This window comes from Mytilus trossulus, chromosome 2 (genome assembly GCF_036588685.1).
Source record: "Mytilus trossulus isolate FHL-02 chromosome 2, PNRI_Mtr1.1.1.hap1, whole genome shotgun sequence".
NCBI lineage: Eukaryota > Metazoa > Mollusca > Bivalvia > Mytilida > Mytilidae > Mytilus > Mytilus trossulus.
The window spans coordinates 83077019-83184130 of NC_086374.1; the positions used below are offsets into that span (position 1 = coordinate 83077019).

The following is a 107112-nucleotide window of genomic DNA, read 5'->3' on the forward strand; positions in this document are numbered from 1 at the left end:
AATAATATCCAACCTGCATTCTTCAACATCGATTAGATTTTTCTTTAAAACTTATTAATTATTGATTTCAACTCGAACATGTTGCTCTTATGTTGTTTATGATTTAATGTAAATCGAAAACTATTCTATTTTAAATGTTCCTACTTTTGTTGAATTTTGTCAACCAAAAAAAAAATAACTGCTGTGAAACACAGATAAAACTTATATAATAATACCGATAGATAGGTTGTTTTTTATCGTCATTGATGGCATACAGTGACCTATATTTTTCTTCTTATATATTTTATGATGATATAATACTAAACCCCTAACGGAAGGGATTGTGCCTGTTATTCATACGATGAGGACATAATCTTTCATTCAGTTTAATTAAGGTCTGGAGCTGTTATAGTCTGTTGTCATTTATGTATGGCTATTATTTGTTTGTTTCTCTGTCCTATATTTTCTCTCATTAATCTGTTTATTTATTGTAACCCTGTCGTGTAATGTTGTCATTTTAATGTTATAATTATCACCTAGATTAAAGTGGGAGGTTTGGCATGCCACAAAACCAGGTTCAACCCACCATTTATTCATAAATTGCCCTGTACCAAGTCAGGAAAATGGTCATTGTTACATTATAGTTTCTGTGTGCGTTACGTTTCGGTGTTGTGTCTCTGTTGTTTCGTAGTTCTCTTATATGTGATACGTTTCCCCCAGTTTTAGTTTGTGACCCGGATTTGCTTTTCTCTATCGATTTATGAATTTAGAACAGCGGTATACTACTGTTGCCTTTATTTATTGTCGTTTTGTTTATTTTCGTTTGTTACCTCTTCTGAAATCGGACTCGAACTTCTCTTGAACTAAATTTACCGTGCGTATTTTTATGCGTTTACTTTTCTACATTAGGTAGAGGTATAGGGGGAGGGGGGATATATCGAAAAACATATTGAACACAGCCGCATTTTTGCGCCTATCCCAAGTTAGGAGCCTCTAGTATGGAACGCCATGACCGCCTTATGTTAATGATCAGCATTATATGCAGTGCTTACATTATTATATGCAGTGCTCACACCATTATATGCAGTGCTCACAACATTATATTAAGTGCTCACAACATTATATTAAGTGCTCACAACATTATTTTAAGTGCTCACAACATTATATTAAGTGCTCACAACATTATAGTAAGTGCTCACAACATTATATTAAGTGCTCACAACATTATACGCAGTGGTCCAAACATTATATGCTGTGGTCACAACATTATATGAAGGGGTCAAAACATTATATGAAGTGCTAACAACATTATATGAAGTGCTAACAACATTATATGAAGTGCTCACAACATTATACGTTTTTTGTTGTATGATGAGATTGATGTATGATGAGATTGATGTATGATGAGATCATTCGGTAAACTTCGTTTTTAAGCGGAAATTACCGAATCCATAATTGGTAAATTACGGTAATGCCCAGCAAAGAAATTAAAAAAGTTATTAAAGTCTTGTTTTCAAAGGCAGTATACAATATTTAAAACTGATTGATATATGTAAGGAAAAGATGAAACTAAGAGGTGAATGATTGAAGTAGTTCTGTTCGTCGTAAGAAATACGAATGGCAAAATGTAAGTGAAATAATAAAAAGTTTATTTCATGAAATATCGAAGGAAAATTTGTATGATATATTCCTCGAGTTCATTTCATACTGAGAAACTAGAGCATATAATGGTGTGATCACTGCATATAATGCTGTGAGCACTGCATATAATGTTGTGAGCACTGCATTTAATGTTGTGAGCACTTAATATAATGTTGTGAGCACTTAATATAGAGTTGTGAGCACTTAGTATAATGTTGTGAGCACTGCATATAATGTTGTGAGCACTGCATATAATAATGTGAGCACTGCATATAATGTTGTGAGCACTTAATATAATGCTGTGAGCACTTTATATAATGTTGTGAACACTGCATATAATGGTGTGAGCACTGTATATAATGTTGTGATCACTGAATATAATGCTGATCATTAACATAAGGCAGTCATGGCGTTCCATACTCTAGCCTTTGTTAGTCTTGTATGACTTTTAATTTAAGTTTCTTGTGTATAATTCGGAGTTTAGTATAACGCCTATTATCACTGAACTAGTATGGATATTTGTTTAGGGGCTGGCAAGCGGACGCCTCCGAGTGCGGCAGTTTCTCGCTGCATTGAAGACCTACCTATTGGTGACCTTCTGCTGTTGTTTGTTCTATGGTCGGGTTGTTGTCTCTTTGACATATTCCTTATTTCCATTCTCAATTTTATAGTTGTTTACTTCTATGTCATTTTAGAACCGAGTGGAACGTTGTTTCATTGGTAATCTTACCTCATCTTCTTATATTTATAGTACTGTTTCTTGCAATAAACCCCCCAAAAGAAATTCAAAGGGAAATGTTAAGCACTAATCCTGCTTTGTGTCTAGGATGTATAGCTATATGACAAAGCAACTCTATGAAACACAGTTTACAAATAAGTCTATTTTACACAAGAAGTACATGAGCTGTTAATAAATGTTGTTTACTTATAGGTGTCTAGCCTGTGATCTTTTCTCTTCAGAATATAGGTATAATACACGTATTTTTCGGGAAAGGAAATTTAAAGTCAATTCAGTTTCACTGGCTTTAAGAAGAAAAAAAAGGAGAAGTCATCTTGTAGAAAAAACATTCTCTATAATGAAAACTGTTTTTTGAACACCTTCAATTTCTCAATAAAAAATTTCTTAATTACAGGTGTTAGGTAATAACAATATAATGGATAGCTCAAATCAAAACAAAATATACGAAAACGTTCTTAAACATGATTCTTTTTCATAGAGATATATGCTATATGTATACTTGGTCAGCTCTGTGTGTCAAAAAACTCATCATATAAACATAAATAAGTGAGCACGCTAGTAAGCTAATTGAAAGTAAAATAAAAAAAAATACCGAGGAACAGTCTTAAGGGAAAGATGACAAAATCAAAAGATAAAACACATCAAACGATTGGATAACAACTGTCATATTTCTGGCTTGGTACAGGCATTTTCTTATGTTAAAATAAACTCACCATATATGAAAATGGGCCTCTCACTTGTATGACAGTTGCAAATAATTAATATTATATTGAAAAGGATGTATGATTAATGAACAAAACAAACAGATTCCCCATTTCAAAAATCTGAAATAGAGGTAAAACAGTCAACATTGTGTTATAATTTTAATCACTATAAAAAAAATAATGTGTCAACAAAGAATTTAAACATTCATATGGACAAAGCACATAAGAAAAATCAAAAGACAAAAATACAAAAATTTACCATAGCACAATAACACAATGACGGGGTGTATAGGAACCGCGCCAAGTCAAAATGATATTACGAAAAATAAACTAAAGAAAGACAAATGAAGGATATTGTAACACGTTTACTTATTAAGATGATAAAAAACGTCAGTACCTAAAATTTATACTTCAAGACGATAATGTATTAATTGTGAAGTTGATACGGAATGTTTATCAAAATGTTCTTGGTATCTGCCGATGATTTTTTTTAAATTGAAAATAATTTAATACTCCATTTCGTCTACATATCTTAACTTATCGGGGGCGCTCGAATCATAACAGTTGGTTAGTCTAATCAAATACAAAGTTAAAATGCATTGATAATAAAAAAAAAACACGCTTCCTAAATATGAATGTGTTCTACTTGGATGTGTATCTGTTCGATTTCTACGGGACTTGAACATCGAAAGGCTACTGTTACCTCGGGAGTTGTCGTAGCTATTATTGACGCACCTTGTCTTGCTCTTTTTTTGCGATTCCCGCAGTCTTTGTATTGTACTTGGACTGTAAATTCTAGATGGATTTATGGGATTTGAACATCGATGAGCTACTGTTGCCTTGGGATTTATCTATTTGTCTTCAGCTTATGATTTTTTTCTTTGCCTAAGGAAATTTTTTATCGTGTTATAAATATAACACGTGCTGTGTAAAATGAAAGTAATATTAACGTTTAACTTAAAAATATCGCACTACACAAAACAAACTATGCCATGCATCACATTTATATCCTTATACGTACGTTACATTCGTTTAATGTGTTTGAGGTTTTGAGTTTTCCGTATGATTAGGGTCTTTCCGTTTTGAAAATTCCACGGAGTTCAGTATTTTTGTGATTATTATTTATTTTATGAACAAAAATGTATATATTATTCAATGTTATTGATAAAACAAGGGACTATATTGTTAAGTGATTTATCATTCCTAACCTAAGGCGCCATCTTGTCAAATCAAACTGTTCAGGAACGATACCAGTAATCGACAAACGATACGACACAGGAAATTGTTTTTATAACACTTAATAGAGATACATTGATCTGTAAAGGATCTCTTGGGAACGGACACTTACTGATATATAAAAATCAGAAATATTTTGTAATTGTGTTTATCAATGTTAAGGATCGTCAAGGAATTGACATTTACGAAAATCTTCCGTAAAATAAGCAGTTAAATTACTTTCTTTGCTTCAAAAAAATAATGCAGTGTTAATTTGATAGTTTTATAATGAATACATCTTTAAACGGATTTTAAGGCGAAATGTGTGTGTGTGGGTGTGTGTAAATTGATGGTGGTTGTGGAATTGTGTTGGTTGTGGGTTTTTTTTTTTTTTTTTTTAAACTTTTTTGGGAGGAAGGGGGTATTTAGTTTTTCAAAGCAGCTAAAATGCAACAAAAGATCAGTGAAAATGTCTTATTCGTTCTATTCCCTTTGGTATATAACAGCGGAAAGTAAAGTTCTTAGTTGTATCGTTTGGTGGGCCTTTTTCAACAGAAGGAAAATTAAAGTTGGATTAATTTGGTATTACACTATTTAAAGCTAACTAGCTAAACCTGTCACTTGTATGGCAGTCGCATAAAATTCCGTTAAATTGACAACTATGTATTTACAAAACAAACAGACATAATATAAAAGGTAAACGTGTCGAAAATAGGGGTACTGCAGTCAACATCGTGTTAAATCTTTATAATCTTAATCATTATATATATAAACAAAAATCAACAAATAAAAACAAAAAGGCATATAAACAAAACACATAAGCAAAATAAAAAGACAAGAATACAAAAAGTTAATATAGCACATTAACACATTGATGGGATGTTTAAGTACAAATGTACCAAGCCACGTCATATGGATATTAGCAAACATAGACTTAACAGTAAAAGTATAACTTCACAAAGACAAATAAAAGAATAAAATAACATATTATTAAGATGACAAGGAACATCAGTACCTAGAACTTATACTCCAAGACGATCATGTCTCAATTTTGAAGTTGATACGTAATATTTACCAAAATGGTATTGGTACCTGCCTTTGAACTATTTGAAATTAGAAATAATTTATTACTCTAGAAGGGCATTTCTTCTATATGAAACTCATTGGTGGCGCTTGAATCAACAGAATTGCAAAGTCTTATCAAATACGAGGTTGTAAGGCTTTATTAATATTAAAAGTATCATTTAATGGGATTTTTTCAACAGTTGCCTTATTTTTCTAGGGATAAACCAAACACTAGAAGAAAACAAATTCAACTTTCTGACTAGTGACAGGTACATCAACCTGTGTTCAACTAAACTGCTTATTGGTATTTGGATCCCTCTTTTCCTATCTTGTTAGTGAACTTAGCTGTAGAATGTAATCCAGGGTTGTCGGTAATTTTTGTCTTTTTTTATTGTTTAAAAATCATTCAATTTGTTGTCCATTTTATTTATGATATAAAAGTTTGATATCCCGGAGCCTTTCGTAGTTTAATGAATGACATTTATTCGGCTGATTATTGAAGTTAACTGTTAAACTTGTCGTTTGTTTCTATATAGTTTCATTATCTGCTCATTTCTTAATGGATTACTTTTTTTTATTGCATGACGAAAAACATTATTTTTTACGAAAAATCGTTATACTGGACTGTAGTAGAACTATAGTCGTCGATGAAATAATTCAATATGAATATGAAAGAAAACGAATTTAGTTCATGGTATTGGTTCTTGTGGAAAACATAAAATATGTATAAGATAGCATGTGTCTTTTTGTTCAAGTCATTAGCCTTTTCCGTTTGTTAATATCCCCATTTATGCTTATAAATGTAAGGTCCATAAATAAGTAATAAAGAATGAATGAAGAAAGTATAAAATACAAATTTATTGCAATCTATTCATTCCTTTAAAGAAAATGAGGTCTTCTGAAAAATCATTCCGTTACTCTGGCCTATCTTTTTTAGTTTAAAAGCTACAGTGAAAGGACATGTGTGTGTGTGTGTGTGTGTGTGTGTGTTACTTTCTGGGTTCACCTTTATATTGAACTAACAGACGCATAAGTTTTGGAAGTAAGTGGTACAAATAGTGCTTAATCTAATCAATGTGGCCTACAAATACGTCTGTAGTTAATTTGTTGGAGATACTGTTTACTTATCAAAAGCAGTGCAAGAAAGCCACAGCATCGAATATTTGACAAATGTAGTTGTTGGAATTTATACGTCAACAGGTCGCCATGTCAACCATCTAGTTCTGTCCAATGAATTGTTCTCAGACTACCCAAAACTACAAAATTGATATTGTTTTTGCCAATCGACTCTGACAGGCACAAAATATTTCGATCAACCAATTGCCTATTTTGGTTCATAATATATATCTGCATAGTTTTAATTGAATGTAAATTAGTTGTCAATTTTGTTTTACTGGTTGGTCAATTAATAACAAATTTGCAAGTAATTTTAAGCAGTAATATATGCGTGCAATTTCAATGTCTACTCCTTCAGAGGTTAGACAGAAAAAGTAGAAGCGTACATCGATCAGATCAGATTCGAATTTGAGGACAAACATCGGTTAGAGGCCGGATATAGATTTAAATCTTATATTTCAAATATTTGTTTCCTGCACTTTCCGCATTTCAACAAACTAAAGTAGGTCTAAGGTTGCAAGGATATAGATTGTCAAATGCACTTTTAACTAGAAGAGGCAATTGCAAAATCGAGCACTAAACGTATTAGATGGTAATCATTGAGGGCGATTGGGTTTCATATATCAAATTTACACCAAGATATTATGGTTGGTAAATTCAGATGATAGTATTTTCGTAATTTGACCTCGTTTTAAATAAACAACTGAAAAAAATGATATTCAACTACATTTAATGATCTAACTAATGAAAAAATTTAAACACGAGTATATTAAAAAGTATAAGATTTAATATTCGTTTATTCATTCAATAAAAAGGTCAACTATCAGACTCTGATCTGAGACTGACATATACGTATAGATACCAGTGGCGGATCCAGGGGGTGGGGATTCCGGAGATTGGAAACCCCCATTTTTTGGGACGATCAATGCATTTGAATGGGAGCATATATAGTTGGAACCCCCTTTTTAAAATGGCTAGATCCGCCCCTACATACCGATAAAATAAAATGTAGTTATATACGAGCAAAATGAAATTGTGTCCTATTGACAAATATATAGGCCCAGCAAATGGACTTAGCCAGTGCATGTTGCGTCGTAGTATTTGTCAACATTATAAACTCGCGTAATTATCTCGCATCAGTAGCTTTCTTCTGTCTAGCCCTCTGTTCGTCTTTCCCCTCCTTCCTTGGTTGCTTGTATAATTATGCAATTGGTCTAGGTTTTTAACTATAAGTTAATTCAAGAATTCAACGAAATAGGTTATGTATGAATATTAATGATTGTAAAATTTGGATTCGCTAAAAAAAAAAAATTTTTTCCACTTCCCCGCTCATCGCTTTTTATTGACCCCAACCTGCCCCACCCACCGATTTTCAAGATGTTTACATATTAACTCGAGTATCGTATACATTAAATTTCAAATATTTTTTCTTTACAGGCAGTATTAATAAGGGGGTGATGTTTCACATAGAGTACTTACATTGTTCCTTTTTTAATGTATAAATAACATTAAAGACAAGCGCTCGAGATTTAAAAAAAGTAAAGGTGTCAAATAAAAGGTGTCAAATATCATCATGCAATAGCTCGTAATAAAATTAAGCAATTCCAATGAATTTGATATCTTCAATTCCCGTAAGAACTAAATGTATGAATAAGTATGCTTTACGCTCTTCAAGTTTTGGATTTTGTTAAAAAAAAAACATTACATTGAGCAAAACTGAAGAGACATTTATTATTTAAACGTACATCTGGTGCAGAAAACTTGGTACCGTTAATGTTGTTTTTAAATATAGAAACCAATACTGAAGACGGTTAGCATTCATTTAAAGAGGCGGAGATACAAAAAAAAACACAAAAAAACAATAAACAAAAAGTCATGAACTCCTTACCTTTCCTGAATAGCAGTGTCTGTAAATTCAATAATGTTCAAGATTAAAGCTTGCTGTGGACGCTGTCAAGGAAAACCATTAAGTAATCTGTAACAATAATAACACTGTAGAAATTGGATTTTTATATCTGGCTGAATTATTGTTGATGACTTGCTCTTTCCTAATTGTAAACATTCCACGAAATAATTATGAACTTTAGACCTTTACCAGGCTCCTTTTCATATATAAATCATATTTCGATAGATATTAGAAACAATAATAATTCTTATATCCAATCAGATGAAAGTGAAAATATATTTTTTTAATTGAGATTGTGAGTCTTATACCAATATGTGACCCACTGAGTAGGTTGATACAATGGTGGAAACTTGATCTGTTTTCCTGAATTATACTGGGTTCCTTGTAATATTATCCGTTAACATTTACCACACAAATGTCAGGCATTAATGTTTTATATCAATAAAGTATCTTTTCCAATAAAACATCTTTGGAACATTAAACAGACTTATGTTTATAACCAAGCGTGGATTCTCTAAAGAAAACGTTTTAAGGATTCAATCAGGCATAAGTAGAACCCGTATGTGAACATCGATTGAAAAGGAGCATTTGAAAATTTGAATTTTGTTTTCCCAAACATTTTCAGAACAATTTAATGTAAATGCATCTAATTATGTGGAAAAATGTATGTAAAAAAATGTAAACAATACGTTATATAATTCCATGTGTCTCATACGCTTTTCTGGACTTACCTTCACCCGAATTCCAATATTTGAATAACATGTATGTAAAAATGGTACAAACAATAATAATCAAATTTTATGCAATTTTACAACTTTAATTTTTTTTTAAATTTTGCCTAGAATGATATCTTTTACAAAAAAAATGAAAATAATAAATATACTAATTCTGAGGAAAATTCAAAACGGAAAGTCCCTAATCAAATGGCAAAATCAAACGACAAAACAGATTAAACGAATGAACAACAACTGCCATATTCCTGACTTGGTACAGGCATGAAAATATGTGTTTCTAAGAGATAAAACATAATCTGGTCTATCATGATGGGATTTCGTTTACGGGTGGAATGTTAGCCCAATCTCATAAGTCATGCAATGGATATATTAACTGCCGATACGGAATAAAATCTCAATAGTTAGAAACTGTATTCATTTTTATTTTTGAAATATATTGAACTTTGATACTGTAGAATATCTTGATAAAATCTCAAAAACTTTAAAAGATATGAATAGTTGTCAAACAAGGGCTTTCTGCTATAATAACTTTATCATCAGATTCCACCATAAAAACTGATGTATAATTTTTTTTTCTTTTAAAACAATGAAAAAAATCCCAAGTCAATTTCTAATTTTAATAACTTGTATATGTATAGAATTGATCTAAATTTATGAAATAGGTAAGCTATGAAGTTTTTAAAAGTGAGATTTATTAGTTTCTGAATGTACAAAAAAAAACCTTTAAATCTCTTCGAATTTGTAATTTGGTTCAAAATAGGAACCTCTAATATTGCAACCTCAAAGAAATCAAATAAAACTGTGATTCTGCATAAAAAGGATAATATGAAATGAATTAAAGAAACATTGTTTTTCTTGAATAATTGAATTATGGCAAATAAAAGTGAACATTTATGAAAAATTGCGCCTTAAAAATTCAACTGTATCTTGAACTGCAAATTTGCAATCGTCGAATGCAATTGAAAAGGTGTATCTAAATAATTTAATTTTGGATGTAACACGTTTTCTGATTGGCTGAAAGTACTTTGTCTATCATAGACATAATTTTTTTTTACCATGATGTCATGGTTGTTTTTTCATGATATACTCCTTGATTAAAGAATTCAGTCTTAAATTTTAAGGAAAGAGCGTAATATTCTGTCTTTTCGAAGAAACCTTTAAATAAAGATATATAAAACATGTTTCTCGGTTATGAAATATTTCAATTATCATTTCTGATAATATAACGGTCCTGTTTATCCTACTATCTGTGTACAATGAATAATACTGATAATGAAATAAATAGATAAGACACTTATAGTGTGTGTCGTTCTTATTAATACAAACATAGTATAAATAGCACAATGACGGCTCACATTCAATAACATGCTGGACCTAGTACCTATTATTTTGCTCTGTATTTGTAGACTCGCTACCGACTGAACACACCAGACTCGATACATTCTTTTTTTAAAGTAGAGAATACCTGCAAGATCACAAGATCGAGCATTTCACCAATAGATATATGTCACCCGTTGGCGCACAAATCTACTAAAAGTTTCAAATACTCTGTGTGTTCAATTGTTAACAAAACTAAAGTTAGAACCCAAGAGTGGCACCAAGCTGTAGTCTGGATGTTTATCTACAAACAGGTAGGTTTTGATAATCTAGACAATTCACATTTGAAATTATCATAAAATCAGGAGATGTGATATGAATACCAAGGAGATAACTGTCAACCAGTGAGACATGTCAAGGACGACTCGCTGTAGATATTAGAATATGGCAGTTGTTATCTGATCTGAAAGTTCGTGTATATGTATGTTGCAATGTCGTTTTTTGTGTCACTTCAGTGTTTCTGTTGTTTCGTTTTATTCCTCTTATAGTTGTCTTGATGTGTTTCGCTCGGTTTTAATTTGTAACCCGGGTGTGTTTTCTCTCATTCGATTTATGACTTTTGACCAGCGGTATACTACTGTTGCCTTTATTTAGTAACTATAGGTCATTAAGTTTGTTCATGAAGATGGTGTGAACTAACGCAGGAAATCAGCAAAAATAAAGTAACAAAACAAGGAGGAAAGGGTAGGAAAAACAGAGAAAAATCAAATAAACAAACGAATGACAATTTTAACCGAAATATAAATATTAGGACAAAACCGGTGTGCAATAGCAGTTTTAATTCAACCTTACAAAAAGAAATTATACACAATTCTAAAAATAAAGCAAAAAAGCTATTTTTCATAAAAAAAAAAATTCAAACGTTTTTTAAAAGTTTCCAAAATTGGATTGTAACAATATTAAACATCCTATCATCATTAAAGAAATATAAACCTTTCTACATCTGACATTTAAGCTTAACTGATATTTACAGGATATCATTCTTAACTTGAAATATATCCGTACATTAAACCGATCTTTTGTGTAGTTACTTTCTATAAAGAGATATAAAGGTTCGTTTTTAAGATACAGTTAGCCCTGGAGCAAAAGCCAAAAGTAAATTCCGTATTTGAAAGGGCGTTTCTGTACATCAACATTAATGAAATTTCATATATGACTTTGAAAATAATCCCCCTCACCAAGTTTCACGTTGTTTGCCCTGCGTCATAGGAAACTTTTGCATTGCCGATTATTTCTTAAATGCTATTACTGTCAAATATTTGCTGCGGAATTTATAAAAATTCTATAAAACTATATCATCAACGTTACAACATAAGCTATAATCAATATTTTCATTGCTCAAAGCTTATTTTAGACTACAGTTTAGTATTTTCATAAGGATCATATCTAAAGAAAGAATGTCAATTTCCATCAATTTTTATGAAACTATGCCAAAGTTACAAACAATCTTTGATATTTCCTGTCTTTTATAGCTGACTATGTGGTATGGGCTTTGCTCATTGTTAAAGGCTATATGGTTACCTATAGTTGTTAATGTCTGTTTCATTTTGGTCTTTAGTGGATAGTTGTCTCATTGGCAATCATACCACATCTTCTTTTTTTTATATTAAATCAATCTTCAATAGTTGTTGGCAAAGGGGTAAACGATCCACGCACTAAATTCAAAATGATGGTAGCAACCGTTACTATTGGTCCCCATACATCAATCCCTCAACAATGAGCAAATGTAATAACGTATGGTCGGTTATACAATGTTCTGACATAAATTGTCTCTAAAGTTTACAGTCTAAAATTCATCTGCGATGGTTGTTTGGGTATGTGTAGAATTCAATTAATAAAAAAACCACGTTATTTATTTTGTAGTGTAACATAATAAAGAATTATGTGGTATTAAAAAAAAGTTAAATTAGCCGTCTCTTGGAACTTGCCGGATGCGCACAATATGCCTTTGAGACTTAAAAATAATAAATAATGTATGTCCTTATTTATTCAAGACTTGTTGTAATTGAAAATTATGTTAATAGTTTCAGGTATGCAAAAAATGCAGAGGTACCCCAATACAGAACTTTTATGTAAGGTTAGAAAACATTCAGGTTTGAGACAGAACGCGCGTGAAACTCACTTTCAAATGACTAAATTAAGCGAACAATAGATATGTCTTTATGAAAAATAAAGGAAAGATATGAAGAAAGCTGTTATTAATTTGAAATTAATAAATGTTTCAGATGTTTCCAGCATGATTTCGAATGTGATATTCTTAAATAAATGTAAACGTTATAATGATATTTTAAAAACAATTAAACACTTAGGGGACCATATACAAAAAATACATTCACCGGGAAAAGTCGAGTTTTATCATGGCAAAAAAAACAGAGAAAATTAGAATAAAAAAGGGGGGGGTAGTCGACACAACGTTATACAGATGAACAAAAATCAATCTAAAATCATAGTAGCATTGAATGCTCTGGTAGGGTTAAATGTTATATACCATCGTCAAACAGACTCAAACGTTAAAAGGCTTTACATGGATCATGTACGTTAACCTGTCATTTCCCCCCCCCCCCCCCCCCCCCCCAAAAAAAAAAAAATCAAACGGAAACATCTATCTCGAATAGATATTCTGTCAAGAGATAATCTGGAAATATAAAATTAATTATCTTCCATTTTATCCGTACCCGCAATTTTCTTGTAATTCTAGTAATAAAGCATGGACCATATGAAAATATGTCTAGCAATTATTCCATGTAATGAAAATAACAACATGATATACAAAACTTTCGTTTGATACGCCCAACATGAATATGATATACTGATTATATATTACATTATATTAGATAAATTGATATGATGGTAACAGAGTATGGGTCGTATTTCTCATGTATATATATTCGAAAGTACATGTATTCTCAATTACCGACAAAAGTAATACAAGTTAACTATATATCAAATCCTTCGACATTGAATGTTGACGATCGACCTTTTATTTGAAATTAAGTAAACTCAAGATATAAACTTTATTTTTTTTAACAAAATATAGGAAGTAATTAAAACATGACTTGAACAGAAAATCCGGAAGTATCTTATACGGACATTTACCCTGCAGGATATATATAAAATCTTGTCACATTCTTAATTAAACCTGTTTTATTTGATTCTGTTAAGTTTTATTTCTAGTTAGTTGTTTCTGCCTATTTAGTAAACCAAAAAAACACTCTAAAAACCTAAAGGATTGTGAATGTAAATTTTTCAGATTTCGTCGGATATGCGGAATAACTATATTTGTCACCGTTTGTCATTTGGTATAGTTTTCAGCTTTGGCATACTTTTGTTTGGTAACTATGCTTACTGGAAAATCCCTCTCAGGTATGTGGAATGGTTATTTATTTGTGTTATCATGTTGAATTAAAAAACATACAGCGCTCGGAAATTTTATCAATATTTTTGCAATATAGGGATCAAAATATAAATGTTTGTGATACCAGATTGTGTTTTAACCGATATCAGACAATGTTACGTTCTATTTAATAAAATTAAATAATCATTTATAGTGGAATATCATTTTCAAAGTATGGACAACCTTTGATAAAAATGAAACGTTTCAAGTACACGTCAATGAAACGGCGCCTAAACTGCGCAAAATAAAAGAGCTAACGAGCCACCGGTCTCCAACATGTGTTTTGACAATTTCCAGTTACCGCCAAGTCTAGAAAAACTGTGAATTGATTTAAGAAAGACTATCGATATCCGTAGATTTTTTGGGTAAAACAAATAATTTTACAGTAAAAAAACCCTTCAATTCGTAACGAAGTTGACGAAAAGCTATACAAAATCGCTGAAATACTTAATATATAACTAGTTTTGTTATAAAGCACATGCATGCATGAACAACGTGTGAAAGCATTAACATTGCCTGAAAGCATGAACACTGTCAGAAAGCTTAAATATTGCCTGAAGTATAATGACCATGCCTGAAAGTATGAACATTGCCTGAAAGCATAAACACTGTCTGAAAGTATGAAGATAGCCCGAAAAGCATGATGAAGATGCCTGAAAGCATGAACATTGCCTGTAATCATGAAGATAGCCCGAAAACATGATGAACATGCCTGAAAGCATGAACCTTGCCTGTAATCACGAAGATAGCCAGAAAACATGATGAACATGCCAGAAAGCATGAACATTGCCTGAAACCATGATGATAGATATAGGAAGATGTGGTGTGAGTGCCAATGAGACAACTCTCCATCCGAATAACAATTTATAAAAGTAAACTATATAGGTCAATGTATGGCCTTCAACACGGAGCATTGGCTCACACCGAACAATAAGTTATGAAGGGCCCCAAAATTACTAGTGAAGAACCATTCAAACGGGCAAACCAAAGGTCTAATCTATATAAAAAAAACGAGAAACGAGATACACGTATAAATCAAATGAACAAACGCAGCAACTGTACATCAAATTCCTGACTTAGGACAGGTGCAAACATTTGCAGCGGGATTTAACGTTTTAATGAAACCAAACCTTCTCCCTTTTCCTGAAACAATAGTATAACATCGCAACATAGAAAAACACATGAAATGAACATGTGCGAAAGCGTGAACATTGCCTAAAAGCATGAACACTGTCTATGATCAAGAACATTGTTTGTAAGCATGAACACTATCTGAAAGCATGAACATTGCCCGAAAGTATGAACACTGTATACATACGCATTAACACTGTGTGTACGCATTAAGACTGTATATACGCATTAACACTGTCTATATGCATTAACACTGTACATACGCATTAACACTGTGTATATTGCATTGACACTGTGTATATGCATTAACACTGTATATACGCATTAACACTGTATATACGCATTGACACTGTTTATACGCATTAACACTGTGTATACGCATTAACACTGTATACACGCATTAACACTGTGTGTTAACTTATTCGAATTTATCAAACGAAACTATTAGAAGTAACTCATTTTCAATAATTTTAATGAGCATCAAATACAAATATGCTCAGAAATTGTGTAATTCATGCAATTCAAGCCATACACACAAAGCAAAACATAACAATACACGAGGACCTGATCGTATTCTATTTTACAGGGAGATTCTTGAATATTTCACGAAAAATGAAGAGTATTTTATTGATTTATAATTGTATATCTCAAAACGAACATTTTTTGACAAACAAAGTAATATCAATGATGTTTTATCAAATTTTTTTCAGATACGGAAGCCCATCGAAGCATTTAAGTCATGCAAAATTAAAAGTTTCGTGTCCAGAAGTCCAGTTCAGTGTTACACATAGGCCCTTGACAGCACTTGCAAGTTTTCCAGGTTCTGGTAATACCTGGGCTAGGCATCTGATTGAACAATCAACAGGTAGGCAAAACAAACCATCAGCAATACCTAGGCAAGGAATCTGACTGAATAATCAACAGGTAGGCAAACAAACCCATCGATAATACATAGGCAAGGCATCTGATTGAATAATCAACAGGTAGGAAAAACAAACCATCAGTAATACCTAGGCAAGGCATCTGATTGAACAATCAGCAGTTAGGCAAAACAAACCATCAGTAATACCTGGGCAAGGCATCTGATTGAACAATCAACTGGTAGGCAAAACAAACCTTTGTAATACCTGGGCAAGACATCTGATTAAACAATCAACAGGTAGGCAAAATACATCAATAAGAGGGGGAGTGAGAAATACCCTGTCACCTTCTTTTGAAATAAGATTTTTTTTGTAGCTGAATATTATGATTTACCATATTGTATGGATAAGTGTCCAGTGTTGTAAAATTTATGATGATCTCTAAAGTTTATTTAGATCGGTTGTTTGCGGACTCACATATTCTCTTATTCTACTTTTATTTGTGCCAAATTCTTATAAGACTGGTTTCAAAAAGCTCCGCATGTCTTTTTTCATAAAAATCTTTATCCTAAATAATAATAACAATCATAAGAAAACAATGGGGAAAATCGTCATATAATCAGGAAGCATATTTCAGAAATTTCTGTAATAATCGATGAAGCCTTTCATGCATAAGGAAGCGAATTATTAATTATTACCCTAAAAAACACATTATATTAACAATTATGAATGGAGTCTTAGATGGAGATTATATAGTCAATAAGTCTACGTAAATTTGGTTTCCTTTTATTGAAAGGTATTCTCAAAACTGGCCTTGAATTCAATTTCATACAATCATATCAATGCTTTTAAGCCATGGCATTGTCAGTTTACTTTAGTCTGGTATCTTTCGCCCATCTTTCAATGAATTTTCGTTCAATCCGAGAACATAATTTTAATGATTATAAGAAGGAACCGCAATTACATTCATATTGGGTTTTTGGTATTAGAATACCAATACATTCAAATTAAAGTTCGTATAACCCTACTGATTTTTCTTTCAATACAAGGGATTACAGCAGATTTTTGAGTGGTGTCTGTCATTAGCGTAAGAACATAAATAAAAACACATGTCTGTAATTTATTCTTTGAAAACCAATATGACTTTATTGTATTGATGCATATGCTTCTCCTAGACTTTAGCACCAAGCAGTAAAATCATAACCCGGCGTTTCAATTTTCCTTCGTTGCGGGAACACTTCAGATATAAAATGTGTGAACGATCTATGCTTTTTACAACCATTTAAAATTATACAAAAAGGCATTAAATTCTAATAATTTAATGTTTGTACTACAACCTTTAAAATAAGAGATATATCAAGCTTTTCCTTTCGTTTATTTTTCAATTCATTATTTTACCATTGTCACGGATAACACAAGATTCAATATTTTATTATAATCTCACTACTTTCACTATACATATAGATTCTTACATTGATACCAGTGGATTATCGGATTTATCCAATCAAGATAGTTAAATTATCAATTTTAAAGTTCGAGCCGCCTCGGCGAGTACTTTAAAATTTATAATTTAACTATCGAGATTGGATAAATCCTATAATCCACGAGTAACTATGTAAGAATCTGTTTCTCTAATGATTAAAAAGACATTTTCTTTTTTGTTTACCGAAACTCCCCTTCGAGTGCCTTTCACATTGCACGAAGTTGTCAATTTCATTAACACCTGTTATCATATTTTGGTTCATCCAGTCAGCCAAAAAGGTCATGACCCTTAAAATCATCCAATGATCTCCTGAGATCACCAGCAACCACACGTTGATTAAATTTTTTTATACAATGGGTTCGAAAAGGGATAAATTTCCATAGAATTAGAAAAATAAATATACAGTACATACAGAGTATATACATAGTATATACATAATACAAAACTGACAATATACAAATATAAAATTCAAGTACCATTCTATTTAGAATTATGAGAGACTGGCTAACACATGCAGTCAAAGCAGTTGTATTTTCTACAGAAATAATTACATAACATGCTTAACGTCAGGTATGTTTCAGAATAATCCGCTAGTTTGATTGGATAACAAGTGCGTCATACTTAAATTCATACTCATACCCAATGAGGTTTAATATTCACGATGACATGTGATATCACGAAAAAGTGCATAAATGTTTAACTTGAGAAATAAATGATAAAAATAGATTGTTCATTATGTTAGCGAAAAAATTTAATAAATAGTAGGGTTATAAAAGCGTTGACCATGCAAACATTTTTAGAATGGAGCATTTCTGTGCTTCATACAAAATGTACTTTGGTCAACGCTTTTACACTCCAATGAATTTACAAAAAAGAAGCATTCAATTCTTTCATAATCTATGATTTTGGTTTCTAGCGATTGTTCTCACATCAAAATGACAGGTTCTGTCTAATGAAACATATTTAGTAATAACATACTTATTCTTTAAATACCACGTTTGAATATCTTTTTTACTAGGTATTGCAACAGGCAGTATATATTGCAGTGATACTATCAAGAAAGATTTTATTGGTGAATGTTCAGTGAGTTCAAATGTCGCGGTTATAAAAACCCATGTTGCATGGGCAAATACAGTTCGTATGAGATATAAGAAATCCGTACTTCTTATAAGGAATCCGTATGATGCAATTATTGCTGAATTTAACAGAGTGTTTGCCAATAAAACTACGTCCGCAACAGAGCAACAGTTTGCAGGTATTATTACAAATATTTTTGCATTCAGTTAGGCAGCAACCATTTGATTTTCTTGGGGGGGGGGGGGGGGTGGGGGAGGCTATGTTTTTTTTACAAGTCGCAAACAATTTTTTTCTTTCAATTTAAGCATAACATATAGTGGCTGCTGAGGGTGAAACAAACAAATTTTTTTTCTCAGAATCAAAAACTTTTTTTTTTTTTTTCTCCAAAAACTGGAAACAAACTTTTTTCCCAAAAAAAAAACCATAGACCCCCCAGAAAATCAAATGGTTGCTGCCTTATGCATAGTAAATGTTAGTTGCGAACTTTTCTATTGCTGTCTTTTGGTCTCTGACAGAAAGTGGCTCTTTGGCAAACATACAATATCTAATGTATTATCGTATTAACTTGCAAACAAAATAAAACAGTTAGTTGCAGTATTCTAGAGTTGCAAAACGATTGATAAATATCACATTTTCAAATTTATTGTTTTAATTATTATCAAAATCATTATTTAAAAGTCTTAACATTGACAGATTTGGCACCTAACAGATTTGGTTATACTACACTGTTTGGCGTTAACATAACATGAGCATAATACAAATATTAAGTAAGATCTTACCAACGTTTCTGAATCAATTTCAAGAGATGATGTATGTATGTAATAGACAGTAATATGTTGACCAATAAACAAGTCACGAAAAAAAAGATGTACTGGTCAATATGTCGATTACAACAACATAGACAATATATTGACGTCACAATTCCTTATCAGCAAAAGTAACTGAGAGCATTCTTTTGTTTTGTATATTAGTGTATTGGTTTGCTTGTGCTTGTACTCTTTTTTATTTCAAGCTATAAAGGCCCTCCAAAATTACTACTGTAAAACCATTCCAACAGGAAAACCAACAGTCTAATCTGTATACAACAAAAAACGAGAAACACGTATGAACCACAGCAACAAACGACAACCACTGAACATCAGGTTCTTGAATTAGGACACGTGCGAACAAAGCAGCAGGTTCAAACGTTATGATAGATACCAACCATCAGCCTTACCTAAAACTATAGTATAACATCACAACATAGAAAGATACGCTATACAATATCAATTGAAATGGCTTACCTCAATCAAAAGACATATTAACATAAACAAGTGAGCATATACTGAACGAATAAATTTGATCTATGACACAATGTTTATACAAATCAATAAAATAAGTTGCGAGTTCATAAGCAATATCAGAAAGACAACCATAACCTTGGGCAAACTGCGTTGAAGCATGCTATGTGACTTTGAGATGACGAACAGTAATAAAGCGCTGTTCTTTTTCTTTTAGATTTTTTTTTCGCTGAGCATGTACTGATTGTGTGTCATGGATGGATAACCTAACTCCTTGCAACAAACAAGTTAAACACTCGACACCAAATACAAAAAGCACAAAAGATACAGTCTATAAAACATAACGCCAACAACTAAAGATCATTTTCAATTCAAAAACTTGCGATGAATCAATGTGCTCTGTAGGGTCGGGATAAGCAGCTTTTGTTCAACAATTGATATATGTCGTGTTCTAACAGCAATTGAATGTTCGTTCATATGCAAACCATATACCGTTTTTTTATAATTATTTAAACAAAGTACAACGATCTTTATATTTTCGTTACATACAAATATTTATACCTTTCTTTTTCAGAAAAATTTGAACCTTTTGCATTGAAGAAAATTGATAAATGGAAGAAATGTTATAATTCCTGGATGAAGTTTAGTGGCCAAAAATATATCTTTATTTACGAGGAAATGAAGAAAGATCCTGTTAGTCAGATAGGAAAATTATTAGACTTTCTTAACATTTCAAAACAAATTAGAACTTTTCCATGTATGCAGCAGAATATTGCCGGAAGATACCGCAGACACCATAGTTACATAAACTTTAACCCCAAAATGTTTTACACAAAAATATTAAAGGTAAAACTAAATGCGGCTATTGAACAAATAGAAAAACATTACGGAGAACTAAACTATTCTATAAATAATGAAATGATGAATGAAAAACAATAAAATTTTCGAAAAATAATTGAAAAACAAAGTTTTAGCTGCTATCAATATATTTGTAGCAACTAGTATATAGCTACACGTCCAATAGTCAAAATCTACGTAGCACTACGTAGCTGCTACGATATTGAACTCAACCCTGCTTTCATTTTTAGCTCACCTGGCGTCAGTCGTCCGTCGATACAGATCATTTAACCAAAGGTTTAACATCTGACGTGAATATATAGCTCATATTGGTTTCCCTATCCTTGTAAGCAAAACTAGGACACATGATATGTATATTACATTTTCGAAGTAACCTAGTCCTAAAGATTGATAGCCGCGGATTGGTTATCTGAAGGACTCCTTTAAGAGTAGACTAGTCCGTCAGATAAACAATCTATCTGTCTGTAGGACTTGACTACTTCGAAAGGAGGGGAGTATACCTTTCCTAATAATGACTTCACGGTTCAGCTAGCAAGCAAGCTAACCATAGATATTACCTTTACTTACACATACTCAATGCAATCGGCTGTAATAAGATTTGCCAACAAACAGTCATTTTAAAATAGTGACTCTTCAATGTGTCAAGTCCAAATCCCTTTGAGTTTAAATAAGAAGTTGTCAGATTAAACAGAGGCTACCCAATAGCATATGCATTGCGTTTTGACTGCAGTGGATATTTAGTTGCATTATCATTGACTAAACGTCGATCATAAATACAGACAGATCATTATAAATCAGTTGATTTTACCGGGTTTGTGCGTAGCACCTGAGAACGCCTCAGTTTTTTGGTGGGTAACGTGTTGCTTAGTCTTTAGTTGTCTGTGCTATGTCTTGTGTACTGTTATTTGTCTGTGCTATGTCTTGTGTACTGTTATTTGTCTGTTTGTGTTTTTCTTTTTTAGCCATGGCGTTGTCAGATTATTTTCGATCTACGAGTTTGAATATCCCTCTAGTATCTTTGTCCCTCTTTTGAAAAGGTCTATAGTAACTAAAGCGATACTAATAATACTAAGCTTAAAGAAAAAATACACAGAGTATTGATCGAGAAATTCTTCCCTTACTGATTTCCATTTCTAGATCTATATATACAATAGGAATAATGTTTAATGTCTAATTTTAGGGGAAAAAAACATATTAACTTCGGTCTTGTCGGACTGCTAAAATAAAAGTTTAAGAAGCGAATATTCAATCTTGATTCCAGAACGCCATCTTACCAAGCTATATAATCACCAGCCAGCCCAGTAGTGATGAATCCTGCGCTGACGCTAAACGTTATTGGTAGAGTAAATTGCTCTAAAATTACGATTTATAAAATACTGTGAAAAGGCATTCGAAGCACTAAGGTTTTCTTACCATTTGCCTTTGTGTGATTTTGGAACATTATTTTATTTTTTTTAATTTTTGTTTTTATTTTTTCAATTTCATTATTTATACTTTTTTTATTTGAGCGCTACTTGCAAACATATATATCGATAGCATTACACTTCATTTATATACAAATTGATTTTGTCCAATGAAAAATAAACTGAAGAAAAAATTTACGTAAATTTTTATAAGATATATTTAAGCTTTTATGAGGTAGGAAAAGAATATAAATAAGGCATACAAAGTCATAAAAAAATTCTTATTATTATGATCAAAATAAAATTCAATTGTAACGTCATATATAGATTAATAACAATTAAAATTGCACATTATTTATAAAATTGAACATTTCCTTCGCTGCCTCCGAAGCTGAAATCTCTCAAAATCTTGTAAATAGGACAATGGTGGCCAGCGATTTGTTTCAATGTGTTTCCTGGTTTGGTCACTGAGCTGAGAAAACTGTTCTGTGTCTTGAAAGGTATCGTAATTTGTTGAAATAGTGTGTAAGCACCACCTTGTCAACTGTTCTGCATTGTAAGCCTGTGAAAGAAAGTTATCTGTAATTTGAGTAACATTAATTAGATATTTTCTGATTGTACTACATTTTCATAAGTAACTCCAAGGATCAAGGCCACAAACTCATATTTTAATAACATAACATGCACAGATTCTACGTTTTGCACATATTAACAATGGTACTTTGTGTCATTTTTAACCACTATGATAATCATGTCTTGTCAATTAATAAGTTAAATATATGGAAAACAAAACATGTACTACCAAATCTACCTTAAAAACATCCGGTCACAATAAAACAAATAATGTTCATGTAAAATGAGAAGAAATTTAATAATTGACATTAATAAAAGGGTAGATTTTCATAAATTAAAACATGAGAAATTATAACACTAACGATAGTGATTTGGTTTTTTGTCAAGCCGAACTAATAAAATGATGCAGTTGCTTAGAAACCGGTCATGTGTTCCTTCCCAACCGTAACGCATAGAAAGGGATTCGCAGCACTCCTGGTAACTGTTCGATAATATTACAACCGGCAGTATAGGCTTTTATTAGACTTCCACCAAAAACTTATTATCAAGGTTAATAAAATGGTGAATGAATTGATCCTGACTGCAACTAGCCTGGTGTTGTTTTTACAAATCAATAAATCATAATTCAGATAGCAAAGGAGTTCATCTTGTTCTAGTGTCCTTGAGAGTGAATGTTACTGTGAGTGACAACTGAATGACTTACGATCATGACCTATACCTCCCTCTACATATTAAATGAAAGTAAAACATTACATTATGTTATGTTTTCTTCATTTTATAAGTAAAAATTACAAGCTTACTCACGGCAAGCTTAGCAAAAAGTATATGCTTACATTACAAGACAATTTTAAAATCAAGAAAAATCGTTTTACTTTTTATCTGTAAAATAAGTTGAATGTTTGATTTGACAATGCGAAATAACTCACTGGTAATGAAACAGATTATAAAACAAAGTTGACCGTCAAAAGCACCAAACAAAAACCAACAAAACAAACAACAACAAAAAAGCATACTTCTCTACTTAGGTGAGTACATTTTCTATGTATATATGTAACTTACCTGAGCTGTCAATAGAGCGTCTATAATATCCTGTACAGCATAATCACTGGAAGATTTGGTCAGTTTATCTAGCATGTTAATAATATGAATTTCACAATAGTTTACGAGTTTTAATACTCCATATTTATCTGCAATAACCAACAGTTCAAAACAATTGGTATCATGAATCGGAGCGTGGTCAGTATAAAGGAACTCCAAGAGAGATAGAAAACTATCTGGATGAGTGTCGGGCAGTTGTATCTGTAACATAAAACAATCATTTGCGTCATGAAGTACTCGGTATTCATCCATTTAGTATGCACTATTGATTTTCGTGGATTTTGGTGGGTAATTGAATTCGTTGTTTTTGCAATATTTTCAGCTCTTATGCTGACATGTCTCTTTGACACATTCCCCATTTCCATTCTCAAATTATACAAAATGATAGATAAAGGCAACAGTAGTATACAGCTGTTCAAAATTCATAAGTCGATGGACACAAAACAAAATCGGGATAACAAACTAAAACTGAGGGAAACGCATTAAATATAAGAGGAGAACAACGACACAACATTAAAATGTAACACACACAGAAACGAACTTAGCATTTGACAAAATCCGATGAAAATAACAAATAATAAATCAAAAACCAAATACATGAATTTGGGATATAGAAAGTGTCCATTTTAATGAAGAAATTAGTTTTATTCCATTCCATTGTCATGCTGTTATGAACATGATTATATACAACACGAGAGCAATCCAAAAATAACGGTATGGTAAAATCTATAATAAGCTCATTACCTCTGTTGACTCGACGTTTTCACTTTCAGATTCCATCGATAACATATCTGCAAATACTGGACATCTGCAGGACAATACTACTGTACTGGCAGTGATATGTTCACCTAAAATTAAAACATAATCTTTACAAAGTTTTGTTTTAACTATGAATGTGTGTGTCTTTTTTATTGCAGTTATTTTAGTATTATTTTTTTCACATTAAATGTTTCTTATTACCCAACGAGACCTGATTGAATTTGCTTATATCTGTATTTTGCTATTAAATGTAATGTTCTTTGTCTTCCTTTAAAAAATATGTAATAAAGCCAAAATTTTTGATATTATATTAATACATTTGTAATAATAAGTTGTTCTTCTAATCACAATACGAAATATGTCAGTAAGATTTAAATTATCTGATATCATAAACTAAAAAAACTCATCATCGATTCCAGGATTGAAATTTTATTTTTTCGCCAGATGTACATTTTTTCTTCAAAAGACACACCAGTGACGTTCGAATGCAACTTCCAAACGAGGACCGACGCAATCAATTAAAAACAGGACTTCGAGAAAGTCCTGAGAGCCGACAACCTTGCTTCGGAAGTTAATACTAACCTTCTACTTCAAATTTAATATCACAGTCAGTTGTTTGATTGAAATATAATTCCTTCATCTTTTTACCAGTTTCTCTGTTAAAGTATGCGGCAATACTTTCATTCAAAAACTCTTCATCTTTTTCAATATTGAAACATATATCATTTAAGTATGGTAGTTTAAATGTATCCGCTGCTCTTCGTAATTCTGTCAATTGTTCTGTTTTGTATGTCTCTTGAATGGTACCGGGATCACCTAAAATGTAGATGGCTTCTGTTTAAGAACGTCCAACTTCTAATAATTTTAATTTGAAATATGGTAACAAGGGAAAATAACATATATAACCATTTAGATGACTGAGACTGGCCACAAAATCATTCTTATACAGGGTAAACGACGATTTACAAATAATTTTAATCTAAAACATAAAATCAAGCGGACATAAAACAAAACATGATTATAGGATTGCAAGTGCTTTTATACACTATATTTATATTATATGACCATTGGGGCGCATTGCATTTGCGCCAATTTTTAAAAAATCCTATCTTTCATTTGCGCCACAAGGTTATATTTCATTTGCGCCAAAAAAAAAAAACTTCTTTTGCGCCATTTTACAGGTAATGTATAAAGAAAGGGTTAAAATATCCATTGTTCTATCGTGAATAAGATTTGTTCCTACAATATTTTCCCTGGATAATTGAAGGAGTTCATACTCATTTCTCATAAAAAACTAAGGTTTAAAATTTGAGGCGTCAAAAATAGATGGGCATTGTCAATTCAGAGACAAATGTACAAAGAAAAGAGGTCTGTAATTCAGGATTGGCGTACATATAGGTTATCATATGTTTTGGAAATGGCGACAAGTGGTTTGGGTGTACGAAAAAAAAGAGTTGAAAGCCAGAAGATAATAAAGCAATTATTAAAACTCTTTTTTAAAATTTAACATAGACTAGAAAAATAAAAGATTACAATGATAGTATATTAGTTTTCTCATTCGAAATGTGTTACATTTGTTATTTCGGGGCCTTTTAAAATATCTGACTATGTGGTATGGGCTTTGCTCATTGTCGAAGGCCATACGATGACCTATAACAGTTGTTAGTTTCACCAGGCAGAAGCTAGCGAACAATAAGCCAGCGAACAATAAGGCGATATATCGAGAAACCAAAAAACAGAATAAGACAACAACGGCCGTTAAATAAAAAAATATTCAAAAAGGCAGAAAATCAGTTAAAATATAGCAATTTTAACTCAATTTTGAAATGGTTTTTATCCCATCCATTGATTTAACAAGTCGCATAACTTTTTAGGCTAATATTCAATACCACAATAACTCTGCATTGAAGTGGGTGCATTGGTGGCCCTGCACCTACAAATAATCCGTTGATAGATGCAGAGTTATTGTGGTACTGAATATTAGCCTAAAGAGTTATGCGACTTGTTAAATCAATGGATGGGATAAAAACCATTTCAAAATTGAGTTAAAATTGCTATATTTTAACTGATTTTCTGCCTTTTTGAATATTTTTTTATTTAACGGCCGTTGTTGTCTTATTCTGTTTTTTTGGTTTCTCGATATATCGCCTTATTGTTCGCTGGCTTGTTGTTCGCTAGCTGTTGTTCGCTAGCTTCTGTCTGGTGTTAATTTCTATGCTGTTTTGTCTCTTGTGGAAGGTAGTTTCATGTTTTTGCAATCATACCACACATTTTTAAATTTATTTAATTAATTTGGTGTGTTTTTTTTAGAGCAAACACGTAAAATTCTTCACTTGTCATATTTGTGTATCCCTTGTAATGTATCAAAAATTAAATATGCTTACTTTAAAATATAGCTACTTATGTTTACCTGTAAATGGCGCAAATGAAAGGTTTTATTTTTGGCGCAAATGAAATATGGTTTGTGGCGCAAATGAAAGATTTTTTGGCGCAAATAATTTTTTTTTGGCGCAAATGAAATGCCAATTGGCACAAAAGCAAAGCACCGGACCATTGGCAATGTTGGAAGTTACCTTGATCGATAATTATGTTTAAATAGATGCTGAAAGTACTAGCAAAATGATAATGCAAAGTAACGAATCGATGAAATGTCTCTGATAGTTTTTTCTAGAAAAAGGGAGAAGGTTTGGATCCATTAAAACGTTTAATCCCGCTGCAAATGTTTGCACCTGTCCTAAGTCAGGAATCTGATGTAGAGTAGTTGTCGTTTGTTTATGTAATATATACGTGTTTCTCGTTTCTCGTTTTGTTTATATAGATTAGACCGTTGGTTTTCCCGTTTGAATGGTTTTACACTAGTAATTTTGGGGCCCTTTATAGCTTGTTGTTCGGTGTGAGCCAAGGCTCCGTGTTGAAGGCCGTACTTTAACCTATAATGGTTTACTTTTTAAATTGTTATTTGGATGGAGAGTTGTCTCATTGGCACTCACACCACATCTTCCTATATCTATTTTCTTGACTTTTTGTAATTTGAATATACGTTTAAATGCTAATATCTCAATCTAATTATAAACCGAGCTCTCATCGCTCCCGTTTTCTGATATGTAACGTGGGAGATCTAACGAAACCCGCTTTGAGGTCACATGTAAAAAATACATGATTTCGACAAATAAGATAACATACAGTTTTTTTTTCGCGTCCTCGTTATCATTTTAAGAAACGAATTTGTTGAAATTGCAGATGAGTACCGTAGCATTCTACTAAGTTCACCGAATTTTCGAACTAAATAACACATGCATGAATTACTCGCAAGTATGCATTACTCACATGTATTAATAACTCACCTGTGTAAACAACTCACATGTATTAATAACTCACCTGTATACAAAAAAGCAAGCAACTGCTTAAATGTAACAGCTTCAAACATATGATTGATCTCAATTGTAATTATATTTCTACCATCAGTGTGCTTGGTGCAGAATATTGTATCTATACCCTCTACTTTATCAGAAATCGTATCTTTTGATGTTCCGACCCAACCAGAATCTTTCTAAAAACAAAAACAAATGAATACAAATAATTCTAGAAAAATATCACTATTAAAAAATCTCATAACGTCGTTGTTTTATATTATAATTGTGGATGAAATAATTTCCACTGGACATTAAAATCAAGCAAATCAATAATTATATATTTTATTCTCTGTTTTTAGATTTAAAAAAAAAAGATAACAAATTCGAATTTAGATAGCTATATTGTGTAGTATTAAGTTTATCTACAACATATATTTAACATAACAGGAAAGCATCCACATATGTATATAACAAATGTTTAAATAAAACTTATCGCTTCTGATGTCTTTAAACAATATCAACCCCTTTACAACTTTGTACCTTGAAAATAAATGTACTTTCTGTTGACAATTTATCTCTCGTATCGTTCGATTCAGATGATATTGACACCGTTTTGAGTGTGTTTTTTTCGTTAAAGATAACATAAGATCAATATTACTGTTCGAAGGTTTTCAAATACATTTTACTTCTAATCATTTCAAGCGGGTTTTTTGTCTGTCTTTTGGCGTCATTAACTTCAATTTCAATGATTTAAAAAAAGTTTCCCGGTACTCAAAAATAATGTAAAGCAGTCTCAGTTTTTTGCACACTTACCTGATTTCTGATTATCCCACAAAATAATTCTGATGCCGAGGAAAGAATAATACTATGAGCTTTACATTCATGTCGCCCTCCTCCAAGCAGAAAAATAACATCTGCATATTTAGGATTGTTCAACAATTGTAGCCAGTCCTCAGCAAAAGACGATTTTTCCACCAAAATTGGTGGTGGTTTTTCTGCAGAGAAAATCATTTTCGTAATGTCATTTAACTTAGAATGCAGCACAGAGATAATTTTTATATTCTTTTCTTAACATTTCTATGATATTGGCTGTTTGAATACAAAATCATCTACATATCATGTTGATCATATATAATGTAAAGCGATGTGGTATGACTAACAATTATATAATTTATATAATTATCCACCAAAGTCCAAAGACGCAAAAAAAAAAATGGCCAAAAAGAAATCAACACATAAACATATATCACAGCGTATTTCGTTGATCTCAGTTAAAAATAATCTTTAAGGACTGATGATAGTCTTTCGTCGTATTTCTTTTTGACCATTATGTTATGTTTTTAGACATTATTCATCATTATGTTGTGTATTTGGACAGTATTCATCGCGCTTGATTAATATTTGTATTTGAATTTTGATGCATTCAGATTAATGTTCGACTTTTAATGCATTCAGATTTATGTTCGACTTTTAATGCATTCAGATTTATGTTCGACTTTTAATGCATTCAGATTTATGTTCGACTTTTAATGCATTCAGATTCATGTTCGACTTTTAATGCATTCAGATTCATGTTCGACTTTTAATGCATTCAGATTTATGTTCGACTGTTAATGCATTCAGATTTATGTTCGACTTTTAATGCATTCAGAGTTATGTTCGACTGTTAATGCATTCAGATTTATGTTCGACTTTTGATGCATTCAGATTTATGTTCGAATTTTAATGCATTCAGATTTAAATTCGACTTTTAATGCATTCAGATTGATGTTAGACTTTTAATACATTCAGTACCACGTGGATGGTTTACTCGGCCTAAATCTAAATTGACTTGAATTGTCAGGTGTTTTTTTTATCGAAGGTCGGTTGTACTGTCCAAGCACTTCGTATTTTTTCCGCCATTAAAAACTGACGAACACTATATTGCACAATAGTGCTGAAAGTGGCATTCAACACCATTCAATTAATCAATCTATTACTTCATTCAGTTCTGCATCTTATATCATTCTCACAATTCATATGTAATTTAAGAATCGTTCAAATTTTATCATATTTATGTTTCTAATGTATTATTACCTTTAATGGGTTTTACAGGAGGGATCTTTTTCTCGAAGTTTCTATCGTACCGGGTTATCTTTATTTTCTTGTGCAATCTATTGTAGTCTAGACCAATGCGCATCTGTATTATAAACAAACATAATTTACTATTTATTTTTTGAATGTTTATCAATGGTTTGATGGCTTTTTAATGCCAAAAACGGGAAATATAAAATGCATATTAACCCCGGGAAATACAAAATGCATATTAACCCCGAGAAATATAAAATGCATATTAAACCAAAACAAAATTAATTAGATAATGAATCACACCATTTCTTTCTATGTCAAGACGCAGTCAGCAGTACTTTTATATGGCCTTATTTTTAATTACATTTTATACATGTTTTGTCAATCATTCTCTATATCTGAAACGATTTATGTGGTTTTATTTCTTTTGTTTGGTTTCTTAGCCTAATTCATGAGTCGTTCTCTCACTATTTTCCTGAAAGGGGGGAAATAACAACAACAAAAATGGTATATAGTAGCTATATGATTGTTTATTTTACACTAGCTACAGACATACGTCTGGGGGGCTGAGATCTCACAAAACCGGTTTAACCCTGTCACATTTTTGTGCCTGTCTCAAGTCAGGAACCTCTGGCCTTTGTTAGTCTTGTATGTTGTTTTTTTTAAATTTTAAGTTCATGTATATGTTTTGGAGTTTGATGTCACCTTCATTGTCATTGAAATATTACACATTTTGCGACTGCGGGATTTTGTCGCTGTGATGACGATCCATTGGTGGACTGTTTTCTGCTCTTTGAAACATTCCTCATTTCCATTCTCAATTGTATTGTTCCATTCAAGAATTCTTCATACATATACCCATTATTTTAGCCGTCTTAAGAAGAAATTAAATTGAAATAAGTTATTTTTCAAGACAGTGTTTTTTTTATATTAATTTTTTGTAGATAAAACATATGACGTTCACAGAAAATAGTTGCTGAAGTACTCCTTTTCAAAATATTACTGTCTAGAATCTAAGATTTCATATCTGTAACTTTCATATCTGTAACTTTAATATAAATCTAAGAACTCAACAACTATCGTCAAATTTAATTGCAAAGAAACCAATCAATGATACTCAAAATATATCACGTAAATAAGGAACTGTAAGTGATATAGTATACTGAAAGTATGACAGACATTAGAGGCTATTGGAAATATCTAATTGCAACCCTTCCCCCAAACAGAGATAGAATCATTGTCTCCAGAATAACAATGTTAATAATTATACTAAATACATACAGCTTTGTCAAAGCACGTTTGCAGCCCATGTCCCTTCATTGAACTGGTTTCAAAATAATGCAGTCCCAAAGCATTTGCAGTCCTTTCTGTTTGATCTTTATCAACACAGGAGTTCGGTTCTGTTATCCGAAGATCTACAAAAAATTCAGTGAATTATATCAAAGTCTGCGAGAATATCAACATCCCAACCTGCGATACAATGAATCATTATTGGAAGAGTAGATTTATCTAAAAACAGCTGTTCATAAAATACTTATAGCATTTGAAGCACTAACGCTTTTCTCGATATTGGCAAACATAACCTTCGTGTGGTTATGTAACTTTTTGTTTTTATTAATATTTTGTTTTTCGATGTTTTCTAATTTGATTATACATGTATATTTGTTTTTGAATGTTTTTGATTTGGGCACCACTGATGAATCTTGTGTAGAAAAAAAGCGCGGTTGGTGTAAACAAATTATAGGCAAGCTTCTATCTTTGATGAATTACTTTTAATTACCATTGAAGTATATATATTACTTTTGTCACAATACACAGTGTAGATACTATTCTGTACGCTATCCGGAAGTCGATCACATTTTAAATTAGTATGATTTACTGTATTAAACGGTAAGATGTTCATCTGTACATTGCTTAATGATTAATTCAACTGACATCGATATTCTCAAATGGTTTATAATTAAATTTAGCACATTCATTATTCGTATCTTTGCCTTAAACAAGAGATTTTCAAGTGCATCACTAAGGAAAATCAGTCGGTGAACCTAAAAACAATCTTTTTGCACCCTTACTGTACAAATTAACGTAAAACCAGACTTAATTAACTAAATAAAGTGGTGGTAAAAGTTTCAGCTAGATCTTAAAAGCCAGAAATAAGAAAATTACACTTGTTTGAATTTCTCACTGTACGATCAGTCTCGCTTGTATATTTTTTAACTGTATGATCAGTCTTTATTTTTCTGTATTCGAGTGGTGATTTCAAGTTATTTACGATACATTATAAGATGGCATTTTTCTTAATAACACACATGTATTTCAATAAATTCACATCCTGAAAACTTATCAAACATGTTTTAGCTTGATAGGGTGTACTCGACTTACTACATTAAGTATAAGGATGTTTGAATGTTGCTAAAATAAGAGGAAGGTTTGTTGTTTATATAAGTTTCAGACATGTCCTCCGTTATACTTAAAATTGTAAAAACACACAGATTTAATTGTTATATAAAAATGCATGTATTTACAAACATTCGAGGCCGTACTGTAGCCTATAATTGATCACAGTTCCTTCACTTGGTTTTGGATGTAGATCTGTCTCTTGCAAACTCAATTGTACATCACTTTGTAAAGCGGTGGTTTACAGGGATAATGAAGTCCTTTTTTCCGTTCGTCCGTTGGACACGTACAACATGTTTCGCCGGTTTTGTAAGCGCATCTCCTCATAAACCACTTAATATACATTGGGGTTTCCAGACATTTTTTAAATGGAGAGGGGGTCCAATCCAGGAGAAAAGATGATTACAAATATATGTTCCCATACAAATGCATTGATAGTTAAAAAAAAGGGTTTCAAACCGCCGGATCCCAATTTTCTTGAATCCGTCACTGGTGTAACTATTAATTATTTTTTCTCGGATTCCGTATCATAAATGATAATATAAAAAAAGAAGATGCGGTATGATTGCCAATGAGACAACTGTCCACAAGAGACCAAAGTGGACAGACATTAACAAATATAGGTCACCGTACGGCCTTCAACAATGAGCAAATCCAATATCATAAAGTCAGCTATAAAGGGCCCCGAAATGACAATGTAAAACAATTCAAACGAGAAAATTAACGGCCTTATTTATATAAAAAAAAAGGAATGTATTTCGAATTTTATTAAAAATCTTTTATGGGGTTTCTTTACATAAGATACGGGCTTGAATATTGCATTATATTGGGGCACCCATCAGGTATTTCCAACCGTGACCTCCAAAACCATTTGTTAAAGTTTTCAAAAATTGCTCCATTTTTAATCAAGTAATGTATTATGGACCATCTATTTCGAATTTTTGGTAAAAATATTTTTGATATTTCTATATCTAAAATACGGACTTTGTCATAGCCTTATATTGGGCGTACCTATTTTATATCCACAACTTCCTTCAGACACTTGCCATAACTAAATGAATCTTTTTCAGATTCCTTATCATTTAATTCAGCTGTGCACCTCTTATTTTGATTTTTCGAAAATTCAGCAGTTTTCTATTTCCATGATAAGGACTTTTCCACTACCTTATTGGGTGGTACCCATTTACTATACGCAACTTTCAAAAACTTAGCATATATTAATGAAACTTCCTCATATTATTTATTAAATGATGCCCCTGTTCACCTATAATTTAGGTTTTTTTTTGTGGTTTATTTTATTTCCAAAACATGGACTATAGAAGTGGCGGAGTATTATTTCGTTAATTCTTTCCTCAATACCTAAAGTTTTTAAACAAAGCTTTCTCAATCTATTTTTTTGTAATTTTAAAAGAAACCAGCTTGATGTATGTTATCACCAATTGGTCAACGGCAGACGCCACGGTGTAAATAGTCCTTAAAAATGTAACAGCTAATAACTGCAACGACACTTTAATACAAAGTACACAAGCGAACCATCTATTGCTTTTTAGGCATTTGATTTTAAATAAGACTGACGGAACAAAAATATAATCATTTTGCCGTTTACAAAAATCATCAGAAACATATTTGTATTGTCTGATGAAAGAAATTACACGTTTTAGTTCCATGGACAGTTCATAATATCACATAGACACGTATATACCTTCAAATGTTTTTTTTCTTCAAAATCACGACTGGTCATACAGACAAAAATTCTGAAATCGCTTCTAGAATACAGTCCGTTTTAGACTGATCGTACAGTAATTTATTTTGGGATCCTCAAGGAAAACATATTTTTTATTTGAAATGCGAACATTCTACTTAAATACGGCAAGAATATTGAAACAGTACATATTTAACTGTAAACTGATGCAAATGTTTGCAATAAAAGATTATTTGCTTTCTACTACGAGAGCAAAATTGTCCATCGATTTCACTTTTTTCTATGAAGTTGGTGTGATGCACACGTATATTTTACATTCTTATGCATGTTTTTGTTACAGTTACTCATATTTATGATGTTATATCTACATACATTGAGGATGTGCAAATCACTTTATAGATATAGGAGTAAACAAATGTTGAGAAAAAGCACCGAAACAAAACCGTTCTGTTAGCCAGTTGGAAATCTTCGAAAATCGAGACTTCTGGATAGCGTACAGAATAGTATCTACACTGTGAATATATATGTACGGGTAATTGAGGAATTATAGTTGTACACGTTTGTTATTATCAACATCCATTTAATACTTTTGTCACAATATACTGGTACTTGCGGAATAATTCGTACACATTTGTGTTTAAATATCATCATCCATACATTACCTGATTTACAGCCGACAAGTATTCGAGGAATGGTAGGTGTATGGTGATCAAGATGAGGTATAACCCTTTCTTTTACTCTGAGCAGTGTGGACTCATCTCCAATGTCAAAACACAGCAGGATGACATATCTATCATAGTAGCTTAAATGTAGGAGTCGATGGTAGTCCTCCTAAATAAATCAACCAATTTGTTTGATTGATAAAAAAAAGAAAAAGGAAAGGAAGAGAAACAATTACCCAAACCCAGATCATTTGTGCTTTGTACTGGGAAATGTGATATTCATTTCTACGTAACAATGTAAGCTAAAATTATTCAAATTATCGTGGTAGCTAAAAGAATTGAAATGAATTGCATCGCCGAGCGCAGCTGGATACGGCAGCAGAGGTTCAACCCTGAACAGTTTGGGCAAACATGGACACACTATACACTCTTTAGTTGACACAGGTCTAAATTTGGATTGTTATTAAATATTTGACACATAATAGGTTTCTGGCAGAGAATAAATGTAGTCTAAGAACTTAGAATTTGTTATCTGCTTTGAATTAATATTCAAGTGTTTGCTTTTTGCAATACCCCATGCTGTTGCGAATTGACCCCCCTACCCACCCACCCTCAAAAATAAAAATATTTAACCCCCCTTTTTTTATTGTGTAAAATACATTAAGCTGTTAAGATTGAAACCGACCCCCCCAAAAAAGAAACAACCAAACAAACAAATAATTAAAAAATCTCCCACCCAACCGTTCTTTTGGCCAAAACATATTTGAAGAAATTTTCTTTTTAATTTATGAAATTTAAAGAACAAATACCCCCCCCCCCCCCAATTTATCTCCCCTAAAAAAAAACACCCAAATTGTTCTCTCAAGAAATGTTCAAAATCTCAATTCAAATTTCCAATGGATTTTGCAACCATAATTATCCATTTAATAATTTAAAAGCAGTGTAAGAGAGGTAATCCAAATTTTACTTAAAAGTAATTGTCCATTAACAAGGACACCATTGTTTCACCCTTTTTTGCTCCTATTTCCTAAACAGTTTGAGCCATAACCCCCAAAGCCAACCATAACCATCCCTTTCTGGTATGGAACTTTGTGGTATGAGATCCATACACTGTTCCATATAATGTTGTCTGGAATCTAGAAAAATACTTATTTGGGCCCCAACTGTTAGAACCGCATCCCCCGGAATCGATCACAACCTTCCTTTTGTGGTTATCAAGATAATGTTTATTTCATAGATATCTATTCATTTATACTAAAGTGTCTGCGGATGACGCTGACGACGACGACCTGATATAGCAATATACGACTTAAAAACTTTTTCGGTTGTATAAAAAGCATTTAATTAACATATAGGGTAGAAAAGTATATATAAAAAAGGAAATCGATGAATGAATATCAAATGAGTCCACCATTAAATTGATGTTACATGTATTCATGAGAAACTTACGAGATCTCATTTTCCCATAGTAAATTAATATGTTTGTGATTTATTTTTCCTTTAACTATAAATAGTACAACTGATTATCCACGGCGTAATGACAATGACTTTCAAGTCCATCTTTGTATACTTTCTTTAAAAAATCATTATTTATTCCTCCGTCATTTAGAAAATGGAGCAAACCTGATATATCTATCCGTACACTTTATACATTATCGAAGCCCAATTGTTCTGTGTTGAATAGAACATACGAAGTATAGACTGTTACTTAAAGTGCTCAGACAATTCATGTATTGTCTGGGGAAATTGAAAGTAATTTGGACACAACTGCGATGTTCATCTTCCTTTCTTAATAACGACCCTCTTTATTAAAAATCAAATATAATACATATTATGTCTGTTGTTATCTATTTTTTTTTGGTTGTTACAAAATGAGTCAAATTTGTTTTGTAGAAGTAAATTATTCTACTCACTTTGAATTTGAATTAAATAACCATTTTAACCCTAGACAAGTTGAGCCTTTAACATATATAGTTTTAATCCCTCTGTACTATTCTTGACATAAAAGCTCTACATTTATCTTGTCAGATCAACAATCCCCAACAATGTTACCATACTTACACCACCGCATGAGTACCATTAGATTAAATGTAACCATACTTACACCATCGCATGTGTACCATTTCATTGAATGTAACCATACTTATACCACCGCCTGTGTACCATTACATTAAATGTAACCATATTTACACCACCGCCTGTGTACCATTACATTAAATGTAACCATACTATCACCGCCGCCTGTGTATCATTACATAGAATGTAACCATACTAACACCACCGTCTGTTTCCCATTACATTGAATGTAACCATACTTACACCATCGCCTGTTATACCTTACATTGAATGTAAGCATACTTACACCATCGCCTGTGTACAATTAAATTCAATTTACCCATACTTACAGCCTGTGTCCCCGTTACATTAAATGTAACCATACTTTCACCACCGCCTGTGTCCCAATACTAACACCGCCGCCTGTGTACAATTACATTAAATGTAACCACACTTACACCACCGCCAATGTATCACTACTATAATGTAACCAAACTATCACCACCGCCTGTGTAACATTACATTTAATGTAACCAAACTATCACTACCGCCTGTGTACCATTATATTAAATGTAACCATACTTTCACCACCGCCTGTTTAACATTACATTAAATGAAACCCTACTTTCACTACCGTCTGTGTACCATTACATTAAATGTACCCAAACTTTCACCACCGCCTGTTTACCATTACATTAAATGTAACTATACTATCACCACCGCCTGTGTACCATTACATTAAATGTAACCATACTTTCACCACCGCCTGTGTACCATTACATTCAATGTACCCAAACTTGAAACGCCGCCTGTGTTTCATTACATTAAATGTAACCATACTTTCAGCATCGCCTGTGTACCATTTCATTGAATGTAACCATTCTTACTCCACCGCATGTGTACCATTACATTAAATGTAACCATACTTACATCACCGTCTGTGTCCCTTACATGAAATGTAACCATACTATTACCAGCGCCTGTGTACCATTACATTAAATGTGTAACCATACTTTCACCGCTGCTTGTGTACTATTACATAAAATGTTACCATACTAACACCGCCGCCTGTGTACAATTACATTAAATGTAACCATCCTATCACCGCCGCCCATGTCCCATTACATTAAATGTATCCATACTAACACCACCGTCTGTTTCCCATAACATTGACTGTAACCATACTTACACCACCGCCTGTTATACCTTAAATTGAATTTAAGCATACTGACACCATCGCCTGTGTACAATTAAATTCAATGTACCCATACTTACAGCCTGTGTCCCCGTTACATTAAATGTAACCATACTTACAGCCTGTGTCCCCGTTACATTAAATGTAACCATACTTACAGCCTGTGTCCCCGTTACATTAAATTTAACCATACTTACACCACCGCCTGTGTCCCAATACTTACGCCGACGCATGTGTACCATTACATTAAATGTTCCTTACTATCACCGCCGCCTGTGTCCCATAATGTTAAATGTGACAATACTTACATCGCCGTCTGTGTCCATTTCATTAAATGAAACAATAATACCACCGCCTGATGTGTTACATTATATTAAATGTAATCATACTAACACCGCCGCATGTGCCTAATTACATTCAATGTAACCATACTTACACCAACGCCGCCTGTGTCCCATTACATTAAATGTAACCATACTACACCGCCACCTGTTTCCATTGCATTAAATTGTACCATACTTAAATCGCTGTCTGTGTCCATCACATCAAATGTAACCATACTTGCACCGCCGCCTGTGTCCCATCACATTAAATGTAACCATATTATCACCGCCGCCTGTGTTCCATTACATTAAATGTAGCCATACTTACACCGCCGCCTGTGTACTATTACATTTAATGTAACCATACTATCACTGCCGCCTGTTTACCATTACATTAAATGTTACCATACTTTCACTACTGCCTGTGTACCATTACATTCAATGTTTCAAAACTTGTACCGCCGCCTGTGTTCCATTACAATAAATGTAACTATACTTACACCATCGCCTGTGTACCATTTCATTGAATGTAACAATACTTATACCATCGCCTGTGTGCCATTAGATTGAATGTAACCATACTATCACCATCGCCTGTGTACCATTACATTAAATGTAACCATACTATCATCACCGCCTGTGTACCATTACAATAAATGTAACCATACTATCACCACCGCCTGTACCATTACATTAAATGTAACCATACTATCACCGCCGCCTGTGTATCATTACATAAAATGTAACCATACTAACACCACCGTCTGTTTCCCATAACATTGAATGTAACCATACTTACACCACCGCCTGTTATACCTTACATTGAATTTAAGCATACTTACACCATCGCCTGTGTACAATTAAATTCAATGTACCCATACTTACAGCCTGTGTCCCCGTTACATTAAATGTAACCATACTTACAGCCTGTGTCCCCGTTACATTAAATTTAACCATACTTACACCACCGCCTGTGTCCCAATACTTACGCCGACGCATGTGTACCATTACATTAAATGTCCCTTACTATCACCGCCGCCTGTGTTCCATTACATAAAATGTAACCAAACTATCACCGCCGCCTGTGTCCCATAATGTTAAATGTGACAATACTTACATCGCCGTCTGTGTCCATTTCATTAAATGAAACAATAATACCACCGCCTGATGTGTTACATTATATTAAATGTAATCATACTAACACCGCCGCATGTGCCTAATTACATTCAATGTAACCATACTTACACCAACGCCGCCTGTGTCCCATTACATTAAATGTAACCATACTACACCGCCACCTGTTTCCATTGCAGTAAATTGTACCATACTAAAATTGCCGTCTGTGTCCATCACATCAAATGTAACCATACTTGCACCGCCGCCTGTGTCCCATTACATTAAATGTAACCATATTATCACCGCCGCCTGTGTTCCATTACATTAAATGTAGCCATACTTACACCGCCGCCTGTGTACTATTACATTTAATGTAACCATACTATCACCGCCGCCTGTTTACCATTACATTAAATGTTACCATACTTTCACTACTGCCTGTGTACCATTACATTCAATGTACCAAAACTTGTACCGCCGCCTGTGTACCATTTCATTGAATGTAACAATACTTATACCATCGCCTGTGTGCCATTAGATTGAATGTAACCATACTATCACCATCGCCTGTGTACCATTACATTAAATGTAACCATACTATCATCACCGCCTGTGTACCATTACAATAAATGTAACCATACTATCACCACCGCCTGTACCATTACATTAAATGTAACCATACTATCACCGCCGCCTGTGTATCATTACATAAATAAAATGTAACCATACTAACACCACCGTCTGTTTCCCATAACATTGAATGTAACCATACTTACACCACCGCCTGTTATACCTTACATTGAATTTAAGCATACTTACACCATCGCCTGTGTACAATTAAATTCAATGTACCCATACTTACAGCCTGTGTCCCCGTTACATTAAATGTAACCATACTTACAGCCTGTGTCCCCGTTACATTAAATGTAACCATACTTACAGCCTGTGTCCCCGTTACATTAAATTTAACCATACTTACACCACCGCCTGTGTCCCAATACTTACGCCGACGCATGTGTACCATAACATTAAATGTCCCTTACTATCACCGCCGCCTGTGTTCCATTACATAAAATGTAACCAAACTATCACCGCCGCATGTGTCCCATAATATTAAATGTGACAATACTTACATCGCCGTCTGTGTCCATTTCATTAAATGAAACAATAATACCACCGCCTGATGTGTTACATTATATTAAATGTAATCATACTAACACCGCCGCATGTGCCTAATTAAATTCAATGTAACCATACTTACACCAACGCCGCCTGTGTCCCATTACATTAAATGTAACCATACTACACCGCCACCTGTTTCCATTGCATTAAATTGTACCATACTAAAATCGCCGTCTGTGTCCATCAGATCAAATGTAACCATACTGACACCGCCGCCTGTGTCCCATCACATTAAATGTAACCATATTATCACCGCCGCCTGTGTTCCATTACATTAAATGTAGCCATACTTACACCGCCGCGTGTGTCCATTAATATTAACTTAATATTCTGTCCTTCCACTGTTTTACTGATCGGTTCTACATCTGCTAGATACGGGCTCCACTGGTAAGGATAGGAGTCGGTAGCATATGTAAGAATAAGTGAGGTTTTTCCAACACGGCCCTCGCCTACAACCAATATGTGAACTACATCTAACCTGAAAATTTATAAGAACATGTAATAGAATAGGATTTTAAGTTTGCAGGGCAAGTTCTATAAACTATCTTTTTGTTTTTGCTTGACCCGACAGTGTATTAAACAACTGACCTCATAAACTGGAAGCAACCACGCTACAGCCAGTAAATCGAGGTGGTTTTATTCTTTACCAACTCATTTTTTTCTAGTTTTGGCCTTTTCAATTCAAGTAGCTATCAGAAAGTTATCAATTAACAATTGTTTCAATCTGGGGAGTAAAATTGTTGGTCTTTTAAGTCGTGACCCACTGAAAACATATTATGATACCTGATCATATACTCCCGACATATTTAATTTATCATCTTTTAACGTTTCCAATGATATCTAGAACTAAAATTTCCATCCTTTAATAGTTTAACAATAATGTCCGTACACTGGTTGATCAATAAATTTTCACGTAGATATCTACTTTCCGTTCTCCAACTGGAGATATATTACGTTACCTTGCGGTAAGGTTTCCACATAATTGTATTAAAACTTTTATTTTACAATATACATTGAAAAATTTACACACTAAAACTGAGAGAAAAACCCATCAACTGACCGATATGACAACAGATATATATTAATTGTTCTAACCACACCCCGTCCCTTTCTATCGATCACCGAGTTTGATATACTGAATTAAACTTTATACTTACATAATCGACACGATGGGTGCCACATGTTGAGCAGGATATGCTTTACCTTCCAGATCCGCTGAGATCATCCTCAGTTTTTGAAAGGGTAAGTGTGAATCATGCTTTAGTTTTCTATGTTGTGTTTTGTTAACTGTTGTTTTTCTTTTCGGTTGTCGTAAGGGTAAGCACCAGTTATGTACGAAACACCCCGCAATGCGAATACAGACTTGCTGTAGATCCTTTTGATATTTTTTTGTGTTATATTGCTGTCTCATCTTATATCGGTCAGTTGATGGGTTTCTCTTGGTATTAGTTTATAACCCGGGTTTGTTTTCTCCCAATCGATTTATGACTTTCGAACAGCGGAATACTTTTGTTGCTTATTCAGCATGGTTGATATGAAATAGGAAACTACCGGTAAATTTAGAATATTCTTGTAACTTTAGATCTAAAACAATGAAAACATGGCTATCGTGATTTGAGAAACACACACATTGAATCTACCACTTGTAGATAGTGTCGATTGTTAGTTCTTCTCTCTTCCCATGAATAGCTTTCGTGTTAGACAAATATTTTGTTTATAGTGAGAACGAAATGACGAACACTATAAAGAAACTTATATGAGGCATCAACTTCCTCTGGTTAAATTGATATTTAGTGAAAAGTCTGTGCCTGTCTTGTTTGCCATATATATAACTCCTCAAGTGTTTAGATATCCTCAGCTTTCAATATTTTCAGCTTAGTGAAGGTAAATCAGTAAATTGATAAAAGTGCTTCGGACTCACCAAACTTATAAAATGAAGTTTTTCATTTAGAAAATCATCCATCTGCGTTAATTTCGATAAAAATTTCTAAAGACAGAAGGCGGACCTGTTGTTTGACAATATCCTTAATTTCAGTTTCACTAGGATATATGAGATGCACCCACACTTTGAAATGAAGACTATTGAACAACAGGACACCGACAATATATATAAATATATAAGAAGAGATCTGAGAAGGAACTTTTTAAACTTTTTATTTTAGAAGATTGAATAAGAATTCTGCTTCATACGACTAATGTAAACAAATGATGGAGACCATTACACCAGAAGTACCTAATGGATTACAGACTGTGTGGAGACCATTACACTAGAAGTATCTAATGGATTACAGACTGTGTGGAGACCATTACACCAGAAGTACCTAAGGGATTACAGACTGTGTGGAGACCATTACACCAGAAGTACCTAAGGGATTACAGACTGTGTGGAGACCATTACACCAGAAGTACCTAATGGATTACAGACTGTTTGGAGACCATTACACCAGAAGTACCTAATGGATTACAGACTGTGTGGAGACCATTACACCAGAAGTACCTAATGGATTACAGACTGTGTGGAGACCTTTACATCAGAAGTACCTAATGGATTACAGACTGTGTGGAGACCATTACACCAGAAGTACCTAATGGATTACAGACTGTTTAGAGACCATAACACCAGAAGTAACTAATGGATTACAGACTGTGTGGAGACCATTACATTAGAAGTAACTAATGGATTACAGACTGTTTGGAGACCATAACACCAGAAGTAACTAATGGATTACAGACTGTGTGGAGACCATTACATCAGAAGTAACTAATGGATTACAGACTGTGTGGAGACCTTTACATCAGAAGTAACTAATGGATTACAGACTGTGTGGAGACCTTTACATCAGAAGTAACTAATGGATTACAGACTGTGTGGAGACCTTTACATCAGAAGTACCTAATGGATTACAGACTGTGTGGAGACCTTTACACCAGAAGTACCTAATGGATTACAGACTGTGTGGAGAACTTTACATCAGAAGTACCTAATGGATTACAGACTGTGGAGACCATTACACCAGAAGTAACTAATGGATTACAGACTGTGTGGAGACCATTACACCAGAAGTACCTAATGGATTACAGACTGTTTGGAGACCATAACACCAGAAGTAACTAATGGATTACAGACTGTGTGGAGACCATTACATTAGAAGTACCTAATGGATTACAGACTGTTTGGAGACCATTACATCAAAAGTACCTAATGGATTACAGACTGTGTGGAGACCATTACACCAGAAGTACCTAATGGATTACAGACTGTTTGGAGACCATTACACCAGAAGTACCTAATGGATTACAGACTGTTTGGAGACCATTACACCGGAAGCACCTAATGGATTGCAGACTGTTTGGAGACCATTACACCAGAAGTACCTAATTGATTACAGACTGTGTGGAGACCATTACATCAGAAGTGCCTAATGGATTACAGACTGTTTGGAGACCATTACATCAGAAGTACCTAATGGATTACAGACTGTGTGGAGACCATTACACCAGAAGTACCTAATGGATTACAGACTGTTTGGAGACCATTACACCAGAAGTACCTAATGGATTACAGACTGTTTGGAGACCATTACACCAGAAGCACCTAATGGATTGCAGACTGTTTGGAGACCATTACAACAGAAGTACCTAATGGATTACAGACTGTGTGGAGACCATTACACCTGAAGTACCTAATGGATTACAGACTGTGTGGAGACCATTACACCAGAAGTACCTAATGGATTACAGACTGTTTGGAGACCATTACACCAGAAGTACCTAATGGATTACAGACTGTTTGGAGACCATTACACCAGAAGTACCTAATGGATTACATACTGTTTGGAGACCATTAAACCAGAAGTACCTAATGGATTATAGACTGTTTGGAGACCATTAAATCAGAAGTACCTAATGGATTACAGACTGTTTTGAGACCATTAAACCAGAAATACCTAATGGATTACAGACTGTGTGGAGACCATTACACCAGAAGTACCTAATGGATTACAGACTGTGTGGAGACCATTACACCAGAAGTACCTAATGGATTACAGACTGTTTGGAGACCATTACACCAGAAGAACCTAATGGATTACAGACTGTTTGGAGACCATTAGACCAGAAGTACCTAATGGATTACAGACTGTGTGGAGACCATTAGACCAGAAATACCTAATGGATTACAGACTGTGTGGAGACCAATACACCAGAGGAAGCTAATGGATTACAGACTGTTTGGTGACCATTAAACCAGAACTACCTAATGGATTACAGACTGTTTGGAGACCATTAAACCAAAAGTACTTAATGGATTACAGACTGTTTGGGTACCATTACACAAGAAAAATCTAATGGATTACAGACTGTTTGGAGACCATAACATCAGAAGTACCTAATGGATAACAGACTGATTGGAGACCATTACACCAGAAGTACCTAATGGATTACAGACTGTTTGGAGACCATTACACCAGAGGTACCTAATGGATTACAGACTGTTTGGAGACCATTGCACCAGAAGTACCTAATGGATTACAGACTGTTAGGAGACCATTACACCAGAAGTACCTAAGGGATTACAGACTGTGTGGAGACCATTAAACCAGAAGTACCTAATGGATTACAGACTGTTTGCAGACCTTTACACCAGAAGTACCTAATGAATTACAGACTGTGTAGAGACCATTACACCAGAAGTACCTAATGAATTACAAACTGTTTGGAGACCTTTACACCAGAAGTACCTAAGGGATTACAGACTGTGTGGAGACCATTAAACCAGAAGTACCTAATGGATTACAGACTGTTTGCAGACCTTTACACCAGAAGTACCTAATGAATTACAGACTGTGTAGAGACCATTACACCAGAAGTACCTAATGAATTACAGACTGTGTAGAGACCATTACACCAGAAGTACCTAATGGATTACAGACTGTTAGGAGACCATTACACCAGAAGTACCTAAGGGATTACAGACTGTTTGGAGACCATTACACCAGAAGTACCTAATGAATTACAAACTGTTTGGAGACCATTACACCAGAAGTACCTAATGGATTACAGAATGTTTGGAGACCATTACACCAGAAGTACCTAATGGATAACAGACTGATTGGAGACTATTACACCAGAAGTACCTAATGGATTACAGACTGTTTAGAGACCATTACACCAGAAGTACCTAATGGATTACAGAATGTTTGGAGACCATTACACCAGAAGTACCTAATGGATTACAGACTGTTTGGAGACCATTACACCTGAAGTACCTAACGGATTACAGACGGTTTGGAGACCATTACACCAGAAGTACCTAATGAATTACAGACTGTGTAAAGACCGTTACACCAGAAGTACCTAATGGATTTCAGACTGTGTGGAGACCATAACATCAGAAGTACCTTATGGATTACAGACTGTTTGGAGACCATAACACCAGAAGTACATAATGGATTACAGACTGTTTGGAGACCATTACACCAGAAGTACCTAATGGATTACAGACTGTTTGGAGACCATTACACCAGAAGCACCTAATGGATTGCAGACTGTTTGGAGACCATTACCACCAGAAGTACCTAATGGATTACAGACTGTTTTGAGACCATTACACCAGAAGTACCTAATGGATTGCAGACTGTTTGGAGACCTTTACACCAGAAGTACCTAATGGATTACAGACTGATTAACTAATATTAAATATCATCAAGTTTACAAATTAATACTATTTATCCGGCAATTGGGTACTACTATACAGATACAACACTACATATATCGCTATATATATGCTGTATCTGTATACTATTATTAGCCGGACTAAGTATTGTATAAACCTGCGTGACCTTAAAATGTGTACTGCATTCCAATGAAGTATTAATTAAGAATTGAATGCTTCTTTTTGTAACTTCATTGGTGTGTAAAAGCGTTGACCGAAGTACATTTTGTATGAAGCGCGGAACTTCATTCTGAAAATGTGCGCACTGTCAACGATTTTTCCTAGCCTCGTACATGCAAATACAGCTAATATTTAAATACACTAATCATTTATTGTCTATGTCTGTGTATATAATAGATATAATAAGATGTGATGTGAGTGCCAATGAGACAACTCTCCATCCAAATAACAATTTATAAAAGTAAACCATTATAGGTTAATGCACGGCCTTCAACACGGAGCCTTGTCTCACACCGAACAGCAAGCTATTATATAAAGGGCCCCTAAATTACTTGTGTAAAACCATTCAAACGGGAAAACCAACGGTCTATAGATATCTATACAAACAAAAGTTTATTAAAAAACATTATATTTATAAATAAGGTGATATCGAGCCTCGAACGAACATAATGTCAATCTAATTAAAATAAATTTAATTTAGATTGAACATAATATGAAACAAAGGTCCAGGGGGAGGATCCGGGGGGTCGACCCCCCTTTTTTGACGATCAATGTATTGGAATGGGGACATGTAGTTGACCCCTTCATTTCTTGTCCTGGGTTAAGAACCCTCCCCACTTTTTAAATGTACAGCAGATTAATTTATTATTATAGTATGAATAGTATTGTCAGTATTTATATGAGTAACGACGAAAGATAATAAATAATGATTTTTTAGTATTGTCTATTTTATAAATTATAAATAAAGCAAGTAATAAAACATAAAATACATACATTTCAGCACATTCCACTTATCGCACATTTACACACATACTGTACGTGTTTTGTTTTTGTGCATGTGTATTGATCGTATAATCGTTATTATTAATCGTGATATAAATAGAATGAAATTATATGTTCGTAATATCATGATTCTACTTTAGGAGAATTTACTACTTTATACATCTATAGATCTATGTCACTGGTATTAAAGAGATAATAGTAACTGCAATTACGATTATCCCAATATGGCGACGGCAGATATAGGTAAAATATTTACAGTCATTTTACTCAAATGTAGCATGAATTCCCTCCGCTCCAATTTCGATGTAATAAAACAAAACTCAACACATAAGTAATGATAATCACATTTGGCATAAATAACAATTTACAATCATACATATGTCATAAATAAATTTCTCATTTAAAGTCCATATTCTTGATAAATATTAATTTCCAAAATATATAAATGCACCAGTCACTTCTCAAACAGACATCAAATTCATCAATCTGCATTATCTGAAAAAGACTAACTTCTTCTATTTAATAAGGTATAACACATGTACAAAAATAATCAAATTATACAAAAATAAAATGGGCGGGAGGGTGGTTTAAATTTAACGTGTTGAGTTGACCAGTAAACTTTTCGAAAATGACCAGGAAATATTTATGAAAATTGACCTGAAGTGAACAGGTATTTCAACCAATCAAATGCGTATAAATTACGAACGATAAATTTTTGTACAAACAGGTAACGAGTAATGTCGAAAGGTAACGAGTAATGTCAAAAGCATCCGAGATGGAATTAAGTATTTTTAATAAATTAAAAATTTACCTTTTTGTCACTAGTTACTCAGCTGCAAGGTTTTTTCTATACCATTACATCATATTTGAATCGTAACGGTGCACTGGAATTGTCTAAGCGCTTTGAAAATTGCCGTTGAAAAATTCGGGATGATAATCGTAACTCGGAAAAAAAGATAATCGTAATTATGGTATTAAGAAATGCGAAGATAATCGTAAGTGGATAGTGTTTTATTGATATAGACAATAAAAACGTATATCTGATAGCACATGATGAAATTATAGTGATGAATTAATCACGTTTCAACATCTAATGACATATCTTTTTGTGCATATATTATTAATGGTTCTAATGAAAACAGCTATACATTCTATCATAAAATTGGAAGGGTGAAAAAGCTTTAAGAAATTTGGATATGGGAACAACACGAACTATGTTTAAATACAGAAAACTCCCAATAACTAAGAATGTCACAAAATATGTGAATGGGTGATGAGGCAATTGCATAGGAAGTTATCGGATATATGGCAATACTTGTCGAGGAAACGCATGTGTCACCCTACATCAGATTTGTGATTAATACAATTGAGAATGGAAATGGGGAATGCATCACAGAGACAACAACCCGACTACAGAAAAAAAAACAGTAGGTCACCAATAGGTCTTCAATGTCCGAGAAATTCCCACACCCGGAGGCGTCTTTCAGCTGGCCCTACGACTGTTAAAGAACATTGATTTATCCTGAATAAAAACAAAGTAAATATAGTAATTATTGTTTTAAATCATTTAATGCAGATGGCTATGTGTGCTTTTTTCCCTGGGAAGCGACTGCTGGTTCAATTCTAGCCCATACCCGTTGTGCCATAATGAAGTAGGAAAGACGTTTAGTATTCGACAGAGACAGTTTGACGAGAAATTAAGAACAACAGTTTTGCACTTTTAAATTGGGATATGGGATATTGCTTATCCCCCTCCATTTTCTCCTAAAAAAAACCCACCTTAAACGCGCAAATAACATTGAAACTTTGAAAACAATTAGAATATCTACTTACCACAATACCTGACCCGAAAGCTGCTTCATTGTCAATATATTGAACAGGGTTATAGATATAGGAAGATGCAATGAATGTGAGTGCCAATGAGACAACTCCCCATCCAAATAACAATTTTAAAAAAGTAAACTATTATAGGTTAATGTACGGCCTTCAACATTTATACATTAAAAGGTAATGCATAGTGTTGTCTGTTATAAGGGCAATTTTCAAAACAAGTGTGAATTTCAGACCTAAAAAAATATATTAAAAATCAACTTGTCGAAATTTTTATTTCTAGAGTTAATTTGAATACCTCTATTGTAGACCTGTTTGTAAATAAAAAGTGCAATCTTAAATACTCTTCAAAAATGATATCATTTTCATAATGTATGTACTGTTTCGCAGGGGACATTTGTCCACTACGAAACTGCTTTTAAACGCACATGTTATTGCATTTTAATGTCTCCTATAGACATTCTAATTTGTTTTACTTTATAAACTAGAAAGATCTAATTTTTTTTCTGAATGTAAGAACCATTTTTTTATCGATAAAAATATTAGACAGTACTTTACATATGAACGTACAACTTATGTTACGTAGTGGACATTTTCATGAGTGTCGAGTGGACTAAACCGCTTGGATCGTAGTGGACAAAAAGTTTCATAGTTGACATCAACTCTATACTATGTTGATAACATACTGAAAGTTACATGAAACGAACTCTTGCTATTTGTTTTGCACGAATAGAATTGAAAAAAATAAAAATCTCCAATATTTGTTTCGTAGGTGACCGTTTTGAAGTGGACATATTTACATGTTTACAATCTCCATATTGCAATAGTAACAAGAATGATTATATTTATCAAAACACGTATCAAGCTGTACACTGATTTTGTTTCATAATTTTAAAACCAGATACTGAAGGAGATTTGAACCCGTTTCGTCGTGGACATTAACAAAAATACGGTATCACTCTGGTCCATTTGATGTGCTCTTTTTTGTCAACAATTTAAGTGCCGTTATTAAAACATCATTTCTTTTGTAAGACCTTTATGTTTATATCTTGCAAACATTGAGCATAAATGTTGAATAGGGCGTCTAGGGATCGGGCTGTCAGGAATCCATAGCTTATTAGTCCCTTTAAAAATAGTATATTTCTTTGCTTAAAAAATGTTAAATCTAATTCCATGTACTGACTGCACAAAAAAATACTTGTAAAGATCAAAAGATTAAAGTGGCTGTGACAAGAAATCACAGTTTTGTAAAAAAAAATAAAAGTGCTATTTTTAATTAATTAAAAAATATATAATTGGCGACTAGAGATAAAAGAAATAGACTTTATACTGTTCGAATTATTTCGGTTCTTTACATACAGCTAATGATACAACTTGTTATGAATTTTATAACATAGCAATGCATTCTGATTGGTTCCTTTATATACTTGTGATTTAAAGAATTTTAAGTTTTTCATTCTGCCGTCGATAGCCGAAAACTAACCCTCCCATTATTTATTAATTAAGAATAAAGGTGAAGGTTGCAGAATGTTTAAGAGGGACCTGAAACGGGCTTATAGACAATTAGTCGTTGACCCCGGTGACATCCATCTCTTAGGTTACAAATGGAGAGGACACTTGTATTACGATCGTGTATTAACAATGGGGTTGAGATCTGCTGCATATATATGTATGCGAACAACAAATGCTATTGCATTTATATGTCAAAACATGGGTATAGATATTTTGAACTATTTAGATGATTTGGCTGTGATATTCCTTCCAGCAGTGATGATGCTTATGCTAAATTGGGTCTTATTTTACAGAATTGTGGCATTGAAGAATCAATTGAGAAGGCTTGTCCGCCTACTACTAAAATGATGTTTATTGGCATTTTATTTGATTCTGAGAACATGACAATTTCTATTGATACTCAAAGATTGTCAGAGATTCTGCAGTTAGTTTCTAATTGGCTCTGTAGCACAAATTGTACAAAGAGAGAATTACAATCATTGCTGGGAAAATTAAATTTTGTATCTCAATGTGTGCGCTCTGGCCGAATTTTTGTGTCAAGGCTGTTAAATTGGTTAAGAGATTTTCCCGATAATGGGAAAATAGTAATTCCAACTGATTTTAAACGTGATTTATTCTGGTGGCAGGAATTTTTGCCTAGTTATAATGGGATTTCTATGATTTTATCTGATGAATTCTCAAACCCTGATCAATTGTTTTCTGTTGATGCATGTTTGACAGGATGTGGCGGATGGATGGATGGAAGATACTTTCACTGTTCATTTCCAGAGTTTATTTTAGATCAAAACTTGCATATAAATTTATTAGAGATGTTGACGATTGTAGTAGCCTTGAAATTATGGGGAAAACATTTCACAAATTTAAAGGTGATTATTTATTGCGATAATATGGTATCAGTACGTGTTTTGAATACAGGCGCCACCAGAAATGAGTTCCTGCAGTCGTGTTTGAGGGAAGTTTGTTGGATTGCAGCTGTAAATAATTTTGAGTTAAAAGCTAAACATATTTCAGGTTGCGATAACCGTTTACCAGATCTTTTGTCTAGATGGAATTTAGATTATAAATTTCAGTTAGACTTTTACGAGAGGACAAAAGGCATGTCCCTATTTAGAGATTTGATTTCTAAAGAATTGTTTCAGTTTGAACATATTTGGTAATTGTTTATTCGTGTTTTTGTAGATTTGCAAGTGCTAAGACGAGATATGTTTGTGACTAGGATTTCGGCTTTCGCGAAAGGTACTTTGGTTAATTTTAAAACGCAGTGGAGAGCTTATTTATTGTTTTGTAATTACTTTCATTTAGAACCGTTTGATATTGATTCTGAATTATTATGCACTTATTCCGAGTTTCTCAGTAGAAGTTTCAGATCAGCTCAATCTATTCGCAATTATTTAAACGGAGTTAAAGTTCTTTTCCTGTTGTTAGGATTACATGTGGATGTTTTTTCGTCTTACGAATTGAAGTTGACTATGAAAGGGTTAGATAGGAAATTAAAACATTTACCTAAACAGGCATTTCCTATTACTTTAGAAATTTTAGGAAAAATTCGTGAACATTTGAATTTGAATACGCCGCTAGATGCGACATATTGGTGTTTATTTCTTTTTGCTTTATTACTTTTAAGCAGGAAGTCTAATTTAGTTCCAGTATCAACCAAGAAATTTGACAAAAATAAACAGCTGTGCAGAGGTGATGTTACAGTCTTTCCGTCTCTTATAATAGTTGCATTCAAATGGACAAAAACAATTCAGTTGGGTAATCGTATTTTAAGGATACCTTTGCTTGCATATCCTCTATCTAAATTTTGCCCAGTAAATGCATATAAAAGGATGTGTTCTTTAAATCCTTGCACGTCAGATGATGCCGCTTTTTCTTATAAAAAAAGGGGAAATGCATACCAATTACTTATAACCAGTTTCAGAATAAACTGAGAGAATTACTTTGTAAAATTGGGTTAAATCCAAATTTATTTTCTTCCCATAGTTTCCGAAGAGGTGGAGCAACGTTGGCATCGAAAGCAGGGGTTTCTCCTAGTTCTATTCAATTGATGGGTGATTGGAAAAGCAATTGCTATACTAAATATATTGTCAGTTCTTTATCTGATAAAATCAATGTAGCGGAACAAATTAAAGACTTTGTTTTAAAATAAATTTTGCTCTTTATAGATTTTAGGTCTACTCTGGTGTGCGATTCCATAGCCAAGCATGTTAAAACAGTTAGAAGGTGTCACTTGCAAGCCTTTCCTGGAGCAAATATTTGGGATATGATCAATTTGCTTAATTGTGGAACAATTCAGGTAAATTATGATATAATTCTGATTCATGTAGGAACCAACAATGTTGGTACCTATGAGATTGCTGATTTTGATATAGGCTATAATGTGCTTATCTCTACAATTGAGAAATTAGTTAAGCCACATACTGTCATAGTTATGTCAGCAATTATCCCACGCTTACTTGATTTTCAGAATACAAGTTATTTTGTCACTACTATTAATTCTAGATTAAGAAGTTTATGCTTTAAACGTGGTGTTCAGTTTGTAGCTACTTATAAACCTTTTTTAAAGTTTGGGATGCCAGTTTGTGAACTTTATTCACCCATCTGTAAGTTACATTTGAATTATTTTGGTAATTTAAAATTGACAAATTTTTTTGTTCAAGTATTGTCTCATTGTTAAACAAGAGGATGTTAAGTCTCATCTTGTTACTGTTAAACAGAAGGAGCAATCTTATTCTGTGCCTTTTTTTTTTTATCTAATTGTGCTTACAGTAGTGGGTGATTGTATATATCCTTAAGGGAACATTTTGTTTTCTGGCCAATCTTGTCAGAAAGATCTGATCATTCATGTCAGTGGTATTGTTTGATATCTGACCAATCATGTCGGTATTATTATATGTATTTGTTAGAAATATCTGACCAATCATGTCAGTAATATTTTTTTTGATTTCTGACCATTCATGTCAGTGATATTTTGTGATTTCTGACCATTCATGTCAGTATTTTCATTATTTTTGCTTGTAACTTAAATAGCTTTTAAATTTTGTTTAATATCAATCAATGTGCTGTAGTTACTGTTTGGCCGTTGGGGTTTTGGTGCTGAACATTGATTGGATTAACTTTAACGTCTATTATTGTTTTTTCATATGAAATTGTAATAATTTGCCAAAATTAAATGTTTTATTTTAATTCGTTTTAATTCCTACTGAGCATTTATTTAGTATTGCTTTGCATCCAGTCGTCTCCTATCTTTAATATATCTGCGTCTATTTACTTCGAAAGAGCAAATTGTGCTATTTTTAATTAATTAAAAATATATAATTGGCGACTAGAGATAAAAGAAATAGACTTTATACTGTTCGAATTATTTCGGTTCTTTACATACAGCTAATGATACAACTTGTTATGAATTTTATAACATAACAATGCATTCTGATTGGTTCCTTTATATACTTGTGATTTAAAGAATTTTAAGTTTTTCATTCTGCCGTCGATAGCCGAAAACTAACCCTCCCATTATTTATCCCACCCAATATTTATTTATCCCACCCAATATTTATAATCAGTAGTTTCAGTCTCATTTTCTGTGAAAGTTTTATTTTTCAGTGTATGTTCCTTGACGGTGTTACTGTGGATATACGAATTTACAATATAATCGACTGATTAAAGGACAATAAAGGAGCAATAGAGTTTATAACCGATAATTTGGATACGGATTAATTCACAATGGTGTAGATGTCAGATTTCTCGTTGCCTGCAGAATACAGATGTGTGCTGAACTAAATGTGCTGAACATTGATTGGATTAACTTTAACGTCTATTATTGTTTTTTCATATGAAATTGTAATAATTTGCCAAAATTAAATGTTTTATTTTAATTCGTTTTAATTCCTACTGAGCATTTATTTAGTATTGCTTTGCATCCAGTCGTCTCTTATCTTTAATATATCTGCGTCTATTTACTTCGAAAGAGCAAATTAAAAAAAAATCGAGAGATATATAAGTAAATTTGTCTTAAATATTAACCTGTTAGTTTCTTCATTTTTTTTTAATTTTCCGTTAACTGTACATTTGCATTTTAATACACACAATACCATTGAAATCTGAAAGACACATTTATTTTTTCAGTTACTATTATCCGATAAAGAAATTACGATTATCAAACAAGAAAAATTCCATAGAGTTACGATTATCATCCCGAATTTTTCAACGGCAATTTTCAAAGCGCTTAGACAATCCCAGTGCACCGTTACGATTTAAATATGATGTAATGGTATAGAAAAACCTTGCAGCTGAGTAACTATTGACAAAAACATGTTACATTAAAGTAAATTGACTATAAAGATTTTACCTATATCTGCCGTCGCCATATTGGGATAATCGTAATTGCAGTTACTATTAGCTCTTTAATACCAGTGTATGTGGTGTCAAGAGAATAATCCTGCATGATAATGCGTTATGATCGCTTCCATCATTTTTAGCTCACCTGGCCCGAAGTCCCAAGTGAGCTTTTCTCATCGTCGTTAACTTGTACAAAAATCTTCTTAACCAAACTTGACCACAATCATCATTGGGATATCTAGTTCGAAAAATAAGTGGCGTGACCGGCCAACCAACCAAGATGGCCGCCATGGCTAAAAATATAACATGGGGTACAATGTAGATTTTGGCTTATAACTCTGAAACCAAAGCATTTAGAGCAAATCAGACAGGATTAAAATTGTCAATTAGGTCAGATCTATCTGCCCTGAAATTTTCAGAAAAATCAGACAACCCTTTATTGGGTTGCTGCCAGCTAATTAGTAATTTTAAGGAAAGTTTTGCAGTTTTTGGTTATTATCTTGAATATTATTATAGATAGAGATAAACTGTAAACAGCAATAATGATCAGCAAAGTCAGATCTACAAATAAGTCAAATGACCAAAATGGTCAGTTGACCTCTTAAGGAGTTATTGCCTTTTATTGTCAATTTTTTAACCATTTTTCATAACATTTAGTATTCTTTTAAAGATCTTCTCCTCTGAAACTACTAGGCCAAATTTAACCAAACTTGACCACAATCATCCTTGGGGTATCTAGTTTAAAAAAATGTGTGGTGTGATCCGGCCAACCAACCAAGATGGCCGCTATGGCTAAAAAAAGAACATAGAGGTAAAATGTAGATTTTGGCTTATAACTCTGAAACCAAAGCGTTAATAGCAAATATGACAGACATAAAATTGTTTATTAGGTGAAGATCTATGTGGCTTGAAATTTGCAGACAAATCAGACAACCCGTTGTTGGGTTGCTGCCACCAAAAACGGAATTTTAAGGAAAATTTTGCAGTTTTTGGTTATTATCTTGAATATTATTATAGATAGAGATAAACTGTAAACAGCAATAGCGTTCAGCAACATACGATCTACAAGTAATTCAACTTAACCAAAATTGTCCTTAAGAAGTTATTGCCCTTTACAGTAAATTTCTAACAATTTTCAATTTTTTTTTGTAAATTTTAAGAGAACATTTCACCCTGTAATGATTGGGCCAAGTTCATTATAGATAGAGATAATTTTAGCAACAAGAATGTTCACTAAAGTAAGATCTACAAACACAAAACCATCTTCAAAACTCAATTTTGTCATGAATTTATCTGTGTCCATTGTTTGATATGCACAAAGACCAAGGTGAGCGACACAGGCTCTTGAGAGCCTCTATTTTAGTTTCAAAGTACTAGTAGTAAATCGTTATTTTTTAACTGCTATTGTCTTCTTATCGCCGCGACTCAGTGGCGGATCCAGAAATTTTCATAAGTAGGGGACCACTGACTGCCTAAGAGGGGGCCCGTTCCGGTCACGCTTCAGTGATTCTCTAAATAAGCAACCATTTTTTTCCCAGAGAAGGGGGATACTTAAAGTCATAATGTTAACAGGTTTTAGGGTAGTTGGGTGCTTTTTTGTTGTTGTAATTCTTGTACGTGTACAATACAAGCGCCGATTTGATTGGAATTGTTTGCTTTCTTTAGAAATGGTTGTTTTTGAAGAAATAAAGCCACAAATACAGGATAACAGCAAACAACAGACTATAGCTTCGCAGTTTGTATGTGTTTTTTTTTTTATAGAAATCTACAGATTCCCAAAAGCATACACAAAAAAAAATTAAGGACAGATTTCATAATGTATATAAATACATGTCTCTGATATTATGTCCTATATTTTTGTTGAAATAAATTGAATAAATCGATGCATTCTTATCGCAGTGTATACTGTGCATGCAGCATTTTGTGCAGATGATATCTTTATAAGGAATTCCATATTTACGTACTTTTATGAATGACTTTAATTTACAAATTTGAGTTGTTTACTCGATATCATAAACACATGATTTGATTTCTCCCAATATAGTTCATTTTGATTTGTTACAAATTATAGAATGTAAGATCTTCTTAAACTCTAAAAAAAATGTGACCTATGATTGCTAGAGACCAACTTACGTTAAAGTAAGCAACTATTGGTCTCTGTAAAGCCTTCACCAATGAGCTAAACTCATGCATAATGCATATTTCTATTTCTTGAATCAGAATTGAAAATAAAGTACCGGTTACAGAAAATTTAACAGTCATTTAGAACTTTAAAGAATACATCAGTGTTAAACGTACGTCTTTTAATTTTAATTGATTGTTGTAAATTTAACGCCAAGAGTCAAACATTTTATGCATATTCAAGACAAAAGAGAACAAATTAGAGAGAAATTGACTACTACTGTAAAATGAGGAATTGTTAGAGTAGATACAGAAAAATATTAGCAATAATATTTATAAAAAAGTGAAACTCCATAACAGCTGACAAAATCAAACGTTATAATTTCTAACCATCGGAACTGATGGGAGACAACTGTGTATTGACATAATGAGCAATCCAAAAAGAGGGTTCAGCGTTCACAAACATATAAAAAAGAAGATGTGGTATGATTACCAATGAGACAACTATCCACAAAAGAACAAAATGACACAGACATTAACAACTGTAGGTCACCGTACGGCTTTAAACAATGAGCAAAGCCCATACCGCATAGTCAGCTATAAAAGGCCCGATCGATAAGACAATGTAAAACAATTCAAACGAGAAAACTATATTTATGTAAAAAAAAAAAAAGGAAAGGAAAAAAACAAATATGTAACACATAAACAAACGACAACCACTGAATTACAGGCTCCTGACTTGGGACAGGCACATACATAATTAATATGGCGGGGTTAAACATGTTAGCGGGATCACAACCCTCCCCCTAACCAGTAGTATAACATAAGAACGAACTATAAAAATCAGTTGAAAAAGGCTTAACTCATCAGATGGACAAACTTATAAGTGGACGTGGCCGGGTACTTATACATCCCGACACAAAAAGACACAATGAACAGATCTGAGAGTACTCGCAACATTCGTTAGCATGTTGGCTGTCCCGAGTCAGGAGCTTGTAGTTCAGTGGCTTTTTGCTAATTTCTGTCGTATATGTTTATTGTGTAAATTATAGTTTTAATTTAGACCGTTGGTTTTATAAATTAAATTGTTTGGTAATGATTATGTCTGAAACTTTTATTGCCAAATTTTCGGTATGGGGTTTTCTCATTGTCGAAGGCCGAATGGTTACCTATAGTTGTTAACATCCACTTCTTTTGAACTTTGATGGATAGTTGTAAAAGACATAAGAAAATCACAAAGGCATGCATGTATATATCCAGAAAATTGTACACTAAAATGGAGAAATACACAACATCGGCACCTATAACTCAAGGGTGTCTGATATCAAATGTGAATTAGACGCTGTATATATTTATCTTTTAGGTCTAGGTATGTACTTTCGCTGAACTTTTTGTGAAAAAGAACAAGTCGTTTTTAAAAAAAAAAGTTGCTATTTATTTTGGCTTGGACACCGAATACTGCATTGAAGCTGCAAACTCTTGATTATCGTATGAGTTGAGAGAAAATACTCCAAACTGTCTGTTAATAGCCATATAGATGGTATAGGTCTCTTTAAAACGTGCAAAAGTGCATTTACTAGGTATTAGGGGAACATCATTGTAAATGTTCTATACTTTGTTTCATAACCCGATGACACACCAATATTTATCTTTTGTTCACAGAATACCAACCTGCAGCATAACTGTAAACAACCAGTTAACATAGCTTATGTCACTGTTTCTTACATACACTCACTGTGTACGCTCAGTGCAACAGTCGGTCCTTCCTTTGGGTCGTACCCCCAGACGGAAACATTGGAGTATATTTCTATGCACCGGGAGACTTTTTATACTGTACTAAAATTTTCAAAAATCTTATGGATGACAAAACATAAGTTTCCAATAAAAAAAATAGATATAGTGAAATGTATTTTTTAATTGTTTTCATCATGAAAGAAGCACAACATCCCCAAGTTCCTTGGCACGTATGTACTTTTTTTAAATGGTTTTCTGTTCTATCCTAAGTTTACCCTAAGTTTGCCGTTTTTGTTATTGAGATGGTAGTTTGCCGTAAATATTGGTTGTTTTGTGTTTTCTATTTGTGTTTTCACATTTTTGAATATTTATGTGTCCAGAAGTAATTTATTTGTCAAACACATAAGAAAAAAAATAAAAGTGCAGAGAAGTTTATATCTTCTTAATAATTAATATATCTCATAGCAAACCAGAAAAAAAACCTATGAAAAAGAAAAAAAATATGCACCTAAAAAAACAACTTCCATAATTAGAATACAAACAAAAACAAATATATGTATTATTGAAAAAGATGAGAAAGAAAAGTCAGACGAAGTTGTTTTAACCATTTATATGTTTCAGTTCTAACCACAGGAACCATCTGCTGATTGACAATAAAAATAAACATTACTAGATAACAGACACCTATAAAGGATAATACTTAAAAGGTTAATTTGATTTTCCTGTCGATTAAGATCATCAATGTTACGTCATTCAGGTGATAATCACAGGTAATTGTCACACGTGCCATAATGACAGTAAAATTGTAAAATTATTAGATAAACAGCACCCTTCCCGTGTCGCCTAAACCAATTAAATGGGAGGGACCTTATGACACCGGTGTTTGGACATAAGTGGCAAATGGTCAATGTTTACTCCACTCTTAAATTTATATATAGATTTTATATTTCGCGAATAAATCAAATGAAAATATTTATTATGACTTGGAGACAGTAAATTTTGTTTGAAGGAGAATTTATTTATGATAAGAAAATGAGGAACAATAAAAGGAAAACTTTATGTGCATCGTCAGGTGGTACACCATTACAGTGGAGAAAGGGTAAGAAACTTTTTTAACGATAAAATTGTAAAAAAAAAAGAGTTTTAATTCAAGTCAAAATGGAGCATAGCCGCTGGAATTTCGTACTTATTCTTATGATAGAATCCGATTAGAATTTTCAAAGAAAATGAATTGTACAAAATAACAATAATAATTCATAAATTTCTTTAAATATAACCATTATGTGTCTCTGATATAACCAAAGATATAAAATGTTTTATATGTCTTTGATATAACATTGCAATGCAATATTTTGTTAGTGGAAACATTCAGTAGCTGCATGCTAAGATAATAAGACATCGTTTATAAACATTCTGGTGTAAAGTACTGACTGTTTCAACTTTGGTCAATAAAGCATTGATATTCAGAATATATTATATAGCAAATTTTATAGAAGTTTTTACATATCAAAATTAAGTTCGTTCACCTTACACTGAAATGTATTTCATAATTGAAAATCGAAAACTACTGTATGCTAAATAAATTCGATATTTTATAAAGTTTTTAAGGTTAGCTGTATTGACTTTTAAATTGTTGTACTATAATTATTTTCACACTTAATTATGGATTTTATCTTTTGTTTAAATTTTGTTAGAGAAGAAACTTTTAAATTTCTCTGACGGATTTTCATCTGGTTTGCTTCCAGAAATCGTTCTAGCTGTTTTAATCGCCTTAACTTTTAACCAATCATTTCCTTCGTTACGAAGTCCCAAGGAACTTGTGGAGGCCATTTCAAATTTTGTAAACACTACGATTTGAATGAATGGAAGTAAATGAAGCGAAAACAACCTTTTAAATCTTAAAATTCTGGGAATAAGTGACAGTTTTGATGTTTTTATTTCCACATTGAATTTCTTGTGATCGTGCGACTTTTATAGTGATATATTTTCGTCCCAAAAAAAATTGTATGTTTTGTTCTGTTTGAGTGTTTCATCTCCTTTCCATGACAATCTAACATATAGGATTTTGTTCGTAATTGCATTTTTGTATGTCTATTGTGGTGAAAATGTCATCCTCTGCAACAAAAATACCGGGACTATCTTTGTCTGCGAGGAATAAACGAAAATTGCCTGAAGTTCCAAACGTGTGTATACAAAATGGAACAGAAAGTTTAAAAACCCATGCAAAGTTTAATCCAGAAACTGTTGAAATATCAATAGGTGGTACACACAGTAAAGGACGAATTAAGCCAGGATCTGAATGTATAAAATTGTCATTTGACAAAACAAATTCTTCCGATGATTCTCTCTCTGCATATGAAAGTAATACAAGTACTTTATCAGGTGACACAACATTCACAAATTCAAGTGTTTGTGATCAGTCAACTGATAATGCAGAACATGATTCTATTACAAATTGGACTAATAACAGAGAATGTAATAAAGAAAACTTTCTCACTCCAGTTAAGGAACCAAGAGGACCCCCTGAAATGGACAGGTTTGATTTTATCTCGCCAAACACTTGCAAGACCCCTAAAAGGAGATACACAGAAGGTGACAAGTTGATTGCTACTCCAGAATGTTATAATGCAGTACAGCTTGAGGATTTATCACGATTTGAATTCCACAGCGATGATGATGATCAACCAAGGGAAGATAGTAGTAGTCTGACAGTAGCAGTACGAGTTAGACCTCTCAATTTAAGGTGCAGTAGTCTTGTTATTATTGTCAGTTTTCACATTTTTGTTCAGGGATTTTGATACAAACACATTTACTTTTTAGTTAGCATGGTTAGCCTGTTCAAAAAGATGAAAAATGTTGTATCCAGCTATTAAAAAAAAGTATTGCTCTGAGTCCTTGTCTTTATAAGGTCATTGACCGATTAATTCCTTCTTCATGCATGTATATATGTACATGTACAAAATATATTTTACTTTCGAAATGCAAAAAGATCTGAAATGACAGCTCTTTAAGTCTTGTTATAAACAGTCATGACATGTTCATTGATCATGTTGATGTACAGTTGCTATATAATCTTCTTTTTTTTTTAATAGTACATTTTAATAAAACATGTACATGATAGTCATGATAATGATAACAATGGTACATGTGCATGTAGAGAAATTTGTACTATTTATAAGTGACTTGCTACTAGTTTTCCAATTCTTGCATTGTATTGGGGTACAAGTTTATTTATTTGTTTTCTAAATAAAGTATAATACTATTATATATTGTTATCATGGTTATACTAATTTCAATTTCCATTCTTAATTTTAGATTGTGTGAATTTGTATTTTGTACATCAATATTTATATATATGTTTACATTGTACAATTAAAATTATTTATTATACAATCTTATTTTTCAGAGAAGAAAAAATAGGCAACATCCGCTGTGTCGTATCAATGTGTGATAAAGAAACAACGGTTACTAAGGATAACGGTTCCAAACAGACATTTACATATGATTTTTCATTCTGGTCATATGATAAACAAAATGGCAATTTTTCTGACCAGGAAAGAATATACAAGTTACTTGCCCAACCTTTACTGGTCAAAGCTTTTGAAGGCTATAACACATGCTTATTTGCATATGGTCAAACTGGAAGTGGAAAAAGTTACAGGTACATATACGATAATAAAACAGATTTTTTTTTGTACTCTATATAGCTACAATCTTATTATACATGTATTTATGACATTTGTAAATATATACATGTATAATATCTGTATGTCTTAATAATGTACATTTTTGTACATAGTAAACAATATTAAGGTGTTCAATGTATTAGGCCTAGTAATGTATAACATGTACATGTAGGTAAACACTCTCTTGCTGACAGAGACCTATTTTGTAAATACATTTGTGTAAGTCTCTTTTTCTGGTCATGCTGGTGTTGAATACAAAACATGCTGATTGAAGTGATATTTTTGTGACCTGTCCATTTTAAACCAAGAATAAACACATGAAACAAGAGATTTCAGAATGATAACCCTAATATTAATACTACTAGCATTAATTGTAAAACCAAAAGTTAAAGGAATTTTCAGCTGAATCAACTTGTTTGAACTGTATCAAAAAAAGCTTAAAAATCACTGAGTGAGGTATGGGCAGTTAAAACTACTTGAACATTTAAAAACAAATATACATGTATGTAATTATTACCATACTATAATTTATTAGTAAAACACTTCATTCAGAGCTTCATTTTAAAGCAATTTAACCCCTTATCTGCTAACATTTTACATGTCTTAAATGTCTTTTTACATTGTTAAATGTACTTGTTTTAATTACAGTATCATGGGACAAGTAAACGATGATAGAAATGAAATAGGAATCATTCCCAGGTTTTGTGAAGAATTATTTTCAAGGGTAGACCATGAAGTCACCAGAGATTCCGAAATGGTATGTTTTCTGTAGTACTGTTATACTGTTAGTAATGTACAAAATGTATGTTGGTGTTTTGTTGTTAGTTACTGTAATATGCAAATTTTTTCACAAGGGATAAGTTTGCCCATTCTTTATCATGTTAAATGTATCTGCACAAAAAAGTAAAAAGAAACAAAACTGATGTGAAGTTCGAACTAAGTTCAACTAACCATAAACAAATGATTGATTGGAAAATGTAACCCCTACAAAATAGTTCTTTGGTTTGAAATTAGGTATTAACATGATTAAAACAACTAAGGAAAATATCTGGTTTTACATTATTTGGTATTTTTTTAGCATTGGTCATTTAAAGATTGACCATGTTGACTGTACATGTACATGTACTTGTACTTTCTTGTACTTCTAAGTTCTTGACTATGTGTTTCAAGTGAATATGCCATATTTATATTTTAGACATGTACAATTTGCTTAACCCTTTCCTCCATAATGACACCTTTTGACGCCACCCCCCTTACTCCATAATGACGCCTGTGTAGTACCTCAGTTGAAACACTTTGACTACAAAGTGTCTGCAGTTGACTTTTAATAAAATTTGTATCCAATATGTAAAGGAATATCATAGGAATATCTGACTTAAATTTATTTGATTAAATAGTTGTTTTTAGCAATGCCTTAATACTTTAAAGCATATGTTCAGCATTTTATTAAAAAAATCCTATGTGAATCAAGTATGCAAAAAAAAAAAATTCAATGGAGGAAAGGGTTAACTTCTATAACTTTCAAATATATATATATAAATAAAAGGTGTAGTAATTTTGCCATGTTACAACTCTCCACCAGAAAATTAATGACTTTAGGTCACTGTACAGCCTATAAAAGAAAGAAATCCTTATACCATTGAAACACTGCTAACCGTTCAACAACCTAGAAAATAGCTCTGTAGAACATGTAGAATGAAAACGTAGTTGAAAGTATTTAATTGAGAGTTCCTTGTCCTTTTCAATAAACAACTCCTCAAATACTGAAACTTAATAATTAGTTCTTTTGTAAGTGACACAGTAATTTTCAGTACATTATCTTTGTGATAATATTTGAGAGAATTCCATTACCATTGCCACCCTAAAATTATAATCTGTTGTCCTCTACAAAGTAAAATCTATCAATTTGAACTTACTTCATTTGAAGTTTAAATGAAAATTCCATTCTAGTGTTTACTAGGGCTTTACTTGAGTTGTGTATTGTAAAATCTATTGTTTGATTTTTAAATGAACAGTACTCAGCTGTTATTGTTTTCTCTTTCGTAATAATAATATAGGACTTTAAAGTTTGAAGTGATTTTAGTTAAGCATGTTAAATCTACACAGACATTTAAGTATTATGGTCTTTACTGATTTACTTTGATAGTTTTGTCAATAAAGTATGAAGTGTATTGTTGTAGGATCCATTATCAATTTGTAAACACAGTCATGACAGTCAACGATTTTTATTAAAAATTTTGTCAAGTCATAAATTTCTTCAGTTAGAAGTTGATTATTCTTCTTGAAGGTGTAAACCCAGCATGTACAGTTATGCATACCTTGATCAATGACTAAAACTGTAGTAAAATATTACAGACAAAATATTTGCACCAACATAAAAGACTGTATCTGTACTTCGTAATGAACAACTTCTCAATTTATAAAATAAAATGAAAAGAAGATAACATGGATTATTGGTTTATTGATGTAAATATTTAAACAGTCAGTACCAAATTTCATTAGCTATGGGAATCACCTAGATTTTGAAATAGATAGTCATCAATATCATATTGATAATCAAATGTTATTTGTTCCATGTGTAACAAACTTTTATTTGAAGTAAATAATGTGCAATTCACAATATTACATAAGAAATAATGTAGTTAAGGAAAATAACAGATTTACATGTACAATGTAGCTCAAAGTCCAGTAATACATGTAACTTTTTTGCTAAACATTGTAGAACACATGGTATGTGAAATATTTTAGCATGTTTAATTGCAAATTTGTTACACTTGTTGTACTCTTTTATTAAAAGTTTTAATGAGCATGACGAGGTTGATTGATAAAGATCATTTTAAAGTATCCAGGTCTTTGACATGTATATTTCATGATGCATATTTATCAATAATAATTCACATAAAGTAAGTTATACCTTATAGAATGTATAACAGGTTATTTTTGTGGGGTGTAATTTTTCGCTTATTTTCGGGGATTGAACAAAACCACCAAAATAAATTATGCCAATTTAAAAGTGTATATATGCAATAGGTATTGATAAATATTTTGAATCTGCCAAAATAATAACCTCCAAAATATTTGGTATACCTTTGTAAATGAAAATCGCGTAATTTTGAACCCGCGAAAATAACCGGCTATATGGTAATTTTCATGAATAATTAATTTTATATGCTAAAATTGTTGTAAAAATATTTAGTCTAAGCATTATGGAGAATTTACATTATTTTGTAACACCCATTAATAGTCAGAATTTATAATAACAGCCAGTCCCATCAAACTTTCCAACAACAGTTGTAGATAAGATTTAACATTCAAAGTATTAACTTGTCTTCTTTTTATAATGGACTGACATTCAATATGTATTCAGCTGTTATCTAAATACAGAATTAAATAAAATGCATTAAAAATATTTATATATTATATAGACTTACTTAGTTTCCTTCAATGGTTAACTTTATTAAATATTTATCTTAAAGGAGTCTTTCCTTAAATGTCTGTCATAATTCATAGAATAAAATGATTTACAATGTAAGTGTGGTTTGTTTAATATACATGCGATACTGCTTTTAAAATAGAAAGTCTTGTAACTAAATAGACTAAATCTGATGTTTACTTTTGTTTAACATACTTCAAAATATACCTTAATCATTGTTAATAAATGCACACAATAATTTCTGAATTTACAGTCTTCAATCATGTCTAAATAAATGTAGAATAAGAAAACAAAATCAAAATTGATTTTAAAATGTCGTTTGACTGTGCAATGAATTAAATTATTTTTATACCCCACCTATGATAGTAGAGGGGCATTATGTTTTCTGGTCTGTGCGTCCATCTGTTAATTCGACATTCCGTTCATCTGTCTGTACCGCTTCAGGTTGAAGTTTTTGGACAAGTTAGTTTTTGATGAAGCTGAAGTCCAACATTTTGAAACTTATTACACATGTTGCTTACATGTATAATATGATCTTTCTAATTTTAAAGCCAAATTTGACTTTTGACCCCAATTTAAGGGTTCACTAAACATAGAAAATGAAAGTGCGAGTTTCAGGTTAAAGTTTTTGGTTAAGGTAGTTTTTGAAGAAGTTGAAGTTGAATCAACTTGAAACTTAGTACACATGTTCCTTATGGTATGATCTTTCTAATTTTAATGCAAAATTAGATTTTTTACCCAGTTTCGTGGTCAGTTGAACATGGAAAATGATAGTTCTAGTGAGGCATCCCTGTACTTTGGACACATTCTTGTTTGATTTTGCAGTTACACAGATTTTATAAAAAAAAACCAACAGCCTGCTGATTAACCATGTTAACAGAAAGTTTTTACTACACTCTGATTTTATAAAAGATTGATAATAAGCCTATGACATGTATGAATGCAAGATCATTTATAATATAATGTATTGACGTAAAACTAATGTAGGAATAATTAATACAAGAGTCCGTTTTGTAGGTTAATTTAAAATCATACAATAAGTTATTTGAATAGTGGGCCATATAAACCAAAGTGTCAACAATGGTATGTGCTCCTACAATAAAATTGTATAAGAATTAAACAGTTAACAGGTCATTATAAACGTAGCTTAATTGTGTGTGGGGATAACGAGTGTCACGTTAATCAACAGTTCTATACGTAAACTGATGAATAATAAGATATTGCGGTAATTGGTAGAATTAAATATCTATCAGGTCTGAATGGTTCTTTGTCAGGTGTTTGTGCATTAGTTTGGTCCTATTCAGCGCAAACTGGTAGAAAGCATCAAACATTTGTCAAACTTTTTAATGTTTTATTTTCAGGGAATTTTTTAAAACTTGTCCCATCTTACATGTCGGTTATCCTATTTGACATGAATCTATGAAAAAACAGTTAATTAATCGTGGCCTAGGCCTGCTATTGAATTCTGAATGGATTTTAATAAGGTCATACCAATATTTTATAGAAAATTTAGGTTTAATAGCCATAAAAAACATTAAACTTTTTATGACTTGTATACATTTTGTTAAAGTACTAAATCCAAACCAGTTTTATTGAAATTTAATGTTTTGTCTGATCAATATATTAATAAATTTCCATTATTGTTCTATTTGGCATTTAATTCAAACATTAACATGTATAATATATTGTTAACCTTGTATGATTGAAGACATTAAGATTAGTGGGTGTTAAAACTTGTTATAATTCTGTGATGTAATATTATACTTTCTATTGTATTTTTTTCTTATCAAGATTGACAAAAAACAAAATATATTTGAAAATTTTCTAAATTCTCTTTGGGGGTGTACATTACATTATCTGGTTTTGATCTTGAATTAAATTTATAGCAATAAACATAATGAGTTGTAATCTTTTGTAATACAGTTGATTTTTATCCAAATGTTTTGTAGGTTTTCATGTACAACATATAAAATGAAGATGGAATTTGTATAGTTTTATACAGTTTGTTTTGTATTCTCAAATCATTTCTAAAATTCAGTCAAATTATTAATTAATGGCCATCATATATTCCAAAGTATGACTATGCATGCCAAACTTATAATTGTCATGTTTGTGCTATTTTGGACCTTTTTGTATTTCAAATGTTGCCTGGCAGCATCCAACTGTGATGACACATGTTGATTGCTTCTGTCATGTGGTGGTCATCATGGTTATGTCACAATGTGTTAAAAAAAAATCTCCTTCAAAACATCTTGACAACATTTTTTTTCTTTAGATCATGAAAGATTTGCACCTGCTAATTTGATATTTAATGTGAATGATTTTTAGACTTTGTTTTGGACATTTCTTCTCATACATTTATTATTTTGAGATAGCAGGAAACGCACATGTTTAAAAAAAACCCACTTTGAATTTATCATGTTTACCATTAATGGCATTATGTCTGGCTGAAAAGTAAAAAAATCCATAAAAATAAATAAATGAATATACAAGGCCACAATTAAAAATATTTATTTTTTTTAAGAAATTGAAGTATCAGATGTTTATTAGTCTTCATGCCTATCTGACTAAAAAAAAAAATATTCAAATCAGGATTATAAAAGAATTTGAGAAGCCAGCTTTTTTTCTGGGAAGGTAGGGTTTGGGCAAACAAACCTATACTTTTTTATGAACCAATGCAAAATGAAATGCATATTTTAGTCTACATGATGTAGAAATCAGTTTCAGTGCAGTATGTACATTTTACCATTTTTGCCATGCATGCTCAACAATAATGTTTAAATATGTTTATATATATTAAAATACACCACACTTATTTTTTTATAAGTAGCTTGGACATAATATGCAAAAATGCAGATTATTTTAATTCCCATACAAAGTAATTAACAAGCTTATAAAATTGATTTTTTAAGGTTTTGTGGTTAGAACATGCTATTCACCGTTAAAGCTATCATATGGCAATCAGAGAGATTTAAATTTAAGTCTACATTTTACATGTATTAAATTTTGTGGTTAGCTAGGCCAAAAGAAAAAAATGTGTAATTACCAAACATAAATTATTGTTTCAATATATATCCAGTATGAAAATATTGTTTTATTCATAGATCTATCGATACAGTTTTGATCCTGTATTTACAAGTTCATGAAAATTTGCATATAGGCTATTTTCTACCTGATTAAATGAAATATGTAATAAAAAATATACCTTCATGGGCTACTTTTTGAGTAAAATGAGGTCGAAATTTTGTATATTTGCTCAAAATTCAGATTTGTGGCCATAATTTCGTTTTCGAAAGAAAGACATAACTATTTTGTTATAAAAGATAAACACAAATTGTTTTCTGTTAAATAATCGGCAAATTCTGTATTTTATAAATATCATAATAATATATGCAATTTTTTTTTCATTAATCATGTTAATAACTCCCATTTATCAAATGTTCATGAATTGAGGAAAAAACGTCATTTTTTACTGCATGTTTATCAAAATTTTAAAAAATCCTCTATTTACAGTTTTAAAAAATTTGGGTCACATAATCTCCCTGCAAAATGAAACAAAATGCCGTTTTGAAAAAAAGGGGTCCATGAACTCGTTTCCAAATTAAATCAGTTTGAATGATAAAAATCAGTCGAAAAATGCATCTTTCCCCGATATGTCACAGTCTGACATCGCGAAAATAACAAATTACGTTAGCAACGTCATTACCTTCCCTGTAACTGTATCGTATGCCCTTAAATTATTAAAGTATGATCCCATGTTCTCATTGTTGTATTGATCATTTTTATGAAAAAAATTGAAATTATGTCCTATATAAATTTATTGGTATTCATAGAACTAATTATCTACAATGTCTACTGTAGACTACTGTAAATTCAGAAATTATTGCGTGCATTTATTATTGCGATTTTGTCAATTTAAACTTAAATGCGATTTTAATTTTTATGATTTTGAGAAAAATCCTGTTTTAATTCATATAAAATATTTCAAAATGCGAGTTTAAATTATTGCGTTTACAACTCTGTTGCATTTTTCTCAATAATAAAAACCTCCCAATAATTTCTGAATTTACAGTATTCTACAGTAGATAATTAGTATACATTTAGACAGCTTTAATAGATGTACCATTAATTTGTGTAGAGTACAAACAGTTTTTAAAAGAAACCACACAGTCTTGTACTGTTTTATAGAAATAGGAGTCAGATGATTTTTATAGGGCACTGTGATAGATAGATAGAGATATATTAAAAGTACTAGTGTTAATAGTGGTATAATAAAGAAAAGCAGGATGTGTACAGACTATTTGTTTGTCTAATTACAAATGTATAACATGCCTTTGGAATAAAATGTTAATCCTTATTATCAGATTATATCGTAGTAATCTGATTTTAGACCATTTAAGGCTAAATCTGTTACAGTAAAATACTATACAGTAAAACCTATTCCTGATATCTTTGTAGTCTCATATTTAAATGTACAATTATGTATGTGGTGCAGATTTATAAATATAGAATAATGGCATTTATGTTTTTGATACTACATTGTAACTTCATCAGCAAGAATATCAAGCAAGCATGCAAGTGTGAGCTAATATTTGAGCTGATGAAGTCAGTATATTTAAATAAAGTGCCATTATTTTCTTTATAAGCAATTTTATTTTAACAATATATAATGTATTTTGGTTTTGTATTAGAATATGAAATGAAATTGTCAGCATAACTATTTTTACTAGTACAAATTGTAAAAATAGTTGTCAGTTGCTTGAATAATAGTGCTTGTGATTCATTGATAAATTGATGCAACTGAACATGATCATGTGATGTTGCTTTAATGTTACCTGACATCATTGCCTTATTATCCAATATCAGGTCCTATGCATCATTGCCTTATTATCCAGTATCAGGTCCTATGCACATGCGATGTTGCTTTACTGTTACCTGACATCATTGCCTTATTATCCAGTATCAGGTCCTGTCATTGATATAGAAAAATATTAGGCAGTAAGATCAATTGGAAAATTTACAAATTGCCACTAACTCATTTTTACCTCTCATATATTTCAGGTGAAAATCAATGTAGAAATATCCTTCTTTGAAATTTACAATGAGAAGATCCATGACTTGTTGGCTTCTTCTAAAGAAAAGGGAGGAAAATCACAGGTAATTATAATAACAACCTTCAATTGTCTGTAGAAAATCACTGTTCTTATTGTGCAGTAGTAGAATAGAAAGTTAGTCTCTTGTCTATAGATAAAAGTCCTGTTTATTAGTACCTTGTCAGCTGTTCTTTGCAGCAGTTTTAAAACTCTTATATATAAATCATGGTAAAAAAATAAACAATGGATATGATTTTGCTGAGTTTCCACATTTCATAATGATCATGATGATGACACTTCTTTCTCTTTTAACATTTGTTTAAACAATGATATTTCATATTTCCACATTTTACAACTATTAAGATCTTTCTCAAACTGATTCCTAATCAAGTTAATTGACTTTTTTTCCCCTCATAATTTCACTGGTATCCACGTACATATATCACTGCTGATCAGTTAATATTATGAAAAGTTATTATCATAAAGTTTGCCATGTTGGAACTTAACTAGTTTTATTTTATTTTAGCTTAAAGTACGAGAACATCCTAGTACAGGTCCATATGTGGAAGGATTATCTATGTATGTTGTCAACTCGTTCGAAGATGTGGAAGGGTGGATAACTCTTGGTAACAAAAACAGAGCTACTGCAACCACAGGAATGAATGAAAGAAGTAGCAGATCACACTCTGTTTTCACACTAGTATTGACACAGACAAGGGTAGGTAACTCTAGTCATAGCTGTTAAAAAAATCTTCAAAATCAACTTCATGTTTTAGAGCATAAATTGAAATGGATTAATTTTGAATTAAGTCTTTTTATGGTTAAATGAAAGATGAAATGTAGTAGTTAATTTCTTAGAAAAATCTTCTAAGAATGTGTATTACATTGCAACTAATGACGAATGAGAGTATAAAATGAATTGAAATATTACAAGTCACTTGTGGGTCTCATTGGGGTCTAAGCATGACGCAGGATTACCGATTTTTTGTAACATGAAACGTGAAGGTCAAATTAATGGGTCCTGAAAATGTGAAATGAGGTCTAGCCGGACGCAGGAGATAATTAAAAAATGAGAATTGCTTGCGTACATAGTGTAAAGAATACGAGAATCTGACAAAACAGTAAGCGGGATCCGGGATCAGAACCCCCCCCCAATGAGACCCCCTTCATTAAGTTATGAGTGTTTTTGCATAAAACAAATTATAACAATCAACAAACACAAAATTGAGGAGGATACCAAATGGAAATGAATATTTATAATCTGAATATTAAAGCTGCTAAAGCTGTTTAAATAAAAACGCTAGATAACATAAAAAACTTCATTTTAGACTGATGAAGTAGGAGTCAAGAAGAATGATCCTCGGAGAATCACTAGTAAGATTAACTTAGTCGACTTAGCAGGAAGTGAAAGGCAGTCACAGGCAAAGACAGAAGGAGACAGACTAAGGGAGGCAACTAATATCAACAAATCTCTCACTACACTGGGAATGGTTATCTCCTCTTTGTCTAAAAAGTCTACATCAGGAAAGAAGAAGTTCTTTATACCATACAGGGATTCAGTTCTAACTTGGTAAGATATTAAGAATGCAGTTAACAAAAATGTCAAATTATAGTTCATTTACCAATTAAACCAGATCAATTTATTATAAAATTTTCCTTATACAAACATTGCTTCGTGATGAAGATGCAATATAATATGATTGTTTTGATTACTTGCATGAGTTTCAATTCATCTGTTATTGAATTATTATCTCACTTTCCCCTTCCTCTTTTGATAACCATCATCAGGCACCTCCAAAATAAATCAAAAGAACAACAGAGACCAAACAGAACAGCCACAGAGTTTTAAAATATTTCACTGATGTAATTGAATATTTGTAATATTTATATTCTATAAGCTGTATTTCTTACGAATAAAAGATTATTATTAAAGTCAACAAGATGACCAAAATACATAAGAAAACACATAACTTTCCAAAAGAAAATCAGGAATGTCATTTGAATAAAAATTCTAATGTTTTTCATTTCTTTTCCAGGTTGTTGAAGGAAAGCATAGGTGGGAATTCTAAAACTGCCATGTTAGCAACAATTAGTCCAACTAACTACCACAAAGAGGAAACACTCAGTACACTCAGATATCCTTTGTTTTAACATTTACAATATTATATCTGTTAGGGAAGAAATTCATTCTACAATGTTTACAGTTGATATAAGTTGAAGTTCTGATTTCTTAAATTATAAAATTTAAATAAAGTTTAGATTTCTGATTTAATTACTTTAAATTCAGAATTTATTGAGGTGTTTTTTATTATTGCAAAAAATACCACAGGGTTATAAACGCAATAATATAAACTCGCTTTTGAATTTTTAAAGAATTTAACAGGGTTTTTCACAATATTGCAAAAATTAAAATCACATTTTAGTTAAAAATTACAAAATTCCAATAATAAATGGACGCAATAATTTCTGATTTTACAGTATTAGCTGCAGTTGTGAACTATTTAAAAACTATTTGAAATTTTAGTCAGTATATCTGTTCAAACAGTATATTTGAAAATGTACATATTTGCAAAAAAGTCATGTTTGTCTAAATTATCATCTTTACTTATATATAAAAGATAATCTGATCAACAAGGTGTCTTAGCAAACCTTCCTTTGCTTTAACTGTTAAATAATGTATGCTTGTAAACAATTACATAATCTTGGTTTTAACTCTGACAGAGATCCTGTTTTCAAAACGAGCATCCATCCCTAAGATCATGGAGGTCAAGATTGTTTGAAGTCATGAAATGTATATAGGAATAGGTATTGAAGTATTTAAAAACTACATGTATTACCAAGAATTTTTCCTTAACGGTTTATACATATGCTAAGATAGCTAGTAGTATTGTTAATACTGCTAGAGTGAATGAAGATCCTACTACAAAGCTAATCAAAGGTAAGCTCTGAATATTTTATTCAAGTAATTTTCTATTCTATTATTTATACCTGTAGCCAGGGGGGGTTCGGAGGGAGGCAAACCCCCCTTGAAAACAAATAAGCACTGTTAAAATCAATGTTCTGTTCGAATTGTGACTGTTAAAGTAGAGTTTGTGAGTCCAACGAACCCCCCCCCCCCTTGGAAATTCCTGGCTATGGGCCTGTTATTACCCTCCTCATAGTGTCACCCATGTTCTACCTTCAATCACCCGAAAGAGTAATTCTGACCACTACTTTTGCCTGCAAATATTAGTTAAAATGTTAAATGATGATGTGTTTGAATTTTTCGATAGACCAATTTTTAGAGATTAGGCTATAGGCCTTCATGATGTCAATTTTTTTCCCCCAGAAAGTTGGACCTTCTTCATTTCAAAAAATTACACTTATGGAACTAGGTCACTGAAAATTGACCTTAGGTTTGTCTTATTTAAATCATAAGGGTTTAAAAACACACACATTAATAGGATTACCTGCTTGGTCAAGTAAGAAAACAAAAGGAAAGGAATTTAGTGTTGACTTTTAAATTTGACCACATAATTGTTTAATTATAATATAAACTGATATAGTAGAAGGTTTAATGAAAAGTTTGACTGCTGGTGTTTATTATCACCATTGCCGTTTAAGATCAGTTTAAGTTATTATATATATCACAGTCATTAGTAGAATTCAATGTCAATGAATGTTATCACCTTAAAATATTTTTTTATTATTTATGGATATTTGATTTACAGAACTCCGTGCCGAGATTGACAGATTAAAGATAAGTGATAGATGGAATAGAGACGAACAACAGTCAGCCACACAGACAGAAATTGATGAACTGAGAGAAAAATGTGTGGCGAAAGAAAAAGAAATTGAAGAAATGAAACAGTTAGTATTGAGAAAATTTGTTTTCTTTGTGTGTGTTAATTTTTATGTTTTTATGTATGTTGAAATGTAGAATTTTAAAAGTAGATAAGGCTTAAATTTGAACATGGCATAATGATATATCATAAGAGGATAAATTAAAAATATTATTTTTTTAATGAAATGATATAAATACAAATTGCTGTGGATTCACTATTATTCATTGGATACCATTTTCCTTGGATTTTGTGGGCACAAGTGAACCACCAAGTTAAAGGTTAAACGAATGACAAATTTCCTACAGGCTGGTATGCTGACTTCCGCAAACCATGAAATTAAGTATCCAAGAAAATGTAAGATTTCTTTAATCCACAAAAACTGGTACCCATGAAAATAAATGAATCCTTAGCGAGTTGTATTTTAAAGTGAATCTTTATTTGCCAATTATTTGCTACCTAATGATACCATTATAAATGTCTATTTTGATATTGGTATTCTATTACTAATTTACCAGTCCACTAAGTCATATCTAAGTGCAATGAAATTTTCAACAATGTTACAACACAAATATTTTCATGTCAACATTCATTTTCAATAAAATATTTTTCAGATCTTGGGAGTTGAAATTGCAACAGTCTGAAGAAAGAAAAGCTCAAGAAAATAAAAACCTAGAGGTAATTATTTATGTCCACATAATTTAGGATTCAGATCTAGAGATAAATTGTTGATTTTGCCTATTTATTAGATGTTCTAATATGAGTGGGTTTATAGTTTTTTATGCCCAACTTAGGAGCAATATGTTTTTCGGTCTGTGCGTTACATTTTAAAGAGCTAATTGTTTGATTGTAGAAATCTGGAATCACATGTAAAGTAGACAACAAGATGCCAAACTTAGTGAACCTGAATGAGGATCCTCAGCTGTCGGAGATGTTGTTGTATGTTATCAAAGAGGGACAGACTAGAGTCGGTAGAATGTGTGATAATTCTAAACATGAAATTCAACTCAATGGAGCATTGATAGCAGAAAATCATTGGTACGTTTTTTTTTATTATTTCTTAGTAAAAGTCCCTTTCATCAATGTTGCATAAGTTCTTCACAATAAACTTTACTGGACAGGTGCTTGACTTCCTGAGAGGAAAATGAAAAATTTACAACAAGCAGGACAGAAAATTAAAGATCTTGTGAAAGGATAGGATTGAATGTTGCAGGTCAAAAAGCCTTTAAAAATACAGAAACCCAGTTTGCTGTCAATTCATATTTAATGCAATTTATTTTTTGTACATGTTGTAGTATTATCAACAGCTTAAGTTAATATTTGATAACAAGGTATTGAATGGGACTACATAATGTAATTTTTTTGGACATTTGTAGTATTATCAACAACTTGGAAAACGTGATCAGTATAACACCTATAGATGATGCACCTACGTATGTCAATGGAAATCTTATATCAGAACCAGTCATTCTACAACATGTAAGTTCTTATGTATAACAGTTGTATCATTTCTACCATGTTTTGCTCATTCTCTAGTGAAAATGGGTCTTGGTAATGTACAAAATACTTAGTTTATCTATAAAAATACTTATATAACACTTGAAATTACTCTAAGGATAAAAAAAAACAATGAATTTGAAAACTCTCTCAGAAAGAAGAAATCAATAGATACCAGAATAAATTCATGTATACAACAATTTACATCATATTCTAAAAACGTGTAACAAAAGTGCAGAAGTCATGCAAACTATCAACACAGTTTTGACTAATTTTAAGTCATCTGGAAATCAGATAGATATAAGGTTTTGTCAGTAACAGCATTCTCTTTGATCTGAGCAAGGTTCATTTGGATACCTAAAAATATGTTAAAGTCTAGGTGAATCTTCAGTTAGATAGAAAAACGCTAGTATGAGTTAGGGAGAAAGTCCAACTCAAAATGCTTCTTTAGTTATTTAGTTTTGAGGTCTTTTTTGAAACATTTAGTAATAGTTGTGATAGATGTAAAAAATGAACAGAAACATTAGTTATGATTTTGTCACATTCTCTTTTCCAGGGTGACAGAGTTATTTTGGGTGGAGACCATTATTTCAGGTAAAATTTAAACCCATTTTTATTAACGTTCAATGTCACTCATGAGAAAACATTATTTAATTATTTAATTTTGGATCTAACGTGTCTTCTAATTGGATGACATTATTTTGTTATGAGCCCATAGACATAATTAAGTCATGTGAACGTGACGTCATCAACGTTTTTTTCATAGTTTTCTACGGTTTAAAATGGAATTTAGAATTAAATTATAAGAAATGACTGTAATATTTTTTCTGTCTATTCGAAATTACATAAAAAATGTGGTGCACACTGAATAAGGGTGTGGGATCATTATTTCATCTCATTATTGTTTTTGCTGTCTAAACTATGTAATTATTAAGGCTGTCACTATGAATATAAAAAATATATGTAACTTATGAAAATATGAAGAAGAAAAATGTGACGGTGACTATTAACAATCTTTATTATAAGGGTATAAAGTTCTATTGTCAGATGACATATTTTACATTTCACAAAACCTAAGAGGAACAACACAAATATTATAATGGTTTCATTTTCAACTCTTGTGCTTTAATGTGAACAAAATAAACATTAGCAAGTATATAATTAAATTCAAATGATTAAGAGTTCATTTGTTCACTTTTGTAACTCAGTTAATTTATTTTTTTTCCTAGAAATTCGGCTCTCATTGAATAGAGATTTAATCTGAAATATATTGTGAGAGACTCTTGTTGTCTTCCTTGTTAATATTTATAATTGGACATAAGATCAAGCATCAATCCTTGTTTCCCTTAACTTGGTAATCTATGTTAAAACATGACATTATTTTTATCCTTGTAGATTTAACCATCCTAAACAAGTGAGGAATAGAAAACAAACATCAGGACAGGAGGTGAAGAAAGATTTTGAGTTTGCCAAACAGGAACTTCTCAATGTTCAGGAACAAAGGTTTGATCATCACTTAGTTTTCCTGTATACTGTCACCCATATTCACTTCTAAACAAGATCTTGGAATATCAAGAAAATTCTAAATGTTCTGTGCAAACTATACAGAATTATGAAGATGATTTTGTTTGTTTATAACTGATGCAGCTTACAGAGAAAACCAATCATGTTTCACAATTGAAATGATGCTTTCAATACATTTTTTGTGATTTTTTTCTTCTGAAATCCAATAAGAAGTTTCTTAACTACATCAATACCTAGTATCATATTTTCTCTCTTTAAAATTCTGCTTTTTGAAATGTTTGTTTGCTTGAAAATTAATATAATATTCTTACACATATTGTTAGCAAGAAATATTTGCTAACATGAAGGTATATTTAGCATTAAGGTGCTTTTCATTTAGGTTATGTAAGCATCTTAATATCAGGAAATATAAGTCATCAATCTGATAAACACTTGTAGATTACAGTCAGAGTTAGAGGAAGCCAGGAGGCAAGCCCAGGAAGAAATGTTGACAAAAGTAGAAGAGGTCAAGAAAGAGGCAATGAAAGAACAAAGAGCTGTGGAAAATAAACTAGCAGAATGTGAACAATTATTGGTAAGGAATTGACAGAGTTATTTGTATGGAGATAAATGAACAACTATAGTTAAATTTAAATAACAAAATTTCAATTTTCTTACATTGAAATTAAATACTTTATAAGTTCTACCTTGATTTCAAGGTTCAGTTTTAATAGGGAAGGAGTCAAAATTTTAGTCATGTAAACAAAAAATGACAATTCGTATATGCACTTTTTGCAAAATAGTATCTCTTAAAAATGAGTAAACTGATTATGATTATGTTATCAAATAAAAAGCTCACATAAAAACCGGTTTAGAAAATGTAGGAAAATATCTTATTGATTTAAAGAACTAAACATGCTTTTGTATTTATAGAAAAATCAGTCAGAGGAAGTACAGATGGCTGAACAAGGGAGACTTGAAGCAGACGACACTATTCAAAAATTAAAGAAACAGAAAATGGTATAAATCTAATCAACTATTATGAAGATTGAAAAATGATTTAAATGTCCACTTCCTCAGATTAAACAAATATCAACACTGAAATATTAAAAAGTATTTAGAAATGTGTTTAAGGTGGTTCCTAACACTACAGGAAGATAACTCTGTAAAGTCAGCTGAACGTTTTAATTACATTGTGTTGTTAAGGGAATATTAAGCTTCTCAATGATCAAAATTGGTGTTTGTCAAACAGCTATATAACCAGTGTAATTGTTCTGACAAAACAGTTGGTTCAAAGTTTTTGAAATTTTTATATTTTTGTTAAAAGGTCAAAGTAAATGCTTTGACAAAATTTTATGAAAATTAAACGAGCCGAATTAATTTTAGTCAAAGTGTTAGGTACCACCTTAAAATTATGTTTTAGCTATTTAAAGTTATGATTTGTTTATAACTATAGTAAATTAAAGGAAAGGATTTTCTTAATAAGCTTTACCATGAGAACATATTGATATTTGAATAAACACAGCACTTGTGAAGTGAATAAAGGTTAACCAAATTTTCTAAAAAAAATATGTGCATACATATTTAAAACAGAAAACAAATATAACTGAAAGTTGAAATTTAGTTGATGTTGATGAGATGGTTAGACTATCTTTATTTGTGATTGATGGGGGAAAGATGCTAAAGTAATGATTTTACTTTATAGTTACTTGAACAAGAATTGATGGTTGGACGAAAGAGACAACAGTTAGAGGCCAGGGCAGCAGAGAGAGTAAGTTTTTATAACTCACTTAAGAGCATTGTAAATGTTGTGATCCTAGTCCTGTAAATGCCTACAAGGTGTCAGACACTCATCCATTTCCATTTTTTATCTGACAGAAATTACCTTCTGGTTTATTGATATTTAAAAAACATCTACCTAGTAATTTGAATGTCTGAAAAAAGATGAATGAAATATGCATAAATACAAAAATAAAATACTATAATATACCAAAAAACTGTTTTTTTTTCAAAAATGTAATGTGTTTTAATAATGTAATGTGTTTTAATAATGTAATGTGTTTTAATAATTGCATGTCTTTTCTATGGTAAACAAGTATATCTTTGTTTATTTCACAGGCTCAGCTAAGTCCAGCTTCTACTAAGGGCTCAAGATTGAAAGAGTTTTTAGAAACAGAGAAACAGAAAGTAACACAGAGACTGGAACAACTTAAACAGAAACGTTCAGACATATCATCCCCAACCAGACGTAACGCCATGATGGAAAATCAGCTTGGTAAACGTGACTTGTATAAGATTGCCTTGTCACTGAGGGAAGCTAATAAGATCAGTCAGTTACTCAAGAAAAATATGGTAAGTACCGGTGAGAAGTGAAATGTGGAAAGCTCTTCTAAAAAAAGTTTTTTTCATCAATCTGGAAACCAGATTACATACTGTTTGCACAGAATTTTTGAAAATACAATTGTTTTATTAGAAAGTTCTTTTACTTTTTTTTATGAAAGATTTTGCTTCTGTCTTTTGCAAAGTTTAAAATTATTTAGTACCATAGTTTACTGTATAAAGTTGTTTTAATTTTATCTGTTTGTTGTAGACCTTTAGCAGAGAGGATTATTTAGAAGATGACAAGTTAGCAACAGCTATCAAAGTAACCAACTCAGAGTTAGGACTGTGTACATTCTGGGATGTGCCTAAGTTTGAAGATAGATTAGCTCAGATGAGAGATTTGTATCAGGTACATTTTATTTGTGATAATTCAAATAGTTTTTTGAACTCCAGAAGTCTTGGAATGTTCACCTCGGATGCAGCGTGTATCTGAAAATAATTTGATTACATAATTTGATATTCAATTCCAATTTATATATTTCTTCTTCTGTTAAGACTCATATATCATAACCACTGATAATAATCATACTGATAAATAACAAAAAAAGAGTAAAGTGCAATACCACAGAGCCGATATAACAATAATTATCGTATATAAGTTATGAATCAGATCAAAATACTGTGGATTCATTTATTTTCGTGGGTATCAATTTTCGTGGATTACTAAAAACTTACATATTCGTGGATATTTGATTTCATGGTTTTGCCACTCTCTGTATACAAAGCCTATTGAAAATATGATATTTGTTGAGCATTTGAATTCGTGGTTTACCTGTACCAACGAAACCCACGAACATTGGTATTCAACGAATAATAATGAATCCACAGTGTCATAAAATATATACTAGTATTTCAATAAACACAATCATTTGTAAATCAATCAATCTCTTAATGCATGATACAAAATATCAAATAGCATGGAAGTAAAAATTAACGTGACCTATCCATTTTACCCTGTTGTGCTGATTGATTTAACCACCAAATCACACAATACACTAAACCTAAACCCCATCTATGGACAGACAATTCAGAAGAAAATAATTTCATTGTAATTCATAAAATCAACCGACTGAAATTATATGTCTGTCATGCTGGTTTCTTTTGGATAACATTAAATAAATATTTATGGAAATAACTCTTTGATTTAAATTAAAGATTTGTATAAATATTTATGAAAATGTTGAATTAAAGAAATATTCCATACTGAAATGAAACAAAAGAAAACATAAGTATTAAGAATTTTTTGATCTGAATTGAAAGAAAAAATTCAACCATTTTTTTTTAATGAGCTTAGTTTATAAATATAAATGTAAATGTTATGATTACAGAATGATTGTGAGAGTTCTGCTGATGATGAAGTATTTAATGATCCCAGTGAGTCATGGCTACCAGAGGCCCCTACTACACCAAGTACACCAAGATCTCCACTTGGGTAAGTTAATATATCAGATAAATATCTTATGTTGATAGAAGGGGAAAATAGATAACATGTTCACATTAAATTGTTAATACATTATTCAATTATTTTAACATGCTGTACCTAAATATAAAGATGTTGTTAACACATAAAGTGAGATTTTCTTCAAGCTGATATAAATAAGTTTTAAGGTGGTACCTAACACTACAGGGAGATAACTCTGTAAAATCAGCAGAACGTTTTAATGACATAGTGTTCATAAGTGAATATTAAGCTTTTCAATGATCAAAATAAGTGTTTGTCAAACTGCTATATAATCAGTGTAATTTTTTGATAAAACAGTTGGTTCAATTTTTTTTATATTTTTGCCAAAGGGTCAAAGTAAATACTTTGTCAAAATTTTATGAAAATTAAACGAGACAAATTAATTTTAGTGAAAGTGTTGGGTACCACCTTAAATACTTTTTTTTAAGATTTTGGAAGTTAGTAAATAGAAGAGTTACTTTTTTTATAATTTTATGTATTTATTATTTTTGTCGAGCCTTCGACTTTAGTCGAAAAAGCGAGACTAAGCGATCCTACATTCCGTCGTCGTTGGTGTCGTCAGCGGCGTCAACAAATATTCACTCTGTGGTTAAAGTTTTTTAAATTTTAATAACTTTCTTAAACTATACTGGATTTCTACCAAACTTTGACAGAAGCTTGTTTATGATCATAAGATAGTATCCAGAAGTAAATTTTGTAAAAATAAAATTCTATTTTTTCCATATTTTACTTTTAAATAGACTTAGTTTTTTCTGTGGGGAAACATTACATTCACTTTGGTTAAAGTTTTAAGAATTTTAATAACTTTCTTAAACTATCCTGGGTTTGTACCAAACTTGGACAGAAGCTTGTTTATGATCATAAGATAGTATCCAGAAGTAAATTTTGTAAAAATATAAATCCATTTTTTTCCATATTTTACTTTTAAATGGACTTAGTTTTTCTGCGGGGAAACATTATATTCACTCTGTGGTAAAAGTTTTAAAAATTTTAATAACTTTCTTAAACTATCCTAGGTGTGTACCAAACTTGGACAGAAGCGCATTTATGATCATAAAATAGTATCCAGAAGTAAATTTTGTAAAAAAATAACTCCATTTTTTCTGTATTTTTTTTTTAAATGGACTTAGATTTTCTTTAAGTTTAAACTTACATGTACATACAGTTTGCAGTTAAAGTTTTCAAAACATTCATTAGATTTATTAACTATCCTAGATTTTTACCAAACTTAGACAGAAGCTTCTTACAATCATAAGATGGTATCAAGAGGAAAATTTTTATTGATTTTTTTCCTCATTTTTGTTGAGCCTGCGATTTACAGCAAAAGTAGGCGAGACACTGGGTTCCGCGGAACCCTTACAAATTTTATATTGTTTTTATGTATATTTACAGGAACAGCTTTAACAAATCACCATTTAGACAGTTTCTATTATCAGGAAATAGTTCAGTTACAAGTCCTAGAAGTTTTAAAGGTATGTTATAAGATACTTTGTACATAAAGCATGATGAAATCAAGCAGTGCTATTCATTATCACTGAACTAGTATACATATATGTTTAGGGGCCAGCTAAAAGACACCATCCGGTGCTGGAGTGTCTTATTGCTACATTAAAGACCCAATGGTGGCCTTTGGCTGTTGTCTGCTCTATGGTCAGGTTGTTGTCGCTTTGACACATTCCCCATTTCCTTTTTCAATTTTAAGACATACTGGTAATTAAAAATAAATATTGATTGAGGTTTGCATTTTTTTAATGAAGACAATTTGGACTTGATTAGACAGGTTTTAGAAATGAAATTTCAAATAAATCACATTTATCACTATTAACTTCAGTTGAAGCATACTGTTATATATAAATACAGAATATAAACATTATACTATATATTTGATTAGATGAGAATTTGTAGGATTGTTATTTTCTTTTTATGTTGGTACACCTGGTTTCAAAACAAACAATCTTCTGACCAAGATTCCTTTAAAAGACCATAAATGACAGTAGAACAGTAACAAGAAGATTTGTTGAAAACACACACAAGTTAAAAGGGTTAAAATGATATAGTGATATTAAGGTGGTACCCAACACTTTCATTAAAATTAATTTGGCCCGTTTAATTTTCATAAAATTTTGTTAAAGTATTTACTTTGACTTTGACCCCTTACAAAAATATAAAAAATTTAAAAATTTTGAACCAACCGTTTTGTCAGAAAAATTAGACTGGTTATATAGCAATTTGACAACCACCAATTTTTATCATTCAGAAGCTTAATATTCCTTTTACAACACAACATGATTAAAATGATGACTTTACAGAGTTTTCTCCCTGTAGTGTTAGGTACCACCTTAATGTAAAAATATTGGATGAATTGCAATGTTCAGTTATTTTTTTTCAAGCATACAGAAATATTTCTGATTCTATGTATTATATAATTTCAGATGACACCTGCTCCTGTCCAAGTCATCTAACAGGAACAGCACTAGCTAAAATGTGTGAGAGTGTGACACTTACATTTGTAGAGAATATTCAAGGTTAGAACTTGAAGAGAGGAATTATAGAAAAATACAAAAATATAAGCAACACTGAAGTAACAAAACACAAATATAGATCAGTCAAATTTCAAACATAAACTGAAATAAGAGATTTGTTTAAAAAGTAACAGTTTCATGTGAAAGTTAATAAAGATAACCTTATCTTTTGTTTTTATCTTTGTTACATATACCAATGGTATGAGATTACGGTTATACAAAATTAAGACATTAACTCATTATAATTTCATTGTTGAAATTTTGAAAAGGGATTCAAACAGTCTGATTTTCCAAGAAAAGCTTAATTTTGAGAACTTTTGCATTATGCTGTTTTGTGCAAATTTATGCGTTCAAACTTTTCAGAAGACAATCAGACCTGTACTGATATGGATACATGTGCTTACCAATTTTGCTTGTTTAAAGGTATATTTGTCTATGTATAAAATGGTTTTTTTTTCCGTTTCAGATGGTTATCTTGAAGAAAGTATAGCAGATAAAATAGTCATGTGTTCTCAAGCAATTAAAAAATCAGCAGTATATCTGATAGACTCAAATTCTTCACAAGATAAAGGTAATTATGTCTGAAGAAAATTATTCTGTATTCTCACATTACTGGTTAGCATATAAAGATGTTCTGACAGAGTTATCTATCCTGTGATGTACAAACAAAGAACTGGATTTGAAATTGCATGTTGATATAAAAAAAAGATAGTTGTGAGCTGATTCCTGTAAATTCCAAATTTAATGCAAATTGGTGATAACATGATAATAAGAACTCACATTCTGATTATACATTTTACTGCAAATTGCAACAAATAGAACCTCATGTTTGTCCTTCTGTTAAAAATTGCAAAAATAAATGCATGCAATAATTTCTGGATTTACAGAATAGATTCTCTTATTGCGATAAGGCCTTACGGTCATTAAACTTTCTAGCAAGATTTTTGTACTCAGACTGGAGAATCAACCAATCAAAATACAAGATTTGGTGTTTCATGTTTGATTTTTGTGCTCCAAGCACTGAGCAAAGTTTTATGACTTCAACCCAAGATATTTCTCCACTCATGATATTTCAACTTTGAGATGTTCAATATGTGAGCTTTGACAGGGAAATGAACAAAAAGATGTGGGGTATATGACAATTTGACAGTAATCCAGAGACAAAAAATAACCTAAAGACATATAGAAACAAAGAAATACTTAAATTTTGCTACATGGGTTGCCCAGTTAATCAAAATGTAATATGAATATGTCATCACATTTAATTTATAATTCATTTTTAGAATCAGAAACGAATGATGAAGAAACTCAGTGCTGTTTACTGAAGCTTGCTACAAATATACAGACACTAAGTTCCCATTGTACTGTCTGGGCAAACATGTATGTTAAGGAACAGAGACATTCCAGGGTCATACAGGATCTGACAACAAAGTTAAAGGAGCATGTCAAGGTCATGGGTAATCATGTGGTTAGGTTTTTCCAAGGATGGGGAAACGATATAGACAGTTTGATATGTGACTCTGGGTCAAAGATTGTGGATTGTGTGCTTACCGTGTGTAAATTAACAGGAGAAATGTCTCTAGCAACAGATATGAATATGATTTCATTTGAACAACTGAATTGTGAGGAATCTGATAAAAATGAGGTTTGTTTTGTAGTATCTAATTTTATGGAGTTTAAATATCTAATTTGGTTAAAAAAAAAAAGGAAAATATTTATAGATTGATGTTTTTAACCTTCTCTATATATATTTATATATTACTATGCATAGGTTTAAATTCAAAACAGCAAACTGGAATAGATTATGATAGATATTGATAGAAAGCTGTATTTTTTTGAAAGTTAGTTACTTTTTTTGGAATTTCATGTTTCATGTTAATTGTATTATTCATATTTGTTATAGTAAAAATAAAATTTAATATTTCCCCTACATTTCAGTTGAGTCCTGATGTTTGCCATGCTTTCCTGGCTGGATGTGATTTGTTGGTGGACAAAAGTTTACAAGGACCAATCAAAACATTAGAAGAATGGGAATGTAAAGCACAAAATCTGGCTGATCTCTCCAATAATAATCTGGTAAGTTGAATTGATGTGATTTAAGAAAATTGATTTTGCTTTTGTAATAGGTTATTATTAATACAGTCGACTCTCGTTATCTCATAGTCAGTCGGACTAGAGAATTATTTCGAGATACACGTAGTTCGACTCAAATAAAAACCGGAAGTTTGGCAGACCAAGGGACACAACTCTTGCTTGCTTGGTAAAGCTAAAATAAATCCAGATGAATATGGGAAGGGGATTGATATTCTGGTATCAGATCAATGGTCTATCATTATTATAATAAAACTATTTTTACTTATTCAATTGTTTTAGTTACAATTTTTTCATATGGTCTTTATCCAAGAGAGTAATTTCCAATCGATCTTAGAGTTATTTAGGTCGTTAAAAAATGACAAAATTGTTTATTCTCGATAGAAAATCGAAGAGATTTTAGAACATTGAGATTTCTCTTCATTTTGTTTAATCTCACTCTTTCTTTTCAATAGAAAATACAAGATAAAAGATGGCGATTGAGTAGATTTTTGTGATCATCAACAGAAGTCTTAATCTTCACTTTATACACACCCAAGCTCATTAGTGTAAATCATAAGTAATTGTTTTGTAAAAATTGTAAATACTTTGTAATGAACATTAACAATGTATCGCTAATTATTTATGAAAATTATATAAAAGATGATCTCACGTAAACACTCGTGGAAAATAGCATAAATCAATTACAGTGGTCAGTGACCGGATATTTAATTACACGTGTATTGTCAGATTAACTCTTCAATTCATTTAAATCCTGGAGGTCATGTTTTGACATATTTGTATTAGTTCAGATAAATAATGAATTTTGAATGCTTTTGTTAACCTTGGGACTGTAAATTAAGTTTGACTCAGCCGAAATTTCAACTCATCCAATTTCGACTCATCAGGAGTCTAAATACATACATTTATATGGAACAAAGTTCGGGACCACATGAAAACTCCACTCATCCAAATTTTCGAGTCAACTGAGTTCAGCTGCATTCAATAGAAATCAACCTTATGCAAATTAGTAACACAATTGTCAATCATCTTTTAAGGTAACACGATACCGAATGGCATATCTCCCGATTTCCAAATTTTTTGGCACACGTGTTCTTTGAATCGAATTACATTGGAATATGAAATAAAAAATGGTGGTCACCATTTTTGATTTCTTGGTATTTTCATAAGAAAACGTCAATTTTGGCGACAAATTTACTTAGGTATATAGGGGAAATGCCTATTTTTGGGTTAGTCTTTTTAGATTTTCCAATGGATGGCTATGTTCTTATATACGGAGAAAAACAAAAAACTAACATAATATCCAGGATTGCATTCTGAATCCGTACACGTATAGAAACTTATATGTCACCATCCTTGTTTTTGAGATAAATGGCTTCAAAGTTGATTGATACCCTTAGAATTTGGCCGAAAACGTGTGACGTTATTGAATACAGAATGTAACGTTATTCCTACTCCGAGAAATGGAAAACAAAATATGTGTCGGAATCTGAATGGTGTTTATTTTTTTTTTCATTTACCCTGTCGGTGTCGTAAATTTTCTAGTATTGCAATGCAATATGAAATATTTCGTCGTGCACATGGAAATTTCACTCAAATGAATTAACATTAATTTTGTCTAATTTTCACACCAAACGAGCATATTGTAATTCAATGGTTGTTGTTTGATTATGTGTTACATTTTTGTTTTTCGTTCATTGTTTAATATAAATAAGGCCGTTAGTGTTTCTCGTTTGAATTGTTTTATATTGTTATTTCGGGGCCTTTTATAGCTGACTATGTGGTATAGGCTTTTCTCATTATTAAAGGCCGTATGGTGACCTATAGTTGTTAATTTTTGTGTCATTTAGGTCTCTTGTGGAGTGTTGTCTACTTGGCAGTCATATCACAGCTTCTTTTTAATCTATACTTGAAACTTGCTTGAACTGATTGGTTCCACGTGAATCTTATGATAATAGTTCATGAATAAATCACCGGAAATAGGTACACGTTAAATTCACGTATTTTTTTTTTAAATAAGATTATTCAAATAATATCTTAATTCTAAAATTTAATTAAAATCATGAAAAATACCTTCATAGTTTTGTAAAGTTCACGTTGAAATAACATGAAAAATTTCACGTGTGATTCATTTGAATAGCTGAGTTTTTAACTCCATCCTTTAAGACACTGACGGTGGTGTCATCGCATCATGCATGCAGAAATAGAGTACTTTAAAAAATTGATCCAGTTAACAGTTTTATGATTGCTCGGTTTTTGGATGGTTGTTTAACGTTCAGTGGCAAATAGTTCATGCATGTTCGGGATGATACAATACAATTTTGAAAACAGTTGTTTTTAAAATACACATTTGATGCACCAGTCAAAAAAAGTTGAACATTCTGTTAGTTGTGAAAATTATGAGTGAAAATAATGATCCTGATAAAATACACATTGTAAAAAATTAAATAACAAAACTAAAAGGATATTTCAGAACTCACATTCTTGATTTGCTACACACATAAGTATAGCGTACTCTGCGTGGTATAAATGTGTCAGTTGGTTTCTAAGAAAATCGGACAAACATTGCAAACTGTACGCAACCTTTCACAAAATTCAACAGTCTGTCATTTGTGGAAAATTATTTGCAAAACAAATCTTGAGATCAGATATGCATTTTTTATAAGTTAAACAAACTGCGAAATATAAAGGTTCCAGCTTGAAATTTCACATGTAGGAGATGTAAGCCGGAGTGTGTACTCTGAGTGCCTTTTATATTTTATCAAAATGCCTAATCTAGCAACCTGTCATGAACAAAAAATAAAGAAAATCCAGACGATAAGTGCAGCTTTAATATAAGTTTTAACACCATGTTCATAATTTAAACCTGACGCACAAAGCATGTAGTGCTAAATAATAGCCGTATACACCCTACTGCGGGATTGACAGTTGAAGTGACACAACTGACACAAAATGATGATACGCGCCTACATTGTAAATAATATTAGGATTTTGGTGACAAAACATAATTTTGAATATCAATTTCATATAATGGAATAGTTATTTGGAGATCTAAAATGAGGTAGCAATGTAAGCAAACTAACATTTCAGTCATTTTGTCTTTGGTGGAAAGTTGATTAATTGGCAATTTTACCGCACCACCTTATTTTATTATGGTTTGAATTTTCTACCGAAGATAAAAGTTTTTAGACTTGAACAAATATGTACTAAGAGACGGAAATGTTACTGTGATAATTATACTACAAACACTTATCAAAACTTTCCAATCTAGGGGACCAACGTTTACTAAAACTATAAATTAGAAATAATAAGATATTACCCTCAGTCACATTTTACTTGATTACTAGTCTTTGGTTTTGATGTCGTTAAGTAAATATAGGAAGATGTGGTGTAGTGCCAATTAGACAAATCTCCTTCGAAATAACAATATAAAAAAGTAAACCATTATAGGTCAATGTACGGCCTTCCACACGGAGCCTTGGCTCCAGATGTTGCTTTCTTATAAATTGCATATCCCATATCTCCATTTATCATTTTAGCAGCCAACTTTTGTACAAATAAAATGATCCATATAATTGTTTGCTTTATTTATACTTGTACTTTTACTAGTCTCATGTTATTCACTTCCATAATGAGCAAGCGGTAACGTAGATATATCGTTTTGCGTAAATGTTCGTAAACTTTGTCGATTTCTTAAAAAAAAAAATAGGCAATGATTTGAATTTTAACAACTAAAGTTTCAAGTGACGGTTGTAAATTGTCGGAATGATTGCTGTTTGCTTTACGTCCAGTGGCAAATAGATCATGCATGTTAAGGGCGGGAACAAGTTAACAATAAATACAATTGGTAGGTTATGTAATAGAGGCGTTCGGGATTATGGTCGAGTAAACTTGGAATGACACTGGAAAATGAGGGTATATTGGATAGGGACAGATTTTTTTTATCATGCAACATGCTACCTACGGACCCCTCAAAGAGTTGTTGCAAAGGTTTTTGATTTTCAGAGAGCATAGCAGCCTCTTAATTCGAGGCATCGGATTAAATGTCCCCATTCTGACCGGATGTAGCTGCAAACTTGATACATCCCGCCCAGTCAAATGGACGTCTCACTTTGGAAGCATTTTACTGCCGGTCGGAAGAAGACCAAGTGACCATTTTCTATTCCCTAGTCACCCTTGGGTTATAATTCGTAGAATAATAAAAAAATATATATAAAATTATGTAAATTGTCAGAAATGTAAAATATATTTGTACTCACTACGAAACAAGTCTCTTTCTGTCGTTTGAATAAAAAGTTAGTCAGTCGTTTGCTTGTTAAGTTTCTATAGGATAGATTTCTACGTTCAAAAGAAAATTTCATGGGGATACGGTGTGCATCATTTGCAACAATAAACCAAGAATAAAATAAAGTGACAAAACTCAATCTTTTATGCATTAGAACATATATAGATAAATCGTTCAGATGTTAAAAATATTAAAGAAACAGAATATTTAAAAGTAATGCGATACATTTTTAAAGGTTAACAATGGGCAGAAGAATTGCCGGAAAACGGTAAAGCAATCTATGTCAAATAAGTTAACCGTTACGTATTGCATCAAAACTCTCGGCACTCTGCATCTAGGAAAATTTTCCGTTAAAAATGTCACATAGTTACCAAAAGATTTTTTTTTAATCTAAAATCACTTTGTGATTGCAGAACCTGCTGCATTGGTGTATACATGTGTGTGTGAACGTTATTCGATAACGTCAGGAACGATAACTAGTGGCGTAACGTCATTCGGTATCGTGTTACCTTAAGGTGGTACCTAACACTACAGGGAGATAACTCTGTAAAATCAGCTAAATGTTTTAATCACGATGTATTGTTAAGGGAATATTAAGCTTCTCAATGATCAAAATAAGTTTTTGTCAAACTGCTATATAACCAGTGTATATTTTTGTATTAAACAGTTGGTTCAATTTTTTTGAAATTTCTATATTTTTGTCAAAACTTCAAAGTAAATACTTTGTCAAAATTGTAAGAAAATTAAACGAGCCAAATTAATTTTAGTTCAGGTGTTAGGTACCACCTTAATTGTTTTTAGGGTTCAACAAATCTCTAAGGAAAGTTTGCAACTATTTGAAAACTATCATTTCCATTAGTATTGAATTGAATTAATGTTTTTCAGTCTCTTGGAGAAATTCCACAACACATAGAAGAACTGGTCTCATCAATGAAGATATTGTTTTCTACATGTCAAGAACTACAGGTATATTATTATTTCACATATTTAAAGTTTCTATGAACAATGACTGGAAAAAAAACAAAAATAACGAACTCTGAGGAAAATTCAAAATGGAAAGTCAATAATAAAATGGGGAAATTGAACGCTCAAACACATCAAACGAATGGAGAACAATTGTCATATTCCTGACTTCGTACAGGCATTTTTTTAATGTAGAAAATGGTGGATTGAACCTGGTTTTATAGCTAGCTAAACATTGTTCTCAACATGTTTAAAATTAAAGGTACACTATTATATCGCATATATAATGTCATATAAACAATATAATAAATGTTTTCCTGTTTATATTTTTTTTTAATCAAGTTACCAATACTACAGATGATGAATATACAAACATTGATGTATTTCTTTAGAATTTTCACAGAAAGGCAAAGTGTATTCAGACTTTTGCAAAACCAATTAAACATCTATGAAATTACAAATTATGGTTAACCTACCAAAGTTGGTATCTATACTGAGCCAAAAAAGTTTAGCAACAAAAATGCAAAATTTTATTTTATTACAAAATCATAACAACATATAATTTTAATAATACAAAAATTGAATCATGATAAGTCAGAAGCAACATGAATCTTTATCACTCACATTCAGAAGGATTTTCTTTGTATGGAGCGCGGGAGGGTCAACATGCGTAAATGAGTATAGTGTTTCTCAAAATCAATTTCTCAGCCATGCCCTAAGTGCACCAATGAAGGATTGGCAGGCACAACAGCAGCTTCCCTTAGTTAATGCACTACTTTTTTAGCCGGAAAAAATTTTGTCACAACTTGACGCAAGGCAAAGAAAGCGCTCCTGCCTTGACAATAGTTTTTTTTTGTCTACGAGATATCGACCTTTCCTGTGCAGTTGTAATTTGTCGATATCTGTTTGTTAGTCTCTAAACTGGTGCCTTGTGCACATTAAATCGAGCCATGATGTCAGCAACCCTCATTCCAGCATCAACCATTTCAATACCTTTCTGACTGTCATTTTCGGGGAGGCCTGGATGACCTCCCATGCAATTTTGTCAAAGATTTTTGTGTTTTTCTTACCAATGATGTGTTTCTGAACGTTAGTGAAAAAGAAATTTTTAATATCGTTTCCAAAGTACAGGTACAGAAGGTAAAACATCAATTACACGTGCAAAGCTGAAATGGTGCAAAATCAATCAGCAGGAAAAAAGTACGACTGTTTTAAATTACAGGTAAAACTAAGGATTGTATCAATGATATTTAAACATTTTTTTCCAGAAACAAAAAAACAAAAAATTAATAAAAAAAAAGTGTTGCTTAACTTTTTTGGCTCAGTATATAAAAATAAATTCCCAGTTTATGCACTATTGTTGATCTGGTAGGTAGAATGTTAAAAAGGTTGTGACAATTTATTTGTTTCTCTTCAGGTTGACATGGATACCAGTGTAAGAGAGAGTTATGGAGGCATTCCATTACAATTTTATTCTGTCAGTTACAAGAGATCACAGGGACTCATACACCATATTAGCAACCTGTGGGAAAATGTACAGATTTTACTGAATAGTGCTGAACCATTAATAAAAGGTTCGTTCCTTTTCTATCAGGATCTGGTTATTAACTACATTATGTGTTTATTATCAAATTTCCCAGTCGCCATTAACTAAGACTTCCACAAAAATTTCATATACCATCTTCAAAAATATTTTATTTTAAAAATACCATCTTGATTGTAGAAATTATAGCATCACAACCATAACACTGTCTATAAGAAAATCATTTCAAATTTTGACTAAAGACTTTGGTTCAGACCCTTTTTGGTAATATTCATAAAATCCTATTTTCTAAGATTTAATAATAGTTTTAACAACTCTAGATGAACTTAAGATTGCATTGACCTTTTTGAAAGTAAAGGAGTAGGTTCAGTAAGAGCCCTTTTTTGGCCCCAAAATATAGCAGTTTTACAAAATTGTTGAAATGTAAATTGCTAGTTATTTATTGGAAAGTAGAATGCTTCTGCTACATAAATATGGGCTGTTTTTGACAAAACAATGCACATATATTGGGTACTAGCATCATAAAGTCATGCTAAATTACTGGAATCTTAACAATTTTAGCATTTTAGTTACATTTTTGACGGATTCCATCTTAAATGAAAGTAACCATTTGTGTTCATTCTAAATATTGAAATGTAAGTTATATTTGATGATAATACATAACATATATAAAGGTTGAGGATGAACACGGATGGGCTTTCATTTTTGACAAAAACCATATGAAAAGTGACATTTTTGGCATATTTGATAGATTTTTCATATCTAAGCTTGAATCGGAGTGTTTTTAATGACTAAATCATTTAAATTCTTTCACATAAACTTATTGATTCAACTAATATAGACACTTAAGTGTTTAAAAAGTGTCCAAAATCTTTTGTCAGATGAACTTGAAATTTGAGGCCATAATCGGCCCTTACCGGACCTACTCCTTTATGATCATGTACATTTTTGGTTGTAAGATAAGGTTGGATGTACAATTTGACTGTGATGCAATTAATTATAGTATAACTAATCGCCGTATTTGAATATCTAAAATAAGACAACGCGTGACCGAACGATGCATGGATTAAACGAGTGCGCAGCACGAGTTTAATCCATAGCGGCGTTCGGTCACAAGTTGTCTTATTTTTGATATTCAAATACGGCGATTAGTTATACTTTTTATTACATTGGCTAATGGCTTTTTTTTTATGAAATTAATGTAGAAAATGTAAGGAACTTTATTATTTTCCTACGCATTCACAATTTGTTTTGCTCCGACGTTATCGACGTCTTGACAACGCCTATTGTTGTATGACGTCAGAGAGTGAAATAACCACGATTATTTCACATGTGAAATTATCGGTTTTTATTCAACTGGGAAATCAATGTAATTCATTGCAACCAATGTAATAATGTGATGTAATAATAATTAAGAAGAGTGTGGATTAAATAACATTTAGAACAAAAGTGTCCCCTTTGAAGAATTTTGTCAGAGATAAAATATACTTCCTAATTGACAGGATTCATATTATTTCTTGCCATTCATTAGTGGTATTTTCATGAGAATGTATTATTAAATGGTAACTCATTAGATCTGTAGGTGTAGCAATTCCAGCTATCAATCCTTAATTTTAAGAAAAATGGATTTACAAGTCAATAAATAAAATCGGATTTTGACATATCATTTGTCCTGTGTCTATGTTGTTTTTAATTATTTGACATATATTTCTTGGAAAAATTGATTGCATAGTGAGAATTGCTACTCAATGACAAAAAATCTGTGACCAGAACCTATTATAAGCTGTGTTTTAATTTACATAGGTTAAAACCTGTAAAAACAAATGTAAAGAATATATCAATATATTATTGAAAAACATTGATTTAGCATCTCATTTCGCAAATATGAGAAGTTTTTAAATATATTTGATTTTAGGGCTTATTGGGCTTGATACTTTTTTGTTTATTAGGTGTCAGTAAACAATTAAAAAAGTAAACAGGATGGACAACCCTTTGTCTATTTATCTTATGTCTGTAAGCAATCTATGCAATAAATAAGGTGTGTAAACAAAGTAGATACATTTTTTTTAAATTCATCAGGTAGTGTTTGAGTTTTAATATTCATTAAATGTTTTTTTTTCTGATTTCAGGCCATACAATAGATTGTAGAAAACTATGCAAATATTCAGATCTTATACAGAGAGACATCAGTAAATTAGTTCTAGTTTCAAGTAAAGACAATTTTAAAATGGATTCTTCAAGTTCAGATTCTGACTCTTCTGTGTTATCAGAATTACAAATGCAAAAGCTTGAGTATGCAGCAAAAGATGTGCACCTTTCTGCAGGCTGTTTAATCCAAAAAGCTGAGAAACTGTTACGAAATGACAAGATATCTGGAACACCACGTGGGAAACGTTTGTTACCACCGTCTCCTGATAAAGCAGTAAACTCTCCATTAAGTAATAAATTTAAGCTGGATACTTGTAGCTGGGGATAAATAGAAAAAAAATCATGCCCTGAGTCATGACATTTCGATTATTCTGGCCTGGAGAGGTCAGCACTTGAGATCATGCTTAAAAGTAATAAAAGATCTGATGGAACTTTGTCTTCAGATATGGAGAAAGCCGTACTTGGTGCTTTTGCTTGGATGATTATTTATACAAACATTTTTGTATTTAATGTACGCTTGAATATATTGTATCCGCTGCCAAAGTGCACATAATTATATTTAAATTGCTAGTACATGTATAATAGTATCATTTAACTCAATGGCATTGGGGACATAATTGAAGTTTTTAGTTAAATTTTATCTAGCTTTGGTAATTGGGCTTAAAAAATGCTTAAATGTATTGGAAACTCATATTTTCAAGATTTGGTTGAGACAAAAAAGTCAGAAACAGCTGTAATATTTAAATATGGCTCTTTGAACCAAAATTTTTAACAATAGAATTAATTATAAATTATTCTGGACTGTTCATGCCATGAAATTAATATGATTTTTAAATAAGAACTTTGTGAAAACAGTTGAAGGTCTTTTTTATGATAATTAATGAAAAGAGAAATGTGTTGAAAAACTGAAATTTGGTGAATTGAAATTCTTTGTTAATTTGTACTGTCTCAATATATGATAACACTTATAATAGAAAGTTCAGTCAGATTGAAGTACAGACCTTGCATCCAGGCTTTGCCTACAGGATCTGTTGACACCCTTGTAAAGACCATTTGATATCATCTGTTCTATCATTATGATACACAACTTCAATAATATTTGCGCCAAAATAGTATGGACAGATTTAAAAGTATCAGAACTGAAAAAAAAGAATGGAGTGTTGTGAGATCCTTGTAAGCAAAGTGCTCACTGGCGATATTTACTTTTATCAGATTGCAGTAAGTTATGAAAAACATCACAGTAGAACAATATAAGTATTGCAATTAATGAAAACTTGTATGGTCCCTGTATCTTTTGTGCAATATTTACAGCTTGTGTTCAGTTACTGTTTGTATATAATTGTAGATATAGACCTTTATTTATCTTGTACAACTATCATGTGTCAAATGCTTCTGAAGTATATATATTTATATGGAAGTAAAAATAGTCAACTAAACAAATTGTCTTTTTATTCATTTGCCCTGAATAATTTCTCAGGAAAAAAAAATGAGATATTTTTCTTTCCTCACGTGAATGAAAAGAATATTTCGAAATCCTGAATTTCTACATAGTAATCCCCCCTTTCCCAAGTGTAATTGTTAAAATCTCACATACAGAACATCTTGTGTTGGAAAGGTATCCCTACATACATTTAGATCTGTACACATGATTAAATAGTGTCAATTTTTCTTGATATTCTTCATAATATGCTTAATGAAATGTTGTTAATTTTTGTCAAGCCTGCGACTTTTGTCGCAGAAAGCTCGACATAGGGATAGTGATCCGGCGGCAGCTACGGCGGTGGCGGCAGTGTTAGTTCACTTCTTAAAAGCTTTATATTTTAGACGGTGGGAGACCTGGATGCTTCATACTTTATATATGGATGCCTCATGTTACGAAGTTTTCGTCAGTCACATGTGCAATGTCCTTGACCTCATTTTCATGGTTCAGTGACTACTTGAAAAAAAAGTTAAGATATTTTGGAATGTTAAATTCTCTCTTATTATAAGTAATAGGATAACTATATTTGGTATGTGCGTACCTTGCAAGGTTCTCTTGCACGTCAGACAGTTTTCACTTGACCTCAACCTCATTTCATGGATCAGTGAACAAGGTTAAGTTTTGGTGGTCAAGTCCATATCTGAGATACTATGAGCAATAGGTCTAGTATATTCAGTGTATGAAAGCACTGTAAGGTGTACATGTCCAACTGGCAGGTGTCATCTGACCTTGACCTAATTTTCAGGGTTCAGTGGTTATAGTTAAGTTTTTGTGTATTGGTCTGTTTTTCTTATACTGTATGCAATAGGTCCTCTATATTTTGTGTATGGAATGGTTGTAAGGTGTTCAGGTCTACCCGGCAGGTGTCATATAACCTTGACCTCATTTTCATGGTTCAGTGGTCAAAGTTAAGTTTTTGAGTTTTGGTCTTTTTTTCTAATACTATATGCAATAGGTCAACTATATTTGGTGTATAGAAATATTTCATGATCTACATGTCAGTCGCGCAGGTTTAATTTGACCTTGACCTAATTTTTTACGGATCATTGCTCAGTGTTAAGCTTTTGTGTTTTGGTCTGTTTTTCTTGAACTATAAGCAATAAGTCAGTTTTATTTGTTGTGTGGAAGAATTGTTAGCTGTACATGTGTACCTGACATGGTTTATGTTAAGTTTATGTGACAGTTGTAATATAGCTTTATTATTAGGACTACATTGTATCAACATAATATCAATGATTAGTAAAGAAGCGAGACATTTCAGTGTGTGCACTCTTGTTTTACATAAATAAGGCTGTTAGCTTTCTCGCTTGAATTGTTTTACATTGTCTTATCGGGGCCTTTTATAGCTGACTATATGCGATATGGGCTTTGCTCATTGTTGAAGGCCGTACGGTGACCTATAATTGTTAATGTTTGTGTCATTTTGGTCTTTTGTGGATAGTTGTCTCATTGGCAATCATACCACATCTTCTTTTTTATATTAAAGAAAATTCAAATCCAAATCAACGGTTTTTCATCCAAGTATTCCTCACATCTTGCATTAGACCCTCTTCAAGATTGTTAAACTATTTACAGAACAACAGGAAGTGAAATGACATTCAATATCAAAGTTTATTACTGTCCCTTTTCCCTCTTGATTACAAATTGTAGATATAATATATTGCTGAATAGAATGGCGCTGATAAAAAGGAATCTTTGGGTTTTCAAATTTATCCTGTGCTATATTATAATTTAGTAGGAGATACTTCACCATGACTTATATGGAGATGCACTGTAGATGGTAGATATAAAAAAAAACAGGTAAAAACACAAAATACTGAACACGGAGGAAAATACGAAAAGGAAAGTCCAAAATCAAAAAGCAAAATCAAAAGTCAAAACACATCAAATGAATGGATAACAACTGTCATATTCCTGACTTGGTACAGGCATTTTCTAATGTAGAAAATGGTGGATTGAACCTGGTTTTATAGCTAGCTTAACCTCTCACTTATATGACAGTTGCATTAAATTCCATTACATTATCAACGATGCGTGAACAAAAAAAAAGATTTTTGTCCAGGAATAATTTACTATTGTAAGTAGTTCCTATCAAACTAAATTAAGCAGAAAACTTTACATTGCAAATTGATAATTAATTTAAAGTCACTAGACCATGACCTAGGATGCAGGGCCTCAAAATAGTCATCAAACTGAAAGAAATGCAACTTGATATTGTTCAACATAAAAAAACAAGTAACTTTTTAACATTTAGTCAAAATAAATAACAACTCAGAATGATAATAAATGGCATAAACTATAACAATTTACTTAATCAACATTAATGAACTTTGGACAAACAATTTTTAGTTCATATAAACCCACAAGCTAAGGACATCTTATATCTTGTCAGGATCAAAAGGAAAGATTCAATAGAAATATGATATTAACATATGTTAAGTTGTATCATAAAATATTTGTTAAGATGGCCTTATGGTCTTTTATTACCATAAGACAATGAAACATATTGTCAAATTGATTTTTGTCATAATCCACAAGGATCTTAACATACAAGCTGCTATCATTTCCAATTTTTATGATAAATTCTCTCACTCCCACTTATTTCATATTAAATACCCTTACCTTCCTTCTGGCATATGATAACATTATAAAATAGTGAAAACGGTTATAGCATTTAATCATGGAGCAGTTAAACTTTACAAGTCATCAAAGAAGTAATGATGAGATATTTAAAAAAAAACCTTGTGTTGCCAAATTGATGAGAAAAAATTGATTGCAAACACATATTTGTTGGGTTTTTTTTTTTTGAAACAATCTATCGGGAAAATACATTTTGTAAGCTCGTAATTGTAAAATTATGTTGTCTTCTTTTTTAACAATGGCGCTAAAGTGATGTTGTTACATAGAAATGGACAATTCAAAATTGGGGAGCTGAAATCTCCACCAGACTAGAAATGAAGTATTACTAAGTTTCACGATACAGTCAACAATGAGCAAAAACCCACACCGCATTGTAAGCTATAAATTTTCTTGAAATCACTAATGAAAAAAAATGAAGCAAGAAAGGTGAGGGCCTCAATAGGTATAAAACAATAAATGAAAAACAGATATGACAAACAGCAACAAACTAATACCACTGAATAACAGGATCCTGAATTTGAACAGGCACATATATAATGTTGCTTGTTGAACAGGTTTGCTGGCACCAAACTCGCCAGTGATGTAACAGCACAGCATATGGACAAACTAGAAAAATCAGTTGAAAATTTCAGGGCTTTACTCATCAGATTGACACAAAGCAGAAAACAACTAAAAATAAAACCACACACAAATTGGACATGCCAGGATATTTTTATATCCCCATACATTAAATTTCGAACTCTGAAGATGAAAATACAAATGGAAACTAGGTGAAGGCAAAATTTAGAAAGGGATTACAGAAAGTCTGAATTGTGCATTTTAAATGACATTGGCGATGAGTATACATTTTTAATTGCTTTTGGTGAATTTAGAAAACTGATTTAGTCTTTTCAAAAGGAGCTTCATAGCGTTATGTTTATTTCTATATGAAATATGAATAGGCCCACTGCTAAGAATCACAAAAATACTGAACTCAGATGAAAAATTTAAACGGAAAGTACCTAATCAAATGATAGAACACATCAAACAAATGGACATCAACTGTCATATACCTGACTTGGTACAGGCGTTTTCAAATGTAGAAAATGGTGACTTGAACCTGGTTTTATAGCTAGCTAAACTTCTCACTTGTATGACAGTCGTATCAAATTCCATTATGTTTACAACCATGCGTGAACAAAACAGACATATCAATTGGTAACATTGTTAAAATATGAATGCATTCTGTTTGTGAAGGAACCTTCATAACTGCCTTTCCAAAATATATATCTTTATTCTCACACACCAACATAGGACTAAAGATAAATATACATTTGCATAACTAACATACGAAAGCAGATGGATATATTTACAATTATTCACCCAAAAGGTGGTGGGGGTAATCCCAAGTGCTCCGGATGGATAAACAGACCCTGCTTCATATGCGACATCCAAGACTATGTTTCAGATGCTCATAAAAGTAAAAACCTGGTAATAGTCGACGATTAGTAGACGGGATTGTGGGAACAACTGTTGGAGCATATCAGTCGTCATCTGTGGAACAGATGATTCTCAACGGTCAACCATCTCGTGATGGCGTCCATAGAAATTTCTACGGTATGATTCCAACTTCATCACTTTGAACTCTTGGTTCAATGACTTCCTTGTACACATCAATTTTCTATCAATGAAATCTGGTAATATAAGAAAGAAATATCTACAATAACTGTATCAGCAATATAATTTTGACTATAAATTATTGAATATTTTTGAAATTGAAATCACCAATCAAAAATTTCAAAAGTATATACTCTGCAGGCAAACTTCAAAAAGTCTTGTTCTAATTCGATAAATGTATCAAAAACACAGGCGTGTCTCAGATTCCACCCCTATACTTCTTAAACTTTTAGTAAGGTATATAGGGGGGAAATTCTGAGACAAGTGCCTGTGATCAGGAACGTTCTTTAGCGAGTTTTTAGGATAAATTTCAATATTCCATATTATTACATCTTTGTAAGTTTCTAGTAAATATAAAGAAATCTCCACCAATATATTAGACTGCTAACTTTTCCCCCTGGCTTTATAATATTTTCCAGATGTGACATTAACCTTTATCACGAATATAGGTAAACATCTTATGAGTAAAAAAGTCAAGAACCTAAATAGCTCGGGGTAATTATCCCTCATAGAATGCAATATATATATATATAATACTATCATCTCAAGGTTTAGATTAGCGTTTATATACGATTTAATCTTACAAAGTATAAAGTTGAATCATAAATGTAAATAATACATTAATTCATTTTTGAGTATAATTTCAAAAATGAAAACAACACGTTATGAATTAAATGCGTCCGAAAGCGTTTTACTGGATTTACCATTACAGGAACCTCCAAACTCGAATATTTAACTTTTTGGAAATTTGGATCCTCAATGCTCTACAATTTTGTACTTGTTTGGCTTTATAAATAGTTTGATATGAGCGTCACTGATGAGTCTTATGTACACAAAACGCGCGTGTGGCGTACTAAATTATAATCCTGGTACCTTTGATAACTATTTAGACATATATATAAGAACCGATACTATATAGACAAAGCTCAGTTATTTGCGTATATTATATGGTCGAGTATTATTCGTGTATTTTCGTTACTCTGTCTACATACATCGAGTCGTTGTATTATTATGATATGGTCATTTTTGTATTTTTGTCTTTAAATTTTGCTTATGTGCTTTGTCTATATAGTGTCGGTTCTTATATATATGTCTAAATAGTTATCAAAGGTACCAGTATTATAATTTATTACGCCAGACGCGCGTTTCGTCTACATAAGACTCATCATTGACGCTCAAATCAAAATATTTATTAAGCCAAACAAGTACAAAGTTGAAGAGCATTGATGACATTATTTCTCAAAAATTGTGCCAAATACGCCAATGTAATCTATTTCTGGGATACGAAAATCCTTAGTTTTTCGAAAAATCTTAAATGATTTATAAAAATGACCATATAATCGATATTCATGTCAACACCGAAGTAATGACAACTGTGCTGGTGATACCCTAGGGGACGAAACGTCCACAAGCAGTGGCACCAACCCAGTGGTGTAAATAGTTATCAAAGGTACCAGACTCATCAGTGACGCTCAAATCAAAATAGTTACAAGCGTTTATAAACGAATAATATATCTTCATTTCAAATAATCTGGTTTTGTTTTGACAGATCATAAAATATATGTTTACGTTTGTACGTTAAATATTTATAATCACAGCAAGGTCTAAACCTGTATACAGTTCACTGAACTTATCACTTGACAAATAGCAGCATATGTTAATTTGTTGAACAAACCTGACTTTTTTGTCATCAGACAATCATTGCCTTTATTCCATGAAAGATATTCCACATAATTATGTTGTATGCATTTAAGCCACATGTATTATATTGTCCAAGCTGTCACTTGCAATATTGCAAAATTGCTTCGGTGTTTGCATCTTTTATCTATAATTATGAGTAATGTGTATTCAGCACATTAATATTTTTAAATTTTGCTGTTATGTCAAGTTTGTTAAGTTTCTTTAATTGTTATAACTATATGATCATATATTATAGTATTATTTTCTATTCTATTGCTTATAGATATAGGAAGATGTGGTGTGAATTCCAAGGAGACAACTATTTGTAAAAGTAAACCATTATAGGTCAATGTAGGGCCTTCAACTCTGAGCTTTGGCTCTCACCGAACAATAATCTATAAAGGGCCCCAAAATTACTAATGTAAAACCATTCAAACGGGAAAACGAACGGTCTAATCTATATAATATGTATATTTTTACTGTAAGTTTACCGATTGTGACATTTTGAGCCAGTGTTTGTTTTCATGCGAAACAAAAGAAGATACCCGGTCATGCCACTTTTGAAGTTCATTAGATTCGCACTGTGTTTGTTTCGTTAACTTTATTTGTCCTCTTATCGATGTATGAAATGTGAACATTAGTGCATTACTGATTTTTTTGTGCACTGTTATCGATCTTGAACTATGTTTTGCTTATTTGATACCGTTTTATAGTTAGTAGAATATGAATGAATAGAAATCGTTTTACGGATGCTGAAAATATTTCCAACCACCACTTACTGTTGTTCAGATAAATATAACATAGTAAACATGCCTTCAAAGGTAAAATGGTGTGAACTTAATGATTTATTTGGTAATAATGTTGTAACATATGTCCCGTAAATGTTGTTACATTATTATTAATAAAGGAATAGTTAATGTTTAAATGTATATTAATATGCAATTTAGAAGGAAAAAATCGGATGAGTCATTTTTTCTTATTGTTCACTGGAAATTATCTATGTTATAGTCAATATCAATGTCATGCAAGTTTTAGTTTTTTTAAACATGTAAAATTGATAAAATCAAAATAAATACTATAAAAAAGATAATGCATTTGACTTGAACAACCGGAAAGCTGGTATGGAAATTATTAAGACAGTGCATTGGAACATGTACAACAAGAATGCAAACGTTTCAGGTATCAACAGTGTTCATGTCAAACGAGGATGCTGCAACAACATTGACCCTGACGGTACGTTTGACCACGTACAGCAATAATACTAGAATTACACGAAATAATAAAGAACATTTCTAACTTTGCAATGTAAATGCTAAGATTGAGAATGGAAATACTGTTTCAAAGAGACAACAATCCGATCAAGGAGCAGAAAACATCAATACAATTATCAAGACAGTAAATTTATAAACACTTTTAACGGGAGTGCTAACATTGAAATTATAGACAGTTGTTTGAAGGTGTAACCCATGAATACTAGCATTTAAATAACCAACTCTGTACAACTAGAAGGTTATCATTACAAAATCATAAACAACCAGATCATAAATGAAATTGAGTTATCATCAAACATGAAAATATTCCCTTGATCCACGAACTACATCAAAGGATCCAGCAACGACAGATGTCAAAATCGGCTGTAAAACTGATAAATGACATTTAAGAACGAATAAAATTACAAGACTTAGTATTGATGAAACTGCCTTAAATTTTCTGTCATAATCAAATATGAGTGACAAAAATCCTTTTAAATGTATTTCTATAATCTGCAATAGTGCAAATACAAATAACAGCATCTGATTCTAACTATTGTTAAAGTTTGGTAAGGATTAGTCAACGCGGCAACGGACACTGGACATGTGAATATGGGTATTCTCCAAAAAGTGTTTTTAGCACGAGAAAGCAACTTAATAGTTATCAAAGGTACCAGGATTATAATTTAGTACGCCAGACGCGCGTTTCGTCTACATAAGACTCATTAGTGACGCTTAACACTTTTAAATTAAACTGTGTGAAAATTTGGCGAAGACCGATAAATAAACCATAATGGCAACTATTTACTTCTTGTCTTTTTTTTATATATATTATCCGATAATAATGCAATTGCATACATTCACATTTAGTTATGCATTAGAAAATATGCGTTCCTCAAAGAAATAGTCAACAGTAGCTTACCGATTAAAATTCATCAAAACATATACAAAACAAGTTAAAAAAAACACACAAAAGGGAATCCCGTGAACTCTAAATGGAAGGTGTTTAAACTGTCATACTATTGCGATGTTAATCCAGCTTTAAAATCAGGTTTAATCCATTGTTTTCTACATACAATATGCCTGTAAATAGTTAGGAACATGACAGTTGTTTTCAATTCTTTTGATGTGAGTGAACTATTGATTTTGCCAATTGATTAGGAACTATCCGCTTTGAATTTTCCTCAGAGATCGGTATTTTTGTTATATTACTTGATAGAGTAAACGTCATATGCCATGCAAGTTCCAAGAAAATCCACACCCAGTAAAAATGTCACATATAGGTAAATAAGCAGATTAGACTACTCTTCAGGTATCAAAAGATCTAAGACCGCGAAGGACAGAATGGTGAAACACAAACAGATTGTATTGGTTCATGATGGTGATTTAAAAATTTAATATGTGCTGAATTAGTCATTTGACCTCATATACTCATAGGGAAGCATCTATGTAAAAGAAGTCAAAATAATTTGACCCTGCACACGCGAAACATATAAACTGAGCTTTGTTTCTCATATCTGCATATAAACGACCTAGTCTATAGTGTTTTACACTGAATGTAAAAAAAGTTGTAAGCCTCAATAACAATGTGTTAGATAATAGTAAATAAAGACCCGTCGCATTTTAAACAAATATAGCTCTTCAACTACTGATGTCTTTTGAAAATTTGAAGGATGTTATTTTGAAGATTTATGATACTTTTTTTTAATTATCGCCAAATCCCTACTATACCGTCTCATTTACATTTATGTACAGCTAGATATTGACATTTATTTTCTGCTGATTTTTTTGCAATCATGAATATTTGATGTAAATGTACGTGTAGCAGTATACATACATCGTAAAAAAAATTGACGAGAAATTTATCATGGTAACTGGTCAGGATTACATTCATGTATAATTTAAATGCAGAGGGCAAGCGTTTCAAGAAGAACAAAAGTTTAAGAGTATAAAATACATAAACCATTAGATTGTATAATAATAATAATAATAATAATAATAATAATAATAATAATAATAATAATAATAATAATAATAATAATAATAATAATAATAATAATAATAATAATAATAATAATAATAATAATAATAATAATAATAATAATAATAATAATAATAATAATGATAATAATAATAATATCTTTATTTAAAGAGGGTAAATCAATTAGAACTAGTCTAATTTTCATTGAGGCCCTCAAACAAAATACATGCATACAGTTAACATTCATACATTGAAATACAATATATATTACCAGTATTCACAATTCAATCATTCAAATATACAAATGGGAATAAATGGCAATTCTTGATAAAGTTTTGGTAAATTATTCTATACTCTGGTTGAAGAATTATGGAAATATTTTTTAATAAAAATTTGTATTTGGTCTTGGAACAAAAATATCATTATTAGAGACAGATCGTAAGTTGTGGTGTTGCACATCATCAATATTTAGCATTGCTATGTAATCAGGTGTAAGTCCATTTACAATTTTATATATTAGAATTGATTGTTGGTATTTTTTCTTTTGGAAAAAGATAGCCATTTTAAAGATGAAAACATGAAATTAGATTGAATAGAAATATCGATTTTCGGTACAATTCTTGCTAGTTTTATGCTTCTATCTGAATCTTTTTGTAATACATTTTCCGAAAGTGAACTACAATAGTCTATATGGTAGAATATATGCATTTGTTTAGGGGCCAGCTGAAGGACGCCTCCGGGTGCGAGAATTTCTCGCTACATTGAAGACCTGTTGGTGACCTTCTGCTGTTGTTTTTTTATTTGGTCGGGTTGTTGTCTCTTTGACACATTCCCCATTTCCATTCTCAATTTTATTATAAAATAGTTTCCTTGTGTGTATTGGCAAACATACTTTAATTTTATATAAAAGTGATATTTTAGATGAGATGAGTTTACATATACGATCAACATGATCTTCCCAGCTTAAATTTTCAGCAATGTCAATTCCAAGTAATTTGAAAGAATGAACATTCTCAATATTTGTTTCGTTGACGGTAATACATAATTCTGATAGTTGTGTAAGTTTTTATTTTGAACCCGAGTTCATACACGTAGTTTTTTGTGCAATGATTTTCATACTATTATTGTTACACCAAGATTGTATGGCATTTAAATCATTTTGCAATATGCTGTTTATATTTTCAATGTTTTTATCATGAAAATGCTATGTTGAATCATCAGCATACAAATCCATATTTGATTGTTTAACATGAAGTGGTAGATCATATATATGTATAAACGAGTCTAAATTGAAAACTACGTTCAAACCTATGATTGCGTTGGATAAAAACCGCAATTTTT

At 31.8% G+C, this 107112-nt stretch overlaps 4 protein-coding genes across 9 annotated transcripts; 3 read left to right on the forward strand and 1 right to left on the reverse strand.

Annotated features, from left to right (window-relative positions):
- The first annotated feature begins 10420 nt into the window (after positions 1-10420).
- Positions 10421-20905, forward strand: LOC134708170 (WSCD family member AAEL009094-like). 4 transcript variants are annotated; one of them, XM_063568495.1, is made up of 7 exons: positions 10421-10730; positions 12501-12548; positions 13727-13839; positions 15712-15834; positions 16071-16099; positions 18360-18599; positions 20276-20905. In XM_063568495.1, the coding sequence occupies exons 1-7, from the start codon at positions 10713-10715 to the stop codon at positions 20638-20640; spliced, it is 936 nt and encodes a 311-aa protein (XP_063424565.1). In that variant the 5' UTR covers positions 10421-10712; the 3' UTR covers positions 20641-20905. The 4 variants fall into 4 exon arrangements, with proteins under 4 accessions (XP_063424565.1, XP_063424566.1, XP_063424568.1 ...); XM_063568496.1 differs by lacking the exon at positions 16071-16099 and having other exon boundaries at positions 10422-10730; positions 15712-15866; positions 18363-18599; positions 20276-20903; XM_063568498.1 differs by lacking the exon at positions 12501-12548 and having other exon boundaries at positions 10422-10730; positions 20276-20903.
- A 1257-nt stretch (positions 20906-22162) lies between these two features.
- On the reverse strand, positions 22163-47275 carry LOC134708168 (rho-related protein racA-like). Its single transcript, XM_063568493.1, has 11 exons — positions 47112-47275; positions 40739-40922; positions 34574-34742; positions 31094-31227; positions 29822-29924; positions 28559-28740; positions 27771-27942; positions 24975-25208; positions 24378-24481; positions 23595-23834; positions 22163-22524 (listed from the first exon to the last, which is right to left on the reverse strand). Coding segments are annotated over exons 1-11 (1731 nt in total). The 5' UTR covers positions 47114-47275; the 3' UTR covers positions 22163-22317.
- Positions 47223-54337, forward strand: LOC134708169 (uncharacterized). Of its 2 annotated transcripts, none has more exons than XR_010105813.1 (2): positions 47223-47363; positions 52628-54337. XR_010105813.1 is itself a non-coding variant. In XM_063568494.1 (2 exons), the coding sequence occupies exons 1-2, from the start codon at positions 51665-51667 to the stop codon at positions 53137-53139; spliced, it is 1065 nt and encodes a 354-aa protein (XP_063424564.1). In that variant the 5' UTR covers positions 48769-51664; the 3' UTR covers positions 53140-54337. The 2 variants fall into 2 exon arrangements, 1 of the variants encoding a protein (XP_063424564.1); XM_063568494.1 differs by lacking the exon at positions 47223-47363 and adding an exon at positions 48769-52217.
- A 5187-nt stretch (positions 54338-59524) lies between these two features.
- Positions 59525-96518, forward strand: LOC134708171 (kinesin-like protein KIF14). Of its 2 annotated transcripts, XM_063568500.1 has the most exons (29): positions 59525-59754; positions 61158-61398; positions 62062-62316; positions 62990-63098; positions 70836-70931; positions 71394-71585; positions 72196-72437; positions 72904-73002; positions 73732-73805; positions 74578-74716; positions 75303-75366; positions 75542-75726; positions 76065-76167; positions 76742-76779; positions 77581-77688; positions 78148-78283; positions 78622-78708; positions 79394-79459; positions 79807-80040; positions 80279-80419; positions 81399-81502; positions 82925-83004; positions 83965-84057; positions 84521-84625; positions 85338-85699; positions 85993-86130; positions 91316-91396; positions 92811-92967; positions 95066-96518. In XM_063568500.1, exons 1-29 carry the CDS (start codon positions 59688-59690, stop codon positions 95410-95412), a joined length of 4143 nt encoding a protein of 1380 aa, XP_063424570.1. In that variant the 5' UTR covers positions 59525-59687; the 3' UTR covers positions 95413-96518. The 2 variants fall into 2 exon arrangements, with proteins under 2 accessions (XP_063424570.1, XP_063424569.1); XM_063568499.1 differs by lacking the exon at positions 59525-59754 and having other exon boundaries at positions 60437-61398.
- Positions 96519-107112: the final 10594 nt, after the last annotated feature.

Bases quoted from the DNA above. Each gene is read 5' to 3' on its own strand.
- LOC134708168 (XM_063568493.1), bottom strand. The intron at 34,743-40,738 runs GTAAGTATGGCT...TGATTTATTTAG, and splicing joins TAATGGACACACGCGGCGGT to GAGGACTACCATCGACTCCT. The intron at 28,741-29,821 runs GTAATAATACAT...TTTTCTCTGCAG, and splicing joins TCCTGTAAAACCCATTAAAG to AAAAACCACCACCAATTTTG.
- LOC134708171 (XM_063568499.1), top strand. From the start codon at position 60,743: ATGTCTATTGTGGTGAAAATGTCATCCTCTGCAACAAAAATACCGGGA. The intron at 80,420-81,398 runs GTACATTTTATT...TTATGATTACAG, and splicing joins AGATGAGAGATTTGTATCAG to AATGATTGTGAGAGTTCTGC. The intron at 81,503-82,924 runs GTAAGTTAATAT...GTATATTTACAG, and splicing joins ACACCAAGATCTCCACTTGG to GAACAGCTTTAACAAATCAC.
- LOC134708170 (XM_063568495.1), top strand. The intron at 16,100-18,359 runs CTGGTAGGCAAA...TATCTTTTTTAC, and splicing joins GCATCTGATTGAACAATCAA to TAGGTATTGCAACAGGCAGT. The intron at 18,600-20,275 runs GTATTATTACAA...TTTCTTTTTCAG, and splicing joins AACAGAGCAACAGTTTGCAG to AAAAATTTGAACCTTTTGCA.
- LOC134708169 (XM_063568494.1), top strand. From the start codon at position 51,665: ATGTTTGTGACTAGGATTTCGGCTTTCGCGAAAGGTACTTTGGTTAAT. The intron at 52,218-52,627 runs GTAATCGTATTT...TGCTCTTTATAG, and splicing joins GACAAAAACAATTCAGTTGG to ATTTTAGGTCTACTCTGGTG.